General features: G+C 36.9%; 6 protein-coding genes, 2 long non-coding RNA genes, 2 other non-coding genes and 1 pseudogene across 37 annotated transcripts; 5 read left to right on the top strand and 6 right to left on the bottom strand.

The window, feature by feature from the left end:
- The first annotated feature begins 35,355 nt into the window (after positions 1-35,355).
- Positions 35,356-39,497, top strand: LOC147480915 (uncharacterized). The gene is made up of 7 exons (XM_086580127.1): positions 35,356-35,493; positions 35,572-35,704; positions 36,063-36,220; positions 36,699-36,771; positions 36,878-37,069; positions 38,338-38,431; positions 38,591-39,497. The coding sequence occupies exons 1-7, from the start codon at positions 35,468-35,470 to the stop codon at positions 39,313-39,315; spliced, it is 1,401 nt and encodes a 466-aa protein (XP_086436253.1). The 5' UTR covers positions 35,356-35,467; the 3' UTR covers positions 39,316-39,497.
- A 1,839-nt stretch (positions 39,498-41,336) lies between these two features.
- On the bottom strand, positions 41,337-46,623 carry PBG1 (20S proteasome beta subunit G1). The gene is made up of 8 exons (XM_086580128.1): positions 46,283-46,623; positions 46,119-46,159; positions 45,991-46,037; positions 45,780-45,856; positions 44,083-44,212; positions 43,703-43,862; positions 43,428-43,613; positions 41,337-41,672 (listed from the first exon to the last, which is right to left on the bottom strand). Exons 2-8 carry the CDS (start codon positions 46,122-46,124, stop codon positions 41,559-41,561), a joined length of 720 nt encoding a protein of 239 aa, XP_086436254.1. The 5' UTR covers positions 46,125-46,159; positions 46,283-46,623; the 3' UTR covers positions 41,337-41,558.
- LOC147480913 (short-chain dehydrogenase reductase 3b-like) lies at positions 46,516-47,636 on the top strand. The gene is made up of 2 exons (XM_086580129.1): positions 46,516-46,536; positions 46,623-47,636. Exons 1-2 carry the CDS (start codon positions 46,523-46,525, stop codon positions 47,389-47,391), a joined length of 783 nt encoding a protein of 260 aa, XP_086436255.1. The 5' UTR covers positions 46,516-46,522; the 3' UTR covers positions 47,392-47,636.
- Positions 47,637-74,708: 27,072 nt separating this feature from the next.
- LOC147480912 (aminopeptidase P1 pseudogene) lies at positions 74,709-77,592 on the top strand (annotated as a pseudogene). The gene has a single exon (XR_015205974.1). The product of XR_015205974.1 is annotated as an aminopeptidase P1 pseudogene (transcript).
- Positions 77,593-79,155: 1,563 nt separating this feature from the next.
- Positions 79,156-80,476, bottom strand: LOC147480911 (uncharacterized). The gene is made up of 2 exons (XR_015205158.1): positions 80,369-80,476; positions 79,156-79,582 (listed from the first exon to the last, which is right to left on the bottom strand). It is a non-coding gene; the product is annotated as an uncharacterized LOC147480911 (long non-coding RNA).
- Positions 80,477-83,339: 2,863 nt separating this feature from the next.
- LOC147480910 (uncharacterized) lies at positions 83,340-90,922 on the bottom strand. 25 transcript variants are annotated; one of them, XR_015205970.1, is made up of 9 exons: positions 90,570-90,723; positions 90,000-90,122; positions 88,972-89,159; positions 88,760-88,889; positions 87,491-87,599; positions 86,749-86,882; positions 85,347-85,751; positions 84,123-84,212; positions 83,340-83,722 (listed from the first exon to the last, which is right to left on the bottom strand). It is a non-coding gene; the product is annotated as an uncharacterized LOC147480910 (long non-coding RNA). The 25 variants fall into 25 exon arrangements; XR_015205965.1 differs by having other exon boundaries at positions 85,347-85,722; positions 88,451-88,889; positions 89,011-89,159; XR_015205957.1 differs by lacking the exon at positions 88,972-89,159 and having other exon boundaries at positions 87,491-87,654; positions 88,451-88,889; positions 90,570-90,842.
- Positions 90,923-92,051: 1,129 nt separating this feature from the next.
- LOC147480909 (U6 spliceosomal RNA) lies at positions 92,052-92,157 on the bottom strand. The gene has a single exon (XR_015207099.1). It is a non-coding gene; the product is annotated as a U6 spliceosomal RNA (small nuclear RNA).
- Positions 92,158-102,467: 10,310 nt separating this feature from the next.
- Positions 102,468-105,858, top strand: LOC147480908 (craniofacial development-like protein). Of its 3 annotated transcripts, none has more exons than XM_086576375.1 (5): positions 102,468-102,597; positions 102,670-102,738; positions 103,352-103,470; positions 103,586-103,783; positions 105,163-105,858. In XM_086576375.1, the coding sequence occupies exons 1-5, from the start codon at positions 102,594-102,596 to the stop codon at positions 105,529-105,531; spliced, it is 759 nt and encodes a 252-aa protein (XP_086432501.1). In that variant the 5' UTR covers positions 102,468-102,593; the 3' UTR covers positions 105,532-105,858. The 3 variants fall into 3 exon arrangements, with proteins under 3 accessions (XP_086432501.1, XP_086432500.1, XP_086432499.1); XM_086576374.1 differs by having other exon boundaries at positions 102,525-102,597; positions 103,332-103,470; XM_086576373.1 differs by having other exon boundaries at positions 102,544-102,597; positions 103,284-103,470.
- Positions 105,859-106,155: 297 nt separating this feature from the next.
- LOC147480907 (uncharacterized) lies at positions 106,156-116,853 on the top strand. Its single transcript, XM_086576372.1, has 7 exons — positions 106,156-106,501; positions 107,108-107,207; positions 113,598-113,693; positions 113,804-113,856; positions 116,172-116,220; positions 116,491-116,538; positions 116,677-116,853. The coding sequence occupies exons 1-7, from the start codon at positions 106,263-106,265 to the stop codon at positions 116,749-116,751; spliced, it is 660 nt and encodes a 219-aa protein (XP_086432498.1). The 5' UTR covers positions 106,156-106,262; the 3' UTR covers positions 116,752-116,853.
- Positions 116,854-129,445: 12,592 nt separating this feature from the next.
- Positions 129,446-133,282, bottom strand: LOC147480906 (dihydrolipoyl dehydrogenase, mitochondrial). Its single transcript, XM_086575790.1, has 2 exons — positions 132,755-133,282; positions 129,446-130,907 (listed from the first exon to the last, which is right to left on the bottom strand). Exons 1-2 carry the CDS (start codon positions 133,001-133,003, stop codon positions 129,657-129,659), a joined length of 1,500 nt encoding a protein of 499 aa, XP_086431916.1. The 5' UTR covers positions 133,004-133,282; the 3' UTR covers positions 129,446-129,656.
- Positions 133,283-133,767: 485 nt separating this feature from the next.
- Positions 133,768-133,852, bottom strand: TRNAM-CAU (transfer RNA methionine (anticodon CAU)). The gene is given in 2 exon segments: positions 133,768-133,803; positions 133,815-133,852. It is a non-coding gene; the product is annotated as a tRNA-Met (tRNA).
- Positions 133,853-144,179: the final 10,327 nt, after the last annotated feature.

The following is a 144,179-nucleotide window of genomic DNA, read 5'->3' as shown; positions in this document are numbered from 1 at the left end:
CCCTTTGAGTCTGCAAAACCCAAATTAGGTGAAGTTGAGACTTTGTGACTTCTGATTGGTGAGATGTACCTATCACATCAGGTCCCAACCAAAGGCAAAGACAACTTGTTGATTCGGCCAAGAGCGTTGAAGAACAACGTGATGTCTATTTCCCACTTCGCCATGAGATACGGTAGCTCTTAGTAAAGTTTTGATGGAATCAAATGATGACTCTGGAAAAAGGAACTCCTGGGAATTCATTGGGATCTGAAGTATGTCGGAGATAATTTCCCTAGTCAATTCTAATCGTCGTCCATAAGCATTGAAGTAGAATTTTCCATTCTCAGGTCCTATAAATTGGTAGAACATCAAAACCAATTCTCGGGAATAACCAGCTGCTGAATGATATAAAAGAGGTGTCCATCCCCGACGTACAATTTCGGTGTCAAAATAAGGAGAAAATCGATCATCTTCAAAAACTTTTAGGTAGTCTTTCTCAGACATTATTTTTCTTGGTTGATCTATTTGGTACTATTACGGAGGGAAGGATAGTGAAAATTGTTTGAAATGAGAATGGCTGAAAAAGAAGAGATTTATAGCCAATCTATGAGTCTGTACCAATCTGGATTCCAAGTGTAGTTAATGACCAATGTGATTATGAATAGCAACAATGGGGATCCATAGTAAGTCTTGTCATGTCAGATTTCCAAAAACAATTAATGAGATGTTTCAATGTTAGAAAATACGGAGGAAAGTTTCACAAGGTAGTTAGACTTACACGTAATTTTAGAAATTATGATCAGACCTCAGTAATAGCATATGGATAGAATAATCAAGTTGCATGTGTGACAAGTGTTATGCGTACTGATAAAAAATGTTTAATTCTACTTTTATTGGTTTTTATACTTAGTTTCTTAAGTCCGAGGTCCACAGTCCGAAGTCCAAAGACCAAAGTCCAAAGTCCGTATAGTCGTACGTTTTAGTCAAGTTACCTTACTCACGTGGGTTTGGTAGGATAGGTCGAGTAAGGGATCGTCCAAACCTTAGGGCTCGGAAAAGGTTCACAACTGGAATTACAACTTTTGGTGAGTAGGATTTTAGGTTTTTTAGTTGGTTTTAATTAAATTAACGGTAATGCAAATAATGTAAATTACTACGGTGATTTATATGTAGGTAAACAAAGATAGGGAAACAGGAAGAGAGTTAATCATACTCATTTTTTCAACAGTTTATATTACCACATCACTACATCTCTAATTCGTCTCGTGTTTGGAGACGACGTCGAGTATTGATCCCTAGCACATGCCCACATCTCTAAGCCGCATCGCACTAGCATAAGGAGTTGAACTAATATTTTATCTCTGGAATATCATTTCAGCTCCTGGCTCGATTCCACATCAGCTGGACAAATTGGAGAGTATCGACACCATAAAGTCGCTACATGAGACATTTTGGGTCGCTACCGAGGACTGTTTTCGGAGCATCGGCCTCCAAATTTTATGCGATCGGTCATTTTGGGACCGGATGCCTAATTTATGCCTAATTCCTAGGTAGTGATTCTAGAATATTAAAGAGTCAATCTGGATTCTCACACGAGCAGCATAACCCTCCCCCTGAGGGGGGGGATTAGCTCATGGTCATTGAAGGAATAATAAAACTTGCTGTATACATTAAGTAAATAAATGCAGGACAGGAATTACACTAGAAAAGAAATGACTGTTATTAAGGATAAAATGACTTACAGTATTTAAGCTGCTGGAATGAAAATGACGGAATATAAGTGCTGAAATAAAACTAACTAATTGCTAAGTGGATGCTAGAGCATGAAAATGCTGAAGGAAGAATATCAAAGGCTACCCCCTCATATATATAGGCTGGTGTCTCATGAAGGATTTAATTGGCTTTTGTTTGTTTGCTAATTGAAACGTTCAAAACTTTGAGAATCAAAGTTTTGTTTTTACTTGTTTTAAATTTTGTCCTTTTGCTTATTAAGGTTTTGTTTTTTAGCCAATTTCAATTCAAACCACCAGGTTTGAATTGGTACGTGTCTTCTTTATTGCGAGGTGGTACCAAATTAAAATCATCACTTGCCACCTGCCTATGCTAACTCGTCATGCCTTTTGGGCCCGCAGAGTGGGTCCACTTAGTATGTCCAGTGGCAGCGCCGATTTTGGCGTTTTTACAATTTTCTGTCTTTGCGTAGAGTTTGTCGCCCTGGTCGCTCTGACAGTTCACTAGCCAACATCGGCACCCAGATTTATTAGATGTGAGCTTCGGAAGTTTGTTGCTTCTTTATATGTGGACCCGTTCCTGCACTGGTTTTATTCTTTTGGAAACTTCGGCTCTAGTCAGGCTTTGTTGGGCTTTACTGGGGTTGAGTGGGAAACTTCAAATATTCCAGAATTCCCGTACTTTGATGCATGTTTTATCATTATATTCATTTTAAATACGGAAACCTGCAAAAGTACGAAAATATAATTATTACATGATTATTAAACACATAATCGACCAAAATGTTATGTCTCTGGGGGTTTAATATTACAGTTTTGGGTGCTTATCACACCACCCCCAAAACGGCAGTTTGTTTGTCCTCAAGCAAAGAGGAGACATTAAAATGATAAGTGGTCAAAAATGTGTTGTCCTAAGCTAAATCTCATTTAAGCAGAGTCGCGGTTGCATTGACCGTGATGCAACAAGGCCTTGAACCACTAGGAATTCCCTAGTGGACGAAGTTATAGCCTCGTGAGAGTTTTCCAGAGAAGATACTCACAAACTTCGTTTATACTACAACGACTCAGTAACAAAGGCTTGTTTCCTTAATTAATCTCAGGTATCTAGACATCTCACTAGCGGGGGAAACAAGGATTTAATTCTTTCGAATTTCAAGTTAATATACATACAATAATCAAAACATATACGTATGAGTATGCATGCAGTGATCTTATAATGAAATGTACGAGCAGGGCCATTTCTGGATCCCTTGGGTAGCATCCTTAAATAGGTTTTCACAGGTATGTGTCGAAACACAATTTCTCTCTTATTTTTTCACTCAAGTTTTGCTATCTCCATTGTGCAGTGGGCACACGTTTCCTCACATACTCAATGACAGTCAGAGGAGCCGAGGTCGAGAAGTCACAACTACTACTTATTATCACACTATCCTACTCCTAATTGAGCTAGAGGTCTTTATTAGGTATTATGGGGCTTAGGAGGTAGTGTAGAAGAAACTGGAATGGAAAATTCAAAAATGATAAGTATGAGAGAATAAGGTCTTCGAGATATTTATACTAGAGAATCCTTATTTTCTTTCCTGCTTCTAACATGGGTTTCCATACTTGGATTTTTCAAGCTTTTGTATTCCCTTTTGATTTGATTTTTGGGGGGAATTCTAACCTTGATATTTCTTTTGATTTTTGGAAACATATTTCTTTCTTTTTTTTTCTTTTTCTTTTTCTTTTCTTCTGAAGCAGGTAACTGATTTTGATTTGTGACAAGGTTTTTCTCTTCATTTTTCTGCACTTCATCCTATTTCTCATACTCATCATATAGGTAGGCTTATTTATTTGTGGTTAATAGATGGGTAATGATTTTTTTGGTGAAGTAGAAAGGATTAATGAAAGGTTCAGTGGAGCGATTAGTGATAAAAAAAATTTTACAGATGTGAATTTTTGGCTATATCGATCCAAAGAAGGCCTAAATTCTCGCCTAGGATTTGGATAGTGATCAAGTAAGTAGACGTGTGAACTTCTCTATTCGGAAGAACTACTCCTCTGTGTCATTACTCATATATCACACATTTTGAGGCTTTTGGTTAGATTCTTACGGGATATGGAAACTAAGTTGTCTAACCGTGGGTCCCGTAAACGCATCTTGCGGTACATTTAATGATAGTCAGTGCATGAATGTTCATGAAAAGATGTAAAAACTATTGCATACGTATTAAATTAAGTTTCTAAAAACAAGTCCTAATTCTGATGCTAGGGTGAGATTTCTAAATATTTTTCATCATAGAAAGGGAAACGAGAATTTGTCACTAAATATGTTTATTTAGACATCAAGTAAACTATCTACAACTATGCATGCCTAATTTGTGCAAAAGGTTCTCACCACACTCAAACTGTCGGACACTGTGTCCTCAAAGTGTTAAGAGGAAGAAAAAGTATACCTGAGAGGCTTTGAGCAAAAATATAGCTGACATCTTCCACAGAAATTTATTGTAACACACTATATATTATACATCATAAAAGTAGAAGCACATTGTTAGAGTAGCACACTGTTAGGTTATTTATTTATTTCACATCAAAACGTAAAACAAATATGTACATGCATCAACTCACATTGCCCCAACCTTGAACTGGGGGATAATCCATCCTTGCCTCGTCCCTGTAGAAATGTCATTCCTTTGCATCACGCCAATCTATCATGGCTTTCCAGACTTCGCTCCACTTCCTCTTCTTTGCATTGTCCAGATGAGCTATCATTTTATCATCATTAGGGAAAGAACGAACTTTCTTTAGATACCTTGCAGGGCGTCGCCATGTCCTAAATCACAAAGAACGAATTATCTTGTTTGTTGGACACATAGAGTCGACCTTTACCCAGTCCTAAAAGGTGGTCGCAAACTGCGGGAAGTACGTCCTCACTATCCTGCATGTTGTAACTGGCAGGGTGATATAGTGATGTCGAAAAGACCGAGCCTTCTTAAGATTCTCAATTACTAGGTCTATAATGTCAAAGACAGTATGTTGCTGGGCCAATGCATGGAATGTCTTACACGCTGACTTTGATGCAGTAGAAAAATGTCAATCCCCCATGATGTTCAGAAGAATAAATAACATGGCAGTTCCAACATTCATGGTCATACTGGCTAGTGGAATAGTGAAGTCTGGCCATCGACCAGCTTCGGCACGTTCACTGACGTGGGCAATGCTATCGCCATACCGGGCAGCAAAATCTTCCCTAGAATAGTCATTAAAGTCATTCTCTATCATGTATTGAATGGGGAGGTCTGGCTGAAGAGGAGGAAGGTCTAGAGCCATAGCAACAGTTGGCTCGTAAAAAGAGTGTTGGGTGTTACCAATACGGATTGTAAATCCATTCAAAGGGAAACCCTGTACAGCTGGTAGATCTTCCATGTGATCATAAAAATAAGTTGCCAAACCTAGGGAGAATGTCTGCTCTGGGTGTAGAATAAGAGAGTTCCAACCAACTTGAGTGATGTAGTCTCTGAAAAGATGTCCATATGCAGGAGAATTCAGCAACGAATGGAAAGATTGCTCTGGAATCATCTTTGGAGCTTCCATTGTAGAAGATGTGTGAAAAAAATGTGACCTGTTTAGACAAGGATAAACAAATATTAGAGTATGATGAGAATAATTAAGTAAAAACAAATTACCATAGGAAAACTTCACTATAATTAAAAACTAAAAAGAAAATGACAAATAACATAAAATTGCAAAATTAAAATGGTGTCATGGGCCCAAGTAACTGCGAGGATCCTTTTGTGGGAGGGATCCATTTATAAGATTTTCTATGTCGTCAATCCGTGCAACAGCCTGTTGCAACATTTTGCTTTATGTTTGGTAAATCTCAGCGTGGTTCTCCATTATGAGAGTGTGATTTGCCAAGAACTGGTTGTGGCTGTGCAAGAATTGTGCTTGTTCCTCTTCGTTTATTGTCCGCAGGTCCTAAAATTCAAGAAGACTGGTGATGATAATGTTTTGACGTTTGAATAATGTCATCAGTCCTTGTTGCATTAAACGAAGGCTTTCCATGGGATTAAATACGTTGCATAATGCATTTTCAGTGAAGATGTTGTCAGCGGAACAATCTTCGTTGGTTTTCGCGACCGACATGGTTCTTTTGCAACGCGGGGGTTTGAGAATCCGTTCCTACATACTGAGTGAATGGTAAGAATGTTAGCTGTTCGAAGAGGTGTATGAGAAGAAGTACTAGAAAAACCCCAACGTATCATGATAAGTGCCACAATGGTTGGTAAAGGAGCTGCCTTTTTCCTGGCACGTGCGATCACGTTCCAAAGAAATTTAATATTGCAAAAATTATTGTAGTTACTCTGTAAGACCCAGAGTAGATGGAGGAGGGGTTTGGTTATTTCGGAAGTCTTAGACGTGCCGAGCACATTATGAGCTACCCATTGGATCACAGATAATTGGTTCTTTTGCAAAGATCACCGATAAACAATACGGTTTTTTTCGCGCGTGAAGGAATTCTTTGTTCTATCAAAGCGTCGTACCTCTAAATTTTCATAGGGTCCCCCCGAATTCCTTCCGAGCTTGTTGAATGGGATAGTAAATGCTAAAACATCCTAATCAAATGCATAACATTCATAATGATACGAAGATCCCATTGAATTCCTTGCAAATATCGGATGCCCGAATTGTCGGTGAATCTGAAGGTGTACTCCTTGGTTTGTAATAGGAATTTGAAGTACCTCGAGATGATTTCCATAGTCAATTCACGCCAGATCCGTTAGCACGGACAAAGAATTGCCCGCTTTGGAAATAACCGCTTTTATAGAACAACAAGACCAATTCTCGGAATAAAATGCTTGCTTATGATAAAAAAGAGGGTACCATCCTCGACGCGTGATATTTTTATGTCAAAAAAGGGATGAAAAAGACCATTTTGGAAATTTTCCATAAATTTTTTCTCGGGCACGAAACTTCAAGTAAGGGCCATTAAAGATGGAGTGGTGAAGAAAAAAAAATTTGGAAAAAGGGAAGTTAGATTTTTGAGGTGTCTATCCTTGTTATAAATAGGCACCAATCCAAAAATGTAAAAGATAATGGATCGAGGTGTGTCAGGGTAGTTAGACCGTGTATCTTCTAAGATATGCTTAAAAGTGGATGTAGTGTGGATGAGAAGAATGGGACATGTGATAAGGAGTTCCTTTTTTTTTTTTTTTTTTTTTTTTTTACATAAACTGCGTAAGTAGAAGGACAAGGAAAATGTAGATATACTATCACAATAAGATGTAAGAACGTACAACAGTATGGAAACACAACATAATGATACGGGGAATGAAAGACAAACCTAAATATTAGATAGAACTATATGTCACATTAACAACATTACTATAATTAAACAAACAAGCATGAAGACTTGAGTAGCATATTCAATTTGCCGCTGCTCAAACTTTTCTAGTGCATCCATGAAACTTGAAATTTGGAGCGGACTAAGAACTATTTTTTAGAATAAGAAGTGTAGAGGGAAGAATATGAAACGAGTGAATGTGGAGGAAGTGTTGAACTTATTTATAGAAAGAAAATTGCCATTTTCTGACCGTTTTCTGACCGTTTTTAGATGCGATTTCATGACCGTTTTTTGTGCGTTTTCAAGACCATTTTCTGACCGTTTAATAAAACGTTAGTTTACGGTAACGCTTTTGTTAAGGTGTTATAATATATATATGACATATATATATATATATATATATATATATATATATATATATTACTAATATTATTATATATGTTCCTACCTATATAATATAATATTATATATAACTAACATATCCAGGCAGAAATTTTTAGGAAATAACCTACTATTAAGCTGGAAACGCAAACACGTAAATCAAATATCTGACATAAATATTATACAAGACTGGAAAAATAAACTAGCTACTGATGATCCTCAGGAGCTGCAGAAGAATCCTCGGGGGCAGTAGAAGAAGAATCAAGAGTCCTGCGACGTCGTGCAGTACGAGCTCCCATGGAGGCTAATTGCTCCTGGATATCACCCAGAGTATCCATCACCTGAGCCTGAAACTGATGTTGGCTCGCCATGAACATTCACTGGAACTGGTTCTGGCGAGTAAGCATATGGTTTTGAAATGCAGTCATGGAAGCTCTCATTTCCTGCTGGAATTCGCCCATGATGTCTATCATCGACTTGTGGCGAGTGGTCATATCTGTCCTTAACTCGCCCAAGGTACGTCTTATCGATACCTGGCGAGTGTACATGTCTCTCAAACCACTGTTCACAACACGTAAGGCATCTATGGGGTGGGTGATCTTACTCATGGCAGTCTCATCAAAGTAGGGTGGGTGAGATGAGCCTACGCTTAGCGTATTTTCAAGCAGCCTTTTGGTGCTGTGGGTTCCCTAAGGGTCCAAGATGCATTTCTTGAAGACAAGCATATTCTCATATTGTGGTATAGGGGAGTAGCGGGGTGGGCATGTAAAACCCAAGGTAATCATAACTTGTGTTACCGTAAGCGTTAAAGAGGGCTGATCTAAGAGTGGCATGTGTAATAGTATCAAAAAGAAAGGTAACGATGCGAAGTTAGCCTTTCGCCCGGAGGATCCGAGAAGGTGGAGGAAGGTCTTGTTGATGTCCGAGGGATTCGAGGTGCCAATGACGTTCAGTCCGACCATTGAGTCACAGCCCAACTGGTTTCGTTGCCGCGACCAACAACCGATACGCCGCGATTTTCCATCTATGTTGTACTCTCCCTCGATTAGCGCGTGTCGAAAGCATTAGGTCGTGAAGTCCGTGGGGTACACGGATCGTCTGCCGAGTCAAAGACGTGGTCGACGTGAGGAATGCCCGTGATCCCGGAGAGCAAAACAGGTGTGACTTCGCGGGCGACACCCTCGACGGTAACCCAAAAATGGTCGCCATTAAAGCTCCCATTGTCGTAGAATTTCATCACCAAATCCTTGGAATAAAGCCCTCCATTAGCATATAACAAGTACTCCCATCCTCTAGAGTGAATTTCATTATCAAAGGATGAAGCAAACATCCCGTTTTCAAATAAATTTCCAAAAAATTTCTCCACACAAATACGCCTGTTACCGGCTATCACTGGTCTTAAGGAGAGGCTGGATATTGATTAATGATGAGGGGGAGAAATGGGACTTGCTGATGGAAGAGAATTGTAGTCGGAGTTGTAAGAGTCTCGCTCGAGACCTGGATTTAGCGTGGGCCTGTCTCGTGCGAGACTTAAACGAGAGGGGGCAAGATCCGGAATTTAGGGAAGAAGAAATGAGTGATGGTGATGCATGTGGTCGGGTTATTCGGGTTTAAAGGGCCCGAGATTTCGATATTTTGGTTGGGCCAAAAATTTTCCCAAGCCTAAATCAAGCCAAAAGCCCGATTTAAGCCTAAAAAAAAATCTAAATGCTTACCCATGACTCGTTTGGACTCCGAATTGGATGAATGAGATATCGAAATGATCGGCACAAAAAATGCTATCCAATTGTATGAGTCATTCTCGAAGGTCACAAGAGTTTTTGAAAATAAGGAGAGTGTTTGACAATGCATACACCAGCACATCCTTCGCGCACGTCGTTTACAAGCAAAAGTACTACGACCATTCCCTATACGTGATGAGTGAGACTTACACCAAATGATTAGCTGAAGTTCGTGAGGTAGAGAGTAGAAAAGGGAAGAGAAGGAAGGAGGTGAAATTTTAGGTACCCATCGTTTACCGAAAAGCACGTTTGCTCGTGTTGCAGAAGACATTTATACTTAGTTCTGAAATAGAATTTTCGTGGACTAAGGTTCCGGCGCTTGCAACCACACACTTCAAAGAACTATGGAGATCATAAGATAGAAGATGGCCCAGCTACCAAAATGGTGTACCCTGTATAGAAACAAAATTGAGTACGCCAAACGAAACATCTAGTCTGTGTAGACCGGATCCTGAAGAAGAGTCTGTTCAACATTTGGTGAGCGTAATTCATGGTAATGTTTTAGGCGTTGTCCATTGACTTGAAATTCGCTGTTATCTTGTGGATTAAGCAAAGAGATTACACCATAATGTTTCACAGCTGACACAATAAAAGGACCAGACCATCATGTTTTCAATTTACCAGGAAAGATGTGTAATCTGGAGTTGTACAGTAAAACTTTTTGGCCAATTTTGAAATCCTTACGTAAAATGTGCTTGTCGTGCACTCTTTTCATATTAGCTTTGTAGGATTTTGAGAGATCATAAGTATCACTCCGAATCTCCTCAAGCTCATTTAATTGCAGTTTTCGCTTCTCACCTGCCTCGATGATATTGTAATTGAGGCTTTTGATGGCCCAAAGGGCACGATGCTCAAGTTCAACTAGCAGATGACAAGGTTTTCCAAAAACAATGCGGTAAGGAGACATCCATATAGGTGTCTTAAATGCTGTTCGGTATGCCCACAAAGCATCCAATAAGCGGAGAGACCAGTCCTTTCTTGATGGGTTGACAGTTTTCTCCAGAATAGACTTTATCTCTCTGTTGGAGACTTCCACTTGGCCACTCGTTTGTGGGTGATATGGAGTAGCAACCTTGTGAGTAACTCCATATTTCTTCATTAAAAACCCAAAAAATTTATTACAAAAATGTGTACCCCCATCACTGATGATAGCTTTGGGGACACCAAAATGAGAGAAAATGTTTTCTTTAACAAATTTCACGACAGTCTTATGGTCATTTGAGCGACATGCGAGTGCCTCAATCCATTTGGACACATAGTCTACAGCGACTAAAATGTATAGAAAAACCTTGAGAAATAGGAAAGGTCCCATAAAATCAATGCCCCAAACATCAAAAATTTCCACAATCAAGATAGGATTTAGGGGCATCATATTTCGTTTGGTAATTCGACCTAGGTGCTGACAACGAATGCAAGCTATGCAATGTTCGTGTACATCGCGAAAAAGGGTAGGCCAGTAAAAACCACATTGTAATACCTTGGCCACATTTTTCTTTCCACTGAAATGACCTCCGCAAGATTGTTCATGGCAAAAGGATAATACGTCGGTGTGCTCCCAGTCGGGAATGCAGCGACGAATGAGTTGGTCGGAACAATACTTAAAGAGGTAGGGGGTCATCCCAAAAATAATATTTTACAATGGATAAGAACTTTTTATGATCAGGACGTGACCAAGAGGAAGGAACTTCCTCAAGAATTCAGGTAGTTAACGATATCCGCTGCACCATGGAGATGAGAAAATAGGGTACAAATATTAGATGCGGGAAGGAATCACAGATGGCTTCAGAATCACTATCAATGTCACCAACCAGCCTTGATAAATGGTCGGCCATGACATTTTCGGTTCCTTTCTTGTCTCCAGGGTGATTTCCAGGGTGAATTCTTGCCAGAGAAGGATGCAGCGGAACAATCGTTGTTTTGCGTCCTTTTTCGCGAGTAAGTACCGAAGTGCGGCATGGTCAGTATATATGATGGTGGATGTTCCAACTAGGTAAGGGTGAAACTTATCCAAAGCATAGACAACAGCTAGGAACTCTTTCTCAGTTGTTGTGTAATTACGTTGAGCGTCATTAAGAGTTTTACTAGCGTAGTAAATAACAATGGGTTTGTCATCACATCGTTGGTCTAGTACGGCACCAATAGCAAAGTCGCTAGCGTCACACATTAGTTCGAATGATTGAGACCAATCAGGGGGTTGAATGATAGGAGCGGTAGTCAGAGCGATTTTTAGAGTATCAAAAGCTTGTTTGCAATTGAAATTGAAGTCGAATAATCGCATCCTTAAGGCGGAGATTGGTTAAAGGTCAAGCAACTTTAGAAAATCCTGAATGAATCTCCCAGAAAACCCAAAAGTGGCCTAAAAAAGGCACGGATATCATTTAATCGTGACGCGGGAAAGGTAGCGAAGCAATTTTAACAATTTTAGCTTTATCAACCTCTATCCTGTCTTTCGAAACAATATGACCTAGAACAAGTCCTTTGGTAACCATGAAATGACACTTCTCCCAATTGAGTACCAGATTTTTCTCTTCGCAACGCGTTAATACTTTAGAAAGGTTGGATAGGCAGTCGTCAAAGAAATTTCCGAAGATGGAAAAATCGTCCATGAAGACTTCCATATAACGTTCCACCATATCACTGAAAATGTGAAGCATGCAGCGTTGGAAGGTGCCGGGGCATTACAAAGACCAAAAGGCATTCGATGCAGATGCAAAGGTTCCAAAGGGACACATGAAAGTTGTCTTTTCTTGATCGGCGGGATCGATGACAATTTGGAAGTATCAAGAATAGCCATCAAGAAAACAGTAGTAAGCATGACCGGCTAAACGTTCTAGCATCTGGTCAATGAATGGCAGAGGGAAGTGATCTTTATGTGTTATGGCATTAAGTTTGTGATAGTCAATGCAAATTCTCCATTTTAATGGAATACGAGTGGAGATGCACTCACCATTTTCATTTTGTACAACTTGAATGCCAGACTTTTTGGGAACAACGTGGACAGGACTAACCCAATCACTATCAGAGATAAGGTATATGATACCCGCATCAAGTAAACGTAAAACTTCCTCTCTCACCACTTCCTTCATGGCGGGATTAAGGCGGCGTTGTGGTTCTCGCGATGTCTTTGTGCCGTCATCGAGATGTATGCGATGCGTGCATATGCTAGGGTCTATTCCCTTGATATCATCTAAGGACCATCCAATAGCGGAGCGGTGTTCACGAATGACATGAATCAAACGTGCCTTTTCGTCGGTAGTCAAGTGAGCAGAAATTATTATAGGGTGACTACCATCGAGATCGAGATGCACGTACTTCAAATCAGAGGGTAGAGGTTTTAAATCCGGAGTTGGAGGATTGGGGATCAAGGATTTGTGAGGGATCATCTCTTCAATCTTCAATGGAAAAGAGAGAATCCGGTTCTTCTGAATCAGTTTGCAACGCAGCAGTAGGATCAAATAGTGGTACCAACTCTAATAATGCGTGGACATCCCTTATGTACGAGTCATCGTCAAACTCAGGATTATCAAAAGAAAGAAATTGGTGTATCTCGTCTAGGGGAAAAGAGTTTATGAAATAATCATGTTCCAGACTATCAACCAAACTAATCTCGCCCTCCATTATAGGATCGGGAAATTGTTTCATTAATTTGAATACGTTGAGTTCGACAGAAAGGTTCCCGAAAGACAATGTCATTGAACCGTCCCAACAATTTATGAGAGCGTTAGCAGTTGCAAGAAAAGGACATCCCAAGATGATAGGAATGGAGTCACAGGCTACTTCAGTATCTAGAATGACAAAATCAACTGGGTAGTAAAAATCTTGGACCTTGACTATGACGTTCTCTACTATGCCCTTTGGGTACTTGATGGAGCGATCTGCGAGTTGCAGAGTCATATTGGTAGGTTTTAATTCATGAAGACCTAACTGCTTAAATAAGTAGTAGGGAAGTAGGTTAACACTGGCACCTAAGTCTAAAAGTGCGGTAGCGGTATACTTGTCGCCCAACGTGCATGGTACAGTTGGTTGACTTGGGTCCTTGTACTTTACCACACCATTGGTAGTGGTAATCGAGGGAAACTGCTCAGTGAGGAACGTTTGTTGAGGAACATTCATACGTTGTTTGGTGGTGCACATGTCCTTCAAAAACTTGGCATGTTTGGGTAAATGCTTAAGCGCATCTAGGAAAGGTAAGTTTATGGTCAAATTTTTGAAGGTTTCACGGATCTCATCAAAATGTTCGTCACGTTTGTTCTTTACCAAATGGGCAGGGAACGGAGCTTTTGGGCGGAATCGCGCATAAGGATCAATGGCGTCTTTCCCTAGGGACGTGGGTGTAGAATTGGAAGGCACAACTTCGTCCGTTATAGGTTGCGAGGTAGGAGTTGGAAGGACGTCAGCCGTGGTTTCCGTCGATTCCTCGTCTGGCATACGTATTTTATTGTCGATGGTTCGCCAGAACAAAGAGTGGTAATGGCATTTACCTCACCCTGGCTTGGATTACTAGATCCTGGTGCATTGTTGAGTTCAAAGGCAGTGTTTGTAGGCTTAGGGTTTGAAACTGCTTGGCCAGGGAACACGCCCTTTTGACTTTTATCCTGAGCTAACAGCTGAGACTGTTGGATAGAAGCTAGGATTTGATTCTGTTGATTCATGTATGTCAGAAAAGTTTCAGCTATTTTATCGGCTGTGGATTGTACCAGCGGAGCAGCAGGAACTAGTTCACGGTTATTATTTACGGGTTGATTTTGGTAGCCATATCTTTGATTAGCGGGAACAAGGTTGCGGTTGTTTTGGTACCCTATATTTGAATTGTTGGGAAAATTACTTTGCCCTTGCTGGAATTGCGGAGGATTTCCTTGACGATAGGAATTGTAGTTCGCGGGTGGTCGTAGAGGAACGTTGTTGACACCCGGAGGAGCTTGTTGTTGGGCAGGGGGTGTCCAAGCTAAATTCGGATGTTGTCGCCAAGGTGCATTAGGGATGTTGAAAGCACAAGCCTCTTCAGAAGGTTGGGAGGGCACTCATATACCAAATTAAGGACAATAAGAATCGGCGTGCTCAGGACTTAAGCAAAGAGGACATGGAGAAGCGTTGGCAGCCATGACATGTTTGGGTTTTTGATCATTTACTTGTACTGAAAGAGCATCGACCTTTTTGTTTAGGGACTCGATTAAAGTTTTTAATTCCGGATCGGGTTTGACCTCAAACATAGACGTAACTTTGGTAGGAGTGTCTTTAGAAGTTCTGGAAGAATCAGTGTTTCCCCAATGGGTACTTCGTGAAGCCTGTTTCTCAAGAAAAATGTATGCTTCAGTAGCGCCCTTGTCCATGAAACATCCGCCGTTCATGATATCTAAGGTTTCCTTTTGATGGTCAGAGAGACCATTAAAGAATGAACGGACTAATACAGCGGTGTCAAGTTGATGATGGGGACATTCGAGAAGCAGATCAGTAAATCTGCTCCATGCTTCTGAAAAGGATTCCTGGGGGTGCTGGCGAAAGAATTGAATATTTTAAAGCATTTCTGTAGTTTTCTTCTGAGTATAGAACTTTATCATTAATGCTTGTACGAGTTTGGCCCATGTGTCAATGGATTGCGGCGCTTCGCCTGTGAGCCAAACTGAAGCTTTATCAGCTAAGGTGAAAGGAAACAACCTAAGCAAAACTTGTTCGTTGGTAATCGGATGATGGGAAAGTGGTGACTACTTGTTGCATCCGGACGAAGGTGATTGACGGTTTTTCATGGTCTAGACCATGGTAAACAGTAACAAACCGAAAATGTTTAGCTTTGAATTCGAAAATCACCTACAATAGCATCGAGTTTAATGCAGGAGGCGTGTCCTTCTTGTAAGGCAAAGATAGAAATCGAAATGGGTTTCTCGACTGTGGGATTTTCCTGGGCCATAATTAAGGGAGATGACGGCAACGGAGATGTTTGACGAGGTTGGTTTACGGAGGAGGAACTATGTCTAGGAGATAGCATAAGCAATTGTTTATTATATTTTCGACGCCGATATGTAAGTTCTAATTCCTTATGTTTACCAAACCGTAGTCTCATACAAATATAAATTTTAATTTAAGGCTCATAAGGAACGAATTATGACTGGAGGTTTTAGGATTAAGGAAAGAGGGAGGTAAAGCACGTATTCCTGAGCTGTTGCTAACTTGAGCAGGTAAGCTAGGATAACGTGTGAATATTTCAGCAGCCAGGTCACCTGAGAGAATTGAGGGAGGTTGTTCGTGCTAGCACGTTCCTTAATTAGGCAACCTCAATTTTTTTCAAGTTTCCTAGGCACTGATGGAATAGGATGATGATTTATGATGGTGTATTATGCGGGGTGTTATTAAGATGATTAAGATGAAATTTTTAATTACTATGATTTTTTTTTTTTTTTTTTATTATTATTATTATTATTTTATTTTTTTTATTTTTTATTTTTTATTTTTTTTTTTTTTTTATTTTTTTATTATTTTTTTTTTAATTTACGTAATTAATGTATTATGGATACGTGATTACGAAATATGTAATTAAAAACGATATATGCCAAAATAGAAACTAATTAACATACACTAGCTTACGCAGAAAGTCTACACATGCAAATCTATATTACTTATACGTGCAACTATATGTGAGTTATATGTGAGCTAGGGGAATGTCGAGAACGAACTCATACAAATGAATACCGCGTACGTGAATTGATGTAACATACACATACAAAAATATTCTAAGCAGGTGGTTTGAAACTACCCATATATCCAAATATATTCGAATCATATTAATCGTGTTAACGTGAAGATGTAATGACGAACCACATTTATATGCAAAGAGTTCTTATGCCAACACACAAACATGGAAGGTAAAATAGGTTATAGCAACAACCAAATAATATCCTTGACAAAGTTTGAGGAGTTTAAGAATTTGAAACCTGACGTCCCGCGATTCCTCGTACACGATCGAACTAACTCCTGAGCTCGTGAACTTACTGGAAAAACTGGACAAAAGAGTCCAAAAGAGTACTGAAAAGGAAAGTGGCCTGTACCTGAAAACCGGAGTATTGATACTCCAGGTTAGTCTCGCGCGCTATTAATTTAGTCTCGTCCGAGACTCTTTTGTTAGTTTAGTACTTCAAGTTCCTACTGAATACTTAAACTGTGCTAATGAAAATAAACAAAACTTGGTTCACAGATATTTGTTAGTAGAAAAAGTTAAGGCAAACAGTTACGTAACACGTTAGTATCGTAAAAGAAATGGAAATTTAAAAAATGAAGTGGTAGGGGAGGGGGTTTTACGTGATGTGTTCCGCTTATTATTACGTTAAGTCCGAGTCCTTCGATGCTTGTGGCGCCATTTGATAAAAAACGCTTAATTCTACGTTTATTGGTTTTTATACTTAGTTTCTTAAGTCCGAGGTCCACAGTCCGAAGTCCAAAGACCAAAGTCCAAAGTCCAAAGTCCGTATAGTCGTACGTTTTAGTCAAGTTACCTTACTCATGTGGGTTTGGTAAGATAGGTCGATTAAGGGATCGTCCAAATCTTAGGGCTCGGAAAAGATTCACAACTGGAATTACAACTTTTGGTGAGTAGGATTTTAGGTTTTTTAGTTGGTTTTAATTAAATTAACGGTAATGCAAATAATATAAATTACTACTGTGATTTCTATGTAGGTAAACAAAGATAGAGAAACAGAGAGAGAATTAATCATACTCATGCAAGAATCATTTTTTCAACAGTTTATATTACCACATCACTGCATCTCTAATTCATCTCGTGTTTGGAGACGATGTCGAGTATTGATCCCTAGCGCATGCCCACATCTCTGAGCCGCATCGCACTAGCATAAGGTGTTGAACTAATATTTCATCTCTGGAATATCATTTCAGCTCCCGCTCGATTCCACATCATTTGGACAAATTGGAGAGTCGTTCGACACCATAGAGTCGCTACGGCGAGACATTTTGGTCGCGCACCGAGATCGTTCGAGCATCAAGCACTCTAAATTTATCTGATCTCGATCATTTTGGACTGGATGTCTAATCTATGCCTAATTCCTAAGTAGTGATTCTAGAATATTAAAGAGTCAATCCGAATTCTCACACGAGCAGCATAACCCTCCCCCTGAGGGGGGGGATTAGCTCATGGTCATTGAAGGAATAATAAAACTTGCTGTATACATTAAGTAAATAAATGCAGGATAGGAATTACACTAGAAAAGAAATGATTGCTATTAAAGATAAAATGACTTACAGTATTTAAGTTGCTAGAATGAAAATGACGGAATGTAAGTGCTGAAATAAAACTAACTAATTGCTAAGCGGATGCTAGAGCATGAAAATGCTGAAGGAAGAATATCAAAGGCTACCCCCTCATATATATAGGCTGATGTCTCGTGAAGGATTTAATTAGCTTTTGTTTGTTTGCTAATTGAAACGTTCAAAACTTTGAGAATCAAAGTTTTGTTTTTACCTGTTTTAAATTTTGTCTTTTTGCTTATTAAGGTTTTGTTTTTTAGCCAATTTCAATTCAAACCACCTGGTTTGAATTGGTACGTGTCTTCTTTATTGTGAGGTGGTACCAAATTAAAACCATCACTTGCCACCTGCCTATGCTGACTCGTCATGCCTTTTGGGCCCGCAGAGTGGGTCCACTTAGTATGTCCAGTGGCGGCGCCGATTTTGGCGTTTTTACAATTTTCTGTCTTTGCGTAGAGTTTGTCGCCCTGGTCGCTCTGGCAGTTCACTAGCCAACGTCGACACCCAGATTTATCAGATGTGAGCTTCGGAAGTTTGCTGCTTCTTTATATGTGGACCCGTTCTGCACTGGTTTTGTTCTTTTAGAAACTTCGGCTCTAGTCAGGCTTTGTTGGGCTTTACTAGGGTTGAGTGGGAAACTTCAAATATTCCAGTATTCCCGTACTTCGATGCATGTTTTATCATTATATTCATTTTAAATGCGGAAACCTGCAAAAGTACAAAAATATAATTATTACATGATTATTAAACACATAATCAACCAAAATGCTATGTTTCTCGGGGTTTAATATTACAGTTTTTGGTGCTTATCACGTACCTTGTAGCGTGCGCGATCTTCTCTGAACACCATGAGTATCAATTTAATTATTTTGGTGAGTTTTGGATGGTGTTTTCTTTGTTATGGTTTGTTTTATTATTATTGTTTTTGTTTTTGTTTTTTTTTTATAAGAAAAGACAACTAATATACACAAATATTTAATACGAAACTTCTCCATTTAATACGTAACCCGTACAAATGTGTGAGAATTATTTAACACACCATACTAATATACAAAACGACAGACGGAAAGAGAGATGTCGGTTACATAGATCTAGATATTCTGGATCATGTTATGCATGAGTGACAGCAGAACAATGATAAACGATGTTATCATGAATACTGTGATAGCCCATTCGCGTTGCTCCTTTTCACATCGCTCGATTGGATTCATTATGTTCAAGAAAATGAGAATTTGTGAAGAGTGAGAGAAGGGGATGAGTGAAAGTGGAAAAGGAGAGTTGTATTTATAATTAGAATTCTGACCGTTGGGCATCTGACCATTTGGATCAGTCCGTTGGGTTCTGACCATTAGGATTTGAGAGTAGGCCCCATGCATCAAGGAACAAACTAATATATTAAGAAGTACAATAATTGCATAACATAAATAATTTCTCATTCAAACCGTCTGGAGATACAAAATTATGAGAAATCAAATGATATATAATTTTTATCACTAGAAAAATAAAAATGCAATGCATAAGGGAAATAAATGACATAGTCACTTCTAAGCCAAGGGAAATAAACAGCTACTGGGAATCCTTAGGGTTAGCAGAAGATGAACCAGGGTTTCTACTTCGTCGGCTACGACGAACTCCTGGCTGAGCTGACTGGTCTGGAATGTGGCCCAAATACTGTAGCAGTTGATCTTGGAATTGTTGCTGATTTGCCATCATCATTCTCTGGAAACGGCCTTGGCGATTGCACATTTCTTGCTGGAAGTCATTTTGGGAAGTAACCATCTCTTCCTGACGAAGAAACATCCTGCGCATGCTGGTATTCATGTGTCTTAAAGCTTCCATGGGAGTGCTGATTCGGCACATGATATCCTCATTAAAACAGTTGGGTGGTGAAAGAGGAGGAGGAGGTATGCGTTATCACGCTTCAATATCATCTCTAGCTACCTGGTCCCCGATGGTCCAGAACACAAGTCTCGAAAATTTCAAAATTCTCGAAAAGACCTTGTTGGAATGAAAGGAGTAGCGATGGAATCCAAAGTTAAGCATAAGCCGAAAGTAACAAGTACAAACAAGAGGAGTCGAATTCGTTTGACGGTCGTAAGAACATAGCCCAGGAAATGGACCATACAGAAAGTATTCTTCTTCTCCTGGAGGATCCACAGCAGGTGCAAGAATGTCTTGTTCACGTCAGACGTCTTTGAAGTTCCAATAACGTTGTAAGCCAGCCACTGAGTAGCGGCTAGTTAGTTTCGTCTGAGTGAGTGCTGGTACACGCAGTTTGAGCCATTATTGTACTCTCCCTCGAAAAGCGTGTCAAACATTAAGTCCATCGTAGTCGGATACTCTGATAACAATTGGGTCGGACTATCTGAGTTTATCGGAATCTGTGTTGTATTCGATATTAACTCCAGCGTGAGTTCATGTTCCAACCCATCCGCCGTAATCCAAAATTCATCACCCCGGAAACCACCATTGTTTTAAAACTTTAAAACCAAATCTTCCGAGTAATTAGCCGGCACCTTGAGCAACAGATACTCCCACTCCCTATTTGCAATTTCTTCATCGAAAAAGGGATGAAACATGCCCAAATCGAATAGATTTTTGAAATTCCACTCAACTGTGATTCGTCTTCGTGCTACCATAGAGGGGTCTAGATGATTTTCTGAGGGTGGAAATTGCTAGGAGTGTTGGAGGAGATGGTGTTTGTCACACCCCAAATTTGGACAGAATTCGGAAAAACAATATTTGTTCCCGACTCTTCGATCTTCGAGGTGTGACTCACTCTCAACTCCCAAAAACCCATAAACAGTTTAAACATGCGGATAATTTAAAAACAAATAAAAATTTAAAATTAACAAAAGTCCTCTTCATTACAAAAATTAACAAATGAAAATGCAAATAACCTTATCTCAACTGAAAATCTATATCACCTCAAAGGAAAACAAAGCCTATCTTGAAAAGTGACGCTAACGCAAACCACAAGCAGCAACCAACCTTCTTCAACATGAAACCTGCAAAGACTTATCAACTATGTTCATTTAATGAACACACCCGATAAGCAAACATGCAAATCGGGTCAGCATTATAAAAATACTGGTGTGAGTAGCTCTAAAATACAACATATATTTATACATATACATACGCAATCCATAAGGCAGTTAGTTCCTCCACCGAGGCGCCTTAACTTCTAACAACTAATACAACATCCTTAAGTACAATAATTAAGGTAGGTAGTTCCTCCACTGAGGTGCCTTAACTCCCCACAACCACACAACAAACTATACTCATAATAAATAAGGCATGTAGTTCCTCTATCGAGGCGCCTTAGGTTCGAACTAAACAAATAACCAACCAAGCATATTATATACGTACCGCATTTCATGCTCAATCACAGAGTGGGTCGTCTCTGCACGAGTAATTAGTTTGACCCACCCTTCTGCAAAACCATATACAATCATCTATCTAAAGATACATCATTAACCAACACATTACCATAATTATATTAATTAAGGCTTTCTTTGTGTGTCCCTAAAATCACGTCGTATCTATGTCTTACCTAGTTTCCCTGGCTACCACAATCGCTTCCCTAACGCCAAACATGTACATCCACATGCCTTCCCTCACATAATGAAACACTCCATGCGTAACTACCCTGAGCGGGATGCCGCACACCAGGTAACCCTCACACGAAAGCCATTATGCAAGTACTGCCACTATTCGGCATAAAATATCACGCGTCTCGTTCTATTTTGCGAACGGAATAATCAAGCCACTATTCGGCTACGCCAGAAGGGCCATTCAGATTCACTAAAACGCCAGAAGGGCCAATCACATTACTTACGCCCGAAGGCCATTCAAATTCACTGAAATGCCAGAAGGGCCAATCACATTACTTACGCCCGAAGGCCATTCAGATTCGAAGCAAACGGAAGGGCCAATCACATTACTTACGCCCGAAGGCCATTCAGATTCACTGAAACGCCAGAAGGGCCAAATCACATGAGTTGTGGTAGCTAGGTTCTAGGATTTTCGTTACATAGTTTATTCAAGTGTCATCCATTTATGACTCATAATAATTCCACTATATCACGTGCAGGTCAAATACATTATTGCACTAAGCCAAATATATGTAGAATTATTTCAATACATATCATAACAGATTTTATTCTTTCACGTGCCAATATATTATTGCACTAAGCCACAATCCCGTGGAAAAATATCCACACATACTATACTACCTCATAGTAGCATCTCACATATATAATAATGGAGCGTTTATATCCATTTATTTCTCCAAAAATTGCATTTAATATATATATATATATATATATATATATATATATATATATATATATATATATATATATATATATATATATATATATATATATATTCCAACATATTATATAGTGTCACAATATCAACGTCAAATCTTAATTAGATAATGACAACCAAATTTATACAAGCTTCCACAGCATTTTAGCATTTGATTTGTCCATACAATTTACAACATAAAACGTAGCACAATTAAACAGTCCACAGTCCACAATCAAATCCCAATACTAAAGTCCATAAATCTAAGTCCGTATATAATTTAATTCTCGTAAAAACGTATATATCTAAGTCCTATAAAAATTCCCCGCTTGTTACGCGCCAATATATTATAGGTTTTACTCACTATCCACGTCAAATCTTAATTAGATAAAGACAACCAAAATTATATAATTTCCGACAATATTTTATTACTACATTTGTCCATATTCTTAAACATGTGAAAAAATTGGAAAAAGTCAACATTCCACAGTTAACGGTCAACAGTCAAAGTCAACACGTCATGGTCAAAGTCAACACATCATGGTCGAAGTCAAACTGTCATTGTCAAAGTCAAATTGTCATTTCTATGTTCAACAGGTTCATGGTCATAGCCATGGTTCATGACTACGGTAATGGTTCGGACCCAACTGGCCAAGCCCAAACCTTAAAACCCGACCCCAAAAGTCAAAACCAACTTATTATTCAACCTGACCCAATTGGGGTCATAAGTACCAACCCACATAAAATTAGAAACCGGCCTAAAGAAAACTAATTAGTTTTGGCCCAAACAACTTAAACTAAACCGGCCCAAAAACTTTGAACTGAAACCGGCCCAAAACTTTAAACCAAACTGTCCCAAACAAAACAAATAGAACTGGCCCAAAACAACTAATGTGGTCCGGCCCAACCAATAAACCAAAACTCAAAAACTGAAACCGGCCCAAACCAAATAGATTCAGGCCAAACCCAACTAAGAGGAACAGGTCGTCCTCTTCCTCACAACAGCTCTCTCCTCCACCACTTCCAGCTCGCGCCAGCCACCACTCCTCACCTGTATCGCCCCCTCATCCCAGCGGTTTGACTCATATAGAAAAACCCAATCTTCCCATACCAACAAATCACGATTCCCCTCACCTCCAAAACTTGACCCCCGACCGCCATTGCCGCTGTTCAAAGCTTTAACAGCCCTCATTCCATCGTCAAAACCCATACCCCACACTTCCCAATAACAACTAAGCTTAAATCAAACTTAACCACGGCAATAGGAGTTCAACCCACATCAATTAAGACAGACGACGCCATAAAAACTGTTTCTCACCTTCGACAGCCTCCACAAAATTCAAACCTGACCTCACCCATCATCTACCAATAACAATCAATAACATATCCAACAAACACACCACATATTAAACACAATACAAGTTTAAACCGTATACAGAGACAATCTCTCTGTCTTGCGCCGCCATTGACGTCTGTCGAAGCTTCGACAGAGCTTCTACAGCCCGACATCAACCAACGACCCCAAACAAGATTTAATATATAAACAGTGTTAAATAAACTACAAACAGTTCCAACCCGTATACCAAACAACTACTTGTTTTGGCTCGACGCCATTAACGCTCTTTCGAGCTTCAGCAGTTCAACTAAATTCTAAAACATATCGACAGAAATAAAATTATAAAAATTGGTCGGAAACACTCGACAGTAAATTCGTAAATACTAAACAGACGAAAATCATAGTTTTAGTAGTGGTGAGAGATAAACTCTACTCACATGGCTTAACAGCTCCACGAATCCTTCTAGTCCGAATCATCGCGCTCCACCCTCCAGCAAACGAGTTTCTAGCTCTGCCTCCATTTTTATTATTTTTATTCTCCAAGAACTCTATTCTCCAGAGCAATATGATTATATACTTAGGTTTGAAACCCAATCCCAACACAGACTCGGGCCCAGAAACTAGGCCCACATATCTCAAATCCAATCCAACAGATTTAATATAAATAATTAAATTAATTAATAAATAAATAAATACATATTTTAAATACGAATTCTGATCTTTGGAGCAAGGGGGTTTGAATTGGTGGAGTTATTGCCAGCGTCTTGTTGGTGAAAATCAGGCACAGGAAGCCGCGTCTTGTTGGTGAAAATCGGGCACAGGAAGCCGCGTGTGCGAGTTGAGTGGGAGGGGAACCAAGATCCGGATTTTGGGGGGGAAGAAAAGTGAGGGGCTGATGCGTGGTGTGGCCCGCGGGTTGTGTTTTGTGACCGGATCCGTGATTTTGGATCAAGTCCAATTTTTGGCCCAAGCCCAAATAATTTCCGGAAATTCCCCTTATGTCCTGAAATGTTCTAAAATTTCAAACGTAGAATTTCGATTCGTTTTAACTCCAAATTGAACGAATGAGATATCAAAACGATCGGCATTAAAAATGCCATCCATTGGAATATGGCATAATCACAATCAAACCTTTTTTTTTAAATTTATTTGGGGGGTTTGAATCTTGTAAAAACAGGACGCAAACCCCCATTTTTTATTTTTTATTTTAAGAAAGTTTATTTATTTACAAATTTTATATACAAATGTACAAGGGGAGATGAACGTGTTAACAACACCGGATTTCAAGAAGAAAATCATTACTATAAAATCGGGGTTTGTCGTCATGTCACTGGACGAACCTAACCCAATCAAGCCCGGCGGGCTTAACTTTTATGTTTTGGGGGCCTAGTGTTCAGGACGGTACCATCCCTGACCAATGTGCAATGGTCTAATAATAATATTACCCTTAGTACATATGGTATAGTCTCAAACCGCCCCGAACTATCATCAAATAGAAAACTATTCGGGGGTTGGCCTCGGTGAAATCCATTGCCCGCTCGCGAGCAGGGACCATCCGATGTTGCATATCACGACTCTCTTTGTGCACAACACTTAGTGCAAAGGTGAAAATAAAAGGCACGAGTATAAACAAGTTGAGTCTTTTAACGTCAGATCCTCAAGACGAATGTGAATCTTTTAACGTCAGATCCTCAAGACGAATCCCAACCTGTGGGAGCAACGGGACGACGATGAAGTTTATCTTGCTGAGCTGGTGTCAGACAATAATATACCTTATACCAGCTGAAATTGGATAGTAGATCAAGACCTGGACAGAAAGGTGTTTGACAATTCATACACCACCCCATCCTTTTCGCCCGTCGCTTTCGAGCAAAAGTACTACGACCATTACCTATTCGAGATGGGTGAGATTTACACCAAATGATGAGCTGAAGTTCACGAGAAAGAGAATAGAAAAGGGAAGAGAATGAAGGAGTTGAAATTTTTGGTATCCATTGTTTACCAGAAGGCACGTTTGCTCGATTAACAGAAGACATTTATACTCAGTTCTGAAGTAGAGTTTTTGTGGACTAAGGTTCCGGTGCTTGAAACCACACACTCTAGGGATTTTTAGAAAAGAAAATAGAAAAGGTCCCAGCTACCCTAATGGCATACTTTCCCTGTTTATATCACATGGAAAGAAGTACACCATTGAATCTATTAGTCTGTGTAGACTAGATCTTTGAGAAGAGTCTCTTCGACATCTAGAGAGCGCAACTCATGATAATGTTTTACACGTTGGCCATTTACTTGAAATTCGCTTTCATCATGTTCGTTTTTCAAAGATATAGCCCCATAAGGGGTGACAGCAGAGACAATGAAAGGACCACACCATCGAGTTTTTAATTTTCCTGGAAAAATGTGTAATCTTGAGTTGTACAACAAAACTTTTTGACCAACTTTGAAATCTTTTCTCAATATGTGTTTGTCATGCACTCTTTTCATGTTGGTTGTATAAGATTTCAAGATATCATAGGCATCACTCCGAATTTCCACGAGCTCATTTAACTGCAATTTTCTCTTTGCGCCTGCAGCATTAGTATTATAATTGAGGCTTTTGATGGCCCATAGAGCATGATGCTCAAGTTTAACCGGCAGGTAACAAGATTTTCCAAAAATGAGGCGATAAGGAGACATCCCTATAGGTGTCTTAAAAGCTGTTCTGTATGCCCACAAGGCATCAGATAATCGTAGAGACCAGTCTTTTCTAGATGGATTAACAATTTTTTCCAAAATGGATTTGATCTCTCTATTAGAGACTTCTACTTGGCCACTGGTTTGAGGATGATATGGAGTTGCCACTTTGTGCGTGACTCCATATTTCTTTACTAATGATTCAAAAAATTTATTAGAGAAATGTTTTCCCCCATCACTAATAATAGCTTTTGGAATGCCAAATCGAGAGAAAATATTTTCTTTTACGAAAAAAATGACAGTTATATAATCATTAGCACGACATGCCAATGCCTCAATCCATTTTGACACGTAGTCAACTGCTACCAGTATGTAAAGGAAACCATGAGAATTTGGAAAGGGACCCATGAAGTCGATACCCCATACATCAAAGATTTTCATAATTAAAATGGGATTTAAGGGCATCATATTACGTTGAGTAATGCGTCCTAGCTGCTGGCAGCGGTTGCATGCTTTGTAATGCTCATGTGCATCTCTAAACAGTGTTGGCCAATAAAATCCACATTGTAGAGCCTTGGCCGCTGTTTTCTTACCACTAAAATGACCACCACAAGATTGTTCATGGCAGAAGGATAACACGTCATTGTGTTCCCAGTCGGGAATGCAACGACGGATTAGTTGGTCGGAACAATACTTGAAGAGGTAGGGATCATCCCAGAAATAAAATTTCACAGTGGATAAGAACTTTTTTCGGTCATTACGAGACCAAGATGAAGGGACTTCCTCGATAACTAAGTAATTTACTATGTCAGCGTACCAGGGGGAAGAAAAAATGGAATATAAGTGTTCATCCGGAAAGGAATCACAGATAGGTTCGGTATCAGTATCAATATCACTAACAAGTCTTGATAAATAGTCTGCAACCACATTTTCGCAACCTTTTTTATCTCTAATTTCTATAGTAAATTCTTGCAACAGGAGAATCCAGTGGATCAACCTCTGTTTTGCATCTTTTTTCGCTAATATAAGTAACGAATCACCGCATGGTCAGTGTAGACAATTGTGGAATAACCCACTAGGTAAGGACAAAACTTATCCAAGGCATATACAACGGTGAGAAACTCTTTCTCAGTGGTGGTATAGTTACGTTGAGCTTCATTAAGGGTTTTACTCGCGTAGTAAATGACAATTGGCTTATCTTCTCGGCGTTGCCCTAGTACAGCTCCAATAGCATAGTCACTCGCGTCACACATTAATTTAAAAGGTTTAGACCAATCAGGTAGTTGAATTATGGGAGCGGTAGTTAAGGCGGATTTTAAAGTCTCAAAAGCTTGTTTGCAATTGAAACTGAAGTCAAAAACGGCATCTTTAAGCAAGAGATTGGTTAAAGGTTGAGCAACCTTTAAGAAATCTTGAATAAATCTCCTATAAAAACCTGCGTGTCCTAAAAATGTGCGAATGTCACGAACTGTTTTTGGTATAGGAAGTGAAGCAATTTTTTCTATCTTAGCTTTGTCGACTTCGATTCTGTCTTTTGAAACGATATGTCCTAAAACTATTCCTTTTTTAACCATGAAATTGTATTTTTCCCAATTAAGAACAAGGTTTTTCTCTTCACAACGTGTAAAGACCTTTTCAAGATTTGATAGACAGCTATCTAAAGAATCTCCATATATTAAGAAGTCGTCCATGAATACTTCCATAAAACGTTCAACCATATCACTGAAAATGTGAAGCATGCAGCGTTGGAAAGTACCAGGTGCATTGCAAAGGCTGAAAGGCATTTGTTTATATGCAAATGTACCAAAAGGACAAGTGAACGTAGTCTTTTCTTGATCAGCAGGATCTATGACTATCTGAAAATATCCTGAATAACCATCAAGAAAACAGTAATACGCATGACCGGCTAACCGTTCAAGCATCTGATCGATGAAGGGCAGGGGAAAGTGATCCTTACGAGTTACTGTATTAAGTTTGCGATAGTCAATGCATATTCGCCATTTCATTGGAATACGAGCGGAGATGCATTCATCTTTATCATTGCACACAACTGTAATGCCAAATTTTTTTGGAACAATGTACTGGACTCACCCAAATACTATCGGATATAGGGTAAATAATATCTGCATCAAGTAATCTTAAAACTTCCTCCCGTACCACATCTTTCATGGTTGGGTTTAGACGACGCTGCGGTTCACGTGACATCTTAGCATTTTCTTCAAGATGTATGCGATGGGTGCATACATTAGGGTCAATGCCCTTAATGTCATCGAGGGACCATCCAATAGCAGAACGGTGTTGTTGAATGACATCTATTAAACGGGACTCTTGATCATCAGTCAATTGAGATGATATAATAATTGGATGACTACCATCTGGATCAAGATGTACGTATTTTAATTCCGAAGGAAGAGGTTTTAAGTCAAGGGCGGGTGGAGTGGGTATTAAATATTCTTGAGGAAAGTCATCGTCCATAGAGTAAACAGATTGATGTTCTTCCGATTTGCTGGACATCACGGTCGTAGGGTCAAATAATGGTATTGACTCTAATAATTCGTTTACTTCTTGTGTATAATCATCGTCCTCAAATTCATAATCGCTAAAGGAAAGAAATTGGTATACTTCATATTCAGGAAAAGTGTTTGTTAAATACTCTTGCACAATGCTATCAACCTTGTTCACTTCACCATCAATGTCAGGCTCTAGAATTTGTTTCATCATCTTGAACACATTTACCTCGACCAAAAGATTTCCGAAGGACATGGTCATGAAACCATCCCTACATTTAATAAGAGCATTAGCAGTTTCTAGAAACGGACGTCCTAAGATGATAGGAATGGAATCACATGCAACTTCAGTATCCAAAATAACAAAGTCGACAGGATAGAAAAAGTCTTGGACTTTTATAAGGACATTTTCCACAATTCCTTTTGGATACTTAATGGAACAATCGGCTAACTGTAGAGTCATGGTGATGGGTTTCAGCTCATGAAGACCTAGTTGCTTAAATAAGTAATATGGAAGTAAGTTCACACTAGCTCCTAGGTCTAGTAGTGCAGTAGCCGTATATTTGTCACCTAAGGTGCATGGAACCGTTGGTCTACTAGGGTCCTTGTATTTGACTATACCATTGTGTTTGGTGATGGATGGAAACTGTTCGGTGAGGAACGCTTGTTGAGGAACATTAGTTCTCCTTTTTGTGGTGCACATATCTTTCAGAAATTTTGCATGTTTTGGCAATAGCTTTAAGGCGTCGAGAAAAGGTAAGTTGATTGTCAAATTCTGAAAAGTCTCTCGAATTTTAGCAAAATTCTCATCAGGTTTATTCTTTGCCAAGCGTGCAGGAAACGGTGCCTTAGGGCGGAATTTGGCAAAGGGGTCCGCTTGCTTGTTTCCTAAATTCTGAGATGTTGACTTTGTTGTATTTGGTGAATCCTCCGTAGGTTCATTATTGGAAATAGATTCATTTGAACCGTCGGATTCCTTTGATTGATCATCTAGCATACGTATTTGATTGTCTACAATTTTTCCAGATCGAAGAGTAGTGATTGCGTGCACCTCACCTTGGTTGGGAGTACTTGTACCAGGTGCATTGGTGAGTTCAAAGGCAATGTTTGCTGGCTTAGGGTTTAGAACTGCTTGTCCAGGAAATACGCCTTTCTGACTCTTTTCTTGCGCCAATTGTTGAAGTGATTGTTGGATAGACATTAAAATTTGAGATTGTTAGTTCATGTAAGCTAAGAAAGTCTCACTTGTCCTATCCGTAACGAGTGGCGCAGGTTGAGCAACAGGTACTAGATCACGATTATTGCTGAGAAGTTGTTGATTATAGTTGGGATTTGGATTGGCTGGAACAAAGCCACGGTTGGTTTGGTAGTTAGCATCCAAAGTATTTTGAAATTGATTCTAACTTTGTTGGTATTGTTGATTATTTTCTTGGTGGTATGGAATAAAGTTGTTGGTTGGTCGAACAGGTGGATTAGCTTAAAACCCGGAGGACCCCCACCGTTGGTTATTCCGCGCAAGCTTAAATTCGGATGTTGTCGCCAAGGTGCATTAGGAATGTTGAATGCACATGCCTCTTCTGATGGTTGAGAAGGGGAGGCATATAACAAGGGACAATAAGCATCATGATGGTCAGGACTGAGACAAAGAACACATGGGGATGTGTCAACGTTCATGACCTGTTTTGGGAGTTGATCGTTTACTTGAACTGCAAAGGCATCTACTTTTTTAGTTAGGGATTCTATCAAATTTTTTAATTCGGGATCGGGTTTTACCTCAAAAATAGATGTAGCCTTTGTTACAATATCCTTTGATAATCTAGACGGCTCAATGTTACCCCAGTGTGTACCCTTTTTCGCTTGTTTTTCAAGAAAAGTATATGCATCCGTAGCTCCTTTGTCCATGAAGCAACCGCCGTTCATTATATCAAGAGTTTCTTTTTGATGATCAGAAAGTCCATTAAAGAAGGAACGGACAAGGACGGCTTTGTCTAGTTGGTGATGAGGACATTCTAAAAGAAGATCAGTAAAGCGACTCCATGCTTCCGTAAACGATTCATGAGGATTTTGACGAAAGAATTGAATTTTCTGAAGCATTTCAGTAGTTTTCTTTTGAGTGTAAAATTGAAGCATGAAAGCTTTGAACAAGTTTATTCCATGTGTCTATGGATTGTGGTTGTTGTCCTGCAAGCCAAATTGACGCTTTTTCTGCTAAGGTGAATGGAAATAGCCAAAGCAAGAGTTGTTCCTTAGAGATGGTTGGATGATGAAATGTTATGGCCACTTGTTAAAGCCTACGAAGATGATTGTACGGTTTTTCGTGATCCAAACCATGATACACAGGTAACAAACTAAAAACGTTTGGTGGGATACGAAAATCACCGACAATGTCTTTAAGTTTAATGCAGGAAGAAGGTCCTTCCTGTAATGCAGTATAGAAGTCCGACAGGGGCTTCTCAGCTGGTAGAGGATCGTCGGCCATAACGACATAAGTCAATGGAGACGAAGGATCTTGATGAAGGTAATTAACAGAACAATTTTTAGGTGAGAACTTACGCAATTGCTTATCGTATTTTCTTCAACGATAGGTATGTTCAAATTCTTTAGTGGAACCAGACCTTAATCTCATGCAAGCATAAAATTAGATCTAATTTACAAAAGGAACTTCTTATTACATGAATTGCATTATTATCTTAAAGCATTAGAGTTTAACAATGTAGGCCTAAGCTACTGCTAACGTAGCAGTGAAGCTAGGAATACGTGTGCATATACCAACAGCCAGGTCACAAGAGAGATATGAGGGAGGTTTTCTGTGCAAGCACGGTTCTAATTAAGTAACCTCAATCTTTCAAGTTTCCTAGACACCATTGAAATATGATTATGATTAAGATTTATGGAATTAAAATTTATGCAAGGTCGTTCTTTATTTTTTTTTTTTTTTTTTTTTTAAAGATTTATGCAAAGGTGAAAATACAAGCATATAAATATGATCTACTCATACAATACTAGATGCAATAGCATGTGAAAATACTCTACTCATACGTATATTTATACGAATAGGCAAGGTTGTATCATCGATAAATACTTCTATACGTACAGGCAAATATACATCAGTAATACGTATATGTATGCTAATTTGTAGATCAATATTACGTAGACGTATATCAACAGTAACAGGCAAATTTGAATCACTCATACGTATCTAAATACAGTATCATGTGAATATAGTATACGTACGTATATAAATAAGACAATGCTAAAACTAAACATGTAACGTATTATACATAGACTAAAATACGACTCTTGTATTGCATAATAAAATGATTTCGGCCATACTCATTGAGATTGCGAGTGTCATATAGAGAGCAGCTTCACCCCGTAAGGTTTAGAAACAACTTACCCAACTCAGATTTTAACCCTCGTTGGAATGTTCTCCTCTTTCTTGACAAAATCGAAGTATTATACAAGATGTGTACTTATACGTAGAGAAATACTAAACATGCAACAATAGACACTTATACGTAGAAAGACAGATAACCATGCAAAACAGTACCATTTATATGTATATATACATTAAGATGCAATTCATGCCCAGTTAATCGTATATAAATATTTACAGGTATATGAACATGATTCATGCATATTTCTAGGCTAACACGTAAATAATAATCCATAAATTATCACATAATAACTACGTACATGGCATTCATGCAAAAACAGTAAAAATTTGGAACCTGTTTTTTCCTGCAAGTCCGCCAAAGAAATGAAACAGACGTTTCAATCCGTCGACGTAATTAATCCCAGAAGATATTCGAATTTTATGTCACAGTTCCAGAGAGTTAGGCATGGATATGGGTCAGTATTTATCAGTGGGTGTTGGAGGTAGAACAGGAGCAACAAAAGAGACAATACACCCGTGAACGCGGGTTACACCTGCGGACGCGAATCCAGTACTGCGCAAGCGTGTCGATTATGCCACAATGAGTTCAACTTTTCATAAAAACCTTAGGATCTTGTGTAGGTTACTTTTGCCAGTCCTAACTTTTTGTACCACGGAAGTACAAACAAAAAAATTCGAGAGGTCAGTCGTTTGTTTGGCTTAATTTAATTTAAGAAATAAAAAAAACGGAAAAACAGCAAAAAATAAGGGAGGATGAGAGTGGGTTTTCCCCTTGGAGCAATTTCCAGTCCGTAGCACAAGCCCTTGGTCTTTAGAACGGCAGCGATGCCATTTTGATATTTGCCTTTTTGCTATGTTAGAGAATTGCTTCTCTTCTTTGGCGAAAGTGCGAATTCAAAGTTTTTCCTTACTCACGATCTTCGTGTTCATATAGTTGGAGTAAGAATTCAAACCAACCTAAAGCTTAGGACAAACTACAACTTGGTTGTTTTACTCTTTAGGGAACTAGTGAGTAAGTTTAAATATGATTATATTAATACTAAAAACTTGGTTTTTTTACTACACAAAAATTAAAAACATTAAGTTACAAAAATCATGCAACTAAGACACAATAAAATTTTACTAAAAACAAAGGTGGAGAGTTAATCCTCCTCATGTGAAGATAACATTTGTTATTTGATTTTAATAAGTTCATTATTATCTTCCTAGAACTCATAGACAAGTCCTAATAAAAGAAAACTTGATCCCTAACATATATGACTCATCTCTAAGCTCATACATGCTAGCATGTGGAACCAAAGCAATGACTTATCTCTAAGCTCATCACTTTGATCCCTAACTAGACACTACACCAACTATCATTTTATGATAGGATGTAGGTCTAGTTGTTGTTCCTAAACAACTTACTAAACCAAACAACAAAGATTTTCCCTTACATGAGTTTTATTAACTCCCCAAAAAAGGAAAGTTAGCTCATGATCCTTGGGAGAACACTAAAACAAGTGTGGAATGTAAAAAGAGAGAGAGAAAGAGAGAAGAAAAAGAAGAAAACTATTTATTTATATACTTACTTACATGAAGAAGTGAGAATTTTTCCAAGAGGAACACAAGGTTTCCTCCATTAAAACTATTACAAGCTATTTCTTCCCAAAATAAAAACTAAATAAAAATCTAAGACTAATGAACTAAAATAATACAAGATAAGAAAAAGAAATCAAGGGAGTAAATGGAGTGTCCCCTGTTTTGTTTTCTTCTCCATTTGAGAGAAATCTCATTTCCTCCCACGTGAAACATCAAACCACATTTACTTCATTTTTATCCACCACATTAAAACAAAGTGACACCTTGCCTTTTTTTTCACTATTAACACCTAATCTAATTAACTACATGCAAGATGTCAACTTTGAACCAATAATTTGTCATTTTTATCTTGACATGCTCCATGATTGATGACTCATCCAATCTTGCGGGCCCGCATAGTGGGTCCATGTGCAGTCCAGTGGCGGTCCGGTCTTTGGGCAATTTTACAACTTCCCGCCTATGCGTAGAGTTTATCGCCGGATCGAGCGAAAGCAGCTCACTTGTCGATTCGAGTCCTGGTTCAAGAGGTAGGAGCGGAAGTTTGATGCTTCGCTGGATTTGGAAGAATTCATATATACATCGTTCCCCGTGCTTTATCGCAGGTTTAACCAATATTTCCATGTTTACTGCGAATACCTGCAAAAGTATGAAAATATATTTATTTCATGATTATTAAATACATAATTAACCAAATTTATATGTCTCAATGGGATTTCATAATACACTTTTGGGTGCTTATCAGATGTCTTAATGTTATTACCTCAAGTCATATAACTTGCAAGGAAATCTAGGGTTGCCACAATTTGTTTTAGTTTTTCCAACTAATGTCATTGTAAAAAAACAAAACATGAACTTTTTTTACCAACTTTGTATTTTGCTTGCAAAAATTCAGTGTGGCTCATAAATCTTTTTCAGAGTGGTTCTGAAAAACACAAAACCATTCCTAGTGTGGTTCTTTTTCCCCCAAAAAATCAATATGCAAAATTGGTGTATTCACTGAAACGGGTTCATAAAATGTAGGCTGAGTTTGGCTCGAGCATCCGACAGTCCGACTCAACATCCGGCTTGTGGTGCAATATGACCGAATTGACTAGTACAACAGTACCTAACATTTTTCTTTGTTTTTGGGCTTGATTAAGAAACATGCTGAGCCTTACAAAGTTATAAGGGTTGATCAATTAACCTACTGCAGGTGCCGACTAGCAAAGTCGGTAAAACCTTTGGGTGATAATACTAGAGGTCTGGGGATCGAACTCCGCCAGCATCAAAGAGTTAATGATCTCATTTAAAACAAGCTTGCTAATCAAAAATAAAAAAATAAAAAAAAAAAAAAAAAATCAATTAACCTACTCAGGGCATCACCAACGCAGGCCCCTAAAACCCAGGTCCACATCAGATTTTTGATGTGCCACGTTGGATGAATGAGGAGCATTAAAGAGGAGCTAAGTCTCGAAATAGTTTGGTGTTCCAATCTAGATTCTCGTTTCTCCTTTAAAAACAATGAGAATAACATAAATTTGATTCAACTGAAGTCACGCGAGTTTTTAAGTTGAGTCATGTGTAGGAATTCTGGGCTAGGGCTCTTTCAAAAAATCTGTATGAATGAAGACATATATATAAGATGATAAAATTGGAGGCCCATTTAGGGGATGGGGATGCGTTGGCCCAAAATGACTGTTTTTTAAAGGTCCTATTCATCAATTTCAATCTCCTCTCAAGGTAAAGGCCCGTATCCAGGCCGTCATATTTGGTAAAGGATGTATCCAGGCCATTGGTGATGTTGTGTTTTTGTAGCCTGATCATCATCATCATATCTTAATGGCCTGATACTAAAGCTCGACTCTAATACCAAGCCTACTGCCTACATACAAGTCACAAATGTCCCGAGCAGAATGGGTGCAACAACGAGACACACACAAAAAAAAAAAAAAAACTATAATTAGGGGGAAAGGATTACTATTGCCTACTCTTTTGAAATAGCAAAAGCGCAACACGTGTGTGGTTGAAATATAGTAACGACTAAGTCCAATAAAGGAGAAACACGTGTGGTTGGTTGAGTTTCTCTGACAAAACCAATTTTTGGAACGTACATTTCACTTCAGTTTCAGGTTCGCATTTTTTAATTTTTGTTTTTTTGTTATGTTTTTCGTTTCTGATTTGTACATTTTGGTCATGCATTGCTTATATATGGTTTTCAGAGTCTTTCATTCTTATATATATGGAACAGCCAGCCGTAGTACACGGGTGAGTGCTTATATATGATCGAGTCTCAATTTGCTTCTTGTTTTTAAATATTAATTGTTGAGTTTATTTGGGTGCCAGAGATGTTAAAAATGGATCAGCACTAAATGCGCATCAGTTTATCTACGACTCACCTATTCACTCTGATGTGGAGGCCAAGCTAAGGCAACTCCTTATTAAGCTTGCTGCTGATAACAAAATATGTGGCATTCAGGTTTTTTTCTTAATTATCTAGATCATTCAATTATTGGGAAAGTTCAATTGGATCGTAAGAAAAACATATTCATAAATCAACGATCCAACAACAGTTAACAACCATGTGAGGAGGAAACAAGTCAAACAACCACCAGTAACGTTCTTTTTTTTTCCAATAGTAATCTGGGATTACTATAAAGAAAATCTTACAATTTTTTTACTAGCAGCATCCTCATGCATCTACAGTACTGACCTATAAGGAGTGCTCTAAAGAGGGTACAAAATGAAATGAAAAATTACATCCCGCTTGACTAAGAGAAGCCAGATAATCTGCTTCTCTTTGTTGAGCTTAGTGTGTTGAATTGTGTTTTGTTTAGGTCTGTGCTTATAAAGATGGAGAGGTGATTATAGATACTGCTGCTGGTATGCTTGGAAAAGATGATCCTCGCCCTGTCCAGCTTGACAGCCTATTCCCAGTCTTTTCCGTAACAAAGGGAGTCACTGCGGGGATGTTACATTGGCTGGTTGATAATGGGTATGGTACAAATAACTATTGATACATAAGATCATCTGACATTATAGATTTCTTCTTTTTTATCCTGGTTAATGTATTTTTCGCCTTTCCACTCGGTTGAATAATTGTTCTGAAAAAAATTAGTGGTGCAACTGGTTAAATAGATGATAATGATGTGCACACTGGACAACGTGGACTTTTACGTAGGAACATGGTGCTTGAATCTTACGTGCACTGCCTAAAAAGATATGCAATACATAAAAGGGCTACGGTAGTAGGAGATGATGGCATTTGTTTGCTACACTGCCCTCTGTGTCTCCGTGATGTTGTTACACTTTTTTTTTCAGAATATATTCCTCTAAATGCTAGATACATAGCGACCACATCTTGTTTAAGGGCTTGCATTTGTTGTTTTATTTCTTTTGTTAAACTTTGCAGAGTTTAAGATTATCGAAGCATGTCGATCACCGTAATTATATTAGTGCATGTTGTTTGTCAGGAAGCTAAATCTTGAAGAAAACATTGCAAATATTTGGCCAGGATTTGGAATAAACAGCAAAGACTTGATAAAGGTATTTATATATGAATCAAATGTTTAAATCTATCAATCATTTGCCAATCATATAATATTAATATATCATTAGAAAGTAATTTCCTTTTAACTGCTTTGGTTTATAGGTCCATCATGTGCTAAACCATACATCTGGTTTGCATAATGCAATGTCCGACACTTTTAAGGATCCTTCATTGATATCTGACTGGAAAGCATGTTTAAGCAGTATTCAGACATCCATGCCTGAAAGTGAACCTGGCCACGAGCAGTTGTATCACTACTCATCGTTTGGTTATTTATGTGGTGGTATTATTGAGGTATTATTTTATGTTCTTCCGACACAATATAGCCATCTTTTTTTTTGTTTTGCAGTGATGTATCATTATCATTACTATTAATACTTAATTTCACTATATCCTTTCCTCTACAAGAATTAGTAAATTGTTGGGAAAACGTATCATGTTGAACCTTTTGCATATGTCGTAATTACCAATAACCACGACTATCCACATCAAATTCACCTTCAGAAAAAGATAAAACATCAGAACAAGTTGGGCTTCATGTAAAAAGGGCATGAGGTCCTTTCCACGCATTTGGTTGCGTGTCATCAAGAAGGCGGCACATCCATCACAATTGTGCCTTTAAAACTAACTTTAACTGTTTTTTGTAATTAAATGTACTGGTAAAAACAGACTTGAACACAATGTTATGTCTCTGGTATGTAAGTTTTACCGACCCTGTGTTAAACAAAATGTGAGGCAGGTATTAAAAACTGTTAGAAAAGAGGGTACGTCGATGCCATATATTTATTGTCCATCTCCGTCCCCTGTGCATATCAATTTTACTTTGGCCTTCACATGCTTTGCATTCCCCATTTTATTACAAATAACTGTAAAAAGTGCGAAATAGTCTTAACTCTTAACTCTGTATGTAATCACTAAATAAATCCGAAATAGAATCTAGCTATTATTTGAATTTGTCCCTAAGAAATAGCTCTTATTTCCTTTATATTTGATCGTCAAAGAATAATATTATAGTACATAGGCTGTGTGTGGTTTATGGAATTATGTTTCCATGGAAACTAGAGAAATTAAAAGAGAGAAGAAGGAACCATACTGCTTTTATTATTTGCATTTGGGCTTTGCCATATACAAACTTATGCCCTGTTTTTGTGAGAGAAGAAAATAAATTCGCTTAATTCAAGAAAGGAACTTGCTTTCCCTAAATGTCATATGCTTAAAGAATATGCTTTCTGTTTTTGGTTGATGTGGTCCATCTTCCATATTCTATCACTTTCTCTTCTTTCCCATGGAATATTGACTCCATGAACCAAAGTACCAAACACAGCATACTTTTTGTGTTTTGATATAACAATAGACCTATTTCCTTGCTTCTTCCAATCCTGTATTACTTTCATGTATCATAGGACTGTCTGAATTCTGCATTGGCTTGATCTAGTATAGATTCTTTGATATTCCAAATCTGAGTTATACATCCATGCACACTGTATATGGGATCCTGATTTGTCCCTATTCGAATACTATTGTCATAGTCCGTATTAAATAATTCATTTGGAAATAAACAGCATGCATCTGGGAAGGAATTTCAAGAGGTTCTGGAAGAAGCAATTGTTCACCCTCTCAACGTTGGAGGCGAACTTTATATTGGTATTCCTCTAGGTAAAGTTATAAAAGTCACGTTCTCTGCTAGTGCAATGCTTAGATAATTATTTAGTGATATTCAGATACCAAATGCACTCTGATCTTCAACCTTTTAATTTATTGAGTTTACATTTGCTTCCATCTGTTCATGAGAAAAGCCTTTTACGGTTATCTCAGGTGTGGAATCCCGACTAGCATCACTTTCATTTGATACTGAAGACTTGAAAGCGATGCAAGCGACTGTCACTCGAGCTGACCTGCCCTCCACTTTTCAGGTTGATAAAGTTGCCAAATTGATTCCAGTGTTTGCAAACCTATTCAGCTCTTTAGAAGTACGCCGAGCCATCATGCCTTCGGTAAATGGGCACTTTTCAGCCCGAGCGCTAGCAAGGTACTATGCTAGCCTTGCTACTGGAGGGATTGTCCCTCCTCCACATTCGCCTTCTTCCAAGCCACTACTTGGCAGCCATCCTCATATCCCCAAATCTGCACCGTCGCACTCTGAGAAGAGAGGAAATGAGGTAGCTGCTTCAAAGGACACAAGTAAGACTGGTCATAAGGATGGTGTCAACAGAATCTTCCACGGTCCAAAGGTTCATGATGCATTCCTGGGTGTAGGCGATTATGGGAGTTTGGCTCTTCCAGATGGGGCGTTTGGGCTAGGTTTTAAGAGGTACTATTCGAAAGAGGGGGTGACTGGTTTTGGGCACTCTGGTCTTGGTGGATCAGTTGGCTTTTGTGACATAAAACACAAGTTTTCAATTGCAGTGCTTGTGAATACAATGTCACTTGGAGCTGTGACTGGGCGTATAGTACAACTCGTCTGCGCCGAGCTTAATGTGCCAGTGCCCCTGGACTTTGCTAGGTTCGCTGAAGGAGAATCATATATAAAACTGAACTAAGGGAAACTGTTGTTTTGTTTTACATCATCTCTATTTTCTCCTTGTTAGTGCTGTTTGAATGTATGGATTGGAGGCGTAGCTGAAAATGGCCAGAATGTCAACAATCTGTCTTTGATTGACGTTTTGGCGCAAAATTTGGAAGGTGTTTCTTATTTAATAATAATGAAGAAGATTTTTACCAAGTATTTTACTCCCCGGCCCCCTCCCCCAACAATAAATAAAATCAACACTGCAAATTTGATGTATTTACTGATATGGGTTCGTGAAAAGAAGGTCCAGTAAAGAATCTGAGCTACTAGAGTTTGGTTCGACTTCTTCTTGGCTTGCCTTGTGGTGCAAATTCTGCAATATGAGCAGTATCTAATTGTTCTCATCTTTTGGCTAGTTCGAGAAACGGGTTGAGCCTGAAGTCCTGAACAACTGCCTTACAAAGTTAGAAGGCCCGATCAACCGACCTACTCAGGCTCTGATTTTTGTAGCATGCTCCACTTGACTCTGTTCACTTGAATTAAGCCTGATCATCATATCATACTAAAGCTCGACTTTAATACCAACCCTATTGCTTACATACAATATTACAAGTTACAAATGTCCAACTTCCCTAATTAACCAAATTAACGAAGTTCAATTTTGATTGGTATGTTATCTAAGTTGAGTACTCTTTCGTCTTCAGTTATCTTTCGCTGTTGTAAGTTGTAACTAACTGCAGACATTTATAGATGGACGGCAATCCGACCTGGGAAAAATATGGCCATGGTCTAGGCTGCGTGTACTGGTTGAAATCCATTCAATGATTACAAATTTGGCTACTACATCTTGAATTTTCTTGGTAGTGTGGGTCTAAAGAAAGGGTTAGAATTGTGTTCATTAATTAATGGAAAGGCACTGGAATGGCGATGAATAACTTCAGGAAAGATTTGTACAATTATTTCCTTGTATGATGAACTAATTTATTACCTCCATATAGGACTATTTCTCCTCATTCTTACCTTCTTGGTGATGCAGAAGTGAATTTAAACTTCATACAGGATGTGTAAAAAAAGGGGTTAAAAAACGAGTAGGACGGAAGATTAACACCCCCCCCCCAACCCAACACACATTTCCAACCGTTCCTCAACAGTTAGACCAAGTCAAACTGTAAAAAAAAAAACTGAAAAATAAAAAAATAAATAAAAATCAACCTAATTAAATAGTAGAGGTTATCAAAGTATTCCTAGATCCATCTACCGCTACCGTCACAGTCCTCCTCTCTTTTTGTTCTTCTCTCAAACCATACTACCAAAATTTAAAAACAATTGTCAAATTATTTACAGTGAAATTATTAAATTTAAAACAATTATAACTGATTTAAAGTGAAATTATTAAATACATATTCTTATGTGTTGGATTTAAAAATCTTGAAATTAAATGGTCAATTTAGTAAAAAGGTACTTTGGTAATTTCCATTATTTCATTAGATCGATTTTTATTTTTATTTTACCCTACCTACTTCGAAAGTTATAATTTCAAAAAATATAATTTCTACCTATTTCTCTAAAATTATAAATACAATTATATAACTTCAAAAAATTATTTTTAGATCGATTTTTATTTTTATTTTACCCTACCTACTTCGAAAGATAGATAGAAAAGAATGGAATGACCGACCCTCCAAAAAATAGAATGACCGACCCTCCAATACAATTTGACTTGGTCAGCTAACTATTGACCAATGGAAGTTGGAAATATGGGAATCGCGAATTTACCCAAAAACAAATCAAAAAAACACCTACCCTCATTGTAACCTATTGAAAAGCTACCCTAATTATCACCCTTGTATTGCGCCATTATTTTTAGCTCAATAAGGGTGACAAATTGTCATTTTCCCTCAAAATGACTTGCATTAGGAATGCTCTTAGCTTAATTAATATATAATATGGATAAGTTTTTAACGAAAAAATAAATGAAAATAACCCTCAAGTTACACCTTTAAAAAGGTCGTATTCCTGGGAGGAAAGAAATTGCGATTTCAAGACTTTGCCTTCGCTATAATACTTGCTATTAATTAGGTAGAAAAGGTACTGTACTGAAGTTGAACAAGCAAAAGCAGGCAAAGGAGATAAATTGAGCCTGATCAGACAAATATCTAGCTCATCAAGTATTCCACTTTTGTCCTTACACAAACAATGGACATCTAGAAAACAGATCCCAGGAGCGTTTCATGATTTTGCAAACACAATTTAAGGAGCCATTGATCTAGCAAACTACCATGACCCTTCAGCACCCTTTGTGGGATTCTGGTAAGCAGTGAATCCCCAGAAGGTCTTCAAGGCGTAAGGCTGAGAGACAGTGATGCCCTCCTCTGTAATCTTTGCTATCTGCAATATTGGACCACTTTGTAAGAATAACTGAAGCCGGGCTCCAATTCGAAATACAAGAGCAGCTCATAAGAACAAACATCAAACTAATAATACATTCTTCACATCTTGTTTAATATATTTACAAGACTTTCTATGTAACCTAGACCCTAGAGGTAATATAGCGAGCTATGAGTTCCACTGTTCCAGGATAACCTTAGATAGCAATTATTAGTGACAAATGAATGATAACATTTTATGGGCTTGGAGGTTTGGTGTGGACGATCATGGCAGGTAATTCTTGCAAAGTTCAGACTTATCTTCATGCACAACTAAGCACCTTAGTGGTTTTTTCTTCTGTTTCTTTGTATTTCATAATAGTGAGTCTTTACCTCACCTTTTTCTATCTTAATGAGTAAAGACGATTTATCACATTTATCAGATGCATCAAAAACATAAAACTATGTCCCAATACCACTAGAAAATAGTAAATATTAGGCAAATAACACTCAAAAGGTTCATTCCATATTTCGATCTGAAAAAGAGGATCTCCAACCAGGGGAGGGGGTCTTCAAACCCCACCTTGGGGAAAAAAAACCCTTCCAATGGGGAAGTAAAATGTACAAGTTAGCTATCAGTTTGTCAAGGGATGGGGAAAGTCTCATCAGTTTACACACTACCTTAAAAGATGGGCGTTAGTTAGAATGGCGTGTGGGCCACATCAGTACGAGCGTAGCTCCAGCTGACGTGCGTGGTGAACTACAAGACTTGTTCATAGTAACTTCTTCATAATCTCCACTGTCAAGGTAACTTCTGTCCTTTCTTGTCTCAACATCTACTTCTCCAATCTCCATGAAACACCACCACCACCAATCACTTCTTCTCTGCTAAGTTCTATCATCTTGACCACACATCACTTCTTAATTCCCATTTTCAGTTTCACGGTCGCAAGTTCTAAAAGATACCCATCCTGAATCCCCTAAATGCAAGAGACCAATATTTTTAAAAGGTGACAAAGTGATGATTATTTATCCAAATTCGGTTTAGATATTTTTTAATTAATAACTTCGTGAGATTTGCACAAATTTTTGGTGATAAAAAGAATCAATTGAAAATTGTTCCTGCAAAGTTTATGTTTATGAATTGTATCACTTTTATGATCTTTAATTTTTCTTGATTTCCTATGGCACTTCTAATTATCAAGCCAGTGACCAGATTGAGTTATGGTGATGTTGTTTCTGAAGAAAAAGAAACGAGATCAATCTGCGTCATTATTTTGTGGGAAGGAACTTAGACGATGACGTGGTTGTAAATTTAATGGGGCGGAAATCCAAATGACGTGTGCCCCCTTATTTAGCTAAGACGTTATTCAAGAATGACGTCCGTGTTTCTAATATCCAAATTTGTGTATTTTCTCCATTGGAGACATTCAAGTGTGTAATTTTTCATACCATACACTAGAGTGGAGCGGAGATGTAAAAATCCTAAGTGGAGCCTAGGTGGAGGTGTAATCTTGCACCCCGCTGGAGATGCTCCAAGGATTAAGTAAAATGAAGACCGCACAACCCACTCCAACACATTACCAATACATTTTATTTCTTAAACATAAGAATCGCGTACATGTTTCAGAGTATCATCTTATTTATCCAAAATAAATGCATTTAAGCAGTTATTTTGTTTGATAAGATGCATCAATTAGTTTAATCACATTCCTAACTCCTAAGGATACAAAACCGTGAAACCTCATAGTAAAATATATTGGTCAAAGAAACACACCTGAAGCTTGTTAATGGCCGACCTATCACGATACAGAAGTACAAGCATGCACTTCTCCAGCAATTTGACACCTTCTTCAAAGCTCATGTCCTCCTTCCATTCATCCCGGAGGATTGGTCGAGCCAGGTGATTTCCAAATCCAGTTGCTATATGATTGTCCTCAAAATGTACACCGATCATACTAACCTGTATAGCATTCACAATACTTCGGTTTAGGTTATATCATTAAAATGCAAATAGATGCCAGAGAGCTATGTGAAGTATAATATCATTACCGTGCCAAGATATTTCTGTCCATTCTTCACACCTCCAAGAACAAGTGAGTTCCAGAGAGGATCAAACTTGTTGCGCCTATTGTACATCACACGGTTCAGATAGTTGTGAATCTCTTTAGGCCCCAAAGAGTTTCCATCATCCCACATATTATCGTATATGCTGGTAATGCCAATGTCTCACAATGAAAAGTTAGTAGACTATACTCCTTTGATTTTGAAAGGAATCAAGAAAAAAGAAGAGAAAAATGAGTTTATTTGTAACCAAGTCTTCAACTTCCATAAAGTTGATCACAGAATATGTGTGAGTGACTACGAGTCAGGAATGCATAATGGGCGTTCGTATTAAAAAAAAAATCATTTTTGACATTCAATGCACTTACATAAGCTCGTCAAGGTAACGCAAAATCTCCTGAAAATCACTAATTTCCCCACTTGCACCAAGAAGGGAATGCTTCCCAATAGGTTTCAGTCGCTCAACACTTTTATAGCGCAGTGTAGATCCGTAAGAACCTGCCAATTGATTCACATTTCATAACCATAGTCCTTTATTAACAGAGATATGCAATAAGTTTGAATTATTACAAATCTTGAAGCCCATTTTATGACTTTATTATTCACAACCAAACGATGGCTTTTTTATGATCATTGGTACACATGCAATTCTTCTTCCAAAGTAATTTTCAGAACATATGATTTTTAAATAAACTTCAAATTTTTTTTACTAAGGCTTGTGAACCAAGTGAAATCAACTATATAAAAGTAGATCCACCCTCACAGCCACAAACAGTCAAACCTACTCAAGTTTTATAGCCTTGGTCTACTTCGATATCCTAATTTTCCCATGAAAATTTGAAATACACCAAGATGGAAACAAAAAGGCTATGTTACATGGACACGCCATGTTTTAAAAATAATATGTCAGATACGTATCCACGTGTCCATGACAGACACATATTGTATGTGGTATTCCCCGGTTTTTGATATTCCGCTGTGTCAGATACAGACACACATGTTCGTGTCAATGTAACTTAGCTAAAAAGGGGCTTTACGACTTATTCAGTTTCAGTGATTTGCTCTTTTGGCTAGCTTGGTATGAAGCAGAAGATGAGAAAATCCTGACTGATTGTGATCAGCTATTGATTTTAAATGGTTTGAGTGTGATTACAACCCAATTAAAGATTCCATTGAAGAGCATTGCTATCATCCTACCTCTTAAAGGGGATAGAATCCTCCTACCCCAATTAAAGACAAAAAACACTACCAGTTTACCCTTTCCACTTCTCTCATGTCTTTATCTAAAACAAGAACAAAAAGGTAATGGTGATAGTTTATGTTCTCTAACTTCTTCCATAACCACCGTTGTTTCACCGACTACCTGAGCCGGCTACCGCCGACCACTTATACGACCAAAGGTTAAAATTGTTCTCCTAATCTCTTCTTCTCTCTTTCTTCTCCCATACTTCTTTTTTAAAAGAACATCCAATACCATTCTGAAAACTAGTTGAGTTTGGAAACTCTAATAAACCGCTTGAAAGTCTGATGTGATTAAGCGTAAGCTACTTTAAATTTGATTTTCAACATCGAATCTAAGTTAAATCTAAGTATTTAACGTAACATCCAAAAGTCCAAAAAAATTTGAATGGAGGGAGCTTGTTTCTTTCAACCCCATTAGAAAGTTAGTGCTTTGTTTCTTTCTTAACCAGCACCATTACAAGATACTTGTTTCTTTATGCAACCCATAGGCTTTTGAACACTAAAAATAAAAAAATTAGAAAAGGAAACCCAACTTTTCTTGAGTAACGTACATCATCTCTTAAACCCCGCATATTTTTCTTAAAATGCATTACATGCTTCAAGAAAGTACCAATTAAGGAGCGAGTGCGGCCTTTGTTTTCTATTTTTCCTTTAACAATGAAATCAGAACATTATTAATCAGAGATGCTCAAGATGTCGTATACAAAGATACAAAGCTATCCTAGTCGTTGGAGTGTAAGTCAAACACAAATACAAAGATAACTTACGACCGAAACAATAATCATGAAGGCAAAACTGGTGGGAATGATTAAAGCAAACTGACCTCCCATATCTGAAGCCATGAGAATACCATCCTTGTACTTAATGCCTACCACCGAAGTACCAGTCACGTAAGGGTTCCTGTCAAAAACTCAAATTTCATCAAAATCCAGCTAAGCCAAACTCACCCACCGAAACACTAGCCACAATCAAACAACTAAAATAGCTAACTTGAAGAAGTACAAAAACACATGGAGATCGAAAAGTACACTTACAATGTTCTTTGTGAGTCGAGTTCAGAGGCTAGTAAACCCTTGCCAGACTGCAGTGAACATGGGAAAGTATATTAAACAAATATTTGAGCGAGTAGAGAGAGCTAATGGGAATTTGAAGAGAAACTTACATCCATCTTCAGAGAAACTGGGAGATGAAAATTGTTGATTTCTGAAGATATATAAATATACTAGGTTATATTTTGATGGTAAACATCAAAACCCTAATTGTCTTCCTAACAAACACGTAAATAAAATTACATAATAATAATAAATGAACTTCGGATACACTTACAATGATCCGCAATCGCAGCAGAATTTGTTGTAATTTGTGGAGGAACAAACAAATAACGAGTGTGAGTCTGAGATCGAACTTATGTTTACTACTTGTGTTTGCCCTTCCCGCAAGAAAATACTTGGGCCGGGTCTGATTTTTTAATTTTATATGGGCCCCCCCCCTAGTTAGACCAATTCAACGCATCAAACTATATCTATTTGACTTGTATGCTCTTCAAGCCAAACAAACTCTATATCAATGTCTAAGGCCAGGTGAGACTTTAGATTTTATATTTTACTTATGCGTTTACATTTTCTATACCTTCTTCATTCACTTTTTTCTTTTCTTTTTTTGTCAGGTTGAATGGTAAGGTAGCTATTATAACAGGTGCAGCTAGTGGAATTGGTGAAGCTACTGCGAGATTGTTTGTAGAAAATGGAGCTTTTGTTGTGATTGCTGATGTTCAAGATGAGTTGGGTCATCAAGTTGTGGAATCAATAGGTGCTGAAAAGGCTAGTTATCGGCATTGTGATGTAAGAGATGAGAAACAGGTTGAAGAAATAGTAGCTTATACGATGGACAAGTATGGAGGTTTGGATATTATGTTTAGTAATGCTGGTGTTATAGGTGCTATACATGGGATTCTAGAGTTAGACATGGAAGCATTTGATAATACCATGGCTATTAATGTACGTGGTGTGGCACTAACAATGAAGTATGCAGCTCGTGCTATGGTGGCAAAACAGATTCGTGGTTCGATCATTTGCACTGCTAGTGTTGCTGCGTGTATAGGAGGCTCAGGTCCGCATGCTTACACCACGTCGAAGCACGCAGTTGTGGGCTTGGTCCGATCTGTTTGTAGTGAATTAGGAGAGTATGGGATCAGAGTCAACTCCATTTCACCTTTTGGTGTTGCTACACCTCTGGCTTGTAGTCTTGGTAATCAAGATCCAAGCACAGTAGAAGCTAATAGTTCTGCACTGTCCAACTTGAAAGGAATAGTATTGAAGGCTAACCACATTGCTGAGACAGCTCTATTTCTTGCTTCTGATGAATCTGCATTCATCAGTGGACAAAATTTAGTTGTTGATGGCGGATTTTCTGTCGTTAATCGTGCTTATAAATGATCAAGTGATGCCGATGATTGATTGCAATTAGCACTTTTTAGTCATTATGTATGCAATGCAAATTTTCCCAATTATGAAACTGTTCTAATGTTGATTTTAAATTATTTTTTACATTCCTTATCTGAAGTCAAATCCATAAATCAAGGGAAATGGCATGTGGCTTTTCCTTGTAATCTGTAATGCCATCGGCCTTGTCTACCCAATGTCTCTAGTTTTTAATTAATTTTTCATATATTCTGTGAATCTCACTTTGACCTTAAATATTAATTTTAGTCATTCCATAAGAAAATAGCACTTAAATTAAGCCATATATATAATGGTGACAGGTGACATCTCTGGCATGCATGCATGAATTGAACGTCCACAATTGTCTTACATTTGCAAATATAAGAAGAATGTGGAGTAAGAAGAATGTGAATATAATCTGAAAAAAACCGGAAAGAGATGAACGTACATTTGCAATTGGAAGTGTATTGTGTTCCCATTCATCATCTCACAAATCCGTAAAAATGAAATGAAGCTAAATGATTCTAGTATTAGCTCACAAACAAAGAGTTTTGTATACAAGAAAAAATCAACAGCTGTTCCACCCACATAAAACGCAACTCAAACACCTTACTATATATATCTTTAATATATAGAAAAATGTGGAGGTTGAGTAACAGTGTTTTGGTGTACGTCCCAGGAGCAATTTGGTAATTTTCAGTTTTTTTTTCTATTTGAAGGGTAAAATAGTAAGTTAACGTTTATAATTTTTTTAAAAACTTAATAGAGCCCACATAGGTACCACGTGCACAGTGGCTAGTGTCTATATATATAAATTTAAAATAAGTATGTAAAATAAGTAGCTACTTAAGTTAACTTTAAAATAAGTATGTAAGTAAAACTTCACCTACAAAATAAATTCAAATCTATTTTTTTGTGGATATGATCTACTCAATATTAAGATCATTTCTACAAATTTTAAGTTCAAATCTACAAATATATACATTGGCAAAAAACGATTACAAAAACTTAACATTTCTGGACCGTTAGATTTCTTTTTAAAGATGTCAACAATTTTTATCTATATTAGAGATTTTCAAATGAGCTGAAATTTTAGAAAGATAATCATTATGGTGAGTGCTTCACATATATATAAAATGACCTTAAATAAGTACCAAATCTAAAATAATCTACAACTTCACCTACAAAATGATTTAAAACCTAATCTTTTGTGCATAGGATCTACTAACCATAAATAATATTTCTACAAATATTCAACTCGTTTGATATCTTCTAACTTAGATAAAAATTGTTATCCACTTTTGAAAAAATATCTAACGGTCCAGAAATATCTAGTTTTTGCAATCATATTTTGCCAATGCTGTTAAAAATTGTCAAACAAGTTGAATTTTTGTAGAGATATTATTTGTGGTTAGTAGATCATATCCATAAAAAAAAATTAGGTTTTAAATCATTTTGTAAGTGAAATTGTGGGTTGTTTTAGATTTGGTACTTATTTAAGAGCATCTTTAGGAGAGCAACAAAAAAACACCAGAATTTTGAACCAAACCAAACACCAAACCAAAAAAAATCAACCATCTTTAGGAGCAACATCAAATTTTCGACATCAAATGACGCGATTTTGGATAAATAGCGCCATATCATATATCCCACGCGGTTTTCCTAAAACCGCGCCACTGAAGCCCATCTTAAAATCCCAAGCCCACGCGGTTTTGGGAAAACTGAGCAATATATCGCACATCAACTTTCTTTTTTATTTTTTTTTTCTCAATCTCTCACACGGTTTTGGTAAAACCGCGTCATAGAAGCCCAAGTCCATGCGGTGTTAGAAAAATCGCGCGGTTTTTCCAAAACTGCGTGAGAGATTTGATACAGCACCAAAGTTGGAACCAAATATTGGCCGATTTGGTGTTTGGTTTCGTATTTTTTTGGTATTTTCATCAACATGTGACTCTTCTGAAGTTGAAAAAAGAAATTTGGTGTTTGATGCTAGGTTGGTATCACTCCTAAAGATGCTCTAAGGTCCTTTTAGGAGCTGGGATGTATAGTATATATTATATCATATTCATGGAGTTGGAACTATATTAAGTGATTATTTTCATAGTCTTTTAGGGTATAAAAGAAACCATAGTTACAAGTTGTATGCACAATGTGTCCGACACGAGTTTCTATAAGTCTGTGTTAATTAGGCTTACATCTATCACACTCTTAGGCTTCATCTATCAAGTTACGTATGTTTTAACTTTGAGGTTGGGGGTATTTAACTTTGAGGTTATTGTATGGACCATGTTCATAACCACTAACCTTACTAGCATGAGAGCTCTCTTTTTGATCGGCTGTACCAACATTTTAGGTTGCCTACGTACCCATTTCGGGATCAAGCCACCGTAGTTCACTCTCTCCTCCTCTCCCCTCCCCTCACTCTCTTCTCTGCTGCCTCCCTTCTAGAAGCCTCATTTTCCTCTACTTTTAAACCCTATTTCTTATGAGTTTTATACTCTTCCTTCAGTCACCTCCTAGCCCTTGATCTTTATTTCCCATCTCATGGTCCAAAATTACCCACTTGTCTCTCGCTACCCCTTTTGAGTTAAGTTCATGTGCTCCCATCTCATGTTAGTATTATGTTTTGGGCCTCTTATACCTGTGATGTCACTGATCATAGATATGGCTACTTCAGTTATTGATTTTGGAGATTGGCCGGTCATTACGTATGTTTTGTTTATGATATAAAAGTAACTAAATAGATAAGGGTGTCATATAGACACCACTAACTTTACTAAGGGCACCACACACACACTAAACACAAAATAAACGAGTTCTAGAATTTTGAATAATTTTTTTTTTATAATAATCAAAACACATTTTTTTTATACAAAATTTAACAATATTCAAATTCAAAGCAAGAAATATTTATAAAATTTATTACCAACATTGATTTTTTTTTCTTCTTATTATTGTTTTAAAAGATGATTAAATTATAGAATTTATCAAAATTTAGAGGAACTCCAACACGAAAACAAATGAATCACGTATTAAGTTATGAATTAAATAAATAAATAAATCTTTTCTCCACCTTATCAATGTTGAAGTCAAAGCAAAACATTTTTGATAAAATTTATCAAGCATTTGAAGATACCCATTCGTTCAATTTTATGGAAGATGGTTAAAATTATAAAATTTATCAATATTTGAAAAAACTCATTGATTCAATTCAACGTAACATAAAAATCAAATCTATCAAAATTAAACAATTTCTTTTATGTAAAGTTATAAATTTTAAGTGGTGCCTATTCAATTTCAAGTGATGCCTGTTTGGAATTTAGGGTCAGTTTGGTTTTGTTTTGAGTGTGGGCAACCCTTAGTAAAACTGGTGGTGCCTTTATGAAAACCATAGATAAATAGCATAACATTAATATATTACTGCATGACTCAAAATTCTAATAATGAAATGATTTTCAAGTTGAAGCCACTAACTCCAATAGATTACCACATGAAAGCTACGACTTAATAATAAGAGCCCAAAACTGTAGTTTTAACCCTGTAACAGACATACTTTTAGACCAATTATGTGAGTAATAATTAAGAGTTAGCATCGACACGTGTTTTATGCATTTCGGGTTGCAAAGTCCATTATGTGCGAGAAATGTGCCACTTTTAAGCGAGATAAAGGAGCAATGGTTGGTTGATAAGAAGTTCTATGATTAAAGGCCAAGATTCAAGAAGACAAAGCCTTTCTAAAGCCCGGTCAAAGCTGAAAAGTCAAAGTCAACGCGGGCAGAAACAGCACTCAAAGTCAGCAGAACTTCCGAAGGCCGTATCTTTGGACTCAGACCTCGGAATGGGGCCTACCTTATGTCAAAACGACCGGCTCGGAAAGAGATTTCCAACGGTCCAAGCCTTGACCCAATCAGAGGAGCAGAAATTGACGAAAAGTCTATGGAAGCCAACTGCAGCTGAAGAGGCCTTTTTGGACTGAAAGAATTGGGTTTTGGGCCGATTCTTCCGCCCAAAATATGGCTCCAAGCCCATGCACGATTTTGGATGCGGATGTATAAAACAAAAGCTTAGCTCTTTGTTAAGGGTAGATTTTAGGTTAGAAAATAAAGGTAGCTTAGAATAGAAAGTAGCCATTAGAATAGCTTCTAGATCTAGATTTAATTGTTTTAATTAAGTTTAATTTCAATCCAACTATTGTATTAGATTAAACCCTTGAATCTTGTTCTTCATTTTTTATTAGATCAATTAAGTAGTATTTCTATCAATTTCGATTCTTGTCATTTACATTTGTGTTAGATCTGATTTCATTTATTGCTTGTCATTCAATTCTTAGTTAGTAATTAGATTTTAATTATTGTTTAAATTAGATTAGTAAATTTCAATTCTTTATATTATGTTTAGATTTAATTTAATCGGAAATGATTGCGTAATGATTCTCGGCTAAACCTCCATTAGAGGGGGTTGAGAAGCCTTGATGAAAGCTTGATTCCGATTATCGTAGATTCGTCGTAATTTCCTTTCCACTCTAGAAGCGTTTTGTTCACCATGAGAATGGGTTTAATCGTTCACATGCTAGTTATTAATTGGTAGAAATGCCATGTGTAATTAGGGATTAGGAAGAACCAATTGTTCTGGCGAAGCGATTCAATAGGATACGACGATTTGTCGTTAATAGGATTAAGTCGAGTTAAGGTGGAATCAATCCCCCTCTAACTCCTTATCATTGAATCAACGTAGCATTCCCTTAGTTATTCCCATAGTCGACTAGTTGCATTTTGTGGGTAGTTGCATCGTAGTCTAGTTGCCTTGTTCGTAAATCTCTCATTGACTTTAAGAAGAGTACGTATATTTAGAAAACACAACATGCGGAGGGACTAGGAGTGGAACGAATCACTCTACTCCACTATATCTCATAGGATTGAGAGTAGAATTCTTTGATAAATCATAGGCACTTAAGATCGTTTTAGTTTTACTTGCGTTTTGAGTTTATCGCTTTATTTCGTAGGTAAAACTATTTAATTTTAACGTTTTATCAAATGGCGCCGCTGCCGTCTTAGTTTCACTTTCGTATTGTTTTGTAGTATTAGTACTGTTCTTTAAGTCCCATTTCACCCACCCACCCTTGTTTGATTCATACTGTGGTTGTCCATTTTGAGTTGAAAAATTCGGGCAAAATTAAACCGAGAGCATTTAACCAGCCCCATGTGGAGCTTAATTCGCCCGCTTAAAACCAACGACCGAATTCTAAAAAATCGGTCGTTTCTAAAATGGGGTCTAGGCGGTCTCTAGGCACTAGGTGGTGCCCAACCGACTCGCCTAGGCCCTAGTCATTTAAAAAATCGGTGAACAGACTAGGCGGGTCTAGGCGGACCGATTAGGCGGGCTAGGCGGGTCTAGGCGGCTTCTAGGCGGTCCAGTCAATTTTTTTTTTTTTTTTTTTTTTTTTAAATGATTAAATGTCGAAAAATAAAGGCCCGTGTAGGCTTAAGATTTAAATGAGTTTAAAATACTTAAGTCTAATGTAAATTATGTCACTATAACAAAGAGTATGTTTTTATATGAAGTCAATATTCTTCAACTATTACACATTTTTGTAATAAGTATTTTTGTTTGTGTTTATTTTTTGAATTATGGTAAATAATTTTCTTTATTTTTTGTAGTATATGTGTATATTACTATATATATTAGGAAAAAAAACCGCCTAGCGCCTAGCCCGTCTAGGAATTGCCTAGAAGGCCTAGGCACTCTCCCACCGCCCGACTACCGCCTAGCGTTTTTTAGAACACTGCTAAAAACACTGTAATTTGAAAATTACTTTCGGAGCGCGACCGCGCCCTATGCGAGCCTGTGTTAAATTTTTTCAGATTTCGACAGTTTTGATTCGAACTTTGATCTTTCATATTTTTCAGTGTTCTAACCTGCTCTATACACTGAATAAGCGTAAACAAGACGCTATTCATAAGCGAAGCAAGGACGCAATCAGGTATTCCTTTCTTCCACACCTCGCATCTTCTGTTAGAGGTTTATACTAGTATATCCGAATTGTTTGGAGTGTTGACGTGTTTAGCTAAGTTGGTCTTAGCCTTGTATGAGGTTAAGGTCTGGCCGAACAAAAACACCAAACGTAAATACACAACAACATCAACAATCAAGTCTATCTAGTATACCACACACTACACCTCTAGCCACTATTTCACATACACCACCTGATATAATGGCGGAAGAAAGAGTGACTCCTCTCTCTGACTTCTACAAAGCCTTGAGCGATAGCCCCAAATCTTGCATCGTTCTAGCAGACCCAGCGGGGGATTTCCGAATCCCTCCAAATATTTTTAATTTGTTACCCATTTTTCATGGATTAGACCATGAAAAACCTTATCAGCACATGCGTAGGATTGAACAAGTCCTAACAACATTCCACCATCCTACGGTTGGTACGGAACAAATTAAATTAAGGGTATTCCCTTTCACCTTAGCCGATAAGGCGTCGTCTTGGTTAACGCCCCCCTAATTTCGTGGACTCATGGGCTAAACTTGTTCAGCTGTTTATGGAACATTTTTACCCACCCCTAAAGACGGATGAGATGATTTCCAAGATTCATTTCTTTCGACAAAATCCTCATGAATCATTTTCATAGGCTTGGAATCGTTTCACCGATCTCCTTATAGAGTGTCCACATCATAACTTAACGAAAGACACGTTAGTTCGTACCTTTTTCAAAGGACTTCTACACCACCATAAAGAAGTCCTCGACATAATGAATGGGGGTAGTTTCTTAAACAAAGGAGCCTCGGAGGCTTATAAATTTTTAGAGGATCAAACTAAGCGAAATAACAACTGGGGGGGTAGTGACGATTACTCCCGCTCCGCTAGTTCTTCTTCCACAGTTAAGGCTACCAGTATGTTTGAGGTTAAATCAGATCCTGAGCTTAAAACTCTAATTGAATCCCTCACAAAAAAGGTAGAGGCCATTTCTATACAACAAAAGCAAATCCCCGTCATGAATGTAAATTCAAATCCATGTAGTTTCTGTTGGAGCCCGAACATCCCGACTCCCCACTGTCCTATAGCCTATGAACAGGCTTGTTCCATTAATAGTGAACCTAACCCCTCGGAGACAAAATCCCAACTTCGGTTGGAGAAATAACCAACACGTCACACCTCAAAGGTACAATAATCAATATGTTAGGCCTACGCACAGCTTTAACCAAGGCCCACTACGACAAGGACAGGGTCAGGGAAATTTTAATAATTATAACAACCAAGTGCAACCTCGACAAAGTCAACCACAAAGTCATGGTAGTTATAATAATTATAATGCTAATAGAGGTATCGTTAGGTAAATAATAACTATCAAAATCCACCCATAAATAATTCACGGAAATAGTTCCAGTCCACACCACCCGCGACTACTACACCCATAATAATTTGGATCGGCTTGACACCTTCATACAAGTGAGCCAAAACTTTTCCAAACCATGGCTCAATCCAACCAACGGCTTTCTACAATCCGTTAATAATTTAACCAAACGGTTGGCTCAAGATAAAGCCCAACCCAAAGGTGTGTTTCCAGGTAACGCAATACCTAATCCTAAAACAACAAATACAGCCTTTGAGATAACCGACAATACTAGTAATGAATATGAAAATCTAGGCGAGCTAAAGGCTATCACCACTCTCCGTTCTGGCAGAGTGGTTGATAACAAAGTAACTATGCCTATAGTTACCCCACCAGTAGCCCCTACACCTGCTATATTACTAGATACCGAAATAGAAACTGAAGAGCCTACCACTGTAGAGGTCCCAGTTACAACACAACTTAAGAAACAGAAAGCCACGGTTAAACATCCAGGTGATACCATTGCTACATATAGATAGAAACCACCGTTTCCACAAAAATTAGCCGTGTTAACTAGGGATACTAATTATGAGGAGATTAGGGATGTTTTCAAGAATCTAACTATAAACCTTCCCTTCCTCGAAGCTATTAAAAAGCTACCACACCACGCTAAGTTTCTTAAGGAGTTGTGTACTACTAGGCGTAAGACCAATATACCAAAAGACGCCTTTTTAATAGAACAATTCCCAACTCTATCTGAACATAATGGAATTGTTAAGTACAAGGACCACCCCGGTCGATCCCCATCTGACAATGCACCTTAGGAGATTCCTATCGACGACGACGCGTTATTAGACTTGGGGGCTAGTGTCAACTTACTCCCGTTTTATTTGTATAGACAAATAGGTCTAGACGAGATGCAACCCACTAAAATGACGTTGCAATTAGCTGATCGGTCTATTAAGTATCCTAAGGGTGTCGTCGAAAATGTTCTGATAAAAATTCAGAATTTTTACTATCCGGCTGATTTTGTCATCCTCGACACAGAAGTCGTTAACGACTCTGTCCCGATCATCTTAGGGCGTCCTTTTCTGGCAACTGCTAATGCGCTCATTAATTGCCGTGATGGTTCAATGTCCATGTCTTTTGGCCATCTTGCTGTTAAAGTCAATGTTTTTAAAACAAAGACACAGTTACCCGATTCGTCTATGGATGGAGAGGTTAGCATGATCGAGAGCTTTGCTCGAGATTATTTCAACAACACGTTTCCTGATAATCATATGCCCAAATTTATTTCCTTTGGAAGTTCAGACTCAACATTTCCATCCCTACACTAGTCGATACACATATTACGGATGACGAGGAGATAGATGACTTTCTCAAAGATGTAGAGCACTATCATAGTAACGTGGATATGACCAATATAGATGAGCAATTCGATGAGTTTCTTAGAGCAGGTGATAACTCACCCAATCAAGACCTACCTTCCTCAAATACCACCTCGATTCCCCTCCTTCCACCCTTTCAAAGGAATCTCGAGTTTGCACTCGATCCTTTTGTTTCTTCTGTGCTTCATAATTTTTTAAATCCACCTAGTAAACAAATACTTCATAAGACAAAAGCATTTGACACCTTCATTTTCAGACTTGAGACAGTCCCTACACACACAATGAATGAGTTTTGTGCTAAAACCACATCATCATTGTTTACAGACTGTCTTTCTACAACTTATCCATATCCACCATATTATCCACAACCATTCATTTTTCCACACTTATTTACTAGAACACCCACTCATTCAAAAATGAAAAAGAAGGTGCACGCTAGGTTAAGTAAGAGGGTTATCCGACTTCGCTTTCATTTTACTAGGTTGCGTCATAGGAAATCTTGGTGCTTGATTGTGTTTGAATATGTTTTCCGTGATATTTATTTATGGAATGATCCACAACTATTTTAGGTTGTTGATATATGATAAACTGTCATATTCATACATATGTTTAGATAAAGTCTCAAGTATCTGACTATAAACGACTCATCTTTTGTGTTTGGTGCATTTCCTTTCATTTCCATATATTGGTGAGTGCACCATTAAGGTAACCGGGCCCTCCCTATGGAGTGTGTGGCTGTAAGTACCGGATCCTAAGTCCACGGTTAAACATAATTCACGTTTTCCACTATTGCATGTTTTCTCGGATGTTTGAGTCATGTTTCTCTATGGGGTGAATTATGTCTTTATTGCTTATTGTTTGTCTTTTTTTTTTTAAACTAAAAAAATAAATAAAACATAGTAAACTAGGAAGTCTTGGGAATCTGACTTTAAAAGACCCACTGCTAAAAACAAATTTTCTCAGCTTTGTTGTAAAAATTTGTTTGGGGGTGGGGTGTTCGGGTTTCCGTACTAAATATTTATGTCCCATTAGAGTTGCTTAGGCCATTTTATTGTATTACGATTCGGGTTGACATAATCCATGAATTTGGATTTCTATTATTCGCATAACATACGTCATGCACGCACTTCGAGGCGTTTTCCACTATCTTATATGTAATCCACGGTCGGAATGGAGTGTTTTATGGATCATTGGATGGGAAATTCTCTCCTGATCATTTCCATATCTCATTCGCAAAAATCGGACCGGTAACGAAGTGGCAATTTTGATTTGAAATTTCGCGAAAAATCGAAAAAAAATCACAAATTTCGATTTTGGGCTTGGGCCCTAACTTCAGCTAACCAGCGGACGGATAGCGATGGCAAGAGCCTCTTACCTCCACCAACAGTCGCGTTTCTTCTTCCTCCATTCCGCCATTAACGCCAAGCTTAAAACAAAACCAAAACAAAAAATCAAAATAAAAAGAAACCAAAATTAACCCACGCCAAAATAAATTTCCATCCCAAATCGATTCCAAACACCACCCACCACAACCACCACCGATTTCCATCACCAAAAACGACCAAAAATTCCAAATTTTAGTGCTGCCGCGCCACCACTGGTTGCTTCATTCGGTTGATTAAAATCCCACCACCACATCACATTTAAACCCCCACTACATTCCAAACTTCTAATGGCTCAACAACGCCGAATTTTGCCGGAACAAGTTTTTACCGCCGACCACTTCGCGCCATTTTACGGAGACGAGATGGCTAGTCGAGACTGGAGTAGCTTGTGGTACTCGACTGAAGCCTATTACCACGAGGACTTAGTCCGACGGTTCTACGATACGAGGGAGTTGGAAGGGACTAGGATTTTTGTAGTTGTGGCGAAGAAGAGGAAGGAAGTGACGACTGGGTTGTTGGCTAAGATTCTAGGCATTCCACCTAGAATCCATTTGGATGTCACCCTGCAGGAGTCCCAGCATAATGGGGTAGAGCCATTGATGCACGAGACAGTTATTGAAGGGGACTACAATGCGAGATCGCATTGTGTTCGACAAGCTTCCTTAGGGACCAACCACCGGCTACAATTTCGGTGGATTGGTCGAACGTCTAGGGAAGGGAAGGTCGGCGACATCGGCCCGACTGCCTCCACATCTTATGGATACTCCAGAGCGAAGTATGAGTTCTGCATCCTAGAGTTTTTACCGAGCATGATCGGGGGGAGGAGGGAGGACAGTTGCCCCTCTCCCCGTGTTGATAACAAAGATCATGCTCAAGTTGAGAGCGACTCAGCGACCGATCGGACATACATCACTCTCCACCGTAACCTCGCGATCTATAAGGAGTGTGTCCAACGGGTTTGGAGATTGGCTGAGGATAGAGAAGAAGAAGAAGAGGATGAAGGAGCTGAGAATGCCGAGGAGGTCGGGGACGGCGGGATGCCTCCGGGATGAGGAGGACTTGACTGTTTTGACGCGGATGCCTTGGAGAGGTCTTTGGCCGGATGATGCGTAACGCATAGCTGTGATCCATCGCGGCATCGCGCTCGCTTAACACTATCTGTGAAGACCTCCGGACTCGGCAGCAACGATGCATCACAACTTCGAGCTCCGCACCCGAGAGAGAGGGCGAGAGGTGGAGCCAGATGATGGCCGAGCTAGAAGCTCGGCCCCGATTCGGGGCGAGATGCTTACTCGATTCCCACCTCACGGAGACTCTCGCCGAGGACACACCATCCAGCACGGCGCCGTCGCCCGGCGGGCGAATGGTGTCCGGTCCATCGGGGAGCTTCGGGAGCGATCTCCGGAGCATGTTCCCTCCGCTACCAGTTCCGGAGTAGCTAGGGATAGTATAGTTTGATGTTTTATGTTTTATTTGTAATTTCTTTATTGTTATTTATTTTAATGCAAGTTTATTTCCGTAATTTGAACGTTGTAGTGTAATGTACTCCGAATGAAATTTTAATATAAGGGCTTATTTTCAGTATGCATGGTTGTTTCATATTGACCCCACCTTCCCAACTTGTTTGGGGGTGGTTTTATCAATTCAAGCATTATTTCTATATAACCCTCGTGTTATAACTTATTGCGGAGTCAAGGTGAAAATATGGTTGTTTAGGCAGATATATGATTAAGTATCATTGTAGGATGAAATCTAGATTAAATAGGTACATTCTATCATAAAATCAACCTAAAAGATACTGGGTTTGAATTAGAATCCAGGATATGAGTTGTTTCCGTTTTCGGGTTTGAAAATTTTAGAATTTCCGGAAACTGCCGAAATTAGTTTTGGCAACATCCCGATCCATTTTAGCAACTTTAAACCTATATAAACTTGATACAATCTATCCTCACAACTCACACTACACCTAAACTCCATTACTCACCTTTCACTCTCGCGATTCCCTCGTTTCGGCTCATTTTCCGAGGTTCAAGAACTCGAAGGCTTCGCGCCTTCTACGAGGCTTTCGCGGCTCAGTGATATTTTTCAGAGTTTTTTCGAGTTTTTGTGCGGCCGAGCGACGCCAAACACTGGAATTTCAATTTCTTCAGAGGCCTTTCGGCTTCTATCAAGAGCGCTCAGCCCGACTTCGTGGACCAGAAAATTTCCAGTTTTTCGCGCGTAGTATCCGGATCATTCGCAGCTATTCCAAAGCGTAGTTTTGAGATGACATCTCCAACTTTGATACCGGAATAGTCTTTCGAAGAATTGTTCCAAAGCACTACTTATGGTGCTTGGTTTCGCGAAGCGATCACATACGTTGGTTGGGAACCGCTTATGGTAAGCCCTGATGCAGTTTACTCTCCTACACTAGCATCTTATTTTTACAATAACTGCATTTTCTTTGAAAGACCAGATGGAGAACAAGTGTTCTCCATCAACATTGATAATGAACCAATGGAAATTACCAGGTTCTTGCTAGCATTTGTTCTTGATGGGCTATGCCCATTTGAAATACAAGACCCATGGTGCTATTGGGTCGATAATATGTATGTCTACACTTACGAGTTTTTACATGAGTCGTATGGCGCGGGCATTTTTCGTATTGAGGACTAAGGGGAATATAATGTCGCCTTTGGTAGCCTGTCCATGAACATAGGAACTGTTATGTTTTGGATTATGCTAAACATTTTAGGGGAATGGCGTTTTTTTTCTGTGAATGATGCTACTTGCAACGTCTTCCTTGCTTTAGCCACGGGACGTATGTGTCATGACCTTCCCCGAACCTTGATGTCTAGTTTAGCCCGATCCCATAGCATGAGGCATAAGTACCTTCTTATGCCCGTTCTAGTTTCCCGTATTATGCTATGTTTCTTCCCTGTTTTTTGTACACGCTTCACGGATTGGATTACGATGCGATTAATCGCATCGACCCACCAATAGTATTATTCGATCTTTCCGTGCAATGACTTGGCAAGGGTGGAGGATACAACCTCATCTGGTTGCACCCTACACCCCGTCAGACCAAGTGGCTCTTAATAGGTTAGCAATCATAGATGATAAATGGCGGGAAGCCTGGCAAATTATCATGGCATGGCAGGACGTAAAGGAACCTCACTTCTTCATGGAAGAAGAGGATTAGGAAAATGATGAGTAATGCGAGGGGATAAGGTAAGTTTTCATTCTAGTTAGTGTCTGCTTATGTCCCAAGCAATTTCATTCTTGTTAACCCCATAATGGGTAGAACTCGTATAGAGTTGTGTCAGTTTTTATTTCCTACATTAGTACGTTCTAACCTTGTTTTGCAGATGTTCCTGAATTTCACACGTTTCAATGGTATCTTTCCTACCCTCTTTATTTACAATGCTTTGAGGACAAAGCATGCTTTTTGTTTGGGGGGGGCATAGAAACATGTGTAATTAGGGCATCTGTTAGGATATAGATAGGTATAATATGCATTTGTTTTCTAGTTAAAATTTCAAAAATTCAAAAATATAAATAAATAAGTTATGTTATACACTTAGGAATATTGGTATTGTTTTCCTTCTCTATGCTCTTAACGATCTAGAAGTCTCACGTAGCTTTTGCATTAGAATAACTGTTAGGAACTTAGGTTAATATGTAGGTAATAATCTTTGCATCTATCTATAAATATATTACATGAGTATCTATGATTGTTAGCAGTAAATTTCTGAAATCTAGGCTAGAATACTTATTCTACAAATCCTGTGAGAATATAGCCTAAAGCCTTATATGAGCGAAACATTTGAGAAATGACACAAGGGAGAAGTAAAATCCGGATAGAGATATCACACGTCCACTTGCTTGATCACTAAACCATATCCTAAGCGAGAATTTAGGGCCTCTTTGGATCGATATAGCCGAAATTCAAACCTATGAATTATTTTTCGCTAGTAAGCCCTCCGAGCCTTTCTTTAGCCTTTCATAAACCACAAATCCTTTACCCCCTGTTAAAAAAACAAAAAAAAAATAAATAAATAAATAAATAAATCAACCTACCCAATTAAGATAAGTCGAGAATAGAATGAGTGAAGAAAGAAAAGAGAAAAAGACGTGTAAAACAAAAATTAGTTAGTTGCTTCAGAAAAAGAAAAGAAGTTTCCATCCAAGGAAAAGGAAAAAAAATAAAAAAAAATAAAAACTCCAAAAAAATAGAATAAAAGGGAGTCAAAGCCAAAGAAAAAGAAAAGAAAAATATGGCTAAGGATGGAAACAAAGTATAGAAGCAAAAGAAAATAACAATGTTTTCTCTAAGTTACATAATAGGAAGACTCTATTATCTCAGACTTGTCCTTGTGAATATCCATTTCCTTCCTTCTTAAACCATCTCTTAATCCCCGCAACACCTAATAAAGACCTCTAGCTCAATTAGGAATAGGTTAGTGTGATAGTAAGTGGCAGATGTGTTTGATCGACTCCGGCTTCCTCGTTGTCATTGAGATTGTAAGGTAAAGTGTGCCCACCGCGACAATCGGAGTAAATGAACTTGAGTGGAAAAATCAGAGTGTTGTATCTTGACTACTATTGTGAGAACCTACTTAAGGACGCTATTCCTAGTTTCAGAAACGGACCTGCTAGACATTTCATAGTATTACTCATTGTATATATGTTTATTGTGGATGATTGATTATTATGCATATATTAGCTTAGGTTTCATTTCGATTACTCTATATGCATTCTAGTTAGTGAGAGGTATAGTTAATTTAGAGCATGGATAAGGAAACAATAGTTTTATTTCTTAGTCGTTATAGTATAGATGAAGTTTGTGAGTACCTTCATTGAAAACTCTCACGAGGCTATAACTTCGGCCCACTAGGGAATTCCTAGTGGTTTAAGCGCCTTGTTTCATATGGTCAATGCAATCGCGACTCAGTAAAACGAGAGTAGTTAGAACTCGATTTTGGTCACTTATTCTAATTTCTCATCTTTGCTTGAGGACAAGCAAAATGCTATTTTGGGGTGGTTTGATAAGAGCCCAAAACTGTAGTTTTAACCCCAGATGAGACATACTTTTAAACCAATTATGTGAGTAATAATTAAGAGTTAGCAGCGATTCACGTGTTTTATGCATTTCAGTTGCAAAGTCCATTATGTGCAGAAATGTGTCACTTTAGCGAGATAAAGGAGCAATGGTTGGTTGCTAAGAAGTTCTATGATTAAAGGCCAAGATTCAAGAAGACAAAGCCTTTCTAAAGCCCGGTCAAAGCTGAAAAGTCAAAGTCAACGCGGGCAGAAACAATACTCAAAGTCAGCAGAACTTCCGAAGGCCGTATCTTTGGATTCAGACCTCGGAATGGGGCTTACCTTATGTCAAAACGACCGGCTCGGAAAGAGCTTTCCAACGGTCCAAGCCTTGACCCAATCAGAGGAGCAGAAGTGGATGAAAAATTTATGGAAGCCAACTGCAGCTGAAGAGGCCTTTTTGGACTGAAAGAATTGGGTTTTGGGCCTGATTCTCTGGCCCAAAACATGGCTCCAAGCCCATGCACGATTTTTGGATCTGGATGTATAAAAACAAAAGTTTAGCTCTTTGTTAAGGGTAGATTTTTAGGTTAGAAAATAAAGGTAGCTTAGAATAGAAAGTAGCCATTAGAATAGCTTCTAGATCTAGATTTAATTGTTTTAATTAAGTTTAATTTCAATCCAACTATTGTATTAGATTAAACCCTTGAATCTTGTTCTTCATTTTTTATTAGATCAATTAAGTAGTATTTCTATCAATTTCGATTCTTGTCATTTACATTTGTGTTAGATCTGATTTCATTTATTGCTTGTCATTCAATTCTTAGTTAGTAATTAGATTTTAATTATTGTTTAAATTAGATTAGTAAATTTCAATTCTTTATATTATGTTTAGATTTAATTTAATCGGAAATGATTGCGTAATGATTCTCGGCTAAACCTCCATTAGAGGGGGTTGAGAAGCCTTGATGAAAGCTTGATTCCGATTATCGTAGATTCGTCGTAATTTCCTTTCCACTCTAGAAACGTTTAGTTCACCATGAGAATGGGTTTAATCGTTCACATGCTAGTTATTAATTGGTAGAAATACCATGTGTAATTAGGGATTAGGAAGAACCAATTATTCTGCGAAGCAGTTCAATTCGGATTACGACGATTTGTCGTTAATAGGATTAAGTCGAGTTAAGGTGGAATCAATCCCCCTCTAACTCCTTATCATCGAATCAACGTAGCATTCCCTTAGTTATTCCCATAGTCGACTAGTTGCATTTTGTGGGTAGTTGCATCGTAGTCTAGTTGCCTTGTTCGTAAATCTCTCATTGACTTTAAGAAGAGTACGTATACTTAGAAAACACAACATGCGGAGGGACTAGGAGTGGAACGAATCACTCTACTCCACTATATCTCATAGGATTGAGAGTAGAATCTTTGATAAGCAATCTCAAGCACATAATCAGTTTTAGTTTACTTACGTTTTGAGTTCTATCGTTCATTTCGTAGGTAAACTATTCATTTTATCGTTTATCACTTAACGACCAATAAGAGGTATATTTTCACTCTACTGTGTCACAGTTTTCCACCTTTTTTTTATTTAGGTTCTAAATCCTGCATGTACATTATATGCATGGTGAGAAATGCAAGCATAACACATGATTTATAATTAGCATTAAAAATTGCTCTCACCAGGCCAAGACATAGAGAAAAGTGGATATATAAACATTACATGGTCGTTTGGATCAGAAATATAAGTGAACTTTTGCACTTATAAAAGTGAAAAAGTGCATTTTGATCGTAGCACCAAATTGAACTTTTCAATAAGTTCTAAAATAAGTGTTTTTCACTTCTCACTACTTGTGTTGAATGTGAACTTGGTAAATAAATTAGAATTGATAAGTCACTTCATATCCAAACACACATCATATCACTTTTGAAAAAGTATAAAAATTATAAGTCACTTTTTTAAATAACATTCACTTTACATTTATACTTTTGATCCAAACAGGCACTACATTTGATTTATATATGGCATTAATAGCCACTTTCACCTATATACGGATTTTCACATTATTCGTTATTCTAATTATATAAATTGGATAAATATGAAATACTACAAAAGCAAAATGTGGTTTACATAAGCATTGCATACCATCACATGGGGATATTAATATATAGGCATTACATATATAATTTTACCATGAAATAAAATATAAAGTAAACATTACATGTTGTGATTATTTGTGATTTATATACATGAAATGGCATTAATCTCTTTGGTTGGGAGGCCTTTAATGAACCAAAACTTTACATTTAGGTTCTGTGTCAATGTAACTTAGCTGAAGAGGATATAAATATTGGAGGAGGAACTGACCGGATTATATAGATTGTGGCATTGCATGGAGAATATACAATGAAAAATACTTATGAAGCACTAAGACAAACTAGGCAGCCCACTCAATGGCATGACGTAGTATTGTACTCTAACAGAATTATGCACTTAAAGAAGGTTTGAAGACTCTCTCTAAACTCAAGGAATGGAAGATGGTAAACTATGATATGTGTGTACTTTGCTGGAGAGAAGTGGAGACTGAATTGCACTTATTCTATCATTATTCTTATTCAAGCTGGGTATGGAAGAAATTACTTCAAGAGGCTGGTTACAATAGGCCGATTGCTCATTCATCAGAAGGCTACAAAGTCCTCATATGAAGAGTTTCATGCAATGTATATTGGGGGAGAGAGAAAATCAAAATGTACCTTCGTTAGGGGGAAAAACAGTCTTCAACCATGATGACAAGAAGAAAGAAAATGAGAAGAAGATGAGGAACTGATTGCAATGATGTTTGAATGACAGGTTTCATTATTTCATTCATTGCGGAACAAACAAACAAAAATTTCTTTTCCTCAAATTGGAAAAAGGTAATATAACAAAGTTTATTTAAGACATTACCAAATTCGATCAGCAAATAAATAGCATCAGGTTAATTTCTTTTTGGTTAAATTAAACAAATCAATCTTTCAATCACACACAACCACCAAAACAAGAAGTGTTATTTACCTTGTGATCATTTCAAGATTGCCCATGTTCTTGTTGATCATCGAAAATATCCCCTCTAACCAAACCACGTCACCCTTCCTCTTCCTCTTCTTCATGTTTTAATTTGCTACGGAGAAATTGAACTTATTAGGGCTTTTTATTTCTATCCAACGGCTATGATGATTTGATCTTAATTAGATGAGATGTGTTGGTCGAGGTTAATCTTCGGTGTTAACTTAAGTCGACGGTTTATTTGTTACTTTCTCTTTTATGAATATATATTTGGGGACCACTTGTAAATAATGGCATAGTATCTTTACTGACTAAAAAATAAAAATGTTCGAGACCTAGTTTAAGTGTTTAACTAATTGTTTTACTATACAAAAATGGGTTTATATATGTAATTATGCATGGGTTCAAAATTATTTGGATATAGGAACCAAAAAAATGAAAGTTATCTATTTTCCAACCCTACATACATTTTTGGGAATGAAAGTGATTGAACTATTCACTCTTTACTCTTTACTCTTTAGTCTTTACTAGTTGCCCGTTGCCCCACTTTATATATAGTCTTTTAGCTTGGAGTCTGACTATTATTAACTTGTTGTTTAGTTAAGTACTTATAAGTGGTACGTGTGTTTGTTTTTTCAAGCACTTATAAGTGGCTACATTACAAATTTGCCCATGTTTAAATAACACATGTACTCTTTTGTCGAAGTTAATGACAATCATGTAAGGAATAAAAATCAGGTGCATAATTCTCGCATACATATGTACTTCATTCTTTTATTGACTGAATGCACCTATGTTGATATATACACTTGACTATTATTTATCTCATAAAAAATGAAACCTTTTTGCCAAAAATAAAATAAAAGATAAAACCATATAAAATGAAGTGGAGAAGAAACAAAATAATTAAAACAATTTAAAATATATATATATAGAACTAGAAGAAACCATTACTTTAGTCGTACCACTTTCTAGTTGCAACCCTAAACTAATGAAGGGAAATGTTGAATGTTTTTTTTTATATGTGTTCATGGGCAATTTTGTAATCTTACATCTAAGCCCTACTTATAAGTTGATGTAAGTAGGTTTTTGTCACTTACAACTTTTGGTGCTACTTACAAGTATTTGTAACCGCTATAATAGAGGAGGATGGTCCAACAATTTCGTTAGTTATATATAGACTTTTTGCTTAAATTGTGGTTTGACTATTAATAACTTGTTGTTTAGTTAGGATTGATATCAAAGTTTGAGAGTCCTAAGGGATTTAGAAGTCTAATGCACATGGGTGTTTTATTAAATATTTATATGTGCTGCTCGAGGTTAATTTTGGTGTTAACTTAAGTCTATCGTTGGACTATGAGGACGCGGGAGTGTTTTGTTCATTACTTTCACTTTCGATAGTTAATGTTCTCTTTTATGAATATTTGGAAACAACTTAAGTAAATAATTTTATTTTTAGCTACCATCTTTACTGACTGAAAAACAACAAAATATTCGAGAGTGCAATATGAGCTAGTTTAACAAACAAGTTTCTATGCCCCCGTTAGACTATTCTCTCTTTTTTCAGGTACTTGCTCTTCTTGCAATTGCTTAAAGATGGATGGGATTCAACTTAACGAATTCCATCAACCTCCACACCCTCAACATGAAAACCAAATACCCCCAGAACCTCCATAAGAGTAAAACCAAATGCCCCCCCAAACTGGACAGGATTTTTGAAGATAGTTGTTATTGGTCTTTTGCTCATTGGTGTAATCATTTTTTTTTTACACAATCTAGGGTGAAACACCACATAAGTACGTTTGAGTGCAAACCCGATGTTGTGGTTGCACTCGGGTACTGGTGTGTTTTATTCAATTTCAGAAGTTATAGCAGCTGCTCCTAGATGGAGCAAGAGTCACTACTGCATCTTTGTGAGATCGGGCTTATATGAGGAAGTCGTAGTGGTTGACAAGGAGAATATTGCTTTGGTTGGAGAAGGCATGGAGCAGATAGTGGTAGCATCTCATGGAGCAGGACTTGTAACTCTTTGTAACGCCCGTATTTAAAATACGTATTTATTTATTTATTTATTTAATTTAATTATTTATATTAAATCTGTTGGATTGGATTTAGGATACGCAGGCCTGGTTTCTGGGCCCAAGTCTGTGTTGGGCTTGGGTTTCAAACCCAAGTATATAATCACATTGTTCTAGATAATAGGGTTCTTAGAGAATAAAAAAAATAATAATAAAAATGGAGGCAAAGATAGAAACTCGTTTGCTGGAGCGTTGGAGCGCGACAATTCGGACGATGAGGGATTCGTCGGGTTTTAATACGGGTGAGTAGATTAGTTTTCTATTTCACGAAATATGTTAATTATTCCGTTATTAATATTCGTCCTGTAATTGGTAAACTGTCGTTATTAAAACTGATTAAAATCTGTTGAAACTCGGAAATTTGATTGGAACTGGTGGAAGCTTGAAACAAGCTGTTAATGGCGGCGCGAGCCAAACCAACGTTGTTATTTATATTGTTGTGTTGGTTGATTAAGGGTTAATGTTGGGTCGATTGAGTGTTGGGTATGCTGAAGGGGTGTGTAGGTGGGTGCTGTTGCAGGTGGAAGAAGGCGTCCATTTTTGAGTTTTAGGAAAATGCGGTTGGGTTGTTTTTAGTTTAATTAGAACTGCAGTGCTTTCATCTAGATTAAAAATCGATGGGTTCATAGTGATTGTAGTGTGTGTGGGTGGGTTGTAATGGGAGCTGTCGAAGCTCTGTTAATGTCGGACGAGATGTCGATCTAGTGTGGAGAAAGGGTTCAATGAAATTTATAATGTAGTTGTGTTGGTTGTCGATTGAAGGGGGTGTGTTTGAGTGTGTGGGGGCAGTCGGAGGTGATAGAAGCCATTAATGGCGGACGGTCCAGATCTACTTTGGAGGAAGGGGTTTGATTTAACTAATGAGAGTTTTGGTTTTATTAAAGGTTTTGGGTTTTTCAAATTGAGTCAAACCGATGTGATGATGTTGGAGGAGGAGTGGAGGTTGTGGTGGTCGATTTTGGTGGTGGTGGAGGAAGAGAGCTGATGGAGAAGACGACTGTAGCTGTGGTTGGGCCTTGGGCGAACCAATTAGCTACTTGGGCCGGTTTCAGTTTTGGGCCTTGGTTGTTTTGTTTGGGCCCGGTTTTGATATTAGTTAATGGGTTGGGCCATTTTTCTATTTGTTTAGTTTGGGCCAGTTTAATTTAAAGTTTTTGGGCTAGTTTCAGTTCAATTTTTGGACCGAACCACTTAATTGTTTCGGACCAGTTTCTAATATTGTTTGGGGCCAGTCCATAAGACTTAAAATAGAGATCCAAATGGGTCTTTCAACATTTAGACTTTCGGGTTCTAAGGTTTGGGCTTGGCCAGTTGGGTCCGAACCATTACCTTGGTCATGAGCCCATGCACCTTTGACCTTAGCCATGAACCATGGCTATGACCTTGAACTGTTGAACATGGAAATGACAGTTTGACTTTGACCATGATGTGTTGACTTTGACCGTTGACCTTTGACTTTTGACTTTGACCGTTCACTGTGGAATGTTGACTTTTTCCAATTTTTCACATGTTTAAAAATATGGACAAATATAGTAATAAAATATTGTCGAAAATTATATAACGTTGTTTGTCATTATCTAATTAAGATTTGACGTGAGTAGTGTGTAAAGCATATATATATTGGGCTTTGATTGTGGATTGTGGACTGTGGACTGTTTAATTGTGCTACATTTTATCTTGTAAATTGTATGGACAAATCAAATGCTAAAATGCTGTGGAAGCTTGTATAAATTTGGTGGTCATTATCTAATTAAGATTTGCCGTTGATATTGTGACATTATATAATATGTTGTGGAAGCTTGTATGGACAAATCAAATGCTAAAATGCTGTGGAAGCTTGTATAAATTTAGTGGTCATTATCTAATTAAGATTTGCCATTGATATTGTGACATTATATAATATGTTGGGATATATATATTGAATGCAATAGTTTTGGAGACATAAATGTATAAACGCTCCATTATTTTATATGTGAGATGCTACTATGAGGTAGTATAGTATTTGTGGATATTTCCCACGGGATTGTGGCGTAGTGCAATAATATATTGGCACGTGAAAGAATAAAAGTGGTTATGAGATATAATTGAGATATTTCTAAATATTGTGGCTTAGTGCAATAAGGTATTTGACCTGCACGTGATATAGTGGAATTATTATGAGTTATAAATGGATGACACTTGAATAAACTATGTAACGAAAATTCTAAAACCTAGCTACCACAACTCATGTGATTTGGCCCTTCTGGCGTTTTAGTGAATTTGAATGGCCTTCGGGAGTAAGTAATGTGATTGGCTCTTCTGGCGTTTCAGTGAATCTGAATGGCCTTCAGGAGTAAGTAATGTGATTGGCCATTCTGGCGTTTCAGTGAATCTGAATGGCCTTCGAGCGTAAGTAATGTGATTGGCCCTTATGGCGTTTCAGTGAATCTGAATGGCCCTTCTGGCGTAGCCGAATAGTGGCTTGATTATTCCGTTCGCAAAATAGAACGAGACGCGCGATATTTTATGTCGAATAGTGGCAGTACTTGCATAATGGCTTTCGTGTGAGGGTTACCTGGTGTGCGGCATCCTGTTCAGGGTAGTTACGCACGGAGTGGTTCATTATGTGAAGGGAGGCATGTGGATGTACATGTTCGGCGTTGGGAAGTAATTGTGGTAGCCAAGGAAACTAGGTAAGACATAGATATGACGTGAATTTTAGGGACACACAAAGAAAACCTTAATTAATATAATTATGGTAATATGTTGGTTAATGATATATCTTTAGATAGATGATTTTATATGTTTGGCTGGTTATAGTTTAGTTAGAACCTAAGGCGCCTCATGGAGGAACTAAATGTCTTTTTATTATGCGTATGGTTTGTTGTGTGGGTAGTAGGAAGTTAAGGCGCCTCAGTGGAGGAACTACCTGCCTTAATTATTGTACTTAAGGATGTTGTATTAGTTGTTAAAAGTTAAGGCGCCTCAGTGGAGGAACTACCTGCCTTAATTATTGTATTTAAGGATGTTGTATTAGTTGTTGAAAGTTAAGGCGCCTCGGTGGAGGAACTAACTGCCTTATGGATTGTGTATATATATGTATAAGTATATGTTTTATTTTAGGGATACTCACACCAGCATTTTTATAATGCTGACCCAATTTGCATATTTGCTTATCGGGTGTGTTCATTAAATGAACATAGTTGATAAGTCTTGACAGGTTTAGTGTTGAAGAAGATTGGTTCTTTCTTTCGTGGTTTTGCGTTAAGCGCGATTTCAAGATAGACTTTGTTTTCCTTTGAGGTGATATAGATTTTCAGTTGAGATAAGGTTATTTGCATTTTCATTTGTAATTTTTTGTAATGAAGAGGACTTTTGTTAAGTTAAAATTTTTATTAGTTTTTAATTATCCGCATATTTAAACTGTTTATGGGTTTTGGAAGTGGAGAGTGCATCACACCTCGGAGATCGAAGAGTCGGGAACAAATAATGTTTTTCCGAATTTTGTCGAAATTCGGGGTGTGACACTCTTAGTACGTTATCACAACATTTCTTTATGTTTTATTCGCCTATTGTTGTTTGCAAAATCCACAAACAAAAATTAACCAAAATTATTGGTTGCCAGTGCAAGTGGCGTCTACTACATATTTTTGACATCTCTCTCCCCATTTTGCCCCTTTCTCCTAAGGGGGTAATTGATGTTTTTCCTATATATAAGTGGTTGGTACTCATTAGTGGCATTTATAATTAAGTAGGTCTTAAAACCTGTTTAATTTGTTTTTTGCTACTTATAAGTGGCACGTGTGTTTGTTACATTACAAATTTGCCCATGTTTAAATAACACATGTACTCTTTTGTCGAAGTTAATGACAATCATATAAGAAATAAAAATCAAGTGCATAATTCTCGCATACATATGTACTTCATTCTTTTATTGACTGAATACACCTATGTTGATATATACACTTGAGTATTATTTCTCTCATAAAAAATGAAACATTTTTGCCAAAAATAAAATAAAAGATAAAACAATATAAAATTAAGTGGAGAAGAAGCAAAATAACTAAAAAAAAAACTAGAAGAAACCATTACCTTAGTCGTACCACTTTCTAGTTGCAACCCTAAACTAATGAAGGGAAACATTTAATGTTTTTTTTTATATGTACGTACTTGTTCATGGGCAATTTTGTAATCTTACATCTAAGCCCTATTTATAAGTTGGTGTAAGTAGGTTTTTGTCACTTACAACTTTTGGTGCTAATTACAAGTATTTGTAGCCGTTGGCTATTTATAAATAGGATAAATAGGAGAAAACAAACGGGCAAAAATAAGTGGTCCAGCACTTACAAGTGTTTATAAGTGGTATAACACTTATAAGTATAAGTAGGAAAAACAAACACCCCCTAACTCTCTCTCTTGTTGGTCGCCATCAGTGGAAGCGTGCAACACAATGTCTTCTACCAGCCATTCTAAGTGGCGTGTAGAGCATATGCCATTCCGCTAAAATTCGACCTATATATAAGTAATTTTTTGGCGATAGCGTTGACGGATTGGTGATCTGGCGCACTAGTGGATCACACTTTTTGTCATATTTGGTGTTTTGGCACACCATTGGATTTAGCCTTATACCATGTTTTATAACGCTTTTGGGCTATCAAAGCCCAGACTAGGCCCACTGTTCCTGATCTTATTTAACAATTTCTTTGGTGTTTGGGAAATGAGCTCCCATAATCAGGTTTACAATTTAATCTTTTCAAGGCCCAAATTTCACCCATTTTAACAAGGCCTCTCCTTCAGTTAGACAAATCACAAATCTCCCTCTTCTTCATTTCGGCTTTGTTTAATGAATCAACTGATCATGTCTGGAAGGATTACTTTTGTATGGAAATTGAGTGTTATTGTAGAAGAAATTGTAACCTTGTAAGTTATTATACTAGACTCATATTCCAGAAGATCCTACAATTTTACCCCAAACAAATAAAAAATTAAAGATAGTTCATAGTTTCATAGTTGGCACTTGGCAAAGCCCTATTTGATATTGGTCCCGGAATATTTACCAAGTCTTTATCAATCTAAACAGATTTCATCGACAGTTGTAATTTTCATATCTTGATTTTAAATTAACATCCTCAGATTTTACATACTGTGCTTAATTAGCATGGACAGCGTAGACACTAGACATGCCACAATAAGAAAAACTTTAATTGCCGCATAAACCACCATATATTTATGGATGTAGTGATGTACTTGCAAGCATTAGAGATCAATTGACAACTATTGGTGTACATACAAAGATCACCATTTAGTACCTGACGCATGAATTTATATCCACATAACATAACCAATCTTGTTAATCATGGCAAGAATAATATAACAAATATGTTTTAAACTATGCAGGGTAGGTCATAGGTGACAACATTTTTATTTTACATACTTGTGTTTTATTTGAACAGTGGTAGTGGGTTCCATCTACAACATTTTTGTTGTCATGCTGTATTTTTTACGTGTCCGGGTATTATTTAACACAAATAGTTAACAATGGGGTCTCTACTTTAGAATATAGTTGATGGGTAGGGCTGTCCACAAAAAACTGAAAACCGAAAAACCAAACCGAACCGGCTTAAACCGGCCATTTTTTCCAGTTCTTGATAGACCTGGTTTGGTTTACGGTTCTGAAAACTAAGAACCGACCAGTTTAATGCGGTTTTTGGTTTTGTATCTCGATTAATCGATATAACCCGAACCGAACCGAATGTATACAACTATTAGTCTATTATTATATTATATATTTTGGATAATATCTAATATATTGATGTTTAAACAACCGTTGGATCTCATCTGGTGTAGTTGTGTACTGTTCTACACAAGTCAAAACCTATTTCCCAAAACACTTCGATAGCCACCACTCTTAATTTGATCAAACCCAACAACATCAATTTTCATCCATTCCAACATCATCTCCAAATCTCTACCAGGCACTAGTAAGTGATAAGTAGGTGATGAGTTATATATAAACCAAGGATGAAATTTCCTACTGTTTTCTCCGTGATGAGTAGCTTCCATCACCATTGTTAATAAGAAAACATAGTTTACCTTACTTGAATGGGCGCAATTGCTTCTTCTTGGCTCAAGGAAAATGTTCTCTGTAACTTTTACTCAAGAGTTATTTTAGTCCCATATCAGCAGTGAGCAAGCCAAGTCACTACAATGAAGTCGTAAATACATTCACTTGGGTTTGGGGACATCAAGAGATGCCCTTGGGTGGCTGGGCTTGTTCCTGAGTTTATGGAGTGGGCCTTTATGAATTGAGCCTGTGGCAAAGCTGTAGTTGCTTTGGTACATTTAGAATTCAACAAATTCGGTTTTAAACCTAACCAAACCGATTTTGTGGTTCAGTCAGAACTCAGTATTTTTGAAGTTGTGGTTCGATTTCAGTTTGGAAAGTTGGAAACCAACTAAGTTAGTTTGGTCCACAATTTTAGGCTAAACCGACCCAAATTGAACCGTGGACAGTCTTAGTTGATTTATAGTCTTACATAACTTGACCCTGATTATCACTTACAACCTTAAACTTTTTTCCAAGTGAAAAAACTCCTGAAGTTGCAAGTACCAAACACAACAGTTAGTTTCATAGATGGCGTTAGATATATATAATGTCATTTTCTTTTTTACATGACATCATCAATTATTTTATTTACTGTGTAATTCACTGATATGATGCAAGTGACATTTCTGCCAAAAAAGAAATGGATTCCAAAAAGAAATTGATTAGAATTTGCGAACAATGAAGGAAAAATTAATAACACTACCTATTACATGCCTGAATTATTTGTAGAATTGAATAGAAATCAAACAATTTTGTAGCTACGGTTTTTTTCTTATAGTTATGACCTTTGGAATTGCTGAAGAAAATGATCAATTTATATAATTACAGATGAATTGATTTCCACATCATCTATTTATTTCTTGCCACATTGGAAAATAAATTACAAGATAAATAAAATGATATAATCGATAACATCATACACGTAAAAATAAAATAAAATGACATTATATATATCTAAGGCAGTCTATGAAACTAACTGTTGCCTTTGGTACCTTTTTCTCAAACACCACCACAAGCAATCTCCCATCCAGCAGCAGCCAAATCCAGCACCACCACTATCCAGAACCATCACCGTGCAGCACCATCTTTCACACCACCACTAACTATCAAAGCATCATACATCATACATAGTTGATTTTGAAATTATTGTAGTTCACTTGTTGTAAACATAGTAACGGGGTTACTTATTAATGGTTAAATTTTTATAGGAGGTGCCAAATTTCTAGAAGATTTACATCTCAAACTTGAAGGCATCTATTTTGATGCTATGATGTTATGCTTTTGTTGTATCTCAAACAAAGAACATTAAGTGTTGATTCTTCTTTTGTCTAGAAAAAAAAAATGACTCGCTTTAACGGATTCCAGCAGCCGGAGCTAATGGGTGCCGCATTCGTTAAAAAAAGAGAGAGCAGAAAGTGAGTCAACTCTAAGGGAAACCTCTAGAAAAGGTGAAAAAGTAGCATTTTCTTGTGTGTATTGTGGTAGGACGGTCCTGCCCTTATAATAGAGAAAGATGTTACAACAATTTTGGTTGACTTTTAGTAACTTTTTGTTTAGTTAGGATTGACATCAAAGTTTGAGAGTCCCAAGGGATATAGAAGTCTAATGGACCTGGGTGTTTTATTAAAGATATAAATAGGTGTGAATTGACAGAGTTTGTTCCGAGTATTATTCCTTGTTAGGCGTTGGGTGCATCTGAGAAACTTTGTTTAATTTGTTATAATCTTGTTCCTTAGTGGAGTCAGAGATGGGAGATCCACTTGATGCTTTGAGGCCTTTAATGGCTTCCCACAACCCCCCTCTTCATGCCTTGATTGTTCCTAGTGAAGATTATCATCAGAGTGAATATGTTTCTTCAAGGGATATGAGACGTGAATATGTTTCTGGATTCTCCGGAAGTGCTGGTGTGGCTCTTATAACCATGACTGAGGCACGGCTTTGGACCGATGGGAGATACTTTGTGCAAGCAGAACAAGAACTAAGTGATCGTTGGACCCTAATGCGTATGGGAGAAGATCTGGCTTTGGAGAATTGGATATCTGATCATCTGCCTGACGGTGCGACCGTGGGGGTTGATCCTTGGTGTGTATCCGTTGATACTGCACAGAGATGGATGGGCGTTTTCACAAAAAAACAACATGAATTAGTGCAGTTGTCCTGTAATTTGGTCGATGAAGTTTGGAAAAGTCGCCCACCTATGGAAACTAATCCTGTTATTATTCATCCCGTCGAGTTTGCTGGGCGTGCTGTTGCTGAAAAGCTTAAGGACTTGAGAGAAAAGCTCACCAAGGAGAACGTTTGTGGCATTGTACTTGCAGCGCTTGATGAAGTTGCTTGGTCGTATAATATTCGAGGAACTGATGTAGCCTACAATCCTGTTGTTCAAGCATTCGCTATAGTAACACCTGACTTGGCATTTTTCTATGTGGACAAGAAAAAAGTTTCTGCTGAAGTCCACTCTTACATGGAAGAGAATGGCGTTCAAGTCCGTGATTATAGTGCAGTGAGCACTGATGTGGTGTCGCTTGCAGCAAAAGAAAATCAGAACCGAATTTGGCTTGACCCAGGTACATGCTGCTATGCACTGTATTCAAATTTAAATTCTGATCAAGTTTTCCTGCAGCAGTCGCCCCTGGCCCTTGCGAAAGCTCTCAAGAACCCTGTTGAATTAGATGGTCTAAGAGACTGTCATATTCGGGATGGCGCGGCTGTTGTGCAATATCTTGTCTGGTTGGATAAGCAGATGCAAGAGAATTATGGAGCACCTGGCTATTTCTTGGAGCAAGAAGGGACTCACAAGAGAAAACCTACGCAATCCGTTAAATTAACGGAGGTGACTGTTAGCGATAAGTTGGAAAGCTTCCGTGCATCAAAAAAGCATTTCAGAGGGCTGAGCTTTCCTACCATTTCATCTGTTGGCCCTAATGCAGCAATAAATCATTACAACCCAGCGCCAGAAACATGTCTTGAGCTAGATGCAGGTAAAATTTATCTTTGTGATTCTGGAGCCCAGTACGGAGATGGAACAACCGATATAACTCGCACAGTTCACTTTGGGAAACCTTCAGCACATGAGAAGACATGCTATACAGCAGTTCTCAAAGGCCATATTGCCTTAGACGCTGCCAGATTTCCAAACGGCACAAGTGGTCTTGCTCTTGACAGTTTTGCTCGTGCTCCTTTGTGGAAGTACGGCCTAGATTATCGTCATGGTACTGGTCATGGAATCGGGTCTTACCTGAATGTCCATGAAGGACCTCATTCAATCAGTTTCAGACCAAATGCTCTAAAAGTGCCTCTACAAGCTTCGATGACGGTAACAGATGAACCTGGCTACTATGAGGATGGTTCCTTCGGTATAAGATTGGAGAATGTGCTTGTAGTTAAAGATGCTAACACGGAGTTCAATTTTGGTGACAAGGGCTACTTGTGTTTTGAGCATATAACATGGGCACCTTACCAGAAAAAATTGATGGACTTGAGCCTATTGTCAGCTGATGAGATCGAATGGGTAAATACATACCATGCCAACTGCAAAGAGATTCTCGCTCCATATCTGGATGAATCTGAAATGGCATGGTTGGAGAAAGCCACTGAACCCGTAAGTGTCGTCTAACATCTGGTCTCAGCCTCCCTTCTACCATAATGATCACATGAGTTTTCTTCCTTAAAAAGATATTGCTTCTGTTTCTAGATTTGAACTGAGTTACTTAAATTTATCTCTCTAGTTTAATTATTGTTTTGCAATTGGATGCTTATTATCTATCATACTCTCCTTGTTGATCGAAAGCTAGAAAAGGTTCATTGTTCATGTTGATTGAGCATATAATAAACTCAATTTATATTTCTTCCAATAGCATCTTTTGCTATTCAAAAATGAAGAATTGAACTATTTTTTTCAGAACTTCATCATGTAACAGGGTCACTTTGTTATTATGATTAGTTTTGTTTTCAGTATGCTGAAACATAAAACGCTCCGGGGGGTCACATAGAACAACTTGATTTGCAAGCTATTCTTCTGAACACTATCAGAGAAGGCACTTAATATTTTATGAAAGTGGGACACCAAGTTGGTAACCTGTTGGAGTGGCAACTGGCGATTTGTTAGTAGCCAGTTGGAGTGGTGACCAACGTTGGTAGCTAGTTGGAATCTGCGTAATTGCAGAAATGCGGTTGGCGTTACGCCTGAATGGGATGGATGGAGCTTGATTTTAGTGATTTTTGAGGTAATGGGGTTTCATTGGACCTAAATAGTGACCACTGACCATTTCTTAACCTATTTTGTTTATCCCTGGTCCAGTGGTCCTAGGTGGACATGAAGGGGCGTGTATGAAGTTCTCAGTGGACAGTTTTAAGTTTTAACCATTGTCACCAAGTACGGTACGGGTTTAAAACGGTATACTTGAAAAAAACTTAGTTCGTGTAACGTCTCGGGAAAAAAACGGAAAAAAAAATAGACACATAAAATAAAAATAATAATAATACAAATGAAAGAAAATTCAAATCACGAAAGTATCAAATTATCATTACTCATCCAAATCTTAGAAGTTTTAGATTCAAGCCAAAACACTATTCAAAAAATAAGATACTACTAATTACCAACCATAATGGCATAATTAAGTACTACAAATAAGTTAATAACTTTAAAATTTTTAATTAATTATTAATAGTCTAAAGCAAAATAGAACGGTCTCAATAAGTCAATCTAACGCCCACTCTTCAAAAAGGTAAACTCCAAAACCCTTTTCTTTTCTAGCATTTTCTTTTAAAAAAAAAAAAAAAAAAAAAAGTTTTAAACGGGAGATTTTCAAAATCTCGGGTTTTAAACGTTTAAAACGGGTTTAAATCGTTTAAAACGGGTTTAAAACGTTTAAAACGATTTTGTTGAAAAACCCGGTTTTAAGCTGGAACCAGACGCCTGGCGTTTTAAACCCGTATTTGGTGACAATGGTTTTAACTACGTGTTCTGATAGGAAGAATTTCCACATAAGCGCGTGAGGTTCATCACGATAATCCTATGCATGTTGCTCGCAGGCTTGAAATCATGTACTACACTGATACACTCTGCCATGACTTACAAATATATCGGGTTGTATATTAGTTAACACGTTCGTGAACGAGGACATAAAAGGGCTCTGGTCCCAAAACTCCTACTTTTTTCTGACAAATTATTGAGGATTCACTGCTGCTTGCCTCACCTATTTTGTCAGGGTGAACCAGATTTTGAACTAACAACCAACCAGTGCAACATAAACAAACCAATCTGGTGACAACTAAAATAGTATTATAACTTTCCAACTGTGCAGCAGAGTAACCCATATAAAATGGACTAGCATTATGCACGTGCTATGCACGTTTTAACAATACGATCGTGAAATCACAAAGTTACAAATGGGAAGTGAAGTAACACACGCAAAAAAACCAACACTGATTTTTATTTTATTTTTCATTCAGGTTCTGAAAGGAATATTTAGTACATGGAAAGTCAACATGAAAACAACTCTTTCCCCCGAACATAAATCAACATGTAATAATTATCTGTTTGCGTGCTCTTTGATCCTCCTCTTAAACTCAGGTTTGAAATGTCTGATAATACACTGTATCAGCAGTATTGCCTAATGCACAGATGGTGTGCACCACTATTTGCTTAGTCAATTTTTCAATGATCATCCATAGCAATATTGTCCCCTCTATACAAAGAGTGCACTGCCCACAACTCTCATGTTTATAAAAATAAGGACTTGCAATTGCATCCACAGCGTATGTCGACTTGTCGTCCACAATAACTGCAGCAGTTCCTAGCCCGGGCGTAACGGCATTGAGAGCATCATATTCCCTCTTTTGCTACCACATGCAACAAAGCGTGTAAAAATTCAATTATTCAAAATCTAAACTACACATCTGTCATTGTACATGTTATGAATCAATCTATTATGCACTATTCCCCATCGAAAAGAATATTGTGATTGAGATAAATATAAACTACTAAAATAGTACAAAAACATAGCATTCTATTTTTTTTTCAAAAATCGGCGAGATTCCCTTGTTTTTGACATTCAAACTAAATATATGTTCCTTTAAATAAATGTATAGATAATCCTTGTTTTAATAATCTAAACCCGAGATAAATATAAATTATAGAAAAAATACAAAAGCATAACACCTTTCTTTTTTTGAATGAAGTCCAGAGAATGTACCTGTAAAAGAAAAGAGCATGAAAATAATAGAAGACATGGTTTCATATAAAAATTTGGATAGAGATGTGACATAAAAACTGGGAGGTAGCTTCTTCAAAATTCAGACCTCACTTTTAAATGGTTCACATTGCAATATCAAGTAAAACTAATATAAACAACTTGGACAATATGGAAATGAATTTTAATGGAAATGGATTTTAGATTTGTATAAGAGTGATAGATATGAGCATTAAGGCGCTAGTGGAAGTAACGACATCTCATGCACTCAAAGAAAAAAGAAAAACTGATGTGAGCAAAAGGTGAATTTAACACTCAAATTTCTTGTATTCTATTTGAAGCATGTTTGGCAACTCAAAGAATGTATAAAAAAAAACATAGAAATAACGAAACACATGGCTTCATATACGCTTTTGAAGTTTAGAAAAGATATTACCATCAAGCCTTGAAAATTGAATCTTCCAAAGAGAGCTAGTAGAAATGAGCTTATGAAGAGAGCCAATAGAAATGAGGTCCTCATCCAATTTGTAAGATTGTACACGGTTGCATTAGGAAGTAGATTATATAATGTATCTTTGCATAACAACTTTTTTTCATAACGTATTGGAAACAAATAGCGACAAATAGAAATAGGAGCTTAATTCAAATTATTAGGTACTATGATTTGTTTCATTATAATTAAAAAAATCTCATCTTAATATCTTATAAACACAAAATTAAGATGTAGGTTATGAACCCGATCTTTAGCATGTTGAGCTCTCGAGAGAGGTCACAGGATAGAAGCAAAAACTCAACATTTTCATCACAACAAATAGAACAATATTAACAACCTGCAAGCACAAATAATATAAATATGTCTTTGGATGAAAAACCTCAATTACCTAGAAAAAGCTATGTATAATATCTGGAGATTAGTTGCTCCTACCATATGTTATGTGTAAGCTATGTCATAGATATAGCCTAAGTGATCTCAATATATGAAAAGTTAGAAAAAAGATCATGCAGTATCTTACATATACATATATATGATTATTGTGCACATTAAAATTGGTAGCTGCAAATTTGACAGAGGAAAGCATGAACTTCATAGTAGTAGTCGTCACCACGATAGTCATTAGTGTTGCATATGTGAATGTGCCTTAAGCGTTAAGGGCACCCAAATGCCTCAACCAAGCCCAAATTTATAAATATTGAATCGAAACAACGACAAAATATAAAGTAAAACTTTTATCGCTTAAATCCCCATCGATTATATACTACACAAAACATAATATCCTTGCATATCATACAATGAACTATATAGCAAGCACCGGTTGTTGACCATATATAAGAACAACATAAACCTATTGGGCTATCGCATCATAAAAAAAAGGTTAATATTATCACGACGAAAAGTAGCATCAAGCAGAAGACAATGTGTTTAACTGGACCTCAAAAAAAAAAAAAAAAAAAAAAACTCGATTCAAAAGCACTAAGCTAGAATATAGGGAGAAGCAAAAGCGTGTGTGCATTACACCGTAATATAGGAAAAGAACAACATAGTGTCAAAGAAAGTAGCAACCTATCACACTCACTTGAAAATTGGAGGTCGAGTGTAGCTACATCAACTGCAACAAATTGCGAGAGACATAAAACTTAATGAGACAAAAATGACAATTCAATGTCATGGAAAAGAAATGGACAAATTAAGAAGCGAGAACATGAGATGTAATGTTGGTATAGCCCGGGAGGGTATAACTTATTCGCCCGATTCGAACTCCAAAGAGAGTTAGAGCGCCTAGTCATCCATCGGGCAGAATTTATATGACTTTGTTCTAATATCTAAATGCAATTATTGTAACATGAAAAATTAAGTGAATTGAGTATATCATATGCTCGGATATTTTCCATAGGTTAAGAATGAAACTTGGAAGTGCCTTCGTCAAACACAAAACTTCAAGATCAAAGAACAGGCCAATAGGCCATCAACGAACCAATAGAACCAATACACATTAAAATGCAAGAGCCTCAAAATGTGATAAAGAGAAATTAGTGAAATTGGTCTTTACACTTCTAAAGTACTATTTGATTGAGAAGATTGAAGCTACTTACAATAAAAAGAAGACAGAAAAGAAGTACTATTTGACCTTGAGACGTTCACATTCTCAATGCGTGGAAAGTTGTTATACAATCATGTTTTGGCGTCCGTTCCGCTATCGCTGCGGCTCTCGAGGATTATGAATTGCATTGTCATTAAGTACTAATGAGCTCCCTCGGGCAGAGTTCTCCATTTTGAGTGCAACTGAATTATATGGTGGTCAAAAGAACACACAACTCGTAAATCATAAGCAAAACAAAAATCGTAAATCATACCATTCCCTCAAATATATAACAGGAGGCTAATACTCACATACAAAGTTAAGATGTATTTCTCAAATGTCTACTGCTTTAGTTAATCTTTGCAGCTTCTTCTTCACAGACAGAATCCAACTTATAATATTAGCAGAAATGTTTCAGTTTTGTCTTCAAATCCAACTTTGTCCACTCGTTATATATATGACACTTTTCCCTGTAAAATCATAATTTATAAACAAAAGATTTGAAAATTAACTATTATACCTTTCAAAGTGGTAATCCAGTGCTAGTGGAGCACTTCATCTTTGATAAAAGTTCAGACAAAAATTCAAAGTAGTAATTATCTAAAGCTACATAGAATATACTATTGGGGCTATTGAAAGCATCAACATAGCTTGTTTTGTAGTAAAATCCTTAAAAGTCCTGAAAATGAATCCATTAAAGATTCACGGCTATCTATAGGAGGGACTTGTTTCATTTGTTAAAACCCATGACGATTAAGCTGAGGAACATACCTTGTCACTATTCAATAAAGAAACGTCATATAGAGGAGGCCAACCCTCTTTCTCAACCAACAAATAAACAACATCTTCAAAATGTTTCGGCGTGAATCTCGTCAAAGCCAGTTCTCACAACAACAAATCCTATTTTCATTTTTTTCAAATTCACTTCTCAGAACAACAATAAAACAATTCCAATGAACCCAGAACCCGAACGAGATAGATAATGGAGGCGACGAAGTGAGAGACCGAGAGCAGAGAGAGGAATATTCGAGAGTTTTAGAGATAATATATGAAAAGACAAAAATGCACCCCGTAATAGAGAGCGAAAAGACTAAATTGCCCCTGTGACGTACGTGAAAACACTATTCATCATACCCCAGATTTTTCTAATATAGTAAGATTTGCGCAGTCCGATGTATTGCATGACTTCAGTATGATAAAATCATAAATTCATGAAAAACAAAATCCGCCTCAACATAATATGTTTATGCATTCCAAAAATACCAAGTTCCAAGTGTCTCTAGTGTCCTTTGTCCATACTGTGATCAACATTCCCCAGACTTAGCTTCGTACTGACAATTATAAGCATCATGCCTATAATAATCTATTAATTATGGTTATTATAATCAGAGAAGCTACAAAATACTTCACTTCTTGGACAGTATGGCATAGACAAAAAGCAAGTTGCATTTGTCGTGTTAATACAAGTGGGATAACAATAAAATGTTGAATTATAGAACAACAATAATGCGTTATTAAGCCGCAGAAAAAGAGTCATCTTCACGGACAACCAATGAAGTGTTACAAGTACAATTTTGTCAACATCGTGTTCATCTAGTAGAGATCTTCACTTTGTGTTGTATCATCATGGGAAGCCAACCGAAAACACCTTTTTTAGGCAGTCTGATATCACATGTTTCAATAAGAACATATTTTTCCTTGCCAGTTGCCACCTGCAACAACAGTTAAATTAAAAAAGAGTGGCTTGCTAAAGCCTTTGATCATACAGCACATCACCATATTGCACGTAATCTGAGAAATTGCAAACAATCAACTTAACATAACAAGATGGAGTAAATTTAAGTTAGGGCCACAACACAACCACTATATGCTAGGTATGTTATTCCGGTATTCCCTGACACTGTTCTCATATGCTAGCTATCAATAAATATCAAGAAATGGATCCATTCCTCATCGCAGTGCACAACTGCGCACTTGACATCACCACAAAATACATGGTGATGCGAACTAGTAGGTAACTTTTAGCACGAAACCATATCTAGTATAATAAATAAGAACCACCTTTTGCTAAATCCCCACCAGTGAAGTCTTGATTAAGATCAAGTAACTTGCCTTGTGGATGGCAGTGATTCTTCTGTCGGCGTCATTCAATTGAGTCTTAATTGCTTCTTCCGCCTGTAAGAAGCTTCTGGTGTGATGCCTCTGATAAAAGAATGGAATTAACAAAGTATATCAGAACTGGTCAATTTACTCGGAAAAAAATGGCAGGTTCTTCAGTTTTGCACAGACAACTCAAATTAAGCTTGAAACACACATACGAAGGAAAGCTTGGTAAATTAAGAAATGTTAAGGAGAACGTCAAAGTAGAGGAGCATTCTGCCACACCTAAATAATCAAAGCAAGTGAATCTAGACAAAACTTGATCTTCTTTTCAAACTGAATAAAAGATTAGGTTTTTGTGGTCCTGATGCAGAACTTACTAAAAAGTATTAAACCACTTGATAAAGGGCACCTGATTTCTATAAGTTCATGATGGTCACATAAGATATTTGCAGCCATACAAGCAAGTATGAAGTATTGAAGTTTCAATTACTTTCCTATAAACCAAGGGGAAACACAAAATACAGCAGCAGACACATGGTTAATTATTAATATCTCTCCTTGCATTCATGCTTAATCCCGATTTAAATAAATAACTTTCAGATCAGCTGATCAAAAGCGCACATCAAGCATATAGTAAGAAGTCATAAGCAGTCTACCTGCCAACTTTTATTTGGAAAATTATAGTTCCACAAGGTGTATCACAAGTCACAACTCGCAGCTGTGCCCAGCCATCTAATATATACTTAGGTTTCACAATTTGAGAACATTTCATATGTCAGCAGACAGCCTAGGAAAGCTTTACATTTTCCACAACTTCTAATTCTGACATATTTAATAAAACATATAATAGCACTGCAAATGTAACATTAACGAGATAACAGCATACACAATAACACAATATCAAATTACGTACTGACATGACAACAGCTGCTGTGCACTATGACAGTGTCAGTGAACAAGGTTACAGTTTGATGTTTCTCATACCAGGATCTCATTGTGTAACAGTTCCCTAATGGAAGCCAAAAGAAAAAAATAGAAAAAAGAAAGCAAAACCAGTCTTTACAAAGCTTTTCTATTCATAATTTTTAAGAACACAAGCCGGTGATCTCACTTTCTCTTACGATCTTATACTTATATTTCAAGTCAGTATTTCCTGTTTGAGTTCTTTCTCTCTTCCTTTTTACAAAACAGACAAAAACATCTGAAGCAAAGTAAGATTAGCAAAGGACCTACCACAAGGAAAGCTCACTACGAGCGTGCCCTAAAGGTGACAAAATTGAACTAGATTGAAGATAGAGTGCAATTTTTTCTTCCATATCAAGTATTGTGTAGGTTTACCACAAGCAATTACTGGCCCACCCCCCTCTCTCTCTTTCGCTTTCAACATATCCTCTCTATTTTTTCTTTTTCGTTGTGTTTCAATAAGGAAAGAAGCAACGGGGACAAAGCATCTGAGCATGGTCAAGAGACACCAAAAACTGAAGATGAAGTTGAATATATATCTGACTAGCATAGGTTCGCACTTCCCTTTATTTTTGTCTGGAAGGTTTTGAGATCTTCAAGCGTGCTCTTACACTCCTCGAGAAGGTCAGCCTTCTTTGAACTTCTCCTGCATGGACTTCAGTCGTTATTGTTGTTCTGTGAGTCAGGCTTACTGTCAGTTCTCAATCCAAGCACAGAAATTACTGCAAAAAAACTAGAAGATCGAGTTGTGCATATTTTTAAGTGCACCTAGACAATGTCTGAAAATCAAAAACAAGAAACCCTAACTGAAATCAAAGGCTTTTAGACACCACTTCAGTATTCCAACAGTCCAAATTGGAACATGGTGCTATAACGTGCAATTGTCATTGAAACACTCCATTTTCTACTTACTCTTCTCACATAAAGGTGCTTATTTTATTCAACTTTCTGTACATAGAGATGTCATTTAAGTTGAATCCTCCCATTCAAATAGAATATTAGATTATGCCGAAATACTAAGTATTCTATTTTAAGTTTGAACAAATTTCCTAGATAGTTTAGGTCATCAGTTACTACTTAAAATCTAAGTGAGTTCTGAATTTAGTGTCCTAAGTCCTCTCTCTACAGATTATCAGGGGAGGGTGTTCTCTCTCTCTAAAAGTAGAGGCCTGGTTTCCTGCCTTTTTAAATCTCCAAGAATTAAAAGTGAAGAGTACTTTATTCTGAAAAGGCGAAAAAAATTTAAATGTATTATACTTGTGCAGAATTCACTCGCACAATATAAAAGCTAGAATGGATCTAATACATGTAATAGATATGCACTTTTGATGGCTAAATCCAAATATAAACAACATGCTAAGCAATTTCAAGTTAACTTTTCAACAAAAGGTATATTAAACAGAAACTGATCAGTGGGGATAATGTACAGCATATGAAAAATGTCCACATGGTTGGACAATCATGATATCCTTCTGTATTCACATAGGAACTGCATGGTCAAAAATAACTAATTTGAGATTTTTTTGGCTCGATAACAGTGTATAACAAATAAAATTTGCAGCATATGCATCCTCAATGATTGTTTTGTGAAGATTCTAATATTCTATTGGGTGGGAAACGATAATCTAAAACTCGTCCAAAGAGGCATCCGAAAATTCAAATTTAGACTTACTCCAGTCGTTGTAGCAGATATGACATTAGTTCCTGTACGATCAACAAACATCCCCAAGATATGAGATACTTAGGATTGGAACTTGGAAGGGCATCCCTGTCCACATGTATAAGATCGGTACAGAACCAGAGCTTCTGTAAGTTTTCCATGGGATTGTATCAGGATTTGTTAAATACTGACTGTTACAATCACACATCTTAAAAGGGCAGTCCGTTACGTAGGTAAGAAACTAATGCCTTTTATGACTTCAATATAGTTCGTTTTAATTAAACTAGTAAATACAATTGCAAAAAAATTATGACATTAGAGGACCATATATTCATGCCATTACCATCATGCAACAGGATCAACATATAGTAAGCAATCAAATTGCAATGTGATGAGTCCATAACTACATATGCATCTTAGTGAGTCTATACACACTCCAAAGTCAACATTTTCGAATCTGTATAGAAGTGTTTAAGGACATGTTCATGACCCGAATGGTAATTTGACGCAGATGGATAGGAAGCAAGGAATTCATTTGTATTGTATCATTGCTACATGGTGGGCCAATGCCCAATGGAATTGGAAGATTCACATAAACAGTATGCCAAATACAAAGGCAATCATTCATTGGACTCCTTTGACCACAGAGTATTCGCCCAAACCAATAAGTTTGTCAGTTAGAACTTAGAACTGGGTTTGAAGATAAATCCCCACTAGTGAAGGCTTGATTAAGAAGTAAGAACAAGTAACTTGCCTTGTGGATGGCAGTGATTCTTCTGTCGGTGTCATTCAATTGAATCTCAGTTGCTTCTTCCGCCTGTCAGAGAAGTCTCTGGTGCAATGCCTCTGATAAAAGAAGGGAACTAACAAAGTATACCAGAACTGGTCAGAATACCCGGAAAAAGTTGGCAGGTTCTTCTGTTTTACACAGACAAGTCAAGTTAAGCTTGAAATGCATTGAAAACATATGAAGCAAAGCATGGTAAATTAAGAAATGTGAAGGAGCATGTCAAAGTAGAGGAGCATTCTGCCACACCTAAATAATGAAAGCAAGTGAATCTAGGCAAAACTCAATGTTCTTTTCAAACTGAATAAAAGATTAGGTTTTCCGCACTAAGCTGCTCTTTATGTGGTCCTGGTGCAGAACTTACTGAAAAGCATTAAACCACTTGATAAAGGGCACCTGATTTCTATATAAGTTCATGATGGTCACATAAGATCTTTGCAGCCATACAAACAACATAATACAAAGTTTCAATTACTTTCCTATATACCAAGGGGAAACACAAAATACAGCAATAGACACATGGTTATCAACATCTCTTTTAGCATTGCATGCTTAATCCAGATTTAATGAGATAACAGCGCACACAAAATCAAATTATGTACTGACATGACTACAGCTGCTGGTACTACGACAGTATCACTGAACAAGGTTACAGTTTGATGTATCTCATACCAGGGTATCATTGTGTAACAGTTCCCTAATGGAAGCCAAACGAAAAAGTACAAAATAGAAAGCACAACCAGTCTTTACAAAGCTTTTCTATTTGTATATTTTTAAAAACACAATCAGGTGATCTCACTTTCGCTTACAATCTCATACCTATATTTCAAGTCTGATACCTATACCTAAATTTGAATTCTTTCTCTCTTTCTTTTTTTCAGAAAAGACAAAAACATAAAGCAAAGTAAGATTAGCAAAGGAACCTACCACAAGGAAAGATAACTACGTGCGTGCCCCAAAGGTGACAAAATTGAACTGGGTTGAAGATAATGTGCAATTTTTCCTTCCTCATCAAGTATTGTGTAGGCTTACCACAAGCAATTACTGGTCCACCCCAGTCCTGTTTTTTTGCTTTCGACATATCCTCTTTATTTTTTCTTTTCTTTTTTTTTGTTTCAATAAAATAATAAGCAACATGGACTTATCATCTGAGCATGGTCAAGAAACACCAAAAACTGAAGACGAACAATAACATTCTCGTTGAATATCTTGCTAGCATAGGCAATCATACTTTGCCTCTTCGCATTTCCCTTTAGTTTTGTCTGGAAGGTTTCGAGTTCTTCAAGCATGCTCTTACACTCCTCGAGAAGGTGAGCTACCTCTTCTTTGAACTTCTTCTGCATGGACTTCAGTCATTCATGTTGTTCTGCACATCAAGATTACTGTCAGTTCTCAATCAGAAAATACGGCAATAAAACTAGAAGAGTTGTGCTTATTTTTAAGTGCACCTAGACAGTGTCTGACAATCAAAAACAAGAAACCCTAACTGAGAAGACAAACATCAGGATCAAATGCTTTTAGACACCACTTCAGTATTCCAACAGTCCAAATAGGAACATGTTGCTATAACGTGCATTGAAACACTCCATTTTCTACTTACTCTTCTCACATAAAGATGCTTATTTTACTCACATTTCTGCACATAGAGATAAGAGATGTCATTTAAGTTGGATCCTCATCCCATTCAAATAGAATATTAGCTTACGTCGAAATAAAAGTATTCTATTTAAGTTTGAGCAACTTTCCTAGATAGTTTAGGTCCTCAGTTACTACTTAAAACCTAAGCGAGTTCTGAGTTTAGTGTGTCCTAAGTCTTCTCTCCACAGATTATCTGCGGGCGGGGTCCACTTTTTACAAATAGAGGCCTGATTTCCTTCCTTTTTACATCTCCAAGAATAAAAAATTTAGAGTTACTTTATTCTGAAAAGGCGAAAAAAATTTAGATGTATTATACTCATGCAGAATTCACTTGCACAATATAAAAGCTAGTATGGATCTACTCCTGGTTCCCATTCCCATAAGTTACTCCATCAGTGTGCACGTCTAATACATGTAATAGATATTTACTTTTGATGGCTAAATCAGAACACAAACAATACGCTGAGCAGTTTCAAGTTAATTTTCCAACACAAGGTATATTAAACAGAATCTAGTCCGTGGGGACAATCTACACCATATGAAAAATGTCCACATGGTTGAACGATCATGATATGCTTCTGTCCGCACAGAGAAACTGCATGGTTAGAAATAAGTCAATAACCAATTTGAGATCTTTTTGCCTCGAGAACAGTGTATAACAAATAAAATATGAAATATATGCATCCTCAAAGATTGTTGTGAGGTTTCTAAAATTCTATCGGGTGGGAAACGATAACTAACATATCCAAAGAGGCATCCGAAAATTCAAATTTAGACTTATTCTAGTCATTGTAGCAGACTAGCAGATATGATAAGAGGTCCTGTACGATCAACTTACATATCCAAGACATGAGTTACTTAGGACTGGAAGGGCATCCCTGTCCGCATGTAAAAGATCGGTACAGAACCAGAGCTTCTGTACATTTTCCATGGGATAGCATCAAGATTTGTGAAATGCTGGCTGTTACAATCACACATCTAAAAAGGGCAGTCTTCAATATAATTCGTTTAAATTAAACTAGTAAAATACAATTGCAAAAAAATTATGACAGTAGAAGGCTATATGTGCATTCCATTACCATTACGTAACAGGATCAACAGAAAGGAAGCAATCAAATTGCTATGTGATGAGTGTATAACTACATATGCATCTTAGTGAGTATAGAGAAACTCCAAAGTCAACCCCAATAAGAAAGTCACGCCTTTTTTCTAACCTGTATAGAAGTTGTGTATGGACATATTCAAAATTCAAATGGTAATTTGACGCAGGTGGATGGTAGGCCAATGGAATTGGATGACTCACATAAACAGTATGCCAGATACAAAGGCGATCAATCGACCGCAGAGCATTCGCCCAAACCAATAAGTTTGTCAGTTAGAACTGGCTTTGAAGATGAAATGAACGTACCTTCGAATCTAGTTTCCAAGCTTTTCCTCTTTGATTTACCAGGATTTGTGAACTTCAAACTGCATCAGAAGAAGAGGAATATGAACTAAAATCTTATTTTGCAATTCACGACATAGTACATCTGAGCTTCTGAAACCCACACATCTCTCTGCATAAATAACGGATACTTCTCTTAAATCGAAGAATCCGTATCGGACACTGATACGCCCGAATACGCCTTAGACACGTGTCCAATACTCCACTTGGAGTATCCCTAGCCATAATCTACACTCCACTTGAATAAATAATATATATATATATATATATATATATATATATATATATATATATATTGATAGCTAATGATTCATTGCATACTTTGTTTAAAGGGTTTATGTTTTTATTTTTTTTTTAAATAAATTGCAAGCTCTCAAACCTTGATCTAGTGAGTGTAATACATATATTTTTTCTGGCTAATGCATCAGTAGTAGCAAAAGACAAATCGTTGTTAATTTCAAATTTAGATGAATATCATTTTTTTTTCGATAATTGTCTGATTGTATTCATTCACAGATAAAAACATTACATTCAGGACAACAAGCTGAAAGCAAGAAAAACAAGGATGTAATCAGTACAACTGTAACAAACAAGAGCGCTAAAAATCATGTCTTCTCAACATAAGCTCCACCAAATCCAAGCACCCAACAACAGGAACAAAACCACATTGGAAACCCCATCCTCTTCTCCAGACCAGTTTCAAACTTGCTTGTACATCCACCGTGTTGGATCTCCCAGAGTAAAGACTCGAAAGTCATCAAATTCAAATCACACAGTATAAAACTCTACGACAAAGGCGGCAGATTGGCAATTCCAAAAAAGAACGCCCCACCATAAGCCCAATAAATGAGCGGTGGCCTAACCAAGGTACCCAAACCAGCAATCCGGAGAGGGGGTAGATTTAGGGAGAGAGCCATGGCTTTGGACAAACAAAGTTTAAAGCCAAACCAGAAATTCGGACTCAAGGGGCTGAACCCATGACATTGACGCCGATTGAGAGATGCTAGACCTAGAAGGAAGAGATGGGGGATGAAGAAATTTTATATTTTGAACCAAACACCACCAACGAACACCCACAAAAACCTAGATCCGGCTTATTTATGGTCTTCAGTACAAAATAAGATCCAAAAAAAAAAAGCGGAGAACCCGGATCTCAAGAAACCGAATAGCAAGACCGGTCCGATCTTCCAAAGGGTTAGAGAAACCCCTACATACAAACAAAGAAGACGAAAAAAGAGAGCTTTTTTTTCTTTTTCTTCTTCTTCATCACTTCCAGTTAAGAGATCTAAAGTAATTTAAGAGGTTTGGGTTGTGGAGGAGGTAAGATTTGAGTGTGAGAGGCTAGGGTTTGAGAAAAGATCTGGGTTGGTACGAAGAGGAGAACCACTGAGGAGACCACTGCTTTCGCCCGAAGGAGAGGCTTAAGAAAATTTTACAAAATATCCAAAAAATTTGGACCATTTCTCGATTTGTGCATGTCATTCTTGCGCAGGGGCCATGCTAATCTTCTCTGTATCGTTCCAATTTTAACGAATATCATGATATAGGTGACAATGAATATTTGTTTCATTATTTGTACACCATATTGCACCATTTGCAATATTGAAGTATTGAGACAAATAATAGTTATCACAACAAAAATGTAATTTCTTTAGATTCCCAAGTCAATTTGATCATTCAAGTTACCTGCTTTGGAGATTGACATTTGCTCCATCAATTTCTTGTACTTAGGACTACTTCAGGAAATTGTTATATATGTCAGCTGAATTCTGTAGTCTTTCGAATTAGATGCAACTTTAAAAGCTTGTCCTTGAGGCAGTTATTTTCGAGACTGGGTTGGGCCAAGATAAGTCACATTTGCACCACACAAATGTTTGTCATCTCCTTCACTATGTTGCTTACTCTCTATGTTTACAAACCAACATCTGAATACAAACTAACTGCATAGCAATTAAAAGTGTATATATAATGACTTATACTAAACAATGAAATAATTAACTGCTTTATTTGGACAATAATATGAAATCATTCAAAAGCGGATTCAATTACAAACAATCACTGAACAAATAAAAAACAAATCTATTACAAATCCAACTAATGGAATAATCAGAAAAAGATAAAAGGAAAGAAAAAAATCTTGCCTTGGAACGTTTGCTACGTTCTACTTGCGAACCTCTATTATTCTTCGTAAATTATTTATTTACTTTTGGGATCAACCTCCCATTTTTGAGAAGAAATATTACTTCTTTTAGATGAAGAAAATAAAGAAGAAAAAGAGAAAATTGAAGAGTTTCGTTATTAATGAAACTTTGCCCCCTCCCGTGTTTGCATTATTTGATATTATTTTAATCTTTAATGCTCTCTTCTATCTAGAAATTACAACCCACCACTTTTTAGTATTGGTTGTGAGCATTGCATCATAAAAAAAAGGGTTATTTAGGGATTGGTCCTACTTATTTAGGGGTATTTAGGGATAGGTCCTAAAATTATTGATTATTAGGCTTTAGTCCTACTTTTATCGACTGACCTTGAGTCAACTCAGTTGACCGTAGTCAACCCATTTTATAATAATATAATTATTGTTTTTTATGAAAATGGCCAAACTACCCTTTCTTTCTTCTTCTCAATTAACTTATTAATTAATCAATGATAAACCTTCAAACATCAAATTCAAAGAGTGAAATGAAAATGAAAACATCAATCCAATCCAATCCAAATCGAAGTGCGACAACAACAAAGACATAGAAGACTACTTGCGGTATATGATAAGTCATAATCAAATTTTAGCAATCCAATCCAAAAGAGAACCAAAAAAGCAACCCAACTTCAACACCCAAAACCATTTAACTTAGGAGAATCAAATATGGATAACCGATATGGAGATGATTATTTTTTCATCACAATTTTCGCAACCAATATGAAGAACAGATATGGAGGGTTATGATTTATTGTCGATACAGAGCTTCGGTTTAGATTTGATACAAAATGGACGAAGCAAATAATCCAAATGGACGAAGAAAATAATCCAATTTCAATTTCGATAACGATACCAAGCTTTTCAATTACAGACGGAGGTGTCGGATTTGAAGATGTTGGGGTCAATAACTTAGAACCGATATCGATATCAATCAATAACGATTAGAAACAACAACAACCCATTTTTCATTCCTCCTGATCTTCACCTCAAACTCTCAAAACCATAATCCAATTTTGATACCGATTCACCAAAAACCAAATTGCAATACCGAACTCCCAGATACTTCATCAAGACCTCATTTTTCGGTAGTAGCCATCGTTTTCAGACGTGGATAGGATGTTGGATGCCGGAATTCAATTGAAGACAAAACAAGAAATAGTTGAATCCTTACAATAATACCTGGACCATTTAAGAGTGAATGTTGATATAAAGATTGTGTTGCAAGTGAAATTGCATTGATACAGATAACCGATACTGAGATGACTTTGGTTTTATGGATACATTTTCAATAACGATACTCAAAGTGAAGCAAAATTCTCATTCAATTCGTTATTAAAGATGGTTATGTGGACACGATTTAGTTGTTAATAAAATCTTTTGGCTGCTTTGTTTGCTGGTGGGTTCAAGAATCATTGATTAATTAATGGGTCAATTGAGAAGAAGAAGAAAAGTTTGAGAAGAAAGAAAGGGTAGTTTGGCCATTTTTATAAAAAAACAAAAATTATATTATTATAAAATTTGTTGACCACGGTCAACTGAGTTGACTCAAGGTCGATCGATAAAAGTAGGACTAAAGCCTAATAATCGATAATTTTAGGACCTATCCCTAAATACCCCTAAATAAGTAGGACCAATCCCTAAATAACCCTAAAAAAAAACATAGCATATTAGCATATTAGCATGTACTCCAATTAATATTATTCTCTAGTCGTCAAACCAAAAAAAAAGATAGTCATGATCCTGATCCGGATGGGCTTGTTAATTGAAATTTTTTTTTTTTAGCACATTCACAGCACAGCATATAGTATAGTTTCTAAATAACACTACTACTTTATAGTGCCCTCTTAACATCTCCAACGCAAACTCTTTAAAAACACCATAGAGAAAGTAAAATCTTATGTACTATGAATTGCAAAATGTTTCGACGGTATAAAACATACAGAGTATACATCCACTACTTACAAACACTGTCAAATACCCTTGCAAATAACAACTGAGAATATTTGAAAATTTAACTAGAGTCCAAAGTTATTGAAGAAAAAGCATTCAAAACAATAATCTAGCTCGGAGCAAAATCGATTTTGACGATCTTATTTGTGTCTTACTTGTGTTGCCTTTGGCGCATTATTCAAAATCACCTCTGACATCCTTATTCATGTTGCCTTTGGTTTCATTCTTTTACCGTCTATTTCACGTCCTGGCATTCCTATCCTATTGCAATATTCTTCTTTGATAGTAAGTTCCTGTGTATAAGTGCATGAAATTTAAAAGTGATTCACTCACATGGTTCATATCTAAGTTCTGCATTTCAAAGAAAAAGAAAGTGATACAAACAAAAACACCTAGCACTTCAAAGTTTAAATGTACTTTTGACAAAAATATACATACACCACCTTAGGATATTATCTATAGATTTTGTTCTTAACATGTCTTCACTCCATAGCCAGATAGCCTCATATCAAGGCTTCATAAATTAGAAAGAGTAGGTGAAAAAAAAATATATATGGCAAAGGAAGAATACTAAACTGACATAGTGTGCGTACTCCTCATTGAAGTTTCACTCCAAATACGATAAAAGAACATTGCATTGAGGATTGAGTATCATGATTTCCTGAAGTATGAAAAAAAAAATAAGAGAAAGGGAAGAGTAAACAAAATTGATTGGTGGTACCAAGTATTAACAATACCAAGGTGGTGCCTCCTTTTGCACTTTTGGAATGATAACTTGCTACTATTGTGTTAGTTGCATCCCATAAGCTGACATCTTTCAGTCCTTTGCATAATAGCTCCAAAATCTTTTATCAGAACAAACTTAATATTACTATATTTTTCACTACATTTGAGTACTCCAAATTCAGTTCTTGTTCTAGTCAAAGCTCCATTATTACTTACTAACTATATATTGTTGTTTCAGGTCGTAGTGCCCAAACACACCTTGAATCCCCTCCTAGCCGCGAAAGTCATTCTCAAACATCAATTTCATCAAACTCAATGTTAAGTTTTTGCCAGTGACATAGAAGAGTGTAAAACACAACTGAGAACAGAAAATCTATTTAGTTCTGCAGCCTGCAACCGGCCTTGAGAAAAGTTTTGGTGCTATTCGAGAAGAAACAAGGTATCTTGATCCTTTATTAACTAATCTAGTAATATTTAGTGGTGTAGGCTCTGGTAGTCTGTTTTCTTTTTGTCTATTTTATTCAGCTTAGCAGCTAGCCAGATTTAATACTATCTTTTTATAAGTAGGTTTGGACTTTGGAGCATGCATCAGGATATCTTGTTTGTTACACTTCAGCAGTTCAGACTTAGAGTGCAAACAACGTTTGTGTTGTTACAGAGAGTAGCACAAATCTCCTAAAGCTGTAGGCCATATATTTCACCAAACATACTTTTACTGCAATTCAGTGAGAGTTAGGTTCTGGCTGTATTATGGGTAGTAAAACATAAAGAGTAAAATACCGAATCCGATGTAGTGAACCCAGTGATTGTTCCCTTGACACCACAAAACAGCAGTCTTGGACAGTTGGACGTGGTCACTGTGTGCATTTTCAAAGAGGCAACAATTGGTATGGTGTTGTGGTGTAATGTGTAAAAGTCAAATCAAACCTTTACCCCAAGGTTAATCACTTCAGAGCTACTTCTTTAATCATATATAGAATGCATATATGGTACACGAAAATGCTCATGAGAACCAACCAAAAGCTACTAATCAAATGGAATTAACTAATTAAAAAACATATAAACAGTAAAACAAAACACTAACATATATACCAGGGCCATACATCATAAGAAAGTTGAGTTTTTCTATAATCACCACCAACGAAATGTATGAACACACTTTAGAAATCACAATCTTGTTAAACTTAATCATGCAATTTAACTTATGATAAAAAGAGGGAGAAATGCATACCTATACATCCAATGATAAACAGTCGAGAATGTCCATCAATCCCACAGTTAAGTTTACTTTACAAAAGTTGTGAAGGTTTAGGCTATCGTCAAACATTGCATCAGTTGGTCTCTTTCCTGTAAACATCTCCAACAACATTATTCCATAGCTGTACACATCTCCTTGTGTAGAGACCTCTGCACCCATTTCATACTCTACACAACATTCATTGTTTTCTTAAGTACGATCATAGATTTCAAAAAATTCACAACAACTAATTAAAACAGTTAAACCCATACCTGGAGGGATATACCCAAGAGTTCCTCTTACGCCCATCGAACTTGTTTCGCTTTCAACAGAAATGCTAGTGTTCCCGTGAAGAAACTTTGCTAGTCCAAAGTCAGCAACATAGGCAACTATGTCATCATTGAGAAGGATGTTGCTTAGCTTCAGATCACAGTGAACAATTGACGTTGGACAATAACTATTAATAAAATCTAATGCAGAAGCAACATCAATCGCTATATTTAACCTTTGGATAAGGTTCAAGTTTCTCGAAGGCCTTCGTGATCTATCTGATGAGCTTCGATGCAACCAACTTTCTAAGCTTCTATTTGTTATGAATTCAAAAACTAAAGCCTTAAAGTCATTACCTTTGAAATCAATACTGGCGCAAACAGTCTTGATTTTCAATAAATTCCGATGTCGAAACTTTCTCAAGACTTCACACTCGGCCATGAAACTCTTGGATGCACCTTTTTCCATGAGGTTGAGCACCTTCACTGCTATAATACTTTCATCTCTATTAATAACACCTTTATATACGGATCCAAAATTTCCCGTACCAATCAAGTTTTGTGGAGAAAAACCATTTGTTGCTTGGTGAAGCTCGTTGTAAGAAATCCGTTGGAGACTACTTTTCCAAAAGAGTTTTGGAGAAAGATTTGCTCGACGTTTTTGCTTCAAGCAAAATGCAAGAAATAGGAATGATATACTTAACAGAGGGAGAAGAACACCAAGTATCACCTTTAAAGCAAGAGACATTTCCTTTTTCTTTGACATTTGGATAGGGCATTTCGGCAAATGAAGTTTGGTAACACCCCCACATAAGTTACTGTTTCCACCAATTGAATATGCACTCACATTTTCAAAGATCCCTCTTATTGGTACGTCACCCTCAAAGTTATTGAATGATAGGTTTAAACTTTCTAGAGCACCAAGGTTTTCAAGAAGTTTAGGAATTTTTCCTAACAGGTTATTTCGTGAAAGATCGATATCTTCAATACCTTTCAAACCTCCAAAAGAATAGAGGACGACTCCTTGAATGAAATTACCTTGTAAATACAGTTCTTGCAAACTTAAACAATTACCAAGAGTGGAAGGAATTTCACCATTGATACTGTTGTCAGAAAGGTCCAACACTCTAAGATTTTGTAGGTTGCCGACTTCCAAAGGTAGCGACCCAACCAAAGAGTTATGAGATAAGTCACCAAAAGTTCATTGTCTGGCTAGCCCAAGTATTTGTTTTGGTAGAATACCGGTAAGGTTATTGTGATCTAGGTAGAGTGCACCCAAAAACTGGAAATTCTCAAAACTTGCACCAATATGTCCTGCTAAGATGTTGTTTGCTAGATCAAGGGTGAACAAATAAGATATGTTTCCTATTGAATAAGGGATTTGTCCAGAGAGTCTGTTGCCCCTTAAAAGCAAGACTTGCAAGTTTTGGTCACATCAAATATATCATGCAATGAAGACGAATGAGTTAACAATACTTGAAAGATCTCAAATGAATCCAAGAAGATGATGACGCCACCGAATAAGAAGAAGATAAATTTGAAGTATGAGTTCTAATATCAGAAAACAAAAATGAATTTTTGTAATTTTGATATCACTCTATCATCCTGAATAATTTCTTAGTTTAATTTTGGAAGGAAGAAGAGATATATATATATATATATATTTATATATATATATATATATATATATTTTTTTTTTTTGCAGAGTTGGGAGTGTTTTGTAGAATTGAAAAGAGAATATGAAAAGAGGTTTTTATCTATTTTGCATTGGGTTACCCCCGAACAATTGAAATCGGCAAAAACAGGCATAAAATTTCTTTTTTTACGAAAAATCTGATGTGTCAGTCTCAGAGAAAAAAAGAGGGCTAACGTGGGTCACTGGGAGCATTTTCCACTATTCAGTATTAATGGTCTTTGATATCATAGAGAAAAGCTCTCAGATCTTGGCCTCTCTTGCAGAACGTTAACTCTGTGCACATACAATATCAGACCCCCAAAACATGCACAGGGCACTATTTGTGCTCTTGTTTATGCAATAGAAAGATTAAAACAAAACAGGACCCATATAGGGTTTTATTCACTCGTTAAAACAAAATAAAATTTTGATATGCATGCACTTTGGACATGTATGGTGTTGCTCATTGCCTAATTTGTTAGAGTTGGAAATGCTTTATAGTTAGATCTTAGATGATTAAAATGTTGGTATTCTGGTTGAGAGTGGAGGGTACTGACAACTATGTACCTGTCCAATTTGTGTTTCGAAAGAGCTTTCACATCCTAGAAAGTCGAGAAAGTGAAAATGGAGTATCATTTCCAGAAGAATCTACAAAGCTCAATGGTGATTGATAAAGTAAAATTGACTTGCAAGATTAACGTTGCGTTTAGCCTGCATTCGGATAAAAACAAAGATTGAATGGATTTAAACCAATAAATATTTACATATGTAGATAAACAAATAGACTAGTATGGATAAAATTAAGAAAACTATAAAACATCAAAAGTACTAAAATAAGAACTGAAATAAAAAACAAAAAGTGAACGATCTCTAGTTGAGGAATGATTTTTTGCAAATTTTTTTGTTTTGTTGTGCTAGTTTGGGCATAAGATGGTTTTCATTTATTTATTATTATGTAGTAAGGCGATGTGTTATATGAAAATAGAATACAACATACCCCGGTTCTATCCCTTCACTATATCTCTCATGGTTGTCATCAGGAGGCTCAAGTCCTAACTTAATATATATTTGTCAAACACACCCAATCTCAAGGTCCCATGTAGGGGTGTGCATACAACCGATCGAACCGACAAACCCGATTGAACCGAATCGAATCGGTTGGTTTTTGGTCGGTTATGTTTATTAGTCGGTTCGGTTCGGTTAAGTATATATGAAAATCAATAGGGTCGGTTTGATCGTCGGTTTAGTCCCAAACCTGATCCAAACCGACCCGCCATATATAATATATATTAAAATATACATATTTAATTGATTTAATTTAAAAATATGTAAAAACCGGCCGGTTTGGATCGGTTAATATCGGTTAAACTGTAACCCAATTAGTTCGGTTCGGGTATTGGGTTGGCTTGAAATTAGTTCGGTTCGGTTAGTATAACACAGTCGGTTTGGTTTGATTTAAAAAAAACATAAACCGATAGAGTCGGTTCGGTCATCAATTTAGCCCCGAACCCGAACCAAACCGACCTGTGCACACACCCTAGTCCCATGCACTACACACCTTCTGATAAGTACTTATATATGTTAAAGTAGGCTCTCTTGGTTTCAAACATAGAAGCTACGAAAAACAACAATATAAATAATGGATTGTGATCATGATATGCAGGTGCCGACTAGCAAAGTCGGTAAAACTTTTGGGTGATGATACCAGAGGTCTGGGGCTTGAACCCCGCCAGCATCAAAGAGTTACTAATCTCATTTAAAACAGGCTTAAAAAAAAAAAAAAAAATATCATGATACAATACAATAATAAATAATATTCCTACGTCATAAAGACTGACTTGGCCAAACTTTACCGAAATGTTTACGCCGTTGCAAATCAGTCATTAACTCGTATAGTTTTATTTCAAATACCCGAGCAACAATTTCATGAGCATCTTCAGGTTTTAGTCTATTAGAAACCTTGTCAAATGTCATTTGAATTTCATGCCATTTGGGGTTGCAAGTAAATGTGGTGAAAATATTAGGAATTCCAGCCCATCTGGAAATGGCTATGTATGGGCATCCTGATAATTTTGTACCATATATCATGGACCACCTGTAAAAGACGATGGTAAAACTAATCATTTGTCATTATAATTTCATCTTCAAAGGTTGCAAGTGAGTTTTGGAGATTTCACTGAACTCACCTGTAAAAGATGATAGTAAAACTAATCGCCTACCAACAGATGCATGTTTATTAATCATGAAATATAATTGGGTGGGGGGGTATATTATCATGATTGGAATAAATCTTTATTTGATGGTGCTTATGACAGGATCATTGGGTGTGGAGCTGCTGCAGCTGTGTGTCAGGACAAAGAAGGGAAGCTGGTGGGGGCTATATATAGGAGATTCAAAACTGCAAATGCTCGAATCAAAATGTATTGGAGCTGAGATAGCTGCAGAACTGCTGAAGGGCCTGAAATTAGATCACATACTGTTTTTGGGGGATAACAGGTATCTGATGTAGATGGTAAGGAGCAAAGGAGATGGAGCGGGATGGCAATGCCAGGAATCTATTAATTAGAAGGAGTGTTACCTGTTTAAACTCTGCATATCATATGGAGTCTAATGTCGTTTTGTTGGATTAGGAGAAAGGACAATGCTAATGTAAATGGGCTCAGAAATTCACAGGGGACTCAGTTGTAGGGGTGATAATTTGGCCCTCAGGCCCTCAACCCGGCCCTCAAAAATGCGCGTCAAAACCCTCAAAAGTTGGCCCTCACATTTGAGGTGGGTCGCCCGCCCTCATGCTTGTTAAGGCGGGCGTGGTCTAGGTTATGGAGCATAGGCCGACCCCAAGATTTAACCCTTCCAAGCCCTGGCCCTCAATTTTTTTTTCGATAAGATATATTTTATTTTTTACATTATATATGTAAGGTACCACAATTATCCCTATTTGAACTAAAATTTTTTTCACTACAAATAATGTTTAATAATAGTAGTTTACCACATATCATATGAGGTATTTTGTAATTTGAGTAAAGAGTTCAAAATAAAAAAAGAAAAGTGAATTATGATTATTTTGTGTAAACCCAAAATAGAGGTGATAATTTATGTATTATACTATATATTTGTGTAAACCCTAAAAAGAAAACCATATTTTCTTGTTATTTTACATTATATTTATGTATTATACTATAATTATCTAAATTGTATAAAAAAATTATTAAATTAGTTTTCAATAGGGGATAAATTATAACATAATATAATATATGCACTTTTGTAATTAATTTAATGATATGTATATAAGTCATACATAAAGCAAATCCAACTTAACAACATAGTTAAGTATTAAAAATGTAGATATTTTAAGAATATCATCTCTTCCACCATCTCTATCTATTTTTTCTAAAGATATAAGAATTAGTTTTGTATACTTATATACATATCATTAAATCAATTACAAAAAAAAAAAAAAAAAAAAAAAATTAAAAAAAATAGTAAACTAGTGAAGTATAATTAGGATAGGGCCGACCCGACCCCCCTCATTTGCCCTCTAAAAATGATGGCGGGGCGGGTTAAAGGGCTGAGTTTTCATGCTTGACCCTACTCGACCCGGCCCTCAATATCAAATAGGGGCGGGCTGACCCGGCCCTCAATCATGAGGGCTTTTATGGTTTGAGGGCCGGGCTAGCCCGGTCCGGCCCTTTTATCACCCCTACTCAGTTGTCCCTTTAGCAAATATCTAATATAAGGGCAGAGTTTTGGAAAGTCTCATCTCCGAAATATCAACGGTATATATCGTTTTTTGAGGTACCGATATGGATATGGATATATTGGCACACATTTTGTATCCGATATATATAAAATTGATCAACTTCTTGTATCAAATTGGTTATGTAAAAGTAGGGATTGGAAAAGTAGGATTAACGAGTGGACAAGTAATATAACTATGGGTATAACTATGTCTCTCCTTAAATCTTGTTTCGTAGTAGTAGTATGTTGGATCTGATGATTTTGATCTGCAGGTACCATAGCTAAGGAAGATGGAACAACACCGTCTGTATCCGCCGAAGAAGAACAACTTGATGACGCTGGTGAGTCGGTTTACCATTATTATTATTGCTCTATGCTAATAATAATAATAATAACTAAATTACTTAGCTCTCTCTTTGCAATTTTAGGGATTTCATTGCCTATCATTACCTCAAATAGACCACCACTTTTGGGCTTAATGCTACACCTGCTTTTACTGTCAAATTATCAAATACTGAAATTTTACTTTTCAATATCTCTTCTGAAGATAGATAGCTAACCATTAAACAAGGATTCAAAGATTCAAATCTGCTCTAATATCATGCTATGCATACATATATATATATATATATATATATATATATATATATATATATATATATATATATAGAGAGAGAGAGAGAGAGAGAGAGAGAGAGAGAGAGGAGAGGGGACGCATGAGTAAACTAATCCCTTTTAAATACCCTATTCACTTGTGTGCCACTAGTATGGGCACAAACAGGTATAACTTTCTTAACACACCTATCTAGGCATTCTAGCTTCCTGTGTTTGTATGTACTGGAGATGCAAGCATTTGTTTCATTTCGATATTTGTTGTCTCCCTCAGTTTCTGCTGTGGGAGTCAGTTTTGACAGTTGGATGGTGGACCTTACAGCGTTTTTCTTCTTGGCTCAGAAAGGAAAGCTCGGGTAAATGCTGCATGGGAGCAAATGAATAAGGGTGTGAATATACCCAAAATTTTGACAAATAAATCAAACTCATCATCAAATAAAACGGCAAAGAAAAATAACCATGTAAGTGCCCCCCACCACATATTTTCATTTATGGCTTCTTTGTACTGTGGATGGCATAGTTCAACAATGGGAATATTCCACGTAGATTGCTTTTGATCTTTGCTTTACTCCATAGAATTGGATGACTGCTCTTGGTCTGACACCTAAGAAGACAGAGTCAGAGCGACGTGAAATGCCACAAAGGAGACCGTATGATGGACCCAATGGAACCAGTGATGAGGCCAAGAGGATTGCTGCAGCTGCTCTATCAGCAGTTAAAGATGCTGCTGCTGCTTCTGCTGCCGCTGCTACCATGGGAAGAGGAAAGATAGAAGTAAGCAATATTTTTCATTAGGTATTGTACATATTTTTTTTTGAAGCATTTGGTTCAATAATATGTTGAGTCCGATTCCTCTAAAACTGGTACAAAGATACATCTCTGTAACTGTTTTAGTTTACGCACCACCTGTCCATTCTAGATTTTAAACTGTTCTAAATTGCCCAATAGACTCCGTCGATCTGTTTTTTGTTTTCCTTTTAGTTGTTTAAGATTTGTATTTACAAAACCCACATATCGAAAAGGAAACTCTTCTTTTTTGTCTGATAGCTTCCATCTCCTGCCATGAACATTGTGATTTTATATTCGTCTCCATTCCCTACCCTCAGAGAACTAGAATTGTGAACTTTATATTGAGAAAATCAAATCTGAGCAAATACAGAAAATTTTACCTATCAAAATTGGGGAACATAATTAACATGGAAATCCAAGATATCTATTTGATAGTTATCACCCAAAACATTATCTGAAATGCACAAATCTTATTAGACCAGGTCTTCTTCATCACTTTGTGGTTTAACCTTGATGGGATTTAGAGGGGATGGGTTCCTAGAGGAGAAAGATTACGAGTTCGGGGTTTGAGGAAGACGAAGAGAAGCTATAAGTTTGGGGTTATTGTACTCAAAACACCATATTGGTAAAGGAATAGAGAAAAGAAAAAAGAAGTAAAAAGATAACAAAAAAGAAAAACAAACAGAGAAACTAAAGGTGTTGTTGGTTGTTAGTGTATTAGACAGGCGGCACATAAATTAAAACAGAGATGGTGTTTCTGTGCCTGGTTTTAGAAGAGCCAGACTCTCTCCTTTTTTTGTTTAGTTTTTTCGCTTCCTTCTAATATTTGGTGCCTGTGGAATGTTGATCCATCCTCATCCAATGAATCTCATCCAATGAAAAGAAATTTGCTATAGTTGCTAACCTGCAATATTTGGCCTATAAGAAGTAATTAAAAAAATACAAATAAATATTTCACATTATTATATTTTTATTCTTGTCTGAACAGCAAAACAATACATTTTATGCCTTATCCTTTCTGTTAAATGGTTGTTATTTGATGAGTTTTCCTTGATCCAAGCATAACTACCAATTATTTTCGATCGACCTTCCAGTCTATTATTCCTTCTAGAATTGTTTCAAGTGAGATATGTTTCCCATTTTACTACTTAATACCCACACTTAGAATATAGGGATCAACCTGTCATCAAGTGGATAAGCTTAGCAAAATATGGGACTTCTTAATGACTTATTTGTGTGTGTGTGTGTGTGTGTGTGTGTGTGTGTGTGTATAGGGTTTCATGGTTTATTGCTGATATATTTGCTAACTTAAGCGCTTATCTGAGCTCCAAATGTTAGTTTTAACATTTTTCTGCCATGTACAGATCACCGAGGTTCGAGACTTTGCAGGCGAGGCTATTGAAGTAAAGAAGCTTGTTGATGCCGATTCGAAGGAGGCAACAGACAAAGTTAGAGGACCAGTTGGACCACAGTCGGCAGTTGATGAGATACTTGAACGAATTAAGAAGAAACAGAAGCTAAGTGTGCTAGACAAGACTAAAAAGGACTGGGGAGAATTCAAGGAGGAAAAACGGCTTGATGAAGAGTTGGATGCCTACAAAAAGAGTTCCAACCAGTATCTGGACAAGGTCGGATTTTTGCAGAGAACAGATATGAGAGAATTTGAGAGGGAAAGAGATGCTCGTCTGGCTTTGCAGTCAAAGAGGAGGCCAGATATGCGAGAAGATCCTTAGAAATCAAGTATCCACGAGGTGCCGTGGGATCGAGCCATTATATCACCCCCAATGAAACCAAACCTTGCAGGGTGGATAGAAGTCGAAGAGAGTGCTTTCACAGATTTTATTTTGGGAGCATGTTTGGAGGATATGGCAAACATCTTGTTGCTTATTGAATTATTATTGGTCCTGCTGCATAAGATCTCTTCACTATATTCTTTGAGCTCGAATACCTTTATTGAATTATTGGCACTGTGCAATCAAGTGATAAAAATTATGTAAAAGTAACGATATCAATTTATTCATCATATTAATGCAGCAGTGATGATGATATGGTTTGGGATATGTCCATTTCTAAAACAGAACTATAAAACTCTTTTTAGTAACTCTGAACAGCATATGGTATGTGATGTGAATGTGATACAGTGGTAACTTATCAACTATACTTCTAGTCTGCAATACTGTGATTATCCAGTGAGTCTGAATACCTAGTCTCAATGTGAGCCATCAATAAAATCTTGCTCTATATTTTCAGTTGTTTCAAGTTATAACTGATCGACTTTTCATCGAAGTTCCAACGTGATTTCAAAGAAATTGTTTTCTATGCAAATTCACTGGTCCTGGGACCATGGACATCCATCCATATGTAGTCCTTCTCCAAACTCCTACCCTTGTCTCCAAGCCAGTGTGGTTGGTTGGTCGCATTTTGTTTTTCTCTCTCTTCAAAAAAGATTCAAGTGTTCAAAACCATGTCTTTTGTTTCAAGCCCAACACCTTTTGTTTCACTTCCTCATTCGAAACCAGTTAGAAATAATAATGCTGTTGTCTTGAAACTCATTCCAACTTGTACAACCTCTTTAAGACAACCATCTCTCCATAAACTTTTCTTCTTCTTCTTCAGAAGAAGTAACTCAAATGGAGTCAGTACAACTTCAACTTCAAGAAGCATTAGACCCTTTTGTCCTGTCATGGAATGGCAAGATTGCAGGTATTAGCTCTGCCCACTATCTCTCTCCTTTACTGACAATGCATCTGATGGTGTTTTTTCTTTTTAATACATGTGTCCACATTTGACACTAATTAATAATCAAATAACAACTATTGACCGGTGGAAGCATTCGGGTCAGGATTTGGAGTTTGAGGGAAGTTTAATAGAATGGGGACAAGCGGGAGGGGAGTTGATTTAGGCCTCCCCTGTCATAAGCACTCGCTTGGCGTTTGGATATTGACAATTGTTTACTCTGTTGGTAAATTTTGTTGGATGTATAGTAGGGAAAGAATTGACGCCATTATAAAGAAAAATCTCTTTTATTGATTTCATATATCTACTGAGAGCAATGACTGAACAAGTTAGCCTCCAGCTGCTCAAGGTAATGTGTTAGCCTGTGTATATGATTCGGAGTTTGGACCATGTTTGAGGAATATTTTTTATTCGGTAAGATACATGTGTTTTATATTTTCAAAATATGTGCAAGTCTTAGGCTTCCGTTGTCTTATGCTTGTGTCCATATATTTGATTGTTGTTGCACCATGTTAAGATATATATCCCGTCCTTGCAGAAATACTGATGTTAACTGGACATTTATGAATGCAGTGTTAGGAAGGAAGTTGATATTCCTGTTTCTGTTGCATATGATTGTTATTCTGATCGTGAAGCCTTTCCTCGTTGGATGCCTTTCATATCATCTGTTAAGGTGTGTGCTCTATCATTTGAGTATATATCACATTACTCCCTCACAACGATGCTTTTTATTCTAGACCCTTTTGAATAAGATATGTAACAGACTGCAACTGCAATAAGTACTTTAGCTCAACCACTTGAATATTTGGAAATAAACTTTTGACTCACTAAGAGAGTATATCAGAAACTCCAGGAACTCGCGCAATTTTCAACAAATTTTGGGTCCTGCTTTTCCTGAAAAGCTACAGCTCAGCATTTTCTCCACTAGAATACACTTATACACAGCTCTCACTGAAAAACGTAGTTGTACTTGTAGCACCTGAACAATAGATACTAAATAGAGAACTTTTCTGAGTAGTTGGAGTTAATTCCAAGCACGCACTGATTTTATTGAATTGTAACAAAATTAGGAAAGCTTACTGTGTGATGATTTTTCCTAATCTAGAAACACAAATATTTTGTTGATGATCAAAGAACAATGAGAAGTATTGGATCAAGAAGAAGAAGAGATGTAGAAGATGATGAGTTGAACCACGTTCTTTAATGGCTGCCTACGTATTCTGTGAATAGGAATCTAACTCAAAACGTAGTTCAACTATTCTATTTATAAGAATAGATGAGTGTTCCCAATTAGTGTTTAACTAGGAGACCGTCTCTTGTTAAGCCTCATCTTGACTCTTCTAGAAGCTCTATGTTTCCCAAGTCAAATAGGTCTCCTTTATTGACTTAAACAACAGAAAAACATGTTTAAGTTCGGAGTAGTAGTTAGAGTTCCGAGCCTAGTAGTTGAGTTCCGGATTTGGAGTTCATAGTTAGGAGTTGGTTATACAAACCTACTACTCCAACTAGTTCCAAAGCCCACGAACCTGCTCCGAACCTAGTAGTTGAGTTCCGGATTTGGAGTTTTGGTTATACGAACCTACTACTCCAACTAGTTCCAAAGCCTATGAACCTGCTCCGAACCAAGTAGTTGAGTTTCGGATTTGGAGTTCATAGTTAGGAGTTGGTTATACAAATCTACTATTCTAACTAGTTCCAAAGCCTACGAACTTGCTTTGAACCTAGTAGTTGAGTTCCGGATTTGGAGTTCATAGTTAGGAGTTGGTTATACGAACCTACTACTCCAACTAGTTCCAAAGCCTACGAACCTCTTCTTATTGTCTCACTTTCGAACTTCGGAAGTGAGGGGATTTGGACTTGAGGTATGTTCTGGTATTTTCTACCCACACCAAGACCATATCCGAGCCTTAAGAATATGTTGCCACGTGTTACATATCTATTTGCTAAAATATGCACACATAGATGCCCCATTTTTTTATTCATGGGTTATGAATCAAACCCTTAAGGAAAAAGTCCGGGTAAAAATGTACGCGACGTCTTATGCCTCGATTTTCGTTGTGGAATATATCGGCAAAATTTCGCATTACTTCAATGTAAGGAATTGTAAATTCGGACCTGCCATGACCATGTCCCGAACCTTGTATATTAGGCCAAATTTGGTGAAAACCGGTCCTGCCATGCCTTGTGATGATCCGGACTTGGAATACTAGCTGATCTAAGGGACCGAACATGGTCACATGGCCCGGACTTAAGTATATTTTACTAAGTTACCTTGACTCGGAAGTGCAACCCGAAACTGGGCCTTGCGAAACTGGAATTTTTGCAAATTGTTAATACTTGACTCCCATCCAAATCTGATCCGGACATGTCATAGTCATGACCCGGAGCTGAACTTTGTCACACACTCATATACTCACATGACCTGGACTTGAACTTTGTCAAGTGCAACCCAGACCTTAAATACTAGCACATGGCCACATGTAAGGAACTGAACTTGGTCACATGGCTCGGACTTGGTAGATCAAGACTTCTCGAATTCACCTTGACCCGGACTTGAACTTCATAAAATCCAGACATGCCAATTTCGCAAAGCCTTATGAGGGCAGATCCGGACTTGGACAGACCAGCACATCCCAAGCCCATTATTCATCCGATTTTGAACTTGAGCACCCACTTCCTCAAATGCTTTGCCCGCTGCCGCCAGTAAGAATCTCTTGGTGCTCGCTATTGGAGCTTTGGATATCTTTTTAAGTTTGAATCATTATTTCCGTCGAAAAATGTATTGAACTCTAATTTGTTTTGCTCCAACAGTTCACCTGCTCTAAAGATTCTTTTGCTTCTTCCTAAAACCGCCATTAATGGGTTGAGGAAATCGAAGTTTTGGTAGCCAATAGCCATGTTAAGAACTTAAACAATCAGTCAGTACTCAGTATCGGCTTTGCTAGTGAACCAGCACGTCCATATTGATCAAGTCGATCGGCCATTTGCTATCACTGATTTGCGTATTCCTAAATCTAATGTCTCACCAATCAATGTCGGGCTCTTCAATCCACAAAGCAGTTCTGAATCCAGTACTGGGCAATGCAATTGTCGAGGCACGCAGTTCTGGATATGTCAAGTTACAATGCAATTCGGATAGGTCGGGTATTGTAGTTGATAATGTAGTTTCGGATTCTTCCGTCCACAAAACAGTTTCGGGTTTGTTACTCGAGAGAACAGTACCGAACTTGGACTTTCTGTGTTCCTTATTTGCTAGGAAGTGGAGTTCCGAACTTAGACAAGTTCCGAATGTGGAGTTCCAGGCAAGCTAGGAAGTGGTGTTCCGAACTTGGACAAGTTCCGAACGTGGAGTTCCTAACTAGCTAGGAAGTGGAGTTCGAACTTAGACAAGTTCCGAACGTGGAGTTCCTAACTAACTAGGAAGTAGAGTTCCGAACTTGGACAAGTGTGGAGTTCCTTACTAGCTAGGAAGTGGAGTTCCGAACTTGGATAAGTTCCGAACGTGGAGTTCCAGATTAGCTAGGAAGTAGAGTTCCGAACGTAGAGTTCCTAACTGGCTAGGAAGTGGAGGTTCGAACTTGGACATGTTCTGAACGTGAAGTTCCAGACTATCTAGAAAGTGGTGTTCTTTTCTCCTTATTTGTATACACAGATGCCCCACTTTTCTCTCAGACGATGGTTGCACATTCGGCCGTTGAAGGAAAATGACAAAAGTGTCGAATTATATTTTATACAAATTTGTATTCCGAATCTTAGAAAAACAAGGTTTTGTAGGAAAATAGAGTTTGCCCGTGTCAATTCTTGTAAATACCTTTAGTTTTGTTAAGAAATAAGACTTTGTAGGAACGTAGGGTGTGCCCCTGTATTATTTCCTGTAAAGTCCTTAAATGATTTGATATTTAATGCATAAACCGACACTTATAAGCATAAGGCATTAGAACTGCTCTTAGGATGATAAAATCCAAGCTAAGTTAAACTTTCTCTATCACACGGGGAACAACACATGAGATCTTTCACTCATCATCCTGAGAAAGTTTTCTAAAGGTTCTGATACAACTTTGGCCAACATATGAGATCTCTCACCCAATATCCAAAAAGTATCCCAGCAGAAAATTATAAAAGAAACAACGTTCTGAAAAGAGAAATATAACTTTTATTGAGAATTGATTGGCATAGATCATTCCCCCAGTATAGTGGAAGCAGATCCAAATTTGTGAAAATTTTGTCTCTTAGAAGCTAAGAGTAGTGTAACATTACTGGAAAACAGTACATGTTAGCATCGAGATATTGCTGGAGGATCTTTCATGAACATCTTGTTCCCGGTTAACTTCAAAGATGTCCTCATAAGGATAAGTTAAAGTGGTAAAGTCCCTATCATGTGGGGGTAATTTATTACATCCGAACGTGTCACCAGTAGTCTTCTGTCTCTTGGACTTATCTTGATAGGAATTCCTGTCAACTAACTTGGCTCCGACTGTGGTTCCTCGGACTTCCTATCATTATAATAACTAGCAGAGCTCCTACCAATAGGAGTGGAGGTGACACTGGTTATCACTCTTTTATGAGAAGATTCCCTATTCAATTGGTCTTCTTCCAGTTCCGCATACTTATCAATCCGAGTCTGCAACTCTGTCATGTTCGTAGGCTTCTTTTTCTTCAAGGACATGTATAGACCAGAAGTGGGATCTAACCCCTTTCTGAAGGCCACAATGGCGAGGGTCTCATCGACATTGTCAACATGCAATTGAACCTTGTTAAATCTTTTGGTGAAATCCCTAATACGCTCGTCCTTTCGGATCTTTATGTCAAATAGTGCATCAGCGGTTTTAATGTAGGGTTGGTTGCAACTGAATTTCGCAATGAAATTGATGGATAGCACTTTAAACTTCGAAATCGCCCTGGGAAACCTTAATACTAGATGAGTGTCGAGTCTGTCAAACTTGAAGTAAAATACCAGCACAAATAATGATCTTTCTTAGAAAGACCCACCATTGCTTGACGATAAACGAGCACATGAGAGACCGGATCTCCTTTGCCATTAAATTTAGAGAACTTTTGTGGTTTATAATCATGAGGGATGTATCCACTCATACCATGTCGTGAAAAAGGAGTTCTAATGTCTCCCTCGATTGCTGACTGAACAACTGACTCATCCATCTTGGTTGGTTTCGAACCTCGCAGTTCCTCCAATATTTGTGCCTTGAGCTGTGTAAGAGTAGTCGGTTCATGAATTGGAGTTCTCTTGTTGTTGTACCTCGGACTTGGACTCTCGTAGTTCTCATCTCGATGATAACGTGGTTCCGGTTCCCAAGATCGAGTGGAGGAGTTTGCAAAACTGGATCGGGGAACCGAGGGATTCCTAGGCGATGAAGGTTCCCTTGGAACTGAAAGTCTTCTTTGTACCGAGGGTGACCTGAATAGTTGTGGATTCCGAGAAAACACATTCGGGCGTCCATCTCTTGTACCTTGAAAACTTGAATACCAAGAGAAGTCAGTTCCGTGTGAACTCGAGTGCTAAGTTGGATCCAATTCCGGATTATAATCCGAATCTGGTTGGTCACTATGATACCCAGCGAAGTAAGGGATATAAGGCGTAGGGACGTAACCCTCACCATGGTCGAGACTTGGTGGTCGGAATTGCACCCTCGAGTTTCCATCAGTAGGCAACACCTTTGGAGGTGAACGACCCTCCTCCGTGCGGTAGTAGTCTTGGAAAAAAAGCAAACGAGCCTCTTGTCGACCACGTTCGGCCATTACAACATCCTTGATGGCTTGGTTAGTTATGGCAGATTGGAGAGTATCGTTGTTAGGCTCATCTTCTTTACGACCCTGTCCAAAACGACGATCTTCTCTACGTTCAGATTGTCTTTGAGAAGTAACATGTGGGTTATTGATCTCGTTATTCCCCTCGTTACTTTGATTCACATTGGCTCTTGTAATAACCATGATTTTGAATCAAAGTGAAGAAAAGATTTTTTTTTATTTTTTTATTTTTTTATTTTTAAATAACAACAAACCCAAGAAAAATTTGTGGGTAGGAGAACCAAGGACCGAATTTTTTTTGACCAAGAAATCAAATCAATTCTGTATAGTTTTTCCATAGACGGCGTCAATTGTGTGATGATTTTTCTTAATCTAGAAACACAAATATTTTGTTGATGATCAAAGAATAATGAGAAGTATTGGATCAAGAAGAAGAAGAGATGTAGAAGATGATGAGTTGAACCACGTTCTTTAATGGTTGCCTACGCATCCTGTGAATAGGAATCCAACTCAAAACGTAGTTCAACTATTCTATTTATAAGAATAGATGAGGGTTCCCAATTAGTGTTTAACTAGGAGACCGTCTCTTGTTAAGTCTCATCTTGACTCTTCTAGAAGCCCCATGTTTCACAAGTCAAATAGGTCTCTTTTATTGACTTAAACAACAGAAAAACATGTTTAGGTTCGGAGTAGTAGTTAGAGCTCCGAGCCTAGTAGTTGAGTTCCGGATTTGGAGTTCATAATTAGGAGTTGGTTATACAAACCTACTACTCCAACTAGTTTTAAAGCCCACGAACCTGCTCCGAACCTAGTAGTTGAATTCCGGATTTGGAGTTCATAGTTAGGAGTTGGTTATACGAACCTACTATTCCAACTAGTTCCAAAGCCCACGAACCTGCTCCGAACCTAGTAGTTGAGTTTCGGATTTGGAGTTCATAGTTAGGAGTTGGTTATACGAACCTACTACTCCAACTAGTTCCAAAGCCTACGAACCTGCTCTGAACCTAGTAGTTGAGTTCCGGATTTGGAGTTCATAGTTAGGAGTTGGTTATACGAACCTACTACTCCAACTAGTTCCAAAGCCTACGAACCTCTTCTTCTTGTCTCACTTTCGAACCTCGGAAGTGAGGGGATTAGGACTTGAGATATGTTCTGGTACTTTCTACCCACACCAAGACCATATCTGAGCCTTAAGAATATGTTGCCACGTGTTACATATCTATTTGCTAAAATATGCACACACACTTACAATTTAAAGTCTTATTAGGTATTGGTTGAAGTTTTACATTGCACTGGACAGATTTTAGAAGATAAACCCGACCTATCACGCTGGACATTGAAATATAAAGCATTTGGTCGTGATATTGAGTTTTCCTGGCTTGCACGAAATATGCAGGTGAGACTTATGAGATGTGCCCTTTTGTTTGTTCATGTGTGTATTATTTTCTTTCCAGAGTATAACACTATATTCCCTTAAAAATTACACCAATTTATTTTTTCTTGCAGCCGATCCCTAACCAGAAAATTCACTGGAGATCTCTAGAAGGCCTTCCCAACAGGTATTATACTACTTACAATACAGATGTTTAATCGTGAGAATAAAGCTCGTAGCAACAAGCGTCATATTATTTTATGGGAATTTAGTAGCACAGTTTGTTGCTAGATTTTATTTTTTCTGTTTACAAAAGCTATTGCATCACGCATGTCTTTTTATTATCTTATTGAGGAGACTCCATAGGTTAGGTAGGTTCTGCGACAGAGATCATTGTGACTCGCACAACCATAGCTTGTATAAGACCATATGAATAGGTAGGTCAGATGATGTTATCTGAAAATGATGCTTGCACCTGATTGATTTTTTTTTTCTTTTTGCTCGGTTAAGTAAAATTTCATTAATAAGGGGAAAGTAGGCTGAGACGGCCTACATTGCAGGTCAAAAAGAAATCAAAGAACATTTACAAGAAAATCTTGTGACTCGCACTTTTTTTTTTTCCATTAGTGTTAACACATTCCTCCTACCGTTAGTTCTTGCTCTACTATTTCCAACACTATATTTTCCTAGTCTTTCTTTACCAGTACATACCTCATGTGGCCTTCCTTCACTTATGGCATTATATCTCCTAATGTACTCCAAAGAAAGACCTTTCATTCAGTATGTGACACTTAGCAGGCACCACAAACTTGTGTGGAAAGAGTGGTGCCAAACCGCATGTCATGCTCTTATGCCCATCAGTATAGGATGATGACAAAACATCCGATCAAAAGTCCAAGAAACAGCCCAAATAGGCTTAATGCGTGTTTGGATTCCAGTTTGACACCTTGTGGAAAAATGGTCATATCTATCTCTAGGAACCTTTATTTTGTGAACTGTAAATTGGGTTGGAAACTAGACTTCCAAAGCTTTCTAGTGGTATATGGTATGCCTTGAGAAACGTCCTGTGCAGATTCAGTTTTTCCCACACCTAGGGAAAATCTACATCAGTTTTTACTGCTTGTCTCTTCATATTTCCCATAGGTTTTGGGTTTTACATTTTGTATTTAGTTATAAATATATGTAGGACTTGTAATGGAAGAGGAGAGATGTATTTTGAATGGACTTATAGTGATTTTATTGAGAAGGAGTTCTTACGGAAACAACTCTTATCTCTTTGGTGGATTCCATAGGGTGCGAGTTCTTTTTTTTTATGATTGGCAAGCCTGTTTTAAATGAGATCAGTAACTCTTTGATGCTGGCGTGGTTCGATCCCCAGACCTCTGGTATCATCACCCAAAGGTTTTACCGACTTTGCTAGTTGGCACCTGCGGGTGCGAGTTCTTTGTTCTCTTAAGTTTGTTCTTGTCTTTACTCTATATTACACCATTCAAAACGGTGTCACAGGATTTCTGGAACATATACTGAAATTTAAAAGGGTTAACTAGTATTACCCCCCACTATATGAGGATTATGAGCTAATTAGGATTCGCCCCCCCCGGGGGGGGGGAGGAGACCCTAATTTCCCATCTAGGGGAATCCTAATTAGCTCATCTAGTGGGGGTGTAAAGCACTATCTTTATTTTGGGGTTGGGTTCTTCTTACTAGAGTTGGTAGATGAAATTATGTGAAGGACATTGCAAGAAAAGGAATATGGATACCTCGAGGGAATAAATTCTGTGACTGTGGTGAGTAGTTAGGCTCTTGTTGCTTATGCTATTTTCTTTTTCCGAATGCTCTGAATCCCTTTTTTACATGTTTGATAAAATTGATATATCCTGAAAGCATTTGCCTAGATCTTTTTAATGGCATAATTTTTTTCACATGTTTGATAAAATTGATATATCCTGAAAGCATTTGCTGAGATCTTCTTAATGGCAAGTTGCCAAATAATATTTCAAAGACATTCCTTTGTCTAAATGTTGGATGCAGTGGCGCTAGAGTTTAGGACTTTAGCATTGGGCTCCAAAACCATGATGACGTGTATTAAGTTTGTTTAGACGGTGCATTTATCGTATTGCCAGATGCACAAGCTTTTATGAGTACAAGTTTACCCTACGGATACATGTTTGTATGTGTATGAAAGGGTTGAAAACCTAGTGCAGAATGGAAGGTAAAAATGGAGACCGCCAAGATTAGTGAAGAAATGTAATTTTAAAATTTTCTTTGGTTCATTAAACACCAAAGAAAATCAGAATTCTTGTTCAGATACGTAAATATATCAAACCAAAACAACCATGACACCCCGTTATTGTTTCAAGGCTGACGTAAATGCCCATGCCAAAGTTAAGTAGTTCATCATAAGTAGACACTGTATCTTGAGTAACACATGGCATAAGCTCATGTTCCTAGCTTATTTCAGCTCTGCAGTATATTTCTGTTAACTTCTTTTTCATGTGGCAGAGGAGCAGTGCGATTTTATCCGAAAGGTCCCTCATCCTGCATAATAGAAGTGAGATGCTTCAAGTAGTATATTTTCTTGTGTCTACCACTTTTAATGTCAAATGGATTACTTGTGTTACTATTTCATTGTTATTTTCTTATATTGATGTTTCTGTCAGCCAATTTTTTTACTTGACTACCTTGTAGAGTGGCAATCAAAGAGATGGCTGCTAAACATATTAACTTATTCAAACAATTCTTCCTGCAAAAAAATAAAAAAAAAAAAAAAAAAAAAAATAATAATAATAAAGGACTTACTCCGTGTCCTTTTAAATCTCAGCTGACGGTTTCATATGAAGTCCCGCAAATATTGAATCCTGTGGCATCTGTAAGTATTTTGACTTCTTGAGCCCTTTCATAGAATTACCTTTATACCTCTAAGAAATACCTTGATTTATATCTTGAAATATAAGTTTCATTAATTTCAGAAGCTATATTTTGTATTTGGTTTTTGGATGTTCTGCAGGCATTGAAACCTTTTCTTGAAGGCTTGCTCATGCGTGGTTTGGAACGGTTCGTGACATTTGCAGAGAGCTATTAACTCTACTCCTTGGTGGTGTGAACAAGCATCACCATAACTATCTAATTGATATTTATACAGATTATTTTTCAATTGATAAAGAAATCATGTCACTTTTGGATTTGTACAGTGGAGAGATGAACAAAAGCTAAAGTTTCTATAAAAGAAATTAAGGGTTAACCAATATTACCCCAGATGAGCCAATTAGGATTTCCCCCCACTAGATGGGAAATTAGGGTCTCCCCCCTAAATACACAAAAAAAAAAACGTCAAATTGGGTTGACCGAATTTTTTTTGTGTGTATTGGGGGAAGGAATACATACACAAAAAAAAAAGTCAAATTGGGTTGACCGATTTTTTTTAGTGTGTATTAGGGGGAGGGGAGAGACCCAAATTACCCGGGGGAAAATCCTAATTGGCTCATCTAGTGGGTGGTAACACTAGTTCACCCAAGAAATTATTTCTGTTTCTCCATTGGACTTTCACTCAACTGTTTGATAGGGTCATTAGGGTGTACACTGTTAGACATGTCAAACTACCCAAAAAGGTGTTATATTCTTTCGCTAGTGGGGTGCTAGTTTCCATTAAGCTGGAAACCATTTTTTTTCGTAAATCTCCATTAAGCTGGAAACAGATACAGGTGGTACTTGTTTTTCCTGGCAAGTCTGTATGTTTTTCCATATATGCAATTTTAACTAGAACAGGGGAGAGTGGAGGAATAGGTAGATGTGTTCACCGCCAAATTCTGAGAAATATGATGCAAATCAATTGAAAACCTTGCTGTCATTTCAAACCTGCAAAAGCTATCTGAACTTGCATTGTTTTCTATAGGATCTTGGATTCTTGGTGGTGGAAACACCCTACTATGTGCTTCACTCCTCCCCTGTTTTACTTTAAAATTCTACTTGAATACTTTAAAATTCTACTTGAAAACTTTAGGGACTTGAAGGGGAAATATACACGAACACGGAATCACTGTGACTTTGGTAAATTACTCACAAAAACGTCCCTGAATCCGAGCACACCTGATTGAAATTTACATTTCTATGCAGGTTGTGAGCAACACGATCAAAATTTCTAGTTCTAAACAACAGTTTCACAGCCTTGAATAATATCGCATCTCTGCCGATCACCTATACTATAACTGATAGCTTGACGAAAGGCTTTAATTAATGACAAGTCCTTACTTTCCTGTACTTTCAAGCATCCGCAGGAGCCTCAGTTCTCATGTTAATTATGGAAATCTGCATGCAAAGTACAGCGGAAAGCAAATACAATTATACAAGTCTGTCAAGTCGTGCACCATCTTAAGTTGTTTGATATCCCAATGCCTCGATCTCTGCTATCTCATTATGATATTTTTCATGCTGTTTAGTCTGCACAACATGTCGACATTCAGGACAATAACTGGATTTTTAGGTCTGATGGTGTACCTGTGTGTTCCAATCACTATTGGGTATAAATGGTGATCGTGCTTACAGTGTCAGCAAGCAAGTTCCAGCAAGTTAGTTTGTAAAAATCTGTTGCGGCGCTTGAAGAGTTTTAGACTTATAGCACAGATTGCAAAACAATCATTGTGGATGATATCATGCAAAAGGAACAACATATCAAACCCACCAAAGAACATAAACAGTGAAAACTGAATGGCATTCTCCTTACAAAATTAAGACTTAACAATCCCTCGGCCCCAAGCCATAAACACCAGGTTTATTTGAGTATATTCTGTTTTCTTGTGCATGGGCATAGCTCATTACAATAATAACTTTAAATTAATTTCCACATGTTTATAATAAGACAAAAGTATCTGCTTGATTTCCAAATTAATTTTGGAGTCAAAGCAATTACTACTGTTTTATGTGATACTTTATGATTTGCTAAAACAATCATTATTTTAATATTACGTTTATGTCATACTATAGAGATGATTAAAAGAACATGATGAAGATGTATTATTAATCACTAAAATCGTCTTTATCTCACAATTATGAGCAAAAGAAGTATTATTTTCGGATTATATATGTATCTAATTTTCAGTTTATACAGTTTGTCATAGAAATATTGTAGTAAATTCAATACGGATCTGTTTTTTTATGTATTATATCTTGTTTTAAAGAGGATTCGTAGATCTATAACTTTTCTGTTTTACAGAAAATTTAAAAGAAAGCCAAACAGGTCCGAAAATATGCATGAAGTCAGACCAACGTACCAGATTTGTCTGGACAGTTTTGACATGCACGTACTTAAATCGTTATAGATTATTCGTTACTCAATATTTTTTGATGATTCAAAAGCCTAGTTAAAGTAGACTCTGAAATCTAAATATTCATGTTTATGGGACAAAAGTATCAACTTGATTCCCAACTTAATTTTCGAGCTAAAACAATAATTATTTTGATGTTTTATGTGACGTTATTTCTCTCACTTTTTGTGGTACTTACGTTATGATATCAAAGATTAAATTTTTTCCTAATACATGTATTTAACTTTAAGAATATGTTGAATAGGATCAATATCCCTACCCCAAAGTATCAACTTTGAATGGGCACATATTCATCTTTACCTGGACATGCACAAACTCAACATTTCGAATTGCGGCATGGGTAAATATTTACCAAATCATGATGATGTGTAGAAAAGGGTTGCAAGTCCTACCTCCAAAGCAAATCTTTGATGGACACACATCTTAATAAACTCAAGTATGCACAAGTTTTGAATTGCATGAGTTTATTCACTCAAATATGCACAAAATCAAAGAGTTTCGAATTGCATGAGTGCATTCATTTAAATAAGCACAAACCATTGGTTTTGAATTGCACGACTAAATATTACTTATATATTCAGTTCTTAGAACTTAAGGAAAATTTGAATAGGATTTAAAACTCACCTTGAAGGCTAAGTTTCCTTGTACTCTTGTCTTATAAACCACTTTATGGGGCTTGGAGAGTTCATATTTGTATGTCGGTAAAGGAAATATTTTCCTAATAGAAGTATATATATTAGATAATGCATTACATGATTTGGTTTATAATGTTCCATTGCAAGTCATATGACAATTAATGGTGATTGAATATATGCATGTTCACATTTATTTATCATATCTATTCAACTAGCTTGCTCTCTCTTTGATAAACAGTTATGGATAATATCAAAAAAAAAACCCTTCGTTTGCTAAGCTTGATACTATTAGCAAGAACTACTTGTCATGGAAATAGGATGCTCGTTTTCATTTAATTATTGCAGAATTGGATAATACTATAGTGGCTGAAAATCAAATCACACAAGTCCAAAAAAAGGCACCATATTGATGAAGCAATAAAACTTGAAATTTGACTGTTCAACACCCCCTTGTACTATGGAACTATTTGAATGACAAGTTTGGCCATGAAATAACCATTTTGCTACTACAAGCAAAACAAGACTAGATGAGTCTCAGATTCCAGGATTACAAAAGTGTAAAAGAATATAATTTTGCATTACACAAAACCACTTCTCTCTTAGAATTATGCGAAGAACCAGTTATTGAAGCTGTTAAAATTGATTAAACCTTATCAAATTTTCATGCCATCAATATTAATCTCTCACAGTATGTCTTATCGCAAGGCTAATGATGTTCATCTTTTAGATCTTATGCAAAAGCTCCTTCTAGCAAGAAAAGTAAAATAACATATTGGTTAAAAACTATCAACAACGACTCACTAGAACTAATCCACTTCCACAAGCTAATAATGTCATAGCACATAGCAACGTACAAGTGGAAGGGAAGAGGGCGAAGATGCCATATGTGGGGTCACTCCAATCAGGATAATTACTAAACAAGGCAACAAGACAAACATAAGTTTAAGCATGCCAAAATTGACAAGCCTAAGAAAGGCAAAGAGCATAAGTCAAGCAAGCCCACACTAACGAGGTTTGTAAACGATGTGGCCAAAAAGGTCACCACCAGCAAGTATGCTGCACAAGTACTGCAAAAGTCAAGTCCTACAAGGATTTGTCTGCACTCTTGCTGAAGCAAATGCTCAGGAGGATAGCTTTTGAGATCCAGATAAATTCACTGAAATAATAGTTAGAGATTTGCGTGAACGTGATAAGGCTAATGGTTTAGCCAATTCTGATTTATTACTTATTCTTCTATCACAGTGTATTATTTCTTTAGTTAGATACAAATATAACTATATTTTGCAAGATGATGAACAGTGTTTAGTGGATAGCGCAACCACATATGCAATCCCACAAGAAATGATATTCTTCTACATTAGTTTGTCGAAAACAAGTCTACATACCATTGGTGGACAACTTACCATCATAAAAGGGTATGACAAGACAAGTTTCAAATTACAAAATGACTCCATATTGTCTATTGTGAATTGCGAATGCTCAATTTGCACCAAAATCTCAATGATCCTTAATTAGTTAAGGATTTAAGAGCAAATGGATACCATATTGAGACTGCTGATATCAAAGGGGTTAACTATCTCTATATCACTAGAAACGTTTATGGAAAAAACAATTAGTTGAAAAACTACCAGGGTTGTCTAATGGTTTGTACAAAGCAACCATATCCCTAATTGAAACATATGTTACTAAAAGACTATTTTGATGATTCCTTTCTTGATTTGACGCAACTTCAAAAATGGAAAAGTCTTGGCAACTCATGAATTTGACTACAAGGTTTGACACATGGTAAGTTATTTTCTAGACCATCTCCTTCTGTAGATAGTTTAATGAGACATTCTTCCCTAGGTCAGGGGGAGACACAATTCATTAACAGAATTGTCTTGTAAGACACCAAATTTGTATCCACAAGGTCCACGTATATATATGAGTAAGATACATTTAATGATTCAGCAAAAAGTGACATGATCACTGCTAATGCTCCAGCACGTGTTAGCCTTCCTTAAAGGAAAGACATATAATAAATTGTGACTGAAAGAGCTCAAATGTCTCAAAATTGCAATATGCAAGGAAGACAAACTAATGAATTCTATAGACACTCAATTAGTGGTAGACCAACTTCATCTCAAATCCACCAAAACGAGGTAGATGTAATTCCTCGGAAGAGAGGGTCTTTACTAAAGATGCCTGATGGTAGTCATAATGACAACACTATCTTGAGCAAATCTGAAGCTCAATCATCTTATAACATAGTCTTTACGGGAGATGTCCCTAGCAAAGACTATGAGTAGCATTCAAAAATGAAGCTACCGAAGAAGAAACACTTTCAGACCCAATATATCCAAAAGCGTATCACCAGGAGTAACTGGATACATAATTTAGGAAACTGAGAATAAAGAGATCTCTATAAATTAGGCTCAAATTGGAATGTTATGGGCTCGTACTATTGTACTAATATCATCGTAGATAAAGTGTTTTCTTATGTCATCACCACTAAGATCATGAGAGATGATCTTGAGCCAGTTATAGTGGATGCATGTTGATTAAGAGATGATTAGCCTAAATATAAGAGGAAAACTGACCTAAATTCCCTTCTAAAAAGACAACTCTTTAGACTAATATGTCAAGCCACCCAAAGAAATAAAACCAATTGGTTACAAATGGGTATTCGTATGAAAACGAAATGAGCAAAATGAGATTATGCAATACAAGACTCACTTATGGCTAAATTAAAGGTTTTCTGTAAAAACCTAGAAGTGATTACAAAAAATCATATTTTGCTACAATTGATGCAACTTCCATTAGGTATCTTACAAGTCTAGTTTTCGTAAAAACTTAGACATGCATCTTATGGATGTAAATACTACCTATCTTTATGGTCATTTAGGTGAAAATATCCATGTGAATATTTTATAGGGACTTACAATCCCAAATTGTAAAACAGCAAGATATGTATTCGATCAAATGCAAAAGTTAAAGTATGGATTGACACAATCTTGAGGTATGAGATAACATCGTCTAAGTGATTATTTGATCATCAAATAAGGATACTTAAATGATCCTATATGTGCATTAAGAAGTCATAACTAGGTTTTTGCTATCTGTGCAATTTATGTTGATAATCTCAAACCTTGTTAGAACTCATAATGCAGTAATCATTGCCTTACATTCTATAAAGAATGCGTAAAACACCTTGGGAGATCAACACTCTGCCTAGGACTGCAACAAGAGTAGAAAATAGAATACAGTCTCATAAGGAAACACATACTAAGAAAATATTGAAAAGATTCAATAAATCTCATCCACTTAGTTCCCCAATGGTTGTAATAAGGACTCTAAATTCAAAGTATGATCATTTCCATTCCAACTAAAAGGGTGAAGCACTATTTGATCAAGAAATTACCATATTTATATGCTATATTAATGTTTTATCATGTTTAGCAAGACCTAACATTTATTTTGCAATTAATTTAATAGCTAGATTTAGCGAGGAACCAACTAAAAGAGACAATGGAATGATGTCAAATATATATGTCTTTCGATATCTCAAGAGTACTAAAGAATTGGGAATGTTCTACATATTCACAGAGTTAGTTCTATCGAATGATAAAATAGTTCAAGGTTACACTGATGTAAGTTATGTATCAGACCCCCCGCAAAGCTCTTTATCAATCAAAATGGTCATGTCTTTACAAATGGCAACACAATTTCCTTATAGAGATCCAACAAGGAAAGCAAGGTAGCTATTTCATCAAATCCTGCCGAAAATCATAGCATTATATAGAGCAGCTAAATAATGTTTTTGGTTGAGGTCAATTATTGTAAAACATATGAGAAGATCGAGTGGATTGTCAGCCAGTATAGACAAACCGACCACCACATATGAAGACAATGCAATATATATATCTCAAAAAAGAGAACGCTACATCAAAAGGTGAATGCACAAAGCACATTCAACCAAAGCTCTTCTATTATCACGAACTACATACAGAGAACATGCATGTCTTCAACATTGGAATGAGAAGAGTACAAAATCAGTATTAATTGTTGATTTCAGGGGGAGTATTCCATAAGAATACTATATCAGGTATTATAAGGACTTAACATTAAGTGTGTCTAAACACCTAATCTAAGTTTACCTAAAGATTATATTCTTTTTTCTTTACACAGATTTTTCCCATAGGGTTTAATGAGGCAATATACTTAGAAATGGTAGACATCCAAGGGGAAGTGTTATAATTTATTGGTCGGCCTAATGTGGCTGCCCACCATGAGATCTATAAATTATCTATGGAGACATTACCTAATGTAACATATGTTTTATATTTTGCTTTATATATTGGAGGAGGTTACCTTATCTATATAAAGAAAAACCTCCTCCCATTATCTGACACACTCATAATAAGAATTCTTTTCTTACTCTCCTATATTGAACTTTACTCATTTGCATTATTATTGAGTCGCAACACTTTTCATTATATTTTTCATTGAATAATTAGTAAAAAAAAAAAGAAAAACTGGCAAAATATATTTTTATTGATTGGGCTCTAAAAGAGTTCTTTTCTCATATGGGATCACTTACTTCTGTTTTTGGATCGGAAATAATTGATGAGACAGCTCAGCTAGGGGTGTAATACTGGGCGGGTCGGGTCAACTGCGGGTCAAATAGTAATGGGTCGGGTCAAGGCAGGTCTATGGGATACAAATCCAGTGGTCCCCGACAAGGCGGGGCGGGTTGAAGTGTCATGTCTTAGTACCACACTACCACCACCCGACTTGTTGGGTTAGCTCACAGGATGGGTTTCGGGCGGGTCATCCGGGTCGGGTGGAAATTGTCATTTTAACCCAATTTTACAAAAAAAAAAAACTTTCTAATTCTGCAAGTAATATCTTTCCAATTCATAACATAGAGAAAATTAATGGAATCAATCAATGAAAAATAAACAAAAATAAAAAATTATAACTTGAACCCAAAACCATATATATTTGAAAATTTAAAACTTTTTTATCGTGATTTACCATTTGTAAATTGATTATTTTCCATAGCAAGATAAAATGAAGATGAGATGATCTATATATGGTACAAAACAATAAAATATAAACTAAAAGAGTTCAAAATTAATATAATGATAAATGATTCATCTTCTCCAAAATTCGAAAGTTGAATTTGAACTCTTGATATTTGCCCAATGTTCAAACTTGAACATTTGAAATTAATGCTGAACTCATAAGTTTGTATTTATATCTCTCAAATTCCTACAAAAGTTAAAACAAAATATAAACAAAATATAAAAATATTGGAGTTAGAGTCTTGAAATGATGCGGGTTAACGGAGTTAGGTCAACGGCTTATGGCACGGTGTGGGTCGGGCGGCTTGATGGGTCGAGTTTGAGCATAGAACCTACACCCATAGCCCGACCGCGTAGAAATGGTGGCGCGGTGGGGCGGGTCTGTTTTTGAGTCGGTGTGGGTTTGGGTTGCGGGTGAAGACCGGGTGCCGTACCGGGTGATGGGTCAACGGTTTTTTTTACACTCCTAAACTCAGTACTTAAAGGTGGCTTTAAGTTTCTAACTAACTAACTATAACTAAACCAACTCGAGTAGTGTAGTGTCCTATATAAAGAGAAAATTTCACTTGAGAGTTAAGACTTCATCTCAAATCTTTGATAAATTTTACAATTGGGAGCGGTAACACAATGTATACAAAAATAGTATTTTGGAATGGGATGGAAGATTTTCTATGCCAAGTGCTAAAAATTTATTAGATAATAAGAAGAAGAAAAAGGATTCGAAAGAAGCGAAGAAGAGAAATAAGCAGAAAAGAGCTTCTGCAAAGAGCAAGAAGAAGGTGTTGATATGTAGGATTTTTTTAGTGCTCTTTGTTGCCTACTTGCTAATGGCGTTGGTTGCGGGGACGAAGATTCTAAACCAGGGGGTGCGAGATTATGTGCACACCCACCCCATCCAAAAAAAATTTATGTTTTTTTGTCAGAATGTCTAAATAATAAAGATCAACAAAATTATGTATTTATTTCAATTCACAAAACTAGAGTGAGTTGACTACTAAGAATTTAATATGGACCGATGAAGTTAACTACTTAAGTACTTAAGCCATTAATTGATACTACTATGTCTATATATATTTATATAATTTAGTCCACAAGTCTACAACAATTTAACAAATTGTTAACTTTTCTATAATGCTATAAGTCTATATAACTCTACTATCATGTGGAGAAAACTATAAAATATTAACATTGAAAGTAAAAAATTATAATTATTTTGTTTTGTTTTTTTTAAGTGAAAATTTTATTAATAATGATAATAAGTTTTACAAATAATTAGGATAAACGTAAAACAAGCTGTACCGCAAGTCATTTCTGAATTTGTTTTTGTTTTTTTTATAAAATTGAGGTCTGACGCTTGTTTAAGAATTGAGAGAAAGAAATGAGGGAGAGCTTATGGGTGATTAGAATTATACAAACCAACTGGCTGGGTTTTGGGTATTTGGCTATTTATTTTAATCTCATTAACCCAGCAAACATTCAATGACACATTTATTCATCTTTAATAGTTTTGGACTCAAAATAAAAGATAAATAAAAAAAAGTTAGTTTATTGAAATGTTTTTTATTAATTTTTTTTTTCATACAATTTTTTATTCATTATATTCTGTCTGTGCGGCAGTGGAAGTTTTAGAGCTCCGAGTCGTTATAGTTTGAAGATTTTTTTAGGCAATTAGTTATGTCTACGGTTGGTTGGTGTTGGAGCAACACAGTGCCCATTCTTGGAGATTATTGCGGCACCACCTCCTTCTTCTACTATGATTATGACACACTCCAACGTCCCGATCTTCTTGGTAACTATTTTTCTCTATTTCATTCTTTTCTTTCTTCTGTGTTTTCATGTTTGTTTATGTGTGTTTATGCGTCTTCTTGATTTTTTTTTTTTAATTTGTACCAACTAATTTAAGTTCCAAGATATTAAATGGGGATTAGTTTATTCTCAATTACGGGCTTTCTTGTAGTTGTGGGGAGACCCAAAATGAGCAGATACTGAGTAAAAGGTGAGGAATTAACATGAAAATTTAGAACAAAAAATAGGATATATAGAGTAAATGGAGATGAACTAATATTTGATGTGTTGTGAACTTGGCAACCCACCCTTAATAAGCATAAGACTAGCATATCTCACACTTTACTGTAACAAAAAGAGGGACAGATAACACTCACACGTACTGAAATACTCAGGAAGGGGACTTTTCATTTAAATAGAAGAATGCAGTATAAAAAAAATCTTAATAGGTGAATAATCAAGCCTCAGGAAACACCTCCTATATTTCTTTTACTATAATAAATTATTATTAACAACTAGTAAGAATATTCAGAAGGTTACCGTGCAATTTTCCACTAATCTTGTAAGCATCACAATCACAGGGTAATGATACTTGATTACCATCTCTTAGAAATCTCTTGATATGTTAGTGGCAGTGGTCCTTCAGTATCAATAACGCGTGGAAATCTTTAGGAGGAACCATAGATATCACAAAGTAATAGGACTTTTAATTTAGCAATTCAGGCCTCCAACCATCTATTTTATTCCAATCCCTTCTGGGACGGACCCAGGGGTTTTCTCCAGGGTATTAAGTGATAAAAATGAAGCAGTTACATTGTTAAAACCATTTTTTCTATCAAATTGTTTTCTTCAAATTCAAGATACATGCATTCTTCAAAGCTATTGAGTTTGAAAAAAATCATTGAGTTTAAAATTTTAAGACAGATCCGTAGAATATCACAAAAGCAGAACTTGCAAGAATTTTTTTCAAGAACTTACCAAGTAAATTGAGAGAAAAGAATTGAAAATAGAAGGATTAGGGGAAGTGGAAAGGAACTAAGGAAGAATATATACATTAATAATCTTTGTATTTTTGTTAGCAAAATCAGTTGAGTCAAGTGTCATGTGGCTGGCTAAGTTCAAACCAATACATACTAAAAACGTTTCCCTCTAATAGTGAGGATTGAATACCCTAGCTAGTCCCTGGGAGGAACTGACCTATATATTTAAACAAATAAAACAATCCAGAGATAGTGAACGATTCCTATGTTTAAAGTAGAGTAATATTACTGACGTATTTCATATTGTGTTGGGTAGACTAAAAAAAAAAAAAAAAATTATTATTAGTCTCAAAAAGTCCAAAAATAAATAAATATTACAAGTGTTGGTCCTAAAAAAATAAATTTGAAAACCCCAAACTTAAACGAACCGGCTAGTTCGTTCATTGTGAAAACCCAACGATATGGTCATACCGTTTGGACTGAGTCCCCAACGATGTGGCCACACTATTTGGACTAAGTCCCAAATGACTTGGTCACATCGTTTGAGACTTAGTCCAAAATTCAAGATACATGCATTTATTAGCGATTGAGATAAGAATTTTAAGAAAAGCAGAAAAAGAATTTTATATTTTTTCAAAGTTTAAATGGGATTCGAACTTTGAAAAAATATAAAATTGATTTTTTTAATTTTTCTTCGACAATACATACTAAAAAAAAAGAGGCCAATAATTGTTTGAGATTTGAACTTTGAAAAAATATAAAATTCTATTTTTTGGCATTTGAAACTTAGTTCAAACGGTGTGGCCACATCGTTGGGGACTCAGTCTACACAGTGTGGCCACATCGTTGGGTTTGCACAATGAACGATCTAGCTGAGTCCTTTAAACTTGGGGTTTTCAAATTCAAATTTTTGAGACCAATAGTACACTTGTAATATTTTTTTTTTTTTGGATTTTTTGACACCAATAATACACTTGTAATAATTGTTTTTTTTGTTGGAGTCTGCCCAACACAATATGGGGTCTGTCAATAACAAATACCTTAAAGTATATGAAGCCAGTGATGATATTACCATTTAAATCGAGTTACCACTTACCAGTGACCTATTACATAAAAGAAATCTTAGCATGCCTTGCTTTACTCGGATTTAAAAATAATAGCAGTTGAGAGTTTAAGACCGCATAATAGAGTGAAGAAGGAAATTTTAGTATACCTTGTTTTTTTTAACGAGGGGATTGAATTCAGACTTCACTGACTGATATTCCTAAGGAAGTGGTGTACTTAACTACTTAAGACTGTTAAGTGACATGTCCAACTTACCCTGTAGCAGAAGACCTTGTTCGATCAGCTAGAAAAACCTCAAGCACCTCATACACTAACTTCATACGCGCAGAAAACAGACGTACCTTTGTGAATGGATATAGTCAACGCAAGGACCGAGGATGATTCAAGAGCTGTGGTAAACCAGGGCACCAGGCCACTGCTAGTGCTAAGAGATGAAATCCAGTTTAATCAGACATCCGTATACATCTTCACACCGAGTTTTGTTCTACAGGATACAAAACAGTCAAAATGAAACATCCGGTCCAGATTTTTCTGACAAGTTTTTTGGAATAACGGCTATAGGCATCCCTTTGTTTTGAAACTTAACTGTTGGAATCACGGCTATAGGCAAAATTATAAGGTTTATGTACTAAATATGACAGAAACCTGTGCATTATACCGACAAGTCAGTTTAGTAACATAGCCCGAGCTACGAGGCATTATTAGTTACCTTGCATAAGATACCCATAAGGAGTAAAATAACGTACTTACTAACCAGTAAACCACATAAAAATTACACGTACTCCGCCTATCCAAACACTATAAGCAACAAATTATCAGCAGCTGTAATGTTCTTTCGGCAAAGGATATTGGGATTGGATATGGTCCCTTAGGGATCCAATACAAGAGCTTATCAAATTTTAACGAGCATCTTACAAGGTTCGATGAAAAACAAGAAGCCCTGTTCCACAGTAAATCAGGAAAGAAATGTTTCTCTTACAATTTCACTCGCGCATTGACAAACACAAAAAAGAAATATTAGTATGCAATAACAGGAACAATTGATTTCAGTGTGCAAAAACAGCCAAGTGTCGTGCAAAGAAACTTATCCGAAATCATTCCCAAGAGCTATATAAAATTTAGACAAAACTCAGTATTAGATATGAATGGCCTTGTCGTAAGTGGCCATTGCAGCTTCCTTCAAGGCTTCACTCATTGTTGGATGTGCATGGCATGTCCTAGCAATATCCTCGCTTGAAGCTCCATACTGCATGGCCAGCACTGCCTCATGAATGAGCTCCCCAGCATTAGGAGACATGATATGGACCCCCAATATCTTGTCAGACTCTTTCTCAGCAATTATTTTCACCAACCCTTCTGCATCATCAATAGCTTTGGCCCTGCTATTTGCCAGGAAAGGGAACTTGCCCACACGGTACTCAACGCCAAGCGTCTTCACCTGTTCCTCAGTCTTTCCAACATATGCCACCTCAGGGTGAGTGTATACAACCCCAGGTACCATGTCGTAATCAACGTGACCCTCCTTTCCTGCTATAAACTCCACACAAGCAACACCATCCTCTTCTGCCTTGTGAGCTAGCATGGGACCAGGAATGACATCACCAATAGCATAGACACCGGGAACGTTTGTGGCAAAGCGCTCATTCACCGGGATACGACCAACATTATCGGTGTTTACACCAATCTTGTCAAGATCAAGCCCGGCTGTGAATGGATTCCTTCCAGCTGAGATAAGAACAACATCAGCTTCTAGTGTAGTCTGCTCACCACCAGCTGATGGTTCCAAAGTCAGCTTGACACCTTCACCAGAGGAGTCTACTCCAACTACTTTAGTCTTTAGCATGAACTTCATCTTTTGCTTCTCAAGGGTACGCTGAAATTGCTTACGAATTTCGCTGTCCATAGTTGGGACAATGTCTGGCCCAAACTCAACAACAGTTACCTCTGATCCAAGCCGTCCCCACACTGAACCCATCTCCAGGCCAATGTAACCGGCACCAACAACAACAAGTTTCTTGGGGATTTCCTGTAAAGATAGAGCCCCAGTTGATGATACAATCTTCTTTTCATCAATTGTGATTCCTGGAAGGGGTTTGACATCAGAACCTGTGGCAATTATTATGTTTTTGCCTTTGACAACTGTGTTTCCGCCTTCAATTGTATCAACAGACACTTCAGATGGTGAAATAAACTTCCCATACCCTTTGACATAGGTTACCTTGTTCTTCTTGAAAAGACCTTCAATACCTCGAGTGAGATTGGAAACCGCTTTATCTTTTTGTCCCAGCATGGCAGGCAAATCGACCTCCACATTTGAAACCTTAACCCCATGACTTGCAAATGCATGCTTGGCTTCATGGTACATGTGTGAGGAATGAAGAAGTGCCTAGACAAAAGAATTATAAACAGTGTTGATAATTAATAAGTAAAGACAAGAAACGAAGGAGCTGTAACATTATCCTGATCTAATAATAGAGATTTGATACACAAGAAAGAGTCAAAACAGGTTTAAGAAAACCAACCTAACAAATCAGACAAGATCAAAAGCAACACGTCATACCATAAGAGGGATAACAGGAGGCGGCAGCACACAAAAGTATGAAGCATAGGACATATGAATCATGACTTTTTAGGAAAATATTGGAAAAACACCATAAACCAATAAAATATAGAACATCAGGTTCCCTCAAATGATGATTGTGTGTACATATTTTTAGCGAATAGACATGTGACACGTGACAACGCCTTTTTAAGGCTCGGATATAGTCTTAGTGTGGGTAGGAAATACCATAACATACTTTAAGTCCAAGTCCTGACCATCTCACTTCCTAGGTTCAGAAGTGAAATAAAAAAAGGAGGCTCGGAATTGGTTGGAGTAGTAGGTTCGGAGAATTAACTCCTTACTAGGAACTCCAAATCCAGAACTACTAAGTTTGGAACCTCTAACTCCCAATCCGAATATGAACATGTTTCCTTGCTGTTTAAGTCAATAAATAAAACTTAGACTTTGGAAACTTGAGCTTTTGGAAGAGTCTGGATAAGACTTGACAAGAGATTGTTTCCTAGTTCAACACTAATTACTTAGCTCACAAGTAGTTATGGTAAACCTAATCTATTCTTATAAATAGAATTGTTGAACTACATTTTGAGCTTGATTTTTCTTTACAGGATACATATGCAACTATTAAAAAACGTGGTTCAACTCATCATCTTCTAGTTCTCTTCTTCTTGATTCAATACTTTTCATTGTTCTTTGATCATTAACAAAATATTTGTATTTCTTGATTAGAAAAATTCATCACACAATGACCAAGCAATCAAAACTTAGCCCACGCTAAGTTACATTGACACGGATACATATGCCCGTATCCGACACGGATACAAAGTGTCTGACACAGCAAAATACCAAAAATTGAGGTATATTACATTCAATATGTGTCCATGTGTGTCCAACACGGACACGTGGATACGTATCCGACACGGATTATTTTTGAAATATGGTGTGTCCGTGTAACATAGAGCCCATACAACTTTGACAGCTGCCCCATTAAGCCTTGGCACCTTTCTCTACTCCCTGCTCCCTACGCCCTACTCCCATATGCACATAGCATTGATAAATTCAACGTTAAGAAGAAAAGGGGCACAAGCATAAACAAAAGACAACCACAGGAAGAGAAAACAGAAACTGGTCCTAGAGGAGAGAGAAATGAGGCAGTAGAGATAACACGGGGAGCAGAAACACAAGAACCAATTCAAAATACTTCATATAAACAAAAGGAGATGTACCAAGAGCAAAATTGATTCTGGTTCATCACAGTATTTATTTTTAACCAATTCTCTGTTAACCAAGTGGGACTGTGGGAGCATTGTTTCAACCAAAAGAACATATAGAGGACAAGAATATGATTGGTTATACTGAAACCAGACGCATTTAACACCCTATCTCTTGTAAATTTAAATGTAAACAGTTTATATTACAATAATGGATAACATATTTAGTTTCGGGCCCAATGCAATTTCAAATCATCAAGTTAAGAGCGAAACAAATGAAAAAACAAAAAAAATACTCAAACAATCCACTCCTATAATTATAAACAAAGTTTTTACAATCATCAAATAAATCATATACAAACAAATGGTTATAACCTCAACTAATCAACAAGAAAACAATAGCCCAGATCCAATCCTTAAAACCATAAACAAAATATTGAAAATGAAATCACAATTATATACCTTGGAAGGAATACAACCAACATTAAGACAAGTACCACCAAGAGCACCACGCTTTTCAATACAAGTAGTCTTGAGTCCTAACTGAGCCGCTTTAATTGCTGCCACGTAACCACCTGGCCCACCCCCAATAACCACTACATCATTCTCTTCCGATCCAGAAGCAAAACTTCTCGTCACTGAAAACGAATATCTTATTGAAGAGTTCATTATCCCTAATGCCTTTCTTCTTGCTAAACTTGCCAACGCCATTTTTTCTTTTTCTTTTTTACTTACAAAAATGGTGGCTGCGTTTTTTGTTTTTTGAAGAAGAGAAATTTTTTTAAGGAAGAAGAAGAAATAAATATATGCAACATATTTTAAAAAGAGTTGTATGGTGCAACCACTGCATCAATAGTAGACGATTGACGTTTTTGAAATTTTAATTTGGTTTAGTGGGTTTGACACACCCACATTTTGGGCCGAGTGGAGGGTACGTGGCCCAAAATGTTGTTTGGTAGGTTTCTGTCTGTCGTCAATCTCTTCTCTTTTTCTTCACCAAACACTCTTTCTCCTTCTTCTACACCCACCCAAAGTCCTAACTTGCGCTCTCTCTCACTCAACAGCTCCGCTCACTCCCACTGCTTTTCAGTATACTAATTATGGATTATGTGTCAATATGGATTGGACACTTGCAGCGTTTCGAAACCCATAAATCCCAAGTCACCCTGTGTATAATGTTTGAAGTCAAGTAGATGTTTATATATATTTCTTAATGCACGCTAGTTTGCCTTTGCTATTGTTTTTGCTCTAACAAATAATTCATGGATGTGAAGCCCATACACAGTTGTTTGTTCACTTTGTTCTTCAAAAAATACAGTTACAACACTTGCATGATAGATTATCCATTTTATCCAGATTTGTTTTTATTTTGAGCAGCAAAAATAATATTGACCATTCAACTCATGGAAAACGGTGTCCTCACAAGTCTTGACCATATCCTATTTGGACATTTTCGTGGCAAATTAAAAAATCATTGGGGTGAGAGAGGCTCGAACTCTCGACCTCAGGATCACTCTTTAGCTATGAGACCTACGCGCTAGCCAACTGCGCCACCACCCCGTTCTGATATTCATGATTCACTAGTTCTCCTTATTAATTTGAGTCCTATATTTGGAGCAAGATTGTGTAACATAAACTCTTTTTCTCAAATAAATTGACATACTCGAAAATTTCTAATTGATATTTGAGTTTCTCAAAATATCAAAACTCTTTCCATAACTAAAATTTAACGTTAAGAGTTTCTATTTTGCCCAACGCTTCGAGAGTGCGAAAAAAAAGACCCAAAATATTAAATTTTGCAATAGATGATTTTTAATTTTTATCAATCAGAGACATAGAAAGAATGACATATTTTATCTTAACACGTAAATAAACTCAAAATCATTAGGGTATTTATAAGTTTTGGATTATGCTAATTTTTTTGTAGATATGATCTCCTAGCTATTCTAAACATTGTCACAAATAATAAAAAAAATTAAAAAAAAAAAAAAAAACTAAACTTGCCAAATATAGTTAACAATTTACAAAATTTGACTAATTGGAGATACTATATTTGGCAAAATGAAAATTGTGGGATACAATACAGTTCAAAGCCATAGAGCATGGGAATGCTGAAGTTGCACCCTAGTATGTTTGTACTCATGTTCGTATATGATTTAAATTGAATAAATAAAGGACTAGCTACATTGGATGCATAATTATATGTTTTATATCGATCTTTGAACTCCCTTAAAAGTAGTATGTGTCTTAGACAAACTCCAACCGCTTAAAAGCAACATACCACATCAATCGCAAAAAAGTTGTATGCGTCAGCTGAATGTCTGAAAAACGATTATACACACAATGAAATAAAGACACACTTTCATTGTAGTTATTTTTTTTTTTAAAAAAAAAAAAAACAAAAGCAATCAATTCTACAATGTTTGAGTTGGCTAGTTATGAGCTTTTGCAACAAAGTGAGGCTGTGATGGTGACAAATACAGAGAAGAGTATATCAACTGAAAACTTTAGGGGTTTTTTGACTTAACCCCCCAGTAGACCTCCCTTTTGAGATAACCCCCCATTTTGAAAATCATTATTGATTGTCTCTCATTTCAGAGTTAATTTTCCAAATTTGTAAAAACCCCCCATTTTAAACATACCTTTTTGAAAAATTTGAAAATTAAAAAAAAAAAAAAAAAAATAAAAACTCAAAAAATCCGGAAAATTGAAAAAAAAAAAGATGAAAAAAATAACAAAAACTCAAAAACAAATTAAAAAAATATTCAATAAAAGGAAAATTCAAAAAAAAAATCCGAAATTTTCCAAAAAATGAAAAAACAAATCGGAAAAAAATTTCGGCAAAATAAAATAACATCGAAAAAATGCGTAAAAATTTGAAAACAACTCAAAAAATAGGAAAACAAATGAATTTTATTATTTTTTCAAATTTCTGAGTTGTTTTATTATTTTTTCAAATTTTTATGTATTTTTTCAATTTTATTTTAGTGGGTGTTTGGGTCTCATTTTTTCAAAAAATTATTTTTTCTTAAAAATCATTTTTATAAAAAAATATTTATTCTAAAAACAGTTTTTGAATAAACATATTTGGTTGTGATTTTTCTTAAAAACTATTTTATCAAACCAGATTTTGCACTATATTTCTCGACATATTTTGGCATATCGCGGCATAAAGTATTAAAATCTAAAACATCGAGGCAGTTCATTTGCCAAAGTGTTTCGCTCAAAGAAAAACAATTTTTTAACTTGAAAAACAAGTTTTACCTAATTATCACAAAATGAGTTTTTGGGACCAAAAAGTGTTTTTTGGATGAAAAACTATTTTTTTTAACAAAATAGAGACCAAACGCATTTATTTTTCAAAAAATGTTTTTTTTTTCACTAATAAACACTTTTTGGCAATAAATAAATAGGTTCCAAACACCCCCTAATTTTTTTTCCGATTTGTTTTTTCAATTTTTGAAAATTTTCAATTTTTTTTTAAGAATTTCCTTTTATCGAATATTTTTTAATTTGTTTTCAAATTTTTGTTATTTTTTTTTTTCAATTTTCCAGATTTTTTTTGAGTTTTTTTTTTTTTTTTTTTTTTTTTATTTATTTTTTCAAAATTTTCAAAGACATATGTTAAAAATGAGTGGTTTTTACAAATTTGACATAAGGGTAAAATTGTTAATATGAAAAATTAACTATGAAATGGGGGCAATCAGTAATGATTTCCAAAATAGAAGGTTATCTCAAAGGGGGGGGGGAGGGACTTTAAAGATAAACTTGCAAAATATGTGGAACATCCGCTTCTCCTAAAGCATGTTGAAAAACTTGATAGTATGCTAAAGCTAGCTAGCTGAAAGCTATGTAAAAACCTATTATATATAAGACATTTTTTTGTTGATATTTCTACAAGACATTCTATAATTAGTACTTTTTCTATAGCCTCTTTTCTATATTTTTTTTTTCTTTTTTGGTAAAAAAATAAGTTTTCAAATAAACATGGTTGAATATTATTAATCAGAACAAGAGGATGATACCTGCATCATGTTTGTCCACTAGCATTTTGTTCATTTGTTTTTCGGTACGAGAGCCATGGAGTCATTTCCTCGCCAAAACTATAGTAAGAGTGACAAAAACCACCAGCACCATCCCAGGCCAAGCCATTAGAGCTCGATTAATGTCGTTGTGGTTGGGGAATTGGTGCAAATCGAGAGTCTTCGTGAGGCATGCACCACTTTAAGCCTAACTCTAGGACTGTTAATAATGGTAGTACAAAAATCCACTTTTTCCAGTACTTTAGTAATTAGCCATGCACCCACTTCACTCGTATCAAATTCCGCGTGATGTGAAAATAAATGTCTACAACTTCGTCAAATTCCATGCATGTACATCAAGTTATTGATTTTATTACAATTGTTTTGGTTCTCTTTCTCTCTCATTTTCTTTCCCTAAAAAATAACAAGAGTTATAAAAATTGATTAGGAACACCCCCTAATGTTTATAATCATCACATGGATGGCAATGGGTAATTGAACAACCTTGCGTCCAATTCCATGTGTACATCAAGGTGTTGTTTTTATTACAATTGTTTTGTCTTTCTCTCTCTCAAAAAAAAAAGAAGGTTAGGAACACCCCCTAAGGTTTAAAATCGCATGAATGGGATATGGCAACGGGTAATTGAACTATGCTGTGTGATGTGTATTTGTAGGTTTATTGAGTAAGGAGTTCTAGTTTATTTTTTTTGTTTCATGTTCAAGTGAGGATCTCACTCACTTACTAGTTGTAATTTTTTGTGCTTCCCACACTTTCTGAATAAATATTATTTATATATATATATATATAAAAAGGGGTGTTTTGACTTAATCCTCCAAAATTTGTACCCTTTTGTAAATACTCCCAATTTTCAAAATCCTTAGTGACTGCCCCCACTCCGTCAATTTTCTATATAATGGACATTGATATTTAGCATAATGACAATTTTACCCCTACTACAGAGCGGGAATATTTTGGCTTTCCCACCACATTAAAACCCCCTAAATTATGCTCTAACTTAATACAATCGTTCTTTCTCTCTCACAGTTTGTCTCACTCTCGCGTTCATTTGGATTGATCGTGGTTGTCACTTATCGTTCCCCCTTTTCTCTCACTTCACTCGCACTGGTAAGTTCACTAAAAAGAGTTACTTTTTAATATAAATGCGTGATACTATGTTTAAGCAAAATGTAATTTTGAATTTTGAATTTGTACAGTACTGTGTTTCAGAAAAATGTCTGTTAGAGGATATAGGGTTTTGAGGATACATATTAATGGAGAATGGAGAGAAGCAACTATAGATGGTGTTATGTGCAATGCTTATATGGGTGGGGAAACAGTGGATACATACATGATAGATGGTGATAAAACATTGATAATCAGTGTTTTTAGGTTTGTTCTTTTGAGTCCAAAGTCCGTAAAACGTCCGACTAGTCAAGTTACCTTATTCACGTGGGTTGGTAGTATAGATCGAGTAAGGAATCATCCAAACCTTAGGACTAGGCAAAGTTCACAATTGAATTTACAACTTTAAGAGAATTAGTGAGTAGGATTTTAGGTTATTTCTTATGTTGCTCAATTAAAACTTGGAATGCAAGTTAATCATACAAGAAGAGATACAAGAAGAGGGTTAATCATAATCATGCAAGGTCAGTTACAAATTTTTAGAGTACCTTATCAATACAGTTTTAATCTGTCTCGAGTTCATAGACAAACCCGAAACGGCGTCGAGTATCGATCCCTAGTAAGATGTACTCATCTCTGAGTTCATCTCACTAGCATGAGGAGTTGAATTAACATTCCATCTCTAGAATATCACTTCAACTCTTGGTTTAATTATACACCAGCTGGTCAAACTAGAGGGCTAACGGCTATCATAGTGTTAACTGGGTCTCGCACGAGACTTGACCTAGTGTTAACTGGGTCTCGCACGAGATTGATATGGAGTATCAACACTCCAAACTTGATCAGACTCAGTCATTTTGGGACCAGATATATAATCAAAACCTATTTTCCTAAGTAGTGATTCTGGACTACTAAAATGCATCCTGATCCTCACATGATCATCATTAACCCTCTCCTTGGGAGGGTTTTAGCTCATGGTCCTTGGATGGATTTTATGTCTTACATGTATGAAATGAAAAAGTAAGAAAAAGCAAAGGAAGAACTGGAAATTTAACTTGAAGAAAATAGATTTTATTAGAAGTTAAAGACCTCCTGTATCAACCTAACACAAAAGCTTCAAATGGGAGAAAATATGATGCATGAAAAGTAAACAACCAAAATGGAAAGAAAAAATTAAAAATGGAATGCCCTCTTTCTCCAACATCCCAAAAGATATACCCCCCTATCTCACGTGAAACCTTCTCACATTTATTACAAGTTTGTCTTTTTCTTTTCAAATCATCCAAACTTTTTTCACACCTTTTCTAATCAAAAGTCTAGTCATGCATTTAATTCTTTGTCTTATCTTGTTTTGCAAGGTGTCCAAGAGTGCCCATAACTTGCCACTTGTCCATGCATGATGACTCATCACTTCTTGTGGGCCCGTAGAGTGGGTCCATGTGTTGTGTCCAGTGGAGGCCCGAGATATTGGCGTTTTTACAACTTTATATCTTTGCGTAAAGCTAGTCGCCCTGGTCATACTGGTAGTTCACTTACCAAAATCGGAGTCCAGGTTTGAAAGATGTGAGCTTCGAAAGTTTGCTGCTTCTTTGCACGTGGTCCCATTCTTCACTGGTTTTGTCCCGTTGGAATCTTCGGCTCTAGTCAGGCTTTGTTCGGCTTCACTGGGGCTGAGTGGGAAGACTTCAAGTATGCACAATATTCTCATACTTTGATGCAGGTTTTATCATCATATTCACATTAACTGTGAAAACCTGCAAAAATATGAAAATATAATTGTTTCATGATTATTAAACACATAATTACCTAAAATGCTATGTCTCTACGGGGTTTAGTATTACAGTTTTAGGTGCTTACCAAGCATCTATAGGGGAATTGGTTGCTTGGGTCACACGTAAAATGGATTGTCCCCCAAATCCTATACTTAAGCTTAGCTGGGTTGATGGAGAAAACATAAAACAAATAGTGTCTGACGATGATTTGTTTTATATGTGGGCTAATGCAAGTAGAGATAGCAGAGGGTATAGTCATTTGTATGTCAATGTAATTGAGGTGGAGGAACTGAGTAGTGATGATGAAGATAATTCTAGTGATTACCCACCCACAGACTATGAAACAGAAGAAAGTGATGATGATGATGTCACATATGTTGAATGAATACCATGTAAGAAAGGACATGAATTTGATCTTGATGAGTGGCCAACAGTTGAAAAAGTGGATAGGTTGCTAGACTTGACAAGTGGGTCTTGTAAGGGTAAAAAACTCTTGGAGTATAATATTGTGGATGATGGGTCTGAGTCCAATACTTTAGGGCCCAATAACCAATGCAATACAACACATGAAGGGGACCAGTTGGGTGTGGGAAGTTAAGCAAATTGTTCTATTGAAGGAGAAAAATCTCAAAGCAACTCTAAACAAAGGAAGAGTAGGAGAAGTTCCCAGTCCCAAAGCTCTTGCTCCAAAGTTGCAGGTATACTTCTCATTCATTTTGTTATTCATTTTGAGATGTATTCATATTTGTTTAAATGTTTCATTGATTTTAGCAGATGAATCTGGCCATGGTGAGTTTGATGACACTGCTAACTTAGACTTTTTGAACTTTGGAGTGGAAGGCAATGTTGCTGAACTAGATGAAGTTGTAGGTATAGTTTACTTCTTATTTTGTTCTTCATTTGATTTGTATTGTACAAGATAGAGGTGATGATATATTTACTAGATGTTTGATTACTTTTGTAGCTGAACCAGCAGGCGTAAAAACATGTAGACAGAATTGATGCAGAGGAGGGATATCACAGTTATGCATCATCAGATGAGGAATACATCCCTTATGTAGGTGATAGTTGATAAGCACATAAATGCTACACATGTATGCCCATATTTATGTTATATTGTCTAGTTAATTACTATAAGTTCTTTTGATTAGTCTATTTCCTTGGTTTTACCGAAATCAACGCAAATATGAAGAAACAGGCTAAGACTGAGGACTTTATGGAGTTGTGAGATTCTCACGTCTTGATTACAGAGAGAATACACAAAACAAGATATGCAGTAACATGTGTATGACATTATAAAGCTACTGTAAAAAATTGAGGTACTGTTATCAAGAGGTCAGAGCGCGCCTGCATCTTAAGAAGCCTATGTCAGAGCGCGACCCACACTCCCTTCTAATTTCGCAGAAAAACAGTGTTTTCTAGAACCTTCGCATCTTCATGCTAACTGCTTGGATTTTAATTTGGAAAGTTCTAAAAGGATTCAAACATGAAGGGAAAGGTTTCCAAAAAGGGATTCCAAGGCTTGAACGCCCTAATCCATCTCTATAAAAACAAAGGAAGTGGTGAGCTCTTTCTCTCTCTCGCCCCATCACAAAAACTCAAGAACAGTTCGAGAGCTTGCTAGAGAAGAAGAAGTGGAGTTGCTGGAGAAGAAGCCAACGCCTACCACACGGTTTTGTCGATGATTTCTCTTCCTTATTCCTTTGTTTCTTCCACCATGTTTATGAGTAGCTAAACTCAAAGCTAGGGCTTTGGTGAAGCCCTAGACTTTCGTAGGATATCTTTATGTTACTGTTACTATTCTCAAACCGATTTTAAATGATTTATATATTGTTTTCACATTGATGTTAGTGGTTTACTTGCATTGATTATATCTTGAATGATTAAATTTCATATTTTAACTAGTTAATCATAGGATTACTATTCCATTAGCAATATAGCATAGTTTTTTTATTGTATAATGGATCTGTGAGGAGTTGTGCCGTAATAAGACAACTCTTGCTAGGGATTCATATGTTTGCATGTTGAAATTCAATTCGACTTCATGTATAAATGCATATTAGGGCTTAAACGAACACATATTCGAGGAAGCTAGGGTTTCCTTTCCCTCATGCTACTTGTAATTACATGAGACCTTTAAAACAATGAATTAAGAGAACCTACAAGAGTCTACGGTGGAATCAAATGCCTTAGTATTTCCACCATTCATAGTTAATACAAGTTTCATAATTTTCATAGTATAATTAAAATAGTTAGTAATTAAACACTCTTCAAATCAACAACCATAATATTCGAATTAGGTTAAGTAGTATTTTAGAATTCAGTTATTCCTAGATCACAATCCCTATGGGTTCGACCTTGTTCTCGCACACCTACTACAATAGACTTTGTGTGCTTGCAAGTAATAATAGTTAATTAACCTGTTTATTTCGGTTGGTTAAATCTCTATCAAGTTTTTGGCACCGCTGTCGGGGATTGTAGTGGCATAATTGAACGCTAAAACACTGTTTTTCGTATTTCATGATTTTTCGTAGTTAAAATTAGTCATAGTGATAATTTAAGTGTTTGTTTCGAATTTCTTGTATAAGACCATAGGAATAAGTTCTTGACCTCTGTGATAAGTTTCTTGGAAAATTTGAAACCTACCTGTGAGAAACTTAAAGCGCGTTCGCGCCCTAGTTTGCCTTTCTGAGAGCGCGCTTGCGCCCTTCTCTTGTTTTCTGCAAATTAAATATAGAGCGTGCACGCGCCTTATTCCAGTGTTTTTTGAGCGTGTACGAGCCTTGACGTCTATACTGAGACATTTGATTTTTTTGCAGGCTACTTCCAATATAATTGCTGTGAAGAACCCAAAACCTTGCTCGTACAAGTGTTCTAGTGCTGGAGGACACAATGAAACTAAGGGAGATATTCTTCTTACTCGTACTTTAAATTTGTTTGTCTTGTGTGCTGTGATAGTTAAATAAGAGTCCTAGGTTTTAGAAGTAGTTTATGGTAGAAACTCAGTATGATAACACACCTTTTGCACCATTTGATCCTGAGATTGAACGCACTCTCCATAGGAGAAGTAGAAATCCTGAGTTAGAGGTACCCATAACTTTTGTTGGAAATACACATATCTTTGTTAACATGGAGGGTAATAACAATGACGTAGTTGCCCAAGTACCTAGATTTATTAATGAATACATATATCCTACTAGGACAACTTGACCATCTTGCATTATTCCCCCTGTAACCAATGCTAATCACTTTGAGTTGAAGCCCAATCTGCTGGGGCTCCTTCCTAAGTTTAGGGGAACGGAGGAGGAAGATCCATATCTTTATGTAAGGGAATTTGAGGATATTTGTGGGACTATTAAGCTTCAACAATTTAGTGACAAAGCTATAAAATTAAAATTATTCCTATTTTCTCTTAAATAAAAAGCCAAGAGTTGGTTTCACACTCTCCCATCGAATTCCATAACGGGATGGGAAAAGTTATGCATTGTGTTTTTAAAGAAAATTTTCCCTAATCATAAGGCAACTGCTTTCAGCAAAGACTTGTCATCTTTTTGCCAAACTGATGGAGAGTCATTATGGAAGTGTATGGAGAGGTTTAAGGACATGCTCTTGCAGTGTCCTAACCATGGCCTAGAGAAGGGTAGGCTAGAGCAGATTCTCTATGAGGGTCTTGATTTTAATTCTAAGGCTATGATTGAGACCATAAGTACTGGAGATTTCTATGATAAGACTATAGAAGAAGCATGAACTTTTTTAGAAGAAGTCTCTGAGAAGGTCTAGCAATGGGAAACTAGTCGTGAGCCTAAGAAGGTGGCTAGTAGTACTACACATAATGGGTTGTTCTGCATTGACAAGGAATTTGACACGAATGCTAAGATGTCCGCTTTAATTAGAAGAGTTGAAACTCTCGAGCTAGAAAAAGAGGCAAACTCTCTAGCTCCAGTTAACAATGTTGATGCCCTTGGTTGTCTTTTGTGTGATAGTCCTGATCATGTTATAGATAATTGCCCTGGCGTAACTGCACAAGTCAATGCTTTTAATTCATACCAAAAACCAGTCAATAATCCTTTTTCTAACACGTATAACCCTGGGTGGCGTAATCACCCCAATTTGTCTTGGTCTAAGGGTATACATCAAGGAGGTCTCGTGGGTGACTCGAACCCCATGTAACAGTATGCACCCCAACCACCAAAACCCTCACCTTTAGAGGAAAACCTTGCTCAGTTAACACAGGCCACTTTTCAATTTCAAAAAGATATCCGACAACAATTGCTTTCAAACTCGCAATCAATTGCCAAGTTGGAAGTTCAAATAGGTCAGATTGCTAGTAATTTGAATGAGAGGGATAAGGGTAGGTTTCCTAGTCAACCAGTGGTTAACCCAAGGGGTCAGTTGGAAATAGGTTCTAACTTGAACCAAGCTCACCATGAGCAAGCCAAGTCTATCACTGTTCTTAGGAGTGGTAAACATACTGATAACAGGGTTGAGATGCATAAGGATGCTGAGGTCAGATCTGATCCTATATAGTGTGAGCAGAAGGAGAGTAATGTGAGTTAATCTAATAGTCATAATACTTCTAGGAAGGGTGGCTATGGAGACTAACCCTGTGCCATCTTATAGACCTAAAACTATTTTTCCCCAACGTTTGATTCATGCTAAGAAATGTTCTAATCTTAATGAGATAATGGAGATGTTTAAACAGGTTCAAATTAATATTCTGTTACTTGATGCTATAAAACAAGTTCCTTCCTATGCCAAGTTTCTTAAAGATTTGTGTACACAAAAATGTAAGTTGAATGTGCACAAGAAAGCTTTCCTTACTGACCAAGTGAGTTCTATTATCCAAAACCGAACCCCGCCTAAGTTTAGAGATCCAGGATGCCCTACTATTTCCTGTGTTATTGGTGATCATATGATTGAGAAAGCTTTACTTGATCTAGGCACTAGCGTTAATTTGGTGCCTTATTCGG

Source organism: Coptis chinensis, chromosome 8, assembly GCF_015680905.1.
Source record: "Coptis chinensis isolate HL-2020 chromosome 8, ASM1568090v1, whole genome shotgun sequence".
NCBI lineage: Eukaryota > Viridiplantae > Streptophyta > Magnoliopsida > Ranunculales > Ranunculaceae > Coptis > Coptis chinensis.
The sequence above is the reverse complement of the archived record's forward strand: the minus strand, read 5'-3'. Positions and strand labels throughout refer to the sequence as shown.

Coding starts and splice junctions, on each gene's coding strand:
- LOC147480915 (XM_086580127.1), top strand. CDS start 35,468: ATGGAACAGCCAGCCGTAGTACACGG. Junction 35,705..36,062: donor ACAAAATATGTGGCATTCAG/GTTTTTTTCTTA, acceptor TGTTTTGTTTAG/GTCTGTGCTTATAAAGATGG. Junction 38,432..38,590: donor TTATATTGGTATTCCTCTAG/GTAAAGTTATAA, acceptor CGGTTATCTCAG/GTGTGGAATCCCGACTAGCA.
- PBG1 (XM_086580128.1), bottom strand. Junction 43,863..44,082: donor CGTTACCTTGACGAGCTTAT/GTAAGTGCATTG, acceptor TGGCATTACCAG/CATATACGATAATATGTGGG. Junction 43,614..43,702: donor GACAGAAATATCTTGGCACG/GTAATGATATTA, acceptor AATGCTATACAG/GTTAGTATGATCGGTGTACA.
- LOC147480908 (XM_086576375.1), top strand. Junction 103,471..103,585: donor CGGCAAAGAAAAATAACCAT/GTAAGTGCCCCC, acceptor TTTACTCCATAG/AATTGGATGACTGCTCTTGG. Junction 103,784..105,162: donor TGGGAAGAGGAAAGATAGAA/GTAAGCAATATT, acceptor TGCCATGTACAG/ATCACCGAGGTTCGAGACTT.
- LOC147480907 (XM_086576372.1), top strand. CDS start 106,263: ATGTCTTTTGTTTCAAGCCCAACACCTTTTGTTTCACTTCCTCATTCG. Junction 107,208..113,597: donor CTTTCATATCATCTGTTAAG/GTGTGTGCTCTA, acceptor TGCACTGGACAG/ATTTTAGAAGATAAACCCGA. Junction 113,694..113,803: donor GGCTTGCACGAAATATGCAG/GTGAGACTTATG, acceptor TTTTTCTTGCAG/CCGATCCCTAACCAGAAAAT.
- LOC147480906 (XM_086575790.1), bottom strand. CDS start 133,003: ATGGCGTTGGCAAGTTTAGCAAGAAGAAAGGCATTAGGGATAATGAAC. Junction 130,908..132,754: donor TTGGTTGTATTCCTTCCAAG/GTATATAATTGT, acceptor TCTTTTGTCTAG/GCACTTCTTCATTCCTCACA.